General features: G+C 42.1%; 5 protein-coding genes across 6 annotated transcripts; 4 read left to right on the top strand and 1 right to left on the bottom strand.

Moving 5' to 3' along the window:
* Window positions 1-24,065: 24,065 nt before the first annotated feature.
* On the top strand, window positions 24,066-43,994 carry LOC142217442 (uncharacterized). Its single transcript, XM_075285688.1, has 11 exons — window positions 24,066-25,220; window positions 26,969-27,180; window positions 29,307-29,483; window positions 29,633-29,661; window positions 30,681-30,951; window positions 31,923-32,189; window positions 35,685-35,716; window positions 36,894-37,167; window positions 38,051-38,248; window positions 42,161-42,268; window positions 43,573-43,994. The coding sequence occupies exons 1-11, from the start codon at window positions 24,196-24,198 to the stop codon at window positions 43,842-43,844; spliced, it is 2,865 nt and encodes a 954-aa protein (XP_075141789.1). The 5' UTR covers window positions 24,066-24,195; the 3' UTR covers window positions 43,845-43,994.
* An 8,689-nt stretch (window positions 43,995-52,683) lies between these two features.
* Window positions 52,684-81,607, bottom strand: LOC142217443 (uncharacterized). Of its 2 annotated transcripts, XM_075285689.1 has the most exons (22): window positions 81,100-81,607; window positions 80,254-80,395; window positions 79,053-79,069; window positions 75,877-76,126; window positions 74,248-74,448; window positions 72,626-72,712; window positions 72,416-72,478; window positions 72,311-72,336; window positions 70,670-70,937; window positions 70,044-70,238; window positions 65,643-65,699; window positions 65,426-65,473; window positions 62,251-62,307; window positions 62,031-62,081; window positions 61,898-61,923; window positions 60,641-60,914; window positions 59,815-60,009; window positions 57,365-57,412; window positions 54,628-54,678; window positions 53,446-53,520; window positions 52,988-53,054; window positions 52,684-52,765 (listed from the first exon to the last, which is right to left on the bottom strand). In XM_075285689.1, exons 1-21 carry the CDS (start codon window positions 81,169-81,171, stop codon window positions 53,020-53,022), a joined length of 2,238 nt encoding a protein of 745 aa, XP_075141790.1. In that variant the 5' UTR covers window positions 81,172-81,607; the 3' UTR covers window positions 52,684-52,765; window positions 52,988-53,019. The 2 variants fall into 2 exon arrangements, with proteins under 2 accessions (XP_075141790.1, XP_075141791.1); XM_075285690.1 differs by lacking the exon at window positions 62,251-62,307.
* Window positions 81,608-102,532: 20,925 nt separating this feature from the next.
* LOC142216754 (uncharacterized) lies at window positions 102,533-116,066 on the top strand. Its single transcript, XM_075284787.1, has 8 exons — window positions 102,533-102,620; window positions 103,820-103,929; window positions 103,974-104,141; window positions 106,158-106,170; window positions 108,894-109,244; window positions 112,253-112,376; window positions 112,702-112,775; window positions 114,786-116,066. The coding sequence occupies exons 1-8, from the start codon at window positions 102,533-102,535 to the stop codon at window positions 115,298-115,300; spliced, it is 1,443 nt and encodes a 480-aa protein (XP_075140888.1). The 3' UTR covers window positions 115,301-116,066.
* A 2,234-nt stretch (window positions 116,067-118,300) lies between these two features.
* On the top strand, window positions 118,301-126,384 carry LOC142216753 (uncharacterized). The gene is made up of 4 exons (XM_075284786.1): window positions 118,301-118,616; window positions 119,267-119,390; window positions 120,558-120,631; window positions 125,755-126,384. Exons 1-4 carry the CDS (start codon window positions 118,301-118,303, stop codon window positions 126,258-126,260), a joined length of 1,020 nt encoding a protein of 339 aa, XP_075140887.1. The 3' UTR covers window positions 126,261-126,384.
* A 6,575-nt stretch (window positions 126,385-132,959) lies between these two features.
* On the top strand, window positions 132,960-140,973 carry LOC142216752 (uncharacterized). Its single transcript, XM_075284785.1, has 4 exons — window positions 132,960-133,275; window positions 133,908-134,031; window positions 139,253-139,326; window positions 140,299-140,973. The coding sequence occupies exons 1-4, from the start codon at window positions 132,960-132,962 to the stop codon at window positions 140,796-140,798; spliced, it is 1,014 nt and encodes a 337-aa protein (XP_075140886.1). The 3' UTR covers window positions 140,799-140,973.
* The last annotated feature ends 3,206 nt before the right edge of the window (window positions 140,974-144,179 follow it).

Genomic DNA, 144,179 nt, shown 5'->3' with positions numbered 1-144,179 from the left:
CATAGCACCTGCCTGGATAAGGACAGCCCCAATCTGACCCTGTGACTGTCCCTGGTAAGATACGTCTAATCAAAGATCCCAGTACCTGATGTATAAAAAAAAGCACAGACCCATTGGTTCAATTCCTGAGCGGGCGACATCTTTGAAAACCTGATATATGTTATACATGAATGGCAGAGGTAGAGAAGTGGTTAATGCTTCATCTACATAGAAAGTATATATTTTGTGTGCTCACATATAAAACCTCCATTCTGTGTCTTCAGGGAGGCGAAATGTGATTGTGGTGATCGATGATCTATCGGTCAGTAATGTAGAAGAAAAGAACCGAATTCTAAAAAATCAACCCAGCATCAAGAAATATGCCCGAAATCTGCTGCTGGTCACCACGGAAGAGAAAAAAGATGCAACACATATCCGGAAAAAACTGTGGGAGGCGCTGATGTCACTGGGTTAGGAAAAGGGGACAATGATTGTGTATGAGCTTAAGTGTGTGTTTCTGTGTGTGTATGAGGATGCGTGTGTGTGGTGTGTGTATATGAATGGGAGTGTATGAGGGTGAGTGTGTATATGAGTGTGTGTATAAGGGTAAGTGTGTCTGTGTACAAGGGTGTGTGTATATGAGTGTGTGTATTATTGTGTATGTATGAGGGTGAGTGTGTGTATATGAATGGGAGTGTATGTGTATGAGGGTGTGCGTGTATATGAGTGTGTGTATTATTGAGTATGTATGAGGGTGAATGTGTGTATATGAATGGGAGTGTGTGTGTATGAGGGTGAGTGTGTGTGTACAAGGGTTTGTGTATGAGTGTGTTTATTATTATGTATATATGAGTGTATGTATGAGGGTGAGCATGTGTGTAGCAGTGTGCGATGGTGAGTGTGTGTATATGAATGAGAGAGTGTGTGTATAAGGGTAAGTGTGTGTATATAAGTGTGTGTATTATTGTGTATATATAAGTGTATGTATGAGGGTGAATGTGTGTGTAGCAGTGTGTGAGGGTGAGTGTGTGAGTGTGTATGAAGGTGTATGTGTGTGTATGAGGTTGTGTGCGTCAGTTTATGTGTCAGTGTGTGGATATGGTATATATATATATATATATATATATATATATATATATATATACTTATTTATACATAGATCAGCCACATATTTGATATATTTTTGACAGGCTCCGAATGATATAATCCAAACAGTAATCCTCACCTCACTTCACCCATCCTCCGCTTCTTTTGTGGATCTTTTGTCTGTTTCCTGTTTTCGGGTTCCTGGAAACAAGTATTATGGGCAAGCAGAAGATTCTGAAGGTACAACTGAGATGACTAAGTCAGAACATCTCCAAAATGGCAGATCTTGTGGGGTGTTCAAAACTTACCAAAATGGTACAAGGAAGGAGATCGAGTGAACTGTCCTGAGTGTGGAAGAAGGCGCCGGTGGAAGCAGTGAGGGGATCTGGGCAATGAGAAAAAAATATATTATTCAGCTCACCATATATTCAAAATAAATCCGTCCTGGAGAGCACGGCAAAACAGGTGGACTTGAACCCGTCGAAATGAAGATATTGCAAAGATAAATGAAGCCAGCTACATCCAAATGAAATGATGAAGAGTTTCCGCAATAAGTAAAATTTAACTTTTATTCCATCGTTTAAATAAAAAGGTTACAAAGAACCATGGTGTAAAGTCAGGTATACAAAAGCGACGCGTTTCGGGACCTTCGTCCCTTCCTCTCGGCTTAAACATACAACTGAACACAATCCTTTTAAAATACCAACACTGACCAAACTCCACCTCCCGTCCACAGAATTAACCCCATCTCTACCAAACTCATTTGCATATTTACCAACAATTGTGCACAAATATAACACAAATCCAATATGCATAACAATTATAGTTTATGAACGGGATGACATATAATAAATATAATTTGTTTGTTTTTTATATACTGCAGAAAACACAAATACAAAAAAAGAAAGAATTTTACAACAAATCTGAACACAACCCTATCCATAGAATAGACATAGATCGCATAGTAGGAATACATCCCTATTTAGAATCTCCCATTAGAAATGTAAGTCCACCTAAAAAATAAACCAAAAAACATATACAAAAGTAGTACTTACATTCCTTCATTGTAAATATACATATCGTATCCTTCATGTACCTCCCGACATATGCATCCAACTTGTTATATCAATACACCTCCCACACTCATCTAATTCCGGTCACGTGACTAAGTTCATCACGTGAGCGGGGAAACTATCAAATGGACCGCACACTGGAACGCAGTAACCTCCTGATCACATGATCGGAGGTAACAGCCGAACTCACCATAGATTACAAGACTCCTCCAATTTTTGCTATAATTACAGATCTAATACAGGATGTTAAAATACTATAATCACAGCTCACAGCACACAAGTTCACCTATGTTAATCCAGTCAAAAGGTAACAGCCAATCATTTATATAGATCTCTCATACATGCATACATATTAGTATATAAGACAGCAGCCCCATAATGTATGCAGTGTGTAAAATATATTTGGATGTAGTTATTACAAACCCACCCACAATTGCTCAGTAAATATAAGCTAAATCAGATCATATGTTGAGACCGCTGGGATACCTTGTCTTTAGTTTCAAGATCCAAAAAGCCTCACGTAGGAGAACTTTTTTTCTCCAATCACCTCCCCGCGGAGGTCTCAACACACGTTCTATGGCATAATATCTAAGACTGGAAACGTTGCCTTGATGTTCTTGAAAAAAATGTCGAGAAACTCCTGAGGAATTCTCTTGTTCTCTATTACTACCCGCAATATGTTCACTAATCCTTACTTTAACTGCTCTAATCGTGCATCCCACATATTTGAGTCTGCACAAAATACACTCAATTACATAGATAACGTGATCAGTATTACAGTTCATAAAGGAAGCAATGGAAAAGTGACCTGTATTATCCGAATTAGAAAATGTAGAAGTTTTATTCACGTATTGACATACCGCACACCTATTATTACCGCATTTGTAAAAACCACGGTAATTAAGCCATGTCGATGTATGTTTATTCTTACTGGAATATAAACTTGGGGACAATTGACTTCCCAAAGAACGACCTCTCTTGGCTACAACTTGTATGCCGTCTTTCAATATTTCTCTAGTTACGGCGTCCTGTAGAAGAATAGGCATGTTCTTATATATAATAGATTTTATCTTTGTGAATTGTCTAGAATATGGAGTAGAAAAAACAATTCTACCATTAGGCTCTTTGCCTTTGTTCTGTCTTTTATTAATCAGCAAAGACGCACGTGTTCTACCATCCACTATTTTCACTGCTCTATTCAAACTCCACTCCGGATAACCACGATCCCGTAACCTTGTGAGAGTGTATTCTCTCTGAATTTTATAGTCAATATCATCTGAGCAAGCCCTACGTGTCCTCAATAGCTCACCCAAAGGAACTGACTTTAAAGTATGCTTCGGGTGTAAACTGCTGGCTAGCAGTACATTATTTCCAGACGTGGGTTTCCGATGTATACTAGTTTCTACCGTACTTTTGCACATATCACTGCAAAGTTCAATATCCAAAAAGGAAACCTTTGATTGGCAAAATGAATAAGTAAGTCGTAAATTTAAATGATTCTGATTTAAATATGCCATGAAATCAGGAATCAAACCAGTATCGCCCTCCCACACAACCAACAGATCATCTATATATCGACCATACCACACGACGTTGCTGAAGTACGGATTTTTTAAAGAAAAAACAAAATCCTCCTCCCACCATGCCAAAAATAAATTTGCTATAGATGGAGAAAAGGGAGTTTGGTCAGTGTTGGTATTTTAAAAGGATTGTGTTCAGTTGTATGTTTAAGCCGAGAGGAAGGGACGAAGGTCCCGAAACGCGTCGCTTTTGTATACCTGACTTTACACCATGGTTCTTTGTAACCTTTTTATTTAAACGATGGAATAAAAGTTAAATTTTACTTATTGCGGAAACTCTTCATCATTTCATCTGGATGGATCTGGGCAATGTTCACTTCTAGCAGCTTTCAAAAACACTAATGACATCAGGTTCTCCAAGATGGCGGCGGGAGCAACCTCCTTGCCAAGTTCTGCCAAAAACTATCTGTACCTAGTAGAAGGCAAAGGTCACGCCAAATATCGAGGGGATTTATAGTTCTCTTTTCTTTATTCACAAAAATAAACTGTTAACCCTTCTATTACTGAAAACATTCTTACTGCCTAAGCATTTTTCATAATATTGTATGTATATTACTTTTTAGGAACGGATACGGGATTGTAGGGGTAATATATTTTCAGAAAAATGTAGACATTTCTATAGGTAGGAACACCTCCGCCAATCAGAATGGTAAGGGCAGTGATATGTCTTGTGATCTTGTGATGGAGACATGTCCTGATAGGAAAGGACCTTGGAATGTTCCATCGTCTGTTATATAATAATGAGGAACAATAAGCTAGAACACAAGGCATAACCGTAATGGTGGATATAGGGAAGGATCTGTGATTTATCTCTCTGCGTTATACAGAGCACTCAGTTCTGAAATGCTTATAAATTGAAATTGAGCTAGAGAATCTTAATAGTAGGAAAATGTTGTCATATTTAATCAACTACAGACAGAATAGTGATAGAAATCATGGATACAGAGTGAGTAAGAATATCTGTGCTGAGAACCTGATAGCAGCGGCCTGCACTAATACAAAGGACAATGGACCTTTTCATTGCCAATAATCTAATTATTTATAAGACTGTTGGGCAATAGAGCAGTTTCATCTATATACACAGTCTTAAACATACTACCAAAGATCACCAAGGAGCGAGTCTCCACACAGACATATGTTTATTCTGATCACCACAAAGTAGATAGGCATAGAATGAGTGCTAGTACGCCATGTTTAGCCCTATAACGTCATTCAACTGTATACGGCTATACATCACATCGTATATCCAGAACGGAGATCAATATTTATAACAGCAGCAGCGGTCGCAAAAAATACACGGCTGCTATCCTATAATGTTCTGTCATTGTCTTAAAGGGACACACACTTCATTTAGCAAGACTCCTGAGGACATCCACAACAACTGGTACAATACCAAGAGTAGATAACCTTCCAACCCTCAGGTATATTTACATGGGAGAGGGTAGAGGTTTATGAAGAGGAAGGAACAGGCACATGTATATGCAGAATACGGGAAGGGGATGGGTGGGAGAGGAAAGGGGAGGACACAAATACTTTTTATATAAAAACCCTATAAATAAAGAAAAAAGAAAACTGTTCATTATTCCCTCCTGGGGATACTGACTCAAACCTATGTATCCATCTGCACTCATTTTGAAGTAATAACCTATTTCAATCCCCCTCTTCGGAGGTGATACAGTAAAACTGCTTTTCCTGCTGCCCTGTAGGAAATATCTGCGAAGCTACTTTTGGGTAGTGTATCTCTTGGTGAGAGATTGTTGGCTGAAAGGAGCCTGATAAGTAGAGAAAAATGCACTTTTTGCCCTGATACATTACAGTATAAAGTTTCTTATATTTGTCTGTACTATTCATTTATGAAAATAAAATGGAATCATATATAAGACACAGTCCTAGATAGAAACTGGAAGAACTAGAATTATTACTATTTTCCAGGACATAGCAGTGATGGTCTATCCCTAGTGTTACAGAATAAACTCATATAGGTGTAGAATAAGTGTAGTAACTCGGGGGTCGGACCTGCAGTTTAACCCTTTAGTGACCTCACACATTTAGCTATAAACCAGTAACATTTTATCTCTGCTTTCCGGCTTTCATAACTTTTAAGACCTTGTATTTGGTGGGTACAGAAGATTTTTGATCAGTTTTTATCACTTTGTGTTCTTGAGAGGTGAGATGATTAGAGATGAGCGAACAGTAAAATGTTCGAGGTTCGATATTAGTTTTGAGTAGCCCCTCAATATTCGGCTACTTGAATTGAATATCGAATCCTATTATAGTCTATGGGAGGAAAATGCTCGTTTCAGGGGTAGGCAACATTCGATCAAATTATACTTACCAAGTCCACGAGTGAGGGTCAGGCTGGATCATCTGAGAAGTCTTCTCCTTGCAGCGTCCCCGCGGCGTCTTCCGGCTCTGAATTCACTCTGCCAGGCATCGGGCCTGGGCAGAGCCGACTGTGCATGCCCGCACTACAAGTGGACATGCGCAGTCGGCTCTGCCCAGGCCTGATGCCTGGCAGAGTGAATTCAGAGCCGGAAGATGCCACGGGGAAGCTGCACGGAGAAGACTTCTAAAGGTAGGAGAAGAACCAGCGTTGATTGGCCGACTGTATAGCATTCGGCCAATCAATGCTGGTTCTGCATCGAACTTTTACATTCGAATAGCGAGTTGTACTCGATCGAGTATGAGTATTTCGAATACCGTAGTATTCAATCGAATACCTACTCGATTGAATACTACTCACTCATCTCTAGAGATGATCAATTCTGGCGCCTGAAGGATAAGGTATATGGCATGTATCATGTAGAATAAATATTCATTTCATCTTAGGGATTGTTACGGATGTGCTGATAACTAGGTTGTGTTTAATTATTTTTTTCATTAACAAGAGGGGGAAAAAAGTCTATTTTTACTTTTTTCAACAGGAGAATAGAGATGAGCGAACACTAAAATGTTCGAGGTTCGAAATTCGATTCGAACAGCCGCTCAATGTTCGTGTGTTCGAATGGGTTTCGAACCCCATTATAGTCTATGGGGAACATAAACTCGTTAAGGGGGAAACCCAAATTCGTGTCTGGAGGGTCACCAAGTCCACTATGACACCCCAGGAAATGATACCAACACCCTGGAATGACACTGGGACAGCAGGGGAAGCATGTCTGGGGGCATAAAAGTCACTTTATTTCATGGAAATCCCTGTCAGTTTGCGATTTTCGCAAGCTAACTTTTCCCCATAGAAATGCATTGGCCAGTGCTGATTGGCCAGAGTACGGAACTCGACCAATCAGCGCTGGCTCTGCTGGAGGAGGCGGAGTCTAAGATAGCTCCACACCAGTCTCCATTCAGGTCCGACCTTAGACTCCGCCTCCTCCGGCAGAGCCAGCGCTGATTGGCCGAAGGCTGGCCAATGCATTCCTATGCGAATGCAGAGACTTAGCAGTGCTGAGTCAGTTTTGCTCAACTACACATCTGATGCACACTCGGCACTGCTACATCAGATGTAGCAATCTGATGTAGCAGAGCCGAGGGTGCACTAGAACCCCTGTGCAAACTCAGTTCACGCTAATAGAATGCATTGGCCAGCGCTGATTGGCCAATGCATTCTATTAGCCCGATGAAGTAGAGCTGAATGTGTGTGTTAAGCACACACATTCAGCACTGCTTCATCACGCCAATACAATGCATTAGCCAGTGCTGATTGGCCAGAGTACGGAATTCGGCCAATCAGCGCTGGCTCTGCTGGAGGAGGCGGAGTCTAAGGTCGGACCTGAATGGAGACTGGTGTGGAGCGATCTTAGACTCCGCCTCCTCCAGCAGAGCCAGCGCTGATTGGCCGAATTCCGTACTCTGGCCAATCAGCGCTGGCCAATGCATTCTATTAGCCCGATGAAGTAGAGCTGAATGTGTGTGCTTAGCACACACATTCAGCTCTACTTCATCGGGCTAATAGAATGCATTGGCCAATCAGCGCTGGCCAATGCATTCTATTAGCTTGATGAAGCAGAGTGTGCACAAGGGTTCAAGCGCACCCTCGGCTCTGATGTAGCAGAGCCGAGGGTGCACAAGGGTTCAAGTGCACCCTCGGCTCTCCTACATCAGAGCCGAGGGTGCGCTTGAACCCTTGTGCAGCCTCAGCTCTGCTACATCAGAGCCGAGGGTGCGCTTGAACCCTTGTGCACACTCTGCTTCATCAAGCTAATAGAATGCATTGGCCAGCACTGATTGGCCAGAGTACGGAATTCGGCCAATCAGCGCTGGCCAATGCATCCCTATGGGAAAAAGTTTATCTCACAAAAATCACAATTACACACCCGATAGAGCCCCAAAAAGTTATTTTTAATAACATTCCCCCCTAAATAAAGGTTATCCCTAGCTATCCCTGCCTGTACAGCTATCCCTGTCTCATAGTCACAAAGTTCACATTCTCATATGACCCGGATTTGAAATCCACTATTCGTCTAAAATGGAGGTCACCTGATTTCGGCAGCCAATGACTTTTTCCAATTTTTTTCAATGCCCCCAGTGTCGTAGTTCCTGTCCCACCTCCCCTGCGCTGTTATTGGTGCAAAAAAGGCGCCAGGGAAGGTGGGAGGGGAATCGAATTTTGGCGCACTTTACCACGCGGTGTTCGATTCGATTCGAACATGGCGAACACCCTGATATCCGATCGAACATGTGTTCGATAGAACACTGTTCGCTCATCTCTACAGGAGAATAATAAAATCATGTTCTCCTCACCCTCCACTGTCAGCTGCTCATGTCCCAGTGATATCTCAAAATCTATGAGGGTTACGGACATGATCTTGGTACTATTTTAAAGGGATCCTATCATTCAAACACTTTTTTTTCTAACTAAGATGTCGGGATAGCCTTAAGAAAGGCTATTCTTCTTCTACCTTTCGTTGTCTTCTCCACGCCACCGTTCGCCTGAAATTCTGGTTTTTGTTGGTATGCAAATGAGTGCCGCCTCCATCTTCGGCAGCAACGGTCTCTTCACCTTCTTCTTCTGGTATGCGGTGGTCAAAATTCAACGCATGCGCAAGTCAGCTCTGCCAGCGGGCCTCGGCCAGAGCTGACTTCACATGCGGGCGGCTATTTTTTTGTGTCCGCTTACGCGAGCATGTGCAGTAGAACTACAGGAGTGTATTGCGTATGCTCGCATAATAGCACTAGTAGGAGAAGTGAGCAAGGCTGTTCTCCTAATCTTTCCCGTGATCTTATTGGTAGACCACATCTACAAATAGAACTAGCATATAATTGTCATTATCAATGTTATCACCAACTGTTTCTCCTCCTCTTCAACCTCTTCCTCTTTCATGCCAATGTCAGTGATCCTTAAAGAAGAGAGAGCCATATGTGCCCAGTCATCAGGCAGTTATGGAACTTAATTCACACCTGGCCAAGCTGCAGGCGGTGCAGTCACTGCCGTACCACTTAGGGCGGGTTCACACCCAGTCTCCACTTTGCAGGTTTCCGTCTTCTGCCCGAGAAACTGGACAGGAGATGGAAATGATTAGATAATGGTGGGATCACCGCTGCTATTATCAGTGTTGGTTCCACTATCACAGAAGAGTCAATTGAATTCAATATCCCTTTTTTTCCTGTTTGCAATTTTTATTCTCCAGAAAATCTGTACAGCTTGTCTGCCTAATTTTTTCCCCCTATATTTTTAACAGGCTCAGAATGGTGTAGAAGAATGTAAAAAGTCATACCCACGTCACTGATCCCCACTGCGTTCATTCTGACTTGAGACTCTCTGTTTCCTAGCACTTTCCTAAGTATAATCCTTCAATCCAGGCAATAGAATGAAAATCCAAGAATAGTCAAGCGCCAAAAATTCAGATTGGCTTGTAGGACATGACCTTTGTCTACAGAATATTAAGATACACAATATACGTTAAACAACAACATTACATATAACCATATAGTATGTACATCATCATGTGATCATGGCAATACATGTACACACAAATTATATATGTAGTGGAACCTCTCCAGAAACCACCTCTTCAGTGGATTAGAATTACCATACATCAAGATAGAACAGTCCAACTTGGTATGAAGTAAGAGGACAGAAGATTAAGTATATCTTATAAGTTCCAAAATGTCCTTGGATCCAAAGTAAGTCCAGCAAAGGGGGAAAAGAGGTGGAGGGGTCCAAAGATGAGAAGGTAGAAGAAGAGGAGAGAAGAATAGGAGAATAAGGGTGGGGGTGAGGATCATGTAAAGTGGAGGGGAGAAATGAAATAGGTATTAAGCCATATCTAGTTTACCTCTCTACCGGGTAGCTAGATACTGTCGATGGGACCAGTAGGAGCGCCAGGGGGACCAGATCTGCAGGTATTTGTCGTGTTGTCTCTCTATCCAACTGATCACCTCCTCAAATCTGTTCATCTGATGAACCTTCTCAATCCAGAGTTTAATTGGGTATGGGTCCTGTTGTAGCCAGAAAAGGGGAACTACAGTCTTTGCTGCTTCGATAAGAAGTGTAGACAACAAACGTTTCAATGGTTTATATTGGTCTTGTGGCTTAGATAAAAGAACCAGTTCAGGTGTTCAGGGCCGCCACCAGGAATTTTGGGGCCCCATACACCCTAAGTGTCTGCCCCCCCCCCCCCGCCATTTTGACACCATTTTATTTTGTGACATACCAATTATGTCGCAACAAATTTAGCTCCGCCCACTTTTCTGTTGACTCCACCCATTCTCATTCATTTTCATGTGCTCCCACACAGTATAATCCTCCTACAGTCACCTGTAAATTATATGTCCCCCCCTCTATCTCTCCCCCGGTTTCATATACACCCTTCATCTGCCCCGTTTCATGTCCCCCCCTCCATCTCTGTCCCCAGTTTCATGCTGTTCTCCCCCTTTCAACTGCCCACAGTTTCATGTCCCCCCATCTCTGCCCCAGTGTCATGCTGTTCCCCCCCTCATCTGCCCCAGTGTCATGCCATTCCTCCCCCTTCATCTGCCCCAGTGTCCATGCCATTCTCCCCCCTTCATCTGCCCCAGTGTCATGACATTCTCCCCCCTTCATTTGCCCCAGTGTAATGCCATTCTCCCACTTCATCTGCCCCAGTGTAATGCCATTCTCCCACTTCATCTGCCCCAGTGTAATGCCATTCTCCCACTTCATCTGCCTCAGTGTAATGCCATTCTCCCCCCCCTCATCTGCCCCAGTGTAATGTCATCCCCCCCTTCATTTGCCCCAGTGTCATGCCATTCTCTCACCACCCCCTTCATCTTCCACAGTGTCATGCCGTTCCCCCCCTCCCCTTCATTTGCCCCCCAGTTTCATGGGCCCCCTTCATTATGTTAAACACAAAACAAACACTTATTTACACTCACCCTTCCTTCATCGCTCCCTCGCCGCTCCTCTCTCTGACGCTCCTGTCACTCCACTGACAGGTGTAAGCGCGATGTGACGTCATGCCGTCATGCCGTCACGCCATCACGCGCGATGTGACACACGCCGAAGCCGGGCGCAGCATTAAAGCAGGAGCTGAGCTGAGCTCCTGCTTTAATCGCCTGTGTATTGAGATCAACGGCGTCCGACGGACGCCGATGAGCTGAAATCAGGACAGGCAAGTGCCGGGGGGCCCCAAGAGGCTCTGTGGGCCCCGGCACTTGCCCGACTATACTATAGGGACGCCGGCCCAGGGCACAATTGCTGCTGCGGGCGCCAGGGGTCCGGCCAAAACCGGGCCCCCCCCATTTTTCAATTTGGCCGGGCCCCTGACACCAGTAGCGGTAATACTGCCCTATCGGCAGCCCTGCAGGTGTTATCTAAGGACAGAAGCCAGTGATTTGTTTTATCTGTTCCCCTATGCTTTGCCAGAAGTTTTGTATGTGTCGCAAGACTATTAGATGTGCAAGTGAGTACCTGGGAGTTTGTGGCATCTCCAACAAGGTCTAAATCCGCTAAATAATGTTTGTGTTGCGAGTCTGGAGATCTGTGCCACCTAGAAAGAACCTTATAGTGGGTTTCTTGTAGCCTAACACATGAAGAGGAGAAGCCTTGAGAATTGGTCAAGATGGACTTGGTGTCTTCTTCATCAAATTTTAAGTCAAACTCCCTCTCCCAAGGTCTCCCATAAAGTCTATGACCAGCTGAAATTACAAGCAGTGTTTTATGAGATATGAAATAATAAATATATGAATCAAAGCTAAACTGGAGTATTGTTGTTTTTATATATATATATATATATATATATATATATATATATTTTTATTAAAGTTTTTAAACCAGGTTACAGGGTTGGGGAGATGAGACATGTATGTAAGCCTGTAAGATTTTATAGATTTTATGTTCTACTTTATAAGACGTCATTGAAACATTTTGTAACATCCTTGCCCGTTCAGACTTCGGCGCCATCCTCTAGTCACATGCTACGGCACTGGATATAATTCTGGATATAATTCTTATTTCCTCACCTCTGCAATTGATTTTCTACTACAGCCAACTCTTACACCTTTGTTTTCCTCTGCTCCTCAAATAGTTAATCTCAGCCTTACTTGTGTGATTGACAGCCTATCTTCCAATCAAGCCTGGGGCTGGTTCTTTCTTCCTATATATTGTTTTCTCACACTCACTTTTGTGCTTGCTATTTGCCTTTTCTGTGCATGCTGGTTTTATACTACTCCTATCTGTATTTACATTTCTGACATTTGGCTTTTCTTGTGACTACTCTCTTGGATTCTGATTATGTACTGCGGTGCTCGACTGGTTCCAATGCCTTGGTTAGTTGATCTCCCTTTGTTGTTGCTTGTCTTTTCTTTGTTCTGTGCCATCACCTATATCCTAATAAGGGACTGCCGCCCAGTTGTCCTTTGTCATCTAGGGCAGTGAGGCAAATAAACAGAGACAGTGGACGGGTTCAGCTGTCTTGTCATTCCCCTCCTCCCAGGTTTCACCAGCAGCTACTGGGGAATTGCTTTTCTAGCAATTCTCTTACACATTTTCTATAAAACAGAACAACCAATTCAAAATAAAAAAAAATATTAAAAAAGGATGTTCTGTGTGAACAGATTCAAGGGAAGGTAAGTCTTAGTTGAAGGCAAAGTGTTAGTGGTTCACTATGGCCTTGTGATGAGGGAGATGACAGTTTTTGCAAAAGGATTGCTGAAGTCCTCGTATTGGTTCTATGACCGGGGAGGTGGCTCTTATCCCTTCAGTAAGGCAGAGTTGGTCAACTTTGTTCATCCATCATCCACTGTCTTATCCATGGGCTGCATGACGTACATTCTGGTGGGCCATGTGAAAGGTGTTAATATCATTTACATCACGCCTGTTGCTCCCTGAAGACTCTGGGAGCAAAGACAATCGAGAACAGCACTGAACTGGAGCGAGGTGAGTATTATTTATTTTTTCTTTGATCCATTATACTGTGTGGACTGTATACTGTGTGGGCAATTGGATGGGGGCTTTATACTGTGTTTGCAAATGGAGGAGGACTGTATACTGTGGGGGCAACTTGAAGGGACTCGTTAGTGTGGGGTCAACTGAAGGGGTGTATAATAATAACTGGATGAGGGCTGTATAATTGTGGGGGCAACTAGAAGCTCTTGAGCCACCAAATTGGTCAGTACTGACAACTGCAACATTAGTAATGTCATCCCTTTAAAATAAGTCTGATAGGAAACAAACACGTACAGTGAGGAACAGAAGAACAGTTTGTACTTCTTGGTCACCATCATTACCCTGGAGCTGTTGGGAATCTGCATGAACAATCTTACCTGCAAGAGGAATGAAAAAGAGAAAAAGTTGGGGGCAACACGGTGGCTCAGTTGTTAGCACTGCAGCCTTGCAGCACTAGAGTCCTGGGTTCAAATCCCACCAAGGACAAAACATCCTCAAGGAGTTTGTATGTTCTCCCCGTGCTGGTGTGGATTTCCTCCCATACTCCAAAGACATACTGAAAGGGAAAAATGTACATCGTGAGCCCTAAATGGGGCTCACAATCTACAAAAGAATAAAAATAAAAAATAAAAAGAGGAAAAGTCATGCCTACTGTAGAGTGCTGCTTTGTTTTGATAGACAACTTTGACACCTCTGGGTCCATAGGTTAGAGCAGTGGAAGGAGCTGGCCCAGTTTGTTATGGGAATTTTCTCTTGACTATTCTGAAGTGTAGTGGTTGAGAGGGTAAAAGTTCTCTGAACCAGTGCTGCCAGTCGGTGGTATTATAACACCAAGAAAGGTGATACTATCCACAGGTAGTATTCAATGCGGACACCACGCGGAAAGCACATGGACCCAGTGCCGCACCTCCCATGAGGCGACCTGAAGCGTGCGCTTCAGGCGGCGCTATGCCAGGGCCTCAGGGAGGGGGGCATTTTTGCTAACCTAAGCCAGTCCAGGACAAGCTGTCCTGGACTGGCTTAGCACGGAGCGGTGGTTTGGGGAGGCCACTGGAGCAGCGCTGCTCCAGCAGCCTCCCCGCACGCTCAGGCAGAGCGCAGGCAGTCTCCGGGCCTGCTCTCTGCCGGCGAAAGGCACCAAGCCCCGCCCATCTGCTAAGCCACTCCCCTCATCTAAGCCACGCCCCCGTTCCGCCCCTCCCCCGTCGGGGAGGGGGCGGCTTTTTGCACTTCGCCTCGGGCGGCGAAAGGGGCAGGTTCACCCCTGCATGGACCCCATTATAGTCTATGGGGTCCGTGTGCTTTCATAAGCTCACCGCTTGTCAATGCGTTTGGTATTTTATTCGGAGGAACCCCAAGCGGACTCCCTGAACAGAATACCAGATGCAGATGTGAAACAGGCCTAAGTGGTGGCGGCTCACCCAATAATGAGTAGTTGTATCAGCAGCAAAGTGAATACAATATCAATGTGCAAAAGATGACAGATAAAAAACCTGGAAATCCATGGAGGTTCCAAGGGTGAATTGATACAGGTTGAGAGAGTTAGACTGAAGTGTTGACCTTGTTCAACAGAATGCAAGGATATGAGTTTATTGCCCGAAGAACCCATAGAGCTGGGGAGGGTAGTAAGATATTGGATGCTTGCTCTTCCACTTGAACTGCTGGCAGAAATTGATGCTGCTGATCTGCCACCTAGTGGGTAGGAGGTGGTGGTGTCAGGTGTCAGGTCAGTGGTGTGCAGCGCAGTGCAGTGGTGGTGTCAGGTGTCAGGTCAGTGGTGTGCACTGCAGTGCAGTGGTGGTGTCAGGTCAGTGGTGTGCAGTGCAGTGGTGGTGTCAGGTGTCAGGTCAGTGGTGTGCAGTGCAGTGCAGTGGTGGTGTCAGGTGTCAGGTCAGTGGTGTGCACTGCAGTGCAGTGGTGGTGTCAGGTCAGTGGTGTGCAGTGCAGTGCAGTGGTGGTGTCAGGTGTCAGGTCAGTGGTGTGCACTGCAGTGCAGTGGTGGTGTCAGGTCAGTGGTGTGCAGTGCAGTGCAGTGGTGGTGTCAGGTGTCAGGTCAGTGGTGTGCAGTGCAGTGCAGTGATGGTGTCAGGTGTCAGGTCAGTGGTGTGCACTGCAGTGCAGTGGTGGTGTCAGGTGTCAGGTCAGTGGTGTGCAGTGCAGTGGTGGTGTCAGGTGTCAGGTCAGTGGTGTGCAGTGCAGTGCAGTGGTGGTGTCAGGTGTCAGGTCAGTGGTGTGCAGTGCAGTGCAGTGGTGGTGTCAGGTGTCAGTGGTGTCTGGAGCAACAGAGCCTATTGTGAAAGTACAGTCATCCACTTAGAGGTCCTCAGATTGGAAGAGCCATCAAGGAACTTCTGTCCAGAACAGTTGGTATCTACATGAATGCAAATTTACTGCCAAGGGACTGATCAGGGAGAAATCATGGGATGACATTCATTAAAGGGGCATTTCCATCTCCAGAATCATATTTAAGCTGGTAAATATAGCTTTACGCTAACTGACAGTCAAATGTCTACTACAGTACAGGGGCAGGCAGTGATATGTCCAGTACAGTACAGGGGCAAGCAGTGACATGTCTAGTACAGTACAGGTATAGGCAGTGATATGTCTAGTACAGTACAGGGGCAGGCAGTGATATGTCCAGTACAGTACAGGTATAGGCAGTGATACGTCCAATACAGTACAGGGGCAGGCAGTTATACGTCCAGTACAGTACAGGGGCAGGCAGTGATATGTCCAGTACAGTACAGGGGCAGGCAGTGATATGTCCAGTACAGTACAGGGGCAGGCAGTGATATGTCCAGTACAGTACAGGGGCAGGCAGTGATACGTCCAGTACAGTACAGGTATAGGCAGTGATATGTCCAGTACAGTACAGGGGCAGGCAGTGATATGTCCAGTACAGTACAGGGGCAGGCAGTGATACGTCCAGTACAGTACAGGTATAGGCAGTGATATGTCCAGTACAGTACAGGGGCAGGCAGTGATACGTCCAGTACAGTACAGGGGCAGGCAGTGATATGTTCAGTACAGTACAGGGGCAGGCAGTGATATGTCCAGTACAGTACAGTGGCAGGCAGTGATATGTCCAGTACAGTACAGGTATAGGCAGTGATATGTCCAGTACAGTACAGGGGCAGGCAGTGATACGTCCAGTACAGTACAGGAGCAGGCAGTGATACGTCCAGTACAGTACAGGGGCAGGCAGTGATACGTCCAGTACAGTACAGGTATAGGCAGTGATATGTCCAGTACAGTACAGGGGCAGGCAGTGATATGTCCAGTACAGTACAGGGGCAGGCAGTTATACGTCCAGTACAGTACAGGGGCAGGCAGTGATATGTCCAGTACAGTACAGTGGCAGGCAGTGATATGTCCAGTACAGTACAGGTATAGGCAGTGATATGTCCAGTACAGTACAGGGGCAGGCAGTGATACGTCCAGTACAGTACAGGGGCAGGCAGTGATACGTCCAGTACAGTACAGGTATAGGCAGTGATATGTCCAGTACAGTACAGGGGCAGGCAGTGATATGTCCAGTACAGTACAGGGGCAGGCAGTGATATGTCCAGTACAGTACAGGTATAGGCAGTGATATGTCCAGTACAGTACAGGGGCAGGCAGTGATATGTCCAGTACAGTACAGGTATAGGCAGTGATATGTCCAGTACAGTACAGGGGCAGGCAGTGATACGTCCAGTACAGTACAGGAGCAGGCAGTGATACGTCCAGTACAGTACAGGGGCAGGCAGTGATACGTCCAGTACAGTACAGGTATAGGCAGTGATATGTCCAGTACAGTACAGGGGCAGGCAGTGATATGTCCAGTACAGTACAGGGGCAGGCAGTTATACGTCCAGTACAGTACAGGGGCAGGCAGTGATATGTCCAGTACAGTACAGTGGCAGGCAGTGATATGTCCAGTACAGTACAGGTATAGGCAGTGATATGTCCAGTACAGTACAGGGGCAGGCAGTGATACGTCCAGTACAGTACAGGGGCAGGCAGTGATACGTCCAGTACAGTACAGGTATAGGCAGTGATATGTCCAGTACAGTACAGGGGCAGGCAGTGATATGTCCAGTACAGTACAGGGGCAGGCAGTGATATGTCCAGTACAGTACAGGGGCAGGCAGTGATATGTCCAGTACAGTACAGGTATAGGCAGTGATATGTCCAGTACAGTACAGGGGCAGGCAGTGATACGTCCAGTACAGTACAGGAGCAGGCAGTGATACGTCCAGTACAGTACAGGGGCAGGCAGTGATACATCCAGTACAGTACAGGTATAGGCAGTGATATGTCCAGTACAGTACAGGGGCAGGCAGTGATATGTCCAGTACAGTACAGGGGCAGGCAGTGATACGTCCAGTACAGTACAGGGGCAGGCAGTGATACATCCAGTACAGTACAGGTATAGGCAGTGATATGTCCAGTACAGTACAGGGGCAGGCAGTGATACGTCCAGTACAGTACAGGTATAGGCAGTGATATGTCCAGTACAGTACAGGGGCAGGCAGTGATATGTCCAGTACAGTACAGGGGCAGGCAGTGATATGTCCAGTACAGTACAGGAGCAGGCAGTGATACGTCCAGTACAGTACAGGAGCAGGCAGTGATACGTCCAGTACAGTACAGGGGCAGGCAGTGATACGTCCAGTACAGTACAGGGGCAGGCAGTGATACGTCCAGTACAGTACAGGGGCAAGCAGTGATATGTCCAGTACAGTACAGGTATAGGCAGTGATACGTTCAGTACAGTACAAGTATAGGCAGTGATATGTCCGATACAGTATGGGGGCATTCAGAATCTTCTTTTCTGGGCATTCACACTCAGCACTATGTAGATCCTATGTAGATAAATGATCATTATCTGAAATGTATAGTAACATGTGCAAACAGCATGCAACTCAGTTCAGAAAAGGCACTGTGTGATCCCGGCCAATGATTTGCTCCTTATCTTGTGCGCTAGTTATACAGTGCATTGGGGTTAAACATTCCCATAAAGCTCCAAACGCAAAGGTTAATAGATGAGGAATAGGCTTCAGTTGCAGAGATTATGTGGATGTACAGTATATGGGTCTGGGTCTGTTCTTCTCGGGGTCTTTATATCAGGGAGATTGTGAATATGGTCACCTCCATTGACATTACTGTGTGATAGGTAACCACAAGGACAAAACAATAACAAGCTAGCTCCTATTTGTGGGTCTATACAAGATGTTCTGTAGATTTTTAGCTCTAGGTCCAAGCACTAGGTTCCTGTCCTATCGTTCTAGTGAGAGCCACGGAGCAAAGCAATAAACCGCTGTGCATCAAGTAAGACCCAGATTACAGCTACATAAGTCATAGCACGGAGCGCACTCGCCATACTCTACAGATGGTACAATGCCCAGATGTCAGAAAGGTTCCAAAACTTCCTAATAGGAGAAACAAGACCAAGTGTGTACTATGACCTGGCAGTGTAAATGAGAAAACACAACAGACCGAGATCCCTTAAACATTTGCCCATCACCTCAGTACCACTTAATGGACAGGTATATATATATATATATATTGGTTCTTAGTGTGAAGTGTTCTGTTTATGTTCATGGAGTGAGCAAGATCTAAAATGTTCATGTTTTACTTAATAATATAGCTGAAAGGCAACATAAGAGCCCAACTACTCAACATGAAGGACACTACCAACATGGAGGACACTACTAACATAGAGGACGCTACCAACATGGAGGACACTACCAACATGGAGGACACTACCAACATGGAGGACACTACTCAACATGGAGGACACTACCAACATGGAGGACACTACTCAACATGGAGGACACTACCAACATGGAGGACACTACCAACACGGAGGACGCTACTCAACATGGAGGACACTACCAACGTGGAGGACACTACTCAACATGGAGGACACTACCAACATGGAGGACACTACTCAACATGGAGGACACTACCAACATGGAGGACACTACTCAACATGGAGGACACTACCAACATGGAGGACACTACTAACATAGAGGACGCTACCAACATGGAGGACACTACCAACATGGAGGACACTACCAACATGGAGGACACTACTCAACATGGAGGACACTACCAACGTGGAGGACACTACTCAACATGGAGGACAATACCAACATGGAGGACACTACTCAACATGGAGGACACTACCAACATGGAGGACACTACTCAACATGGAGGACACTACCAACATGGAGGACACTACTAACATAGAGGACGCTACCAACATGGAGGACACTACCAACATGGAGGACACTACCAACATGGAGGACACTACTCAACATGGAGGACACTACCAACATGGAGGACACTACTCAACATGGAGGACACTACCAACATGGAGGACACTACCAACACGGAGGACGCTACTCAACATGGAGGACACTACCAACGTGGAGGACACTACTCAACATGGAGGACACTACCAACATGGAGGACACTACTCAACATGGAGGACACTACCAACATGGAGGACACTACTCAACATGGAGGACACTACCAACATGGAAAATCCACAGAATCGGAAGACTGGTCACTATAACAATAGGAAAGACGCTATGTTCAGTTCGCTTCTCGTTATTTTGCTATGGTACCAATGTATCTCAGCCAACATATGGATAAAAACTCTTAAATTCTTTACCATTCATTACACCAAGATGTTTGGAGGAAGGAAAGGTTCCTCAGAAGTAAAATCAATATTCCCGGGTTTCCTTCACATTAATAAGTCTGGAGGTACTTTAGGGCCAACTCTTATATTCTTAGGTAACCCCTAATACTCTAACCCTTGCAGTCATTTATATTTATATCCAACAAGGATATAAGTATGAAACAAATATTGAAGATGAATTTACAAGGTTCAGCATTTGCGTAACACAAAGTGCAGATCATAAATTTATCAAAAAGAATGCAGGAAGTATAATGTTATTTATTCTTATCTCAGAGACTTTGTCCTCAGTAGACAGTCCTCAGTTCACATAGAACAGTACAGAATTTTAATAACACACCTACCCTTACAGCTTCACCTCAACTCTTGTTCTGCTTTTTAGATTCCATTAAAAGTAATGGGAAAGACTATGGCTTTGCTGACAACTTGGCTTTGATTCCCCTCCCACTTGTCACAGATTTCAACTTGGTGCTTGAAAATTTCATCATTTGTAGATCTTAGCGACACCGGCTCCTTCAGCAATTTACAAAACTTTATGGCTTATCCTTCTTGGTGGTGCAACTATAATGTTGGGGGTTGTAGAAAAAGGCGCTGTTTTTACAACTGTACGGATAAAAGATTTTACCTGAAGCCCAAACCAAAACCATAGATGGTGACTCTTTAAATTTGTCTTATTATATAATAACCCCATTAGACCAAAGTGTGGTCGGCCGCATCTGTATAACAAGCCAACCGTAAAAAAGTATAACCAAAACACTCCATGTCTACCATAATCCTTTTCCTCCATTGTCTCACATCTTCCTCCTGAATGCCACCACTGTATGTAGGGGACATGAAGGACCGACCATATTTAGCTGAACCTTAGGAATGGTCTCCCATCAAGATGTGAAATCTGTATGAGAAAAAACACATACCACCGGGAGAGAATCACAAACCACAGTAGAGAAACCAAAACCTAAGGAGTTGGGTGGGTGGGTGGGTGGGTGTTCCTCTTACCATGTGGTAGAAGGTGAAGCCATTGCATTCAGGCCTCCTTGTAGGTAATCTATGCTAAAAAAAAACCTCCTCCCTGCTTCACGTCACCTTATTATAAATCATCAAGACTATCTGGCCAATCAGTCCTGAGCCTTCTCTATACTATTCCGGGGTCTCTATGACTTCGAAACAGCAAAAAGTGGGAGAGAAGAGCAAGAACTAGCACATACAGGATGGAGGCTTTCTTTTTTTCATGGATGTCGTGCACTTTATTGCCTAAATATGTATCTATGTCAGTCATTCTGGCTAATCCCATCTACACATTGCATTTTTGTAAGTCACAGCAAGTCAATTATATTGTGGGGACGTTAGCTCGGTAGAAGTGGTGGTGCAGACCCAAACAGTCAAAACGTACACAAAATGTGCTGCAAATAGTTTTTGTTTTTTTTACAAAACCAGGAAAATAAATTAAATACAGCCTTAACTTTAGGCAAAAAGAAAACAAAATCCTGCTCGTCCGAGCAACTAACTAAACAGAAATGATAACCTAACTATACATGTGGCTTACAATGTTGTCTCACTGGACTCAGGGTTACCAGAAAGACACAGGGGCCTCCTTTCACTCCCTGGATCTGTACTGAAGTGGAGGATCTGTAGCCTTTTACTGGCCCAGTAATGAGCCAAGAACTCACACCTGGAGCTGAGGCCTACTCAAGACCAGCACATAAGTTGAAAACCTGAGGGAGATATAGCGAGATTCCAGCACCCTGCCTCTCACCTTCTTACAATACCAATAGAACTGCTGGCATTTTCCATATAAGTGTAAATAAAGCAGGAAGTCCGCAGTGAAAAACTTAATTTCTTTGAAAAGTGTGGTGGGAAAAACCGCAATGCGTTTCTGCTACGGTTTTTCCCACAGCACTTTTTGGGTGCGACTCACTACATAACGTAGAGCCTTAGCCTAATAGGGTTTTTCTGAAGCAAAAAATTCCTCATTCCCACTATGTGATGCGCAAGAGCAAGTCTGATGTGCAAACAGGTAACATGAATGTACAGGTATTGTGGGAACGGCCATCTTGCCTGAGCTTTACCTTTACTTTATTAATAGCATTTAGTGATATGCTTTACAGCAGTCTCATGGTCATAGGCAATAGTCAATAGCAATATTCTAGACCTATCCAGGTATTGTTTTTAAAAAGGTTTGTGTTGTTTTAAAATTAGTAAAAAAACAAGAAAACTATATAAATGTATTATCAGCGTAATCATAAAATGTTATCACTTATTTGGGAGGAAAAAAATTAAAAGGAAAAGGAATTGGTCTTGTAATGGGTTATATAATGGCAAACGGTACTACTGACAATCTTGCAGCCAGGATAAGTTTAAATAAATATATATATATATATATATATATATATATATACTGTATATATATATATATATATATATATATATATATATATATAAATACAATTATTATTATAATATATATATATATATATATATATATATATACCGTATACTGTGTATATACTGTGCATATTCACACTTATTATTATTTTCTATATAATTGAATCTGAGGATAAATGAGCACATTTTATTTAGTATATTTTAATTTCTATATTACAATGCAACTTTGTATTTTTTCTTTTTTCATGCATTACTTTTTTTCTCTAATAGGTACATTCACACAGCAGAAACTGAAAAGAAATTCCTCTTCATTTTCCGCCGCTGTATTTTGCAGGGTATAGGCCGTCCGTCACAGCTTTCCACTGCAGATAAATTGGCCTTAGACGTAGAGTCTTTAGTAGAGATGAGCGAATAGTGAAATATTCGATATTCGTTTCGAATAGCCCCTCAATATTTGACTATTCGAAAGAATATCGAATCCCATTATAGTCTATGGGAGAAAAAAAGCTTTGTTTAAGAGGAAACCACTATTCGACTCAGGAGGGTCACCAAGTCCACTATGACACCCCAGGAAATGATGACAACATCTCTGGAATGCAACTGGGACAGCAGGGGAAGCATGTCTGGGGGCATCTAACAAGCCCAAGTCCCTGTATTACCCCACTAATAATGCAGGAGCTGACTTTTTCTCATAGGAATGCATTGACTAACGTTGATTGGCTGAATGCCATACAGTGTACAGCATTCGGCCAATCAACACTGGTTCTGCTGGAGGAGGCGGAGTCTAAGATTGGTCCACATCAGTCTCCATTGTGGTCCGATCTCAGCTGTAGCAGAGTTGAGCGCCCAGCTCTGCTACATCTCAGGTATAGCAGAGTTAAGCACACAGCTCTACTACATCTCAGATGTAGCAGAGTTGAGCGCACAGCTCTGCTACATCTCAGATGTAGCAGAGTTGAGTGTACATCTCTGCTATACCTGAGATGTAGCAGAGCTGTGCGCTCAACTCTGCTACATCTGTTGTTCAAAAGTTATGAGGTATGGCTAAATGCGAGAGTAAGTTCAATGCAAACACATTGTATCAGCGCACCATATGCTAGTCGGGATCGCTGGCAGCTTGCGGTATGCGGGAGCTGACTTTTTCCCATAGGAATGCATTGACCATACTCTTGCATGTATCTCGGGCTGGCAAGGAAGGTATATAGAGCCCCAAAGAGCTGTTTGAGTAAGATTCCTCCCTAAATAAAGCTAATTCCTAGCTAACCCTGCCAGTACATCTATCCCTGTCTAGTCTCATATGAACCGAATCTGAAATCCACTATTCATATAAAGTGGAGGTCACCTGATTTAGTCAGCCAATTACTTTTTGCAATTTTTTATGATGCCTACATTTTCCTACTTCCTATCCCACCTCCCCTGCACAGTTATTGGTGTAAAAAAAGCGCCAGGGAAGGCGGGAGGGGAAACTAATTTTTACTGTGTTTGCCACGTGGTATTCAGATGGAATCGAATATCTCGAACAGCCTGATATTCGATTGAACGCCGTTCGCTCATCTCTAGTCTTGAGCAGTGGAATCTGCAACACAATTGAGCAGGACGCTTACTTTTCCAGTGTCCTGCTGCAATCTATGTCTCCCATTGAATACAATGGCAGGAAGATTCAGAGCAGAATACGCCCCCGAATCTACTGCAAATTTCTGTGTGTGAATGTATCATTATAATGTAAAATTCCTATTAACTTAACAGCACTAATAACTGGTCAGCTTTACTCTCATTACTCCTCCTGGCTTGTACTTTAGACAATTTACTCATATTCATAGAGTGGTACAATAAAGTTTTACAATCTCATATGTGATAATATTTCTCTTTGTACTTTGTACCTGAGTTCTTAACATGACATGAAGAAAGACAGAAGAAGTGAGTACGGCAAAAGTGTCGTCCTGAGTCCGACCACCGAGACATAGATGAACCTAATGAAGTGACCAATACTATTGACCAACAGAGGAAAAAAAGGGAAAACCACAGAGAAACAGAAAAGGGAAGAAAATGAGCGTAACTGAATCCAAGGGTCCTGCAAAACCAGGGGAAGGAGCTACACCTAATGAAACACAGTCAGGATCATCACTAGATTCTACAGGGAATCCACCCAATGACCCCTCAAAATTACAGTCACATGAGACTACTAATGGAAAAAGTGCACCAAACAATGCACAGAGACAAAAAACAGAAGAAGGGGCTACATCTATTAATGGAACACAGCCAAAATCAATTCCAGAATCAACAACAAATACACCCAACGACCTCTCAAAATTGCAGTCACATGAAAATAATACTGTAGAAAGTGAACAAAACAATGGACTGGAGCCAAACGCAGAGGAAACAAGACCCCCTGGAACATCACAAGAAGTAACAGAAGATACAGAACAATTAACACCAAAATTAGAAGACAGGGCATTACAAGACCAAGCACATACTGAGCCTGGTAAACCAGTAGTGCTGCCGAAACCGTCGGAGGCACAACAAAGAACAGAAGCAGGAACATCAAATGTTAAGCCTGGCACACCAGCAAGACCACCTCCACCCTCTACACTACCATCACAAACCACAAAAGGTAAAGGAGCAGCAATGTCACAAAACCAAATCAACAGGCCATTACACCCTCCTCCACCTCCACCTTCGCCATCACAGGCGCAACAGAACACAAGCAAGGGTGAAGGAACATCATCAATCTCAACAACACAACAATATGAAGGAAAACCAAATACTGAGAATACACCCGCAACAGAACCAACTAAATCCTCACAACAAGAAGGAAAAGAGAAAGATGAAACAACAGGGATCCCGGCATCAAAAACGGAAAATGGTAAAACTTCTCAGGTCATTTCATCCACTATACCACTTCAACAAGAAACAGGAGCAGTAATCTCAATCTTAGAAAGCCATGTACAACCCACTGCAAATGGTCTCAAAGCTTCAAATACAACCTCAAACTCAATACCTCAAGGAAGAGCACCAACAATACAGAATACAACGGTGCCAAGTGACAAACCAGACATAACCACCCGGACAAGGTAGGTGTAAGACGTTCTGTGTTATATCTCATATGGACTTACTAGATAATGAACTTTAATGCTGTAAACATAGACATATTGGTCCACCGACCCGACAGTATGGCTTCTATTGTAACATGTGTATAAAGAGCATGACTGAAGTGCTGGTCAACTCTATATTCATCAGGATATGCCACAGTAGGGAGGTCATCAGCCCTATACAAAACCTTCACCCTGTATTTTACCACCACAACTGTGCTGTCCAACCAGTATTAAACAAGTAACAGGGGGCGGGGCTGTGACAACCTCTCAGACATGATATACAGGCCGGTTGTCAGTAGTAATAGATGAATAGCTGTACTGTGGTATAAGGAGTGTGGATCTCCTGTCTGATCGCAATGTTATTTTATTACTATTATATCAGTGATGTCAAGTAGATAAAACCTTTTCAGATGTTGGATAGTAAAGCAAAATTTAAGGCGAACATCTGCCCCAGATTCCTCTTTACTTTTCTTCCACTGGTTCACGGTGCAGACCATCACTATTCTGTTGTGTTTTCCACCACTGGCACAAAGTAACTAACCAGTGGGGAGTCCCAAGCCGCAGCCTATGAATCAGCTGCCCAATCCGCAGCTATTGATTTTAATGGGAGGCAGAATGACAGAAGAATCTGCCGCCGATTTGGAGCAAAATATAATGCAAAATCATTGCCAGATTCCACCATGTGAACAGGGTCTGATACTGAATGCAATGAACGCTTTCATCTGTATTTTCAGAAGTGCTCAATGCAAAAACATCCTGAATACTCACACACCCTTTCCTGGCCCCCACATGGTATAATGCCGCATTTACACATATTATAATTCCACACAGTATAATGTCCCATAGTGGACCCGTACAGTATAATATCCCAAAGTTGCCTTTACACAGTATAATGTCCCATAATGACCTGTCCACAAAGTATAATGTCCTATAGTAGCCCCTCCACAAAGTATACTGTCCTATAGCAGCCCCTCGACAAAATATACTGTCCCATAGTTCCAATCCTCCAAGATGGATGTGATCACATCTCAGAGCAGTGACCATGGGGTGTATCTTCTCTAATCCCTACATGATGGGTGTTCTATCTCAGAGCAGTGACCATGGGGTGTATCTTCTCTAATCCCTACATGATGGGTGTTCTATCTCAGAGCAGTGACCATGGGTTGTATCTTCTCTAATCCCTACATGATGGGTGTTCTATCTCAGAGCAGTGACCATGGGGTGTATCTTCTCTAATCCCTACATGATGGGTGTTCTATCTCAGAGCAGTGACCATGGGTTGTATCTTCTCTAATCCCTACATGATGGGTGTTCTATCTCAGAGCAGTGACCATGGGTTGTATCTTCTCTAATCCCTACATGATGGGTGTTCTATGTCAGAGCAGTAACCATGGGTTGTATTCTGTATAATTCTTCCATGACAGGTACGCTCCTCCAGAGCAGTGACCATGGGTTGTCTTCATGTATAATCCCTCTATGACAGGTGTGCTCTTCGCTCAGAGCAGTGAACATGGGTTGTATTCTCTCTTTTAATCCCTCCATAATGGGTTTTCTAATTTCCCAGGTCAGTGATCATGTGTGGTATCCTCCTATAATCCCTCCATGATGGGTGAGCTCCTATCTCAGAACATTGATTATTGGTTGTGTCCTCTCCTATAGTTCCTCTTTGATTTGTCTGCTCCTCTCTAATCCCTCCATGATGGATTTGCTCCTCTCTCCTCTCTCAGAGCACTGATCTTTTCATTGGAAACCAATATCAATATCCTGAAGACCTGGATGAGTGACTTTATCGATTGTAAGGATATCAATCCATCCACTAGTGAAGACTGGAGGTCGGAGGTAGAGAATTCCTCCATAGTCATATTTTATTCTTCATCTGTATCAGGAAATCCCATAGGAAGCATTGAAGATTACATGGAATACAGCGTCTCCAGGAAAGGTTGGTTCATTATTAGAATTCTTTTATGTTGGTATAAAAGGAGGAAGGGCTTATCTTAGAAAAGTATTGGTAATGAGATCAACATCACTGTGAAGGATCTCGTCTTAGCAAGCCACTTGGCACACCTGTGACCACCTTTCTTACCTTCCACTCACACCTCGTGGGTGCATGGGTTTATAGGATAATATGAAACGTGCTTTATAAATTTTATATATTTATTAACCTGTTTGGGTCAATACTAGCCAGTAACATATACAGAAATATACATCACTGGATTGTCAAGCAAATACAGATAAAAATTCAATACAGTACAGAAAATAAAAGGGAGCTTAAAAGATAGAAAAGAAATAATCCCAAAACGAATTTGTAGTCCTGTTCACTGAGGCCTGACTCCTAGGCCTCAAGACGCAAGCTTAAGTCAGTAAAAGGATCCAGTCTGGTATCCATGCCCACAGTAACTCACCAAAATACAAATCCAATGATATAAAGTATAATGTTTATTACATAGCATATTAATAAAGAGAAAAAAACACAATTAAAAATGTTTAAATACATATAACAACCAGTAGATTGGTGTGCAGCACCAAAAACACTATACACATAAGTCCATATAAAATCACTATAAGTGTATCGTAATGAGTCATTCATGAAGTCCCCAATGAATATGTATTGCACTGAATCTAGGGGATATATGTTATGTCTCTAAGACCATTTAAGTCAAGGTCCCAAAGAAAGACCAACGCACACCCTGTTTCATCAGGGGGCTGGAGAGTGGAGGCTGGAGGGGAAGCTTTTTTAGGAAACAAAATTCATTCAACGGCGCCATCATCACACTAGCATTGGACAGAGACAGGATTGAAGCACTCACCATGAGGCCTCCCTACTCCATCCTGACCATTCCAAAACAGTCCCTGGATTCAACACTATAGATGATACAGTGACAGTCCGTAGCATTTCAAGTTTCTCAATGGAGGGACATGTAATGGGAACAGTGACACCAAATTTCCTTCTGCTAAGCACCTAGAAATGGTCTGGTTAGCGACAAGGCGGGTGTAATAAAGAGACAGGGGGTGTATTGAAGAGACGGGGATGTAATGAAGAGAAAAGGGGGTGTAATAAAGAGAGAAGGGGATGTAATGTAGAGATCAGGGTGTAATGAAGAGACAAGGGGTATAATGAAGAGTCAGGAGGTAAAATGCGGAGATCGGGGTGTAATAAAGAGACCAGGGGGTGTAATGAAAAGACAGGAGGATGTAATGAAGAGACAAGGGGGTATAATAAAGAGACAGGGAGTGTAATGCAATGGGGGTGTAATTAAAAAGGGGGTGCAATGAAAAGACAGGGTATAATGAAGAGACAAGGGGTTGTAATGAGGAGACGGGTGTGAAAAAGAGATAAGAGGTATAATGAAGAGACAGGAAGGGGGTGTAGTGAAGAGATGGAGGTATAATGAGGAGACGGACAGTGTAATGAGGAAATGTGGGGTGTAATGAAGAGAACTCCTTGTCTGGATGGTGAACAGGGACACAGCTGGAGCTTCTGGTACTTGTTTGTGGATCAAACGGTCCTCTCTAATCTTGGTCTGCCTGGGCCATCTGGAACCTGTTTGCTGTCTATATACCCTCATGTAACCACTCACCCCAACAACTCCTAACAACTAGGTCAGAACAGCCTATATGGCGAGTAATTAATCCAAACAATAGTCCTGGTTCAGTCCAATGACGAGCTCTCTCTCTAAGTCTGTCAACCAGGCAAAATGCCTTTGAGGTCATTGTAGAGTCATGCTTAGCGGTCAATGATCAGTACACTACTGAAAAGTAGCCTCTGAGAGCCTTTTTATAGGGCAGAGGGGAAAGCACTTTAATATCAAGACCCATTGTCGAAACATACTGTCACTGATTGTAGATAGATAGATAGATAGATAGATAGATAGATAGGAGATAGATATTGATAGATAGATAGATAGGAGATAGATAGATAGATAGATAGATAGATAGATAGATAGATAGGAGATAGATATTGATAGATAGATAGATAGATAGATAGATAGATAGATAGATAGATAGGAGATAGATAGATAGATAGATAGATATTGATAGATAATTCTGGTTCCTCATCTTTTTCAGGGCATGCCAGAGTGATTGTGGTGATTGGAAATATCCAGGTCACAGAGGATAAGGTCACATCTGAGTGGGCAAAAAGTCGGTATTCTCAGTGTGATCTACACGTGTTTACAAAGACAGAATGGTTTCTCCAAGACTCTCGACTGCAAGAGATGAAGAGTAAAGTAATACAGACCAGAGGTGGGTGAGGGTCATCAGCATTGGCTTACTCATCATTTTTTTTTTCACCCCTATAAGTGAAGCTCTACTATTTATGTCTCATCTTTTCTCTATATACCGTCGATCTTTACAGACAACCTTTATCTCACCCATGACTCTCTAATTCACAGATTCTCCAAGGATGACAGATATAAATGAGGTAAGACACGTCCTCCTTGTATCTGGCTTCTCCAAGGGCCCCAATGTGTATTTACTTAATACAGCATCAACTATTCTATATCAGTCAGCACTCCATTACCAGTATAGGAAAGGATTGTATAGGATCCTGACCAAAAAATACAGTAAAAAGAGAGGTTATACAAGATTGAGACAGTTATCTCCTGAATAATGATGAGAGTTATGGTAAGTAAGGTAAAGAGTATGTGAGAGCCATGTTGAGCCTGCAGGGTGCTTCAGTCTTCAGTCACTCGGATACAGGCTGCTGGTTTCTTTATTCAGTATTTTACATCTATTAGAAACATTAAAGGGGTTTTCCGGGCAGAATTTTTTTTTTTTTTTTTTTTTTTTAGAATGGTCTGTTAGTGCTAGTGATGGGTTAATACGTACACCCATATACCTTTAGCAGTGTTTGGGGTGATTTCTGGGTGTCTCTGGCAGCTGCTGCATCCTTTGCCTTTGTTTACTTGCTGTTATCTTCCTGCTGTGCAGTCTCCTGTGTAGCTTCTACACTAACTCCCTCTCACTCAGCCCCCTCCTCTCTCACTCCATTACACTCCCCCTCCCTGTCTCACTAGCCTAGCCCATCCCACCCTGCCTGTGTCACTAAGCCTAGCCCCTCTCACTCTCACTGACTAGCGACCCCACCCATTACTAGCCCCTCCCACTCTCCCCATCTCCCTAGCTAAGCTATTCCGCCCACTGCTAGAAGACAGGAAGAGGGGGAGCAGCCATTCCCTGGACACATGGAGGCTTGGTAAGTATTGCTGAGGATAGCGGAAGAGTAATGGTGATTTTCCATTTCGTAAGTTGAGAAACGGAACTTCACCGGATTATCAGAAAGTGTCCCTGGAGCAGTCACATGACCGCTCCGAGGATATGGGTAATTATAGATTTCTTTTTTATTGATGTAAATTAAAAGTTAGGTGGAAGGGAGTTTAGTTTAGGAGTTAAGTATCAGTTTATCCTGGACAACCCCTTTAAACTTAATTTCTCTGTTAGGAAAATAGAAGTCTCCAACAATCTGAACGAATCATCTTCTCGCAAAAGTCCTCAGAGACTGAGGGCCATTGGCTGGAGACATTACTGAATAATGGTGGCAAAGCGGATTTTAGAGTCATCATGTTCTCAAAGTTTAAGAAGCTCTCACACAAGGTAAAGAAGAAGCGTCTCTCCTGCTGCATCCTGCACTTCAAGAAGAACAAATTCCACAAGATTATTAATAATGATGCTGGGTCCCCAGTGATAGACAAAAGGCTTCAAGATTTTTTTGGTAAATATCTTACTGTTCAGAGCTACAGTATATAAAGGAGTAATGAGGTATACAATGTGACAGCCAATGCCCCCATAACCAAGAGCTCCACTACTAGGGTAACTATCCAGAAGACATGGGGCGCTGTGTGTTCCCAATGAATTTTGTAAGCTCAGAATACAGCAGAAGTATCTCATAATCACAAAATGTACTCAGAATCCTATTTGTGACAGAATTTTATTTTGTGACCCGGTTTTAATTTGTGATATAATAGAGAACATCAAAAATACAAAATCAATTTCTGTGTGACAAAATAAGATTCTGAACCAACAACCAGCTCTACTATTGGTTGGTGGATCTCTGATCACAATGTGAACAAACACTCTACTTGCTATCTGTTTGAGAATTAGAATTTTTTTCTGGCAAAATGAATTTTTTTTGCAACAAAACAACTTTTTTTTTTAACTTAAAATAGGTTTTGTGGCATAAAATGAATTATTTTTTATTGTAGATTGTGAGCCATAGAGCTCACAATGTACATTCTTTCCCTATCAGTATGTCTTTTTTTTTGGAATATGGGATGGAAATCCATGCAAACACGGGGAGAACATACAAACTCCTTGCAGATGTTTTTTTGCGCTTGGCGGGATTTGAACACCAGGACTCCAGTGCTGCAAGGCTGCAGTGCTAACCACTGAGCCACCGTGTCGCCCTGGCATAAAATTAATTCTGTACATAAAATAAAGAACATCAAAAAATTGGTGCGTTCTGTAAAAAAAGTAGATTTTGTGATTACCAAATGGATTTTGTGATAACCTGTTCTGTATCAACAAAATGAGATCTGCAATAACTAAATTAATATTGTGACACAACCCATTTTGTATGAAACACGTTGTGAACAGATAGAATTCAAGACATTTGGGCACGTAGCTTTCATATGTCTTGGTGTGTAATATGTATGCAAACACTGTACATGTTATTTCTATCTGTAGGAAAGCAGAGGACAACTGTGATTGTTGTGGTCGATGATCTCAATGATGAGGAATCAATGAATCAACTCCGAGAGCTGTATAATAAAACCAATTTCAGGCAGTTGGCGCCTCTGTTCCTGTTCAGACAGGAGGAGAAGGAGATATATTTACGATCCAGCAAGGAAGCAATAATGAAGGCTCAAGACAAATGGACCAAGCTTCAGAAATCAATCGAAGATGGAGTGAAGGTGTCCGAGACCTGTGTCTCCCTAGCTAGTCTGCCAACTGGTAAGGTCCTCCTTCACCCATTCATATAAGAACAGAATAAGTTCTGCTGACCCATCTCCCCTCTAGTCACACAAAGGGCCTCATGGAATCGTGGCTAGAATGGACATTTTCCCAGGGAGAAATGATCTACATGTAGCAACTACTGACGTAGGAATCACTTTCCAGACCACAGACAAGTACCACATGTATTTTTAGTCTCCTTCCCTATGGAGCCCTCCCTCCTCCACCATATCCAAAATTTTAGTTATTACTAGAGATGAGCATACAGCGTTCGATCGAATTGGTATTTGATCAAATATCAGGCTGCTCGAGATATTCGATTCCAATCAAATACCACGCGGCAAATGCACTAAAAATGTGTATCCCCTCCCACCTTCCCTGGTGCTTTTTTTGCACCAATAACTGTGCAGGGGAGGTGGGACAGGAACTACGACAATGGGGGAATAAAAAAAAAATCTAAAAAACTAATTGACTGGCTAATTCAGATGACCTCCAACTTATACGAATGGTGGATTTCAGATTCGGTTCATATGAGACTGTGAACTATGTGACTGTGAGACAGGGATAGATGTACAGGCAGGGATAGCTAGGGATTACCTTTATTTAGGTAGGAGTCTTACTCAAACAGCTCTTTGGGGCTCTATCTCGTGGCAGCCCATTATATGCTAGTTGGGATCCATGTCAGCTTGCGTTATGCGGAAGCTGACTTTCTCTCATAGGAATGTATTGACCAGTGTTGATTGGCCGAATGCCATACACTGTACAGCATTTGGCCAATCAACGCTGGTTCTGCCAGAGGAGGCAGAGTCTAAGATCGGTCCACAGCAGTCACCATTGTGGTCCAATCTCAGATGTAGCAGAGTTGACACAGCACTGCTACATGTCAGGTATAGCAGTGTTGACACAGCGCTGCTACATCTCAGATGTAGCAGCGTTGAGTGCACAGCACTGCTACATCTCAGGTGTAGCAGAGTTCAGCACACGGCCAGCTCTGCTGCATCTTAGGTGTAGCAGAGTTCAGCGCACAGCTCTGCTACACCTGAGCTGAGTTGTGTCAACTCTGCTATACCTGAGATTAGACCACAATGAAGACTGCTGTGGACCGATCTTAGACTCCGCCTCCTCACAGACAAGCCTCCGGCAGAACCAGCATTGATTGGCCGAATGCTGTACTCTCTATGGCATTCAGCTAATCAATGCCGGTCAATGCATTCCTATGGGAAAAAGTCAGCTCCCACGTTATTAGTGGCCTAATACAGGGACTTGGGCATGTTAGATGCCCCCAGGCATGCTTCCCCTGCTGTCCCAGTTGCATTCCAGGGTGTTGGCATCATTTCCTGAGGTGTCATAGTGGACTTAGTGACTCTCCTGAGTCGTAGAGTGGTTTCCCCTGAAACAAAGCTTTTTTTCCCCATAGACTATAATGGGGGTCGATATTCGTTCGAATAGTCGAATATTGAGGGGCTATTCAAAACGAATATCGAATATTAAATATTTCACTGTTCGCTCATCTCTAGTTATTACTCAAATTTTTTTAAAAAATTTAAAAATATACAGCTTTCTGCACACAGTTCTTTTTCAGACCTATATGTCTCCACGATTACATACTACAATCATCCTACAGTATATAGTCGGACCATGTGGACGTTTGTTTCCTATTTGGCGTCCTCTTTCACTCTCAATAGGTTGATGTGGGAATGGAGTAACACATAGTGAGCAGGTTGAAGCTTCAATTAGAGATCCGGAAGAGTAGAATGCGACACTGAGGGCGATTGATAATCTTGAGTACAGCATGCTTCTTACTGAGCAAGTAGTCAGTGCGTTGGATATGGAGGTTGGAGAGCTGGAGGAACATCTGGAAGACCAAGCAAGGATCTGGGTTAATACAGAGAGAAAGGGTGGAAGCGGATCAAAGAAATTGAAGGCCAATCCTGTTTCTGTTCATCCAAACAAAATCCCCAAGTTGAATGATGATGTGAGGGTTTCAGTGTCAGAAATGGTAGCCCTAGCGGATACTGCTCTTCCCAACACCCAGGAGGACAGTCCAGCTAATATTGGGAGATGGGACGGTAGTGCAGGTAGGCCAAGGCATTTAGTGGTTATAGGTAGAGATGAGCGAGTAGTACTCGATCGAGTAGGTATTCGATCAAACACTACGGTATTCGAAATACTCGCACTCGATCGAGTACCACTCGCTATTCGAATGTAAATGTTTGATGCAGAACCAGCATTGATTGGCCGAATGCTATACAGTCGGCCAATCAACGCTGGTTCTTCTCCTACCTTTAGAAGTCTTCTCCGTGCAGCTTTTCCAGCTCTTCATTCACTCTGCCAGGCATCGGGCCTGGGCAGAGCCGACTGCGCGTGTCCGCTTATAGTGTGGGCCCGATGCCTGGCAGAGTGAATTCAGAGCCGGAAGACGCCGCGGGGACGCTGCAAGGGGAAGACTGCTTGGAGGATCTAGCCCGACCCTCACTCGTGGACTTGGTAAGTATAATTTGATGGAACGTTGCCTATCCCTGAAACGAGCATTTTCTCCCCATAGACTATAATAGGGTTCGATATTCGATTCAAGTAGTCGAATATTGATTGGCTACTCGAAACGAATATCGACCTCGAACATTTTACTGTTTGCTCATCTCTAGTTATAGGGGATTGTATGATCAGATAGAATCATTTGTTGTCAGGACGCCTCAACTGAATGGTTTGCTGTCTCCCTGGTGCCAGGGTTCAGCATGTGGTGCTCCGGGTGGACAAATTGGTGGGTGGGGCTGGGCAGGACTGAATAAAGGTGAAGGTTCTTTAAGAATAATTTTAGAGAACTAGGCTACAAGTTGAAGGGGAAGACCTCTAAGGTTGTATTCTTGGGTATACTGCCTGTGCCATGAAGAAAGGACAGCGGGAACTTAGAGAGTTAAATCCTAGGCTCAGGTCTTGGTGCAGGGAAGTACGTTGTAAGGAGGCAGGGTCTAAGTTCGGACCACAGCAGTCTTCTTTGTGGTCCGATCTTAGACTTCACCTCCTCACAGACGAGCCTCCGGCAGAACCAGCGTTGATTGGCCGAATGCTATACAGAGTATAGCATTCGGCCAATCAACGCTGGTCAATGCATTCCTATGAGAAAAAGTCAGCTCCTGCATAACCGCAAGCTCTCCCGACTAGCAAGGACGAGCCTGCTGCAGAACCAGTGTTGATTGGCCAAATGCTATACACTGTATAGCATTTGAGTCTGGCGCCTTAGACCACTCGGCCATCCTGACAAAGCACTGTATAGCATTTGGCAAATCAACGCTGGTTCTGAATCGAATCTTTACTGTCAATAGCAATAGTATTCGATCAATTATTAGTATTTTAAATACCGTAGTACTCTATTGAATACCTACTCGAGCGACTACTACCCGCTCATCTCTATTATTTACCTGATGTGCTGTGAATGGGGATGTTATTGAATAATAAATAGTGAAACTTATCTGTTTCTATATTTGTATTCATCAGGGCCTAAAGAGGAAGAAACCAATAAGAAAAAGGTGAGATATCATATCTATCTATCTATCTATCTATCTATCTATCTAACTATCTGAAAAGGTCAAAACCGTGTTTAGGACTAATTGACCAATAATCCTTGGTAACTGTCATCATCCTAATTAATTAGGCTGAGTGCCAGCAGTAAGGAAATGACACCAGACACACAATGTTGGTATTAGTTCCTCTCCCAACCAAGAAGGTAATACTGACGCACTTTTATTAAAACAACGTGGGGTTAAATAGTAGCAGAGAAAGGAAGAGAGATAACAACTTAAGTTTTCATATCCATTCCTGATTGGTATGATACATCTCAATCAAACAGAAAAAGTTTAAGCAGTTCCATATATAGCCAGCTTCTCCCGGTCCTGCGTGGTAACCTTGGGGAGCTGTCTTCTGGAAGCAAGCCAAGCATTTGTTTTTCTTGCACCCATCCTGGATGCAGGCGCCATCTTATCATATAACATTATACCAGTTTCAAGCATAAACATATTTTGGACAATTGCCGCTTCTAACTTTGTGGGCAGACATTGGGATTGGCTTTTTTCTGTCTCTTTTTTTCACATGTTCCATAAAGACATGGTTGGGAGGAATTTGGTGTGCATTAACTTAAATTATAGCACAGAGCCCTGACCTCAACTCCATCCAACACCCAAAGGATGAACTAAAATGGAGATGGAGAACCAGCCTCCTAATATCCAACATCAGTGTTTAATCACACAAATCATCTATTGGATGAATGGCCAAAAAAATCCCACAGACACCTCTAAAATCTTGCAGAAAGCAAGAGTGGAAGGACAGGGGTGGAGCAAATCCATATTTATGTCTATGGATCTAGAATGGGAGGTCAGAAAAAGTTTCAGTAGTGTAACTAAGTATGAGTCCCAAAGCTTTTCTCCATGTAGTACCATACCATGCCTTGTCCACTTCTGTATCTGTTGCATCCCAACCTTATAGGGCCAGTCGGGGCAGAAATAGATACCTGTCTTAGAATATCACAATAAAGTGGATTTTAATTGTTTTATCCAGGCAGATGATTGAGTTCAATTATGAGAATGAAAACCGAGATTTTGTTAGAGTAGTAAGTCTATAGCCGGCTGAGATGGAGCAGGCAGGAGCTGGTAAGATGTCTTGAGATCTCACAGGACTTGATACTGATATTACTATTTTTCTCTGTTCCAGAACTTCAATAGCGTTGGGATTTTCTCTCGATCTTCTAATACTGACTATTCCTGGATGGAGACAATGCTCAAGTCTCCAGATCCGAGTCTTCCCCTCATCTCTGGGGTCAGAACCTTTTGTATAACTAACAACCAATTTGTACAGTTTCTTGGAGAACTAAAGCTCTGCACCTTTGGGATTTTGTATCACACCAAGAACAGAGGCAGAGTGAATGTCACCGATGTGACGGACTCCCTGTATGATGAAGAGCTGGAGACGATGAGCCAACTGCTTGGTAAGTGGCACAGCAATAAATACTAGGGAGCAACAATGACTACTAAGCAGTATGGGAAGAATATGCAAATCTGTCTTCCATGATGTAATTAGGAAGTCAGGTGCCTCAGTGTTGCAAACCAATAGAGGGCGATCACTGGAATGTGCAAGCCTGTCTTCCCTGATGTAATTAGGAAGACAGAATCTCAGTGATATAGCCCAATAAAGGCTGCTCCCTTTAACATCATGCTCGACCTTCCAAGAGGCCTTTGTTTTGCAATGATGCTGGGATTATTACCAGGTATAGTCTCTCAACCGAGGACAGCCGTTTTGATGTTATTGCATCTTGTCAGCTCGATGTAGAGAAGACTAACCTGGTAGAGGTGAGAGGCTTAGACATGGTAAGGGGGTTATCGTCACTCCTTGGGGAGAGACCACCATATAGGTGTGTGGAGACTTATTAAGCCTTTAGCACTCCACTTTGCAAGGGACTATGGGAGGAATATTCTTCCCATAGTCCCTTGCAAAGTGGAGTGCTAGAGGCTTAATAAGTCTCCACACACCTATATGGTGGTCTCTCCCCAAGGAGTGACGATACCCCCTTACTAAGCAGTAGTAATGATTACTAGGGAATAGTATATATGCATATATTGTGTTATCATATACAGTATAGACCAAAAGTTTGGACACACCTTCTCATTCAAAGCGTTTTCTGTATTTTCCTGACTATGACAATTGTAGATTCACACTGAAGGCATCAAAACTATAAATTAACACATGTGGAATTATACAGTATACTTAACCACAAAGTGTGAAACAACAAGTTGTGTCCAAACTTTTGGTCTGTACTGTATGTCATGCATATATTGTGTGCTCATAAATGTCACCTCCATCTTTGTCCTCAGGGAAACATAATGTGATTGTTGTGATCGATGATTTACCGGACAACAGCTTAAAGGAAAAGTACCGGATTCTAGAAACTCAGCCCAAGATCAAACAATATGCCTGTGATCTGCTGCTGGTTACCGAGGAAGAGAAAAAACAGGAGAATCAAGGCAAGGAACATCTCCTGGAGAGACTGCGGGGGGCGCTGATATCACGGGGTAAGGAAAACAAGAAGAGGAATTGTGTGTATAAGTGTGAGAGTATATGATGTGTGAGAGTGTATTATGTGAGTGTGAGAGCGTAATTGTGTGTATGAGTGTGATAGTGTATGTGTGTATGAGTGTGAGAGTGTATAATGTGCATGATTTTGAGTGTATGTATGTGAGTGTATGTGTATTATTGAGTGTGTGTGTGTATAAGTGTGAGCATGTATGCTTGTGAGGGTATGTATGGGAGTGTGAGAGTGTATGTGTGTGAGTGTATGATGTGAGATTTTTTTTTTTTCATTATTATTGTTTATTTATATAGCACCATTAATTCCATGGTGCTTTACATTTGGAATGTATTTGTGTGAGTGTGTGTGTGTATGAGTATTAGAGGAGAGTGTATGAGTGTGACAGTGCATGTGTGTGTGTGTATAAGTGCGAAAATTTATGCATGTGTGTATAAGTGTGAGAGTGTATGAGTGTATGTGTGTACATAAGTATGAGAGTGCATGAGTGTGAGTGTATGTGTGTGATAGTGAATGTGTGTATGAGTGTGAGAGTGTATGTGTGTATGTATGTGCATGAGTATGAGAGTGTATGAGTGTGAGTGTATGTGTGTGATAGTGAAAGTGTATGTGTGTATGAGTGTGAGAGTGTATGTGTGTATGTATATGCATGAGTATGAGAGTGCATGAGTGTGAGTGTATGTGTGTGATAGTGAATGTGTGTATGAGTGTGAGAGTGTATGTGTGTATGTATGTGCATGAGTATGAGAGTATGAGTGTGAGTGTATGTGTGTGATAGTGAATGTGTGTATGTATGTATGAGTGTGAGTGTATGTGTGTATGTATGTGCATGAGTATGAGAGTATGAGTGTGAGTGTATGTGCGTGATAGTGAATGTGTGTATGTATGTATGAGTGTGAGAGTGTATGTGTGTATGTATGAGAGTGTGTGAGTGTATGTGTGTGATAGTGAAAGTGTATGTGTGTATGAGTGTGAGAGTGTATGTGTGTATGTATATGCATGAGTATGAGCAGGGCCGGCGTCAGCGCACGGCATAGTCGGGCAAGTGCCGGGGCCCACAGAGCCTCTGGGGGCCCCCCGGCACTTGCCTGTCACGATTTCAGCTCATCGGCGTCCGTCCGCCGATGAGCTGGAATACATACGCGATTAAAGCAGGAGCTGTGAGCTCAGCTCCTACTTTAAAGCTCCAGCCCGGCTTGCGTGTGTAGGCGCGATGACGTCATCACGTCTACACACGCAAGCCGGGCCGCAGCTAAGCAGGAGCTGAACTCACAGCTCCTGCATTAATCGCGTATGTGACTGGAGAGAGGAGCGTCGGGGGATCGATGGAAGGTGAGTGATGTAAGGTGAGTGTAAGTGTTTGTTTTGTATTAAATATAAAGGTGGAACATAATGAAGGGGGCCCATGAAACTGGGGGGCAAATGAAGGGGAGGGGGGGGAACGGCATGACACTGGAGAACATGAAGGTGGTGGGGAGAGAACGGCATGAAACTGGGGACAAAGATGGAGGGGGCCCAATGAAACTGGGGGGCAAATGAAGGGGAGGGGGGAACGCATGACACTGGGGCAGATGAAGGGGGTGGGGAGAGAACAGCATGACACTGGGGCAGAGACAGGGGACATGAAACTGTGGGCAGATGAAGGGGGAGAACGTGATGAAACTGGGGACAGAGATGGAGGGGGGGGACATGAAACTGGGGGCAAAGGAAGGGTGTATATGAAACTGGGGGAGAGATGGAGGGGGGCATATAATTTACGGGTGACTGTAGGAGGATTGTACTGTGTGGGAGCACATGATAAATGAATGAGAATGGGTGGAATCAACAAAAGTGGGTGGAGCCAAATTTGCCACGGCGTGCAGAGCGCGCCGCACATTTTGCTCCTCTTTCTTCTCTTTAAAAATTGGGAGGTATGGCGTTGGTGATGCCACACTCCTGCATGACGTCACTCGCTTCATCTGCGACGCACAGTGTCTCGACTCCCCCGCCTCCTTTACAAGGGGCCCACTGAGGCTCTGTCGCCCAAGGGCCCATAAAAACCTGGAGCCGGCCCTGAGTATGAGAGTGCATGAGTGTGAGTGTATGTGTGTGATAGTGAATGTGTGTATGAGTGTGAGAGTGTATGTGTGTATGTATGTGCATGAGTATGAGAGTGTATGAGTGTGAGAGTGTATGTGTGTGATAGTGAAAGTGTATGTGTGTATGAGTGTGAGAGTGTTTATATGTTGCAGAGATTAGCGTTAGTAGCAGTAAGCAAAGTAAGTTTACAATCTTCTCCCATCAATTGCTCCTAGCTACTCAAATGGACTAGCTCCTCGATTCTACTACTACAAGAAACACACTTTCCTGAGGGTACAGTGACTAATCTGCCCAGATCTGCCTACTCGTCCTGGTTTCACTCCTGCAACAATGCAGCTAAAAAAAAGTGGCATTAGTATAGCTTTTAAATCTTTCCTTTCTCCATTGTCTCTCAATTAGGCAATGGCCAGGGCAGATACCTGTTCTTTCAATTATATAGTGACTTGCCACTTTGGACAAGTTCTCTATGTTTGCAGAGGATCTTGTATTAGGAGGAGAGATGATCATTGCCCCTCAATCTTCGCTCTTCAAGACTCCTCCACTGGCACATCTTCACACAGTTTTGCTTCTCTTAGTAAACTCTCCAAACATCTCTCCTCCCTACACCTGATAGATACGTGGAGGATATTCCATCATAGTGTTAGAGTACACATTTTACTCTAATCCACATAAATCATACTAATGTTTGGATTACATCTTTATGTCCCGACACCATCTACGCCTCTCATTACAAATAATTCCACCCCATACTTCTCCGGCATTTTTTACAAGTCTGTAACGCCATAGATGACACCCATTGTTTCCCTCCCCAGGCTCTGGAGGCCCATATTTCCCAAGGAAAGGTAAAGATCCGACTCAATGCTGTCGCTACTGGCCCTTCTCTTTGCTAATTGTTGATGTTAAATTATATGCTAAACTAATAGCTAAATGTCTGAAATCTCTGTTGCCCTCTGTGATTAATCTAGAACTGGCAGGTTTCATACCAGGCAGGGAAGGCAAACACAATACCCAGCCAATACTTCGCCTAGTACAATTGGTGCAATCTAAAAAGATTCTGCTAGTGTTGCTATCGACAGACACTGGAAAAGCTTTTGACTGAGTATATTGAACATTTATGGCCATAATATTACGACGCTTTGGTCCCCCCCATGTTTGTCCAAAAGATAATAGCTCTTTACCCAACCCTAGTGCCAAGATCAGAGTTAATGCTAATTCATTTCCAAGAATGGCATTAGACAAGGCTTCCCACTTTCCCCATTACCTTTTGTTCTTACCATTGAAACTCTGATCCAACATATAAAGCATTCCCTCTTTACTGTTATTCTACTATATACTTAGGTCTCAATTTAACAACCTCACCTGGGAATTAGTACACCTCTAATTCCGCCACTCGGTATTCTCTGTATTCCATTCAGGACGTCCTCATGGGGACCTCTGAACAAAATACCGAATGCATTGGCAAGTGGTGAGCAGTGAAAGCACACGGATCCTATAGACTAGAATGGGGTCCATGTGTTTTCTACGCGGTGTCCGCAGAGAACATACAGAGAGAAAAGTACTTCATGAACTACTTTCCTCTCTGCATGACTCGTGTGGACACTGCACGGAAAACACGTGGACCACATTATAGTCTATGGGGTCCGTATGATTTCATTGCTCACTGGTTGTCAATGCGTTCAGTATTCCATTTGGGGTCCCCATGCAGACTCCCCGAACAGAATACCAAACGCAGATGTCAACCAGGTCTTAGAGCTCAACAGTTTATGACAGAGAGTCCACCACCTGCATCACATCTCTGTCTCATTCTGTTTTTGTACAGGCAATGATAACACAGTTGGAGCTGAGAACCCTGAACCTGTTCCTGGACAAAATATCCCCTCCAGCCCTGGGACTCCTATACCAGTTCCAGATCCAGGCCAAAGTAAAGGTAACAACCTGCCCTTACACCCATTAACCCCTTCTTACATCAGTTTCTCTCAGCTCTGGTCTTCTCTGGTCTTTATTAGAGATGAATGAACTGGTTTTTAACAATTAGGGTTTGTTACAAATGTTGCAAACATCTTTGGGTTCTTGGCGTTCACCCATAGTTGACCCATCTGGTTTCAGGATAAAAACTTTTCGACTTGACAATTCTTCTACCACCCCCAAGTCTAACAGTTTTTACCATTTTCTTTGTATTTATGTCATGGCTTGCCACGTGAATACAGTAGCGATTTACTTTTATTTTTTTTCTCATTTCCAATCTCCACAGTTCATGTATTTTATTTATTGTGAAATATTTGAATTGGGACTATAGAAAACATCAAGGTTTAGAGAACAAAAATAGGGGAAAATCTGTTTAGTAAAACTCGTTGGACTAAGTGGAAGGGGTCAGTGACTTTAGTTCAATTAGAAGGTAGGAAGGTCCGGGGTTAAAATTACATGAAGGCACCAGAGGAGTACTTAAAAGAACTGATACATACCTACATCCTCCCTTCCATTCCGGCACTGGTCATCACTGCCCCCGCCATGTTTGTAAAAATACCTAGCAGCTGCAGTGGTGACGTCATAAGGGCGGGACTGCTGCATCCATTCACTGCACTCAGTATATAATGACCATTGTGTGTCCTGTTGGCCATGACCAGGACATAGCTGTTATACTACAGGATGAGGTAATCGCCATCTTCATCACTGACCTCAACCAACTGTAGATAAATGTTCAAATGATAAACCTTACCCATATTTTTTGATATCTGTGGACCACAGAGAGATGGGGATTACCGTTATCAGTGTGGACCCCATTATTGAAATAAGGTTGTCCATTATGTGATTCCAGTTGAGCCCAGCTACCCTCTACTGCAGGGGTCCTCAAACTTTTTAAACAGTGGGCCGGAGGCAGAGCAGGTCGCACAGACATCAGGAGCGGTGCCCTCCAATAGGTAAAGTGAAGTGCGCTCCATGGCCTGGCCCGAGCTCCCCAGGAGCTTCATTATAAATGTACGCCTGCCAGCGTTGTCAGCGGGGCCAGACAGAAGTGCTTGGCGGGCCGCAGTTTGAGGACCCCTGCTCTACTGCATAGTAAACAAGAGGGGCTGCCGGAGAGGGGCATACATGATGGGGCCAGCAATGTGTCCATGACTTCATGTCTCCATCTATAGTCAGAACAAGAAGGAGTGTTAGAGCTCAACAGTTTATGGTGGAGAGCTCATCATCTGCGTCATATCTCTGTCTCATTCTTCTGTTTTTGTACAGACAAAGACAATAAAGGTGAAACTAAAAAAGTAGAAGCGGAAGAAAAAGATGGGAACCCTAATAATAATAGTACAAACACGAATAATGACGATGCAAATACGAACAAACAAGTGATAAGTAATGGGGACTCAACCGGGACACCGGGCAAGACGAACCCAAACGAAGTAGAAAAGAATAAATCGGCAGAGAGTAACCAGGTCAATCCAGGCAAGAATGACAGAGATACAAAGAATGAGAAATCTTCAGAGGAAACAGAGTCTACCTTTTTGTAAAATAAATAATATTCCTGTTATTAAAGGGTGATTGCATAAAATATGGAGAGTATATAATCATCTGCTATATATTCCAATAGACAATGGCATTAATGTAGATTATGAACAATAGGTGTTATATAAAGCAAAGAATAAAACTATAAAAATCAATTGTGTATTTATTTATTCACCCAAATATTAAGATAGATAAAGTCAAGAAAACATAACACAAGGCAAAGCACAAAAACAACCAAATATAGCACAATACACAGATAAACTAAATGTAACCAACACAATAGGGCAGATTTGCCAATACTGTCTTTCTGTCTCACAATAAGGCAGTGTAACCTTAGAGTGTACAGATTTATCTCCCTATATTATAAAAATGAATTTCTGTCTGTCTGTCTGTCTGTGCTCTAATGCGAACCAAACGACTGGACCGATCTTCACCAAATTTGGTACAGAGATACTTCAGGTATCCGGGAAGGTTTAAGACGAGACTCCAACTCGCTCGGACGTAGTGTTGCTGAGATACAGCATTCCAAACACAGTGCCCCCCCCCTCCCCCTTAGCCAATACAAACCTGCAAGTCTTTCACTCATATTCCAACTGCAATACACACGGTCACTCCACATGCACAATACAACACTGATATCCAAACTGAGATACACGCATCAGAGGATTAGATACACAGATCAGCACACAGTATCACACGCCACAGGATTAGATACACGCGTCTGCACACAGTCCCACAAACCAGAGGATTAAATACGCACTTCTGCACACAGTTACACACACTGAAGGATTTGATACGTGCGTCTGCACACGGTTCCACATTCCACGATTAGATACAGGCATCTACATACAGGCCCACACTCCATAGGATTAGATACACGCGTCTGCACAGAGTACCACATGCCGTAGGATTAGATACACGCGTCTACACACAGTTCCACACTCCAGAGGATTAGATACGCACGTCTGCACACAGTACCATACGGGGGAGGATTAGATACGTGCGTCTACACACAGTACCACATGCCATAGGATTAGATACGTGCATCTGCACACAGTAACACATGCCGGGGGATTGGATACGCGCGTCTACACACAGTTCCACACGCCATAGGATTAGATACGCGCCTCTTCACACAATACCACACAGGGGAGGATTAGATACACGTGTCTTCACATAGTTGTACACGCCATAGCATTAGATACACACGTCTGCACACAGTACCACATGCCGTAGAATTAGATACACGGGTCTGCACACAGTCCCACACACCAGAGGATTAAATACGCACTTCTGCACACAGTTCCACACACTGAAGGATTTGATACGTGCGTCTGCACATGGTTCCACATGCCTTAGGATTAGATACACGCGTCTACACAGAGTTCCACACTCCAGAGGATTAGATACGCGTGTCTGCACACAGTTGTACACGCCATAGGATTAGATACACGTGTCTGCACACAGTACCACATGCAGTAGGATTAGATACGCACGTCTACACATAGTTCCACACGCCGAAGGATTAGATACGCGCCTCTTCACACAATACCACACAGGGGAGGATTAGATACGTGTGTTTGCACACAGTGTCACACTTTGGAGGATTAGATACATGCCTCTGCACACAGTACCACACGGGGGAGGATTAGATACACGTGTCTTCACACAGATGTACACGCCATAGGATTAGATACACACATCTGCACACAGTACCACATGCTGTAGGATTAGATACGCGCGTCTACACACAGTACCACATTCCATAGGATTAGATACACGTGTCTGCACACAGTACCACATGCCGTAGGATTAGATACGTGCGTCTACACACAGTTCCACACGCCGTAGGATTAGATATGCGCCTCTTCACACAATACCAAACAGGGGAGGATTAAATATGTGCATCTGCACACAGTACCACACGCCAGAGTATTAGATAAGTGCGTCTGCACACAGTACCAAATTCCGTAGGATTACATACGCGCATCTGCACACAGTACCACATGTCGTAGGATTAGATATCCACGTCTACACACAGTTCCACATGCCATAGGATTAGATACGCGCCTCTTCACACAATACCACACAGGGGAGGATTAGATACGTGCATCTGCACACAGTACCACATGACCGAGGGTTAGATGTGTGTGTCTGCACACAGTTACACACGCTGAAGGATTACCGTATTTTTCGGACTATAAGACGCACCGGACCATAAGACGCACTAAGGTTTTAGAGGAGGAAAATAGGGAAAAAAAAAAATTTTAAGGAAAAAAAATTGGTGAAATATTTAATAACCTAATAATATAATATTTCACCAATGTAAATAGAACCGGGGGCTTTCGGACACAGGGATACCAAATGTGTATGTGTTTCACAGTAATGTTTTTGTTTTATATGTATTCTAGGGATATGGGGGTGATTTGAACATATATCTCTATCTATCTATCTATCTATCTATCTATCTATCTATCTATCTATCTATCTATCTATCCGTCTATCTGTCTGTCTGTCTGTCTATCTATATCTAATCTATCTCATCCATGGATGGAAAGAGACACCCTGCAGTGAAGCTATGCAAGAAGAGGAAAAGGGGCGGGCCAGACGGGTGAAGGAGGTGTGGTTTTCTAAGCAAACTTGAAAACACGCCTCTTTCACCCGTCTGGCTCGTCCCTCCTTCACTGCCTCTCACATCTTGCTCTGGCAATGAAGCCACACAGGCAGGGAAGTAGGGGCGGGCCAGACGGGTGAAGGAGGCGTGGTTTCAAGCTTGCCGAGAAAACCACGCCTCCTCCTCCCGTTTGGCCCGCCCCTCCTTCCCTGTCTGTGTGGCTTCATTGCCAGAGCAAGATGTGAGAGGCAGTGAAGGAGGGGCGGGCCAGATGGGAGAAGGAGGCGTGGTTTTCTCGGCAAGCTTCAAACCACGCTTCCTTCACCTGTCTGGCCCGCCCCTACTTCCCTGCCTCTCATATCTCGCTCCTGCAAATGTAAGCCGTGTACCGAGGTGGGCTCCCCAGGATACAGCGAAGTCACGAACAAAGGAAGTGAGTCCAATTCAATTTAACCAAGATAGGACTTTACTTAGTTTAGATAACCTCTTTTGTCCAAAAGAAGACTCCCAGGTATTACATTTACACAGCCTAGAGGCTGGGACCCTGGTGTTATACAGCACGGTGCCCACTAGTGTGGCCTTCAATATACTCCAAGCTTTTACCTACCTGCAGGCTGCGCCTATGCAGCTGCCTGTTACCTGTTATTACCCTATTACACAGGAACAATTCAGTGTGTGTGACACAGGCATCCGGCGGTGTAACACCAGGGTTTACAATCTTATCACAATACTACTAAATTCCCCCCAAACCAAGTACAACTAAGCAAGTATAATGGTTAGTTAGCTTGCAAGCCAAACAGTGTAAAGTTAAACTAAATGTTGCTCCCAGACTTCCTTACAAGTCCCTCTCTGGGAGATATAACTCTGTAGAAATCCTCTGTGACTTAGTCCTTTTACCAGACAGGTAGATAGTTCACCAGTATTGCAGCCTGGGGTGATGATTATACCTAACTAACTAACTACAGGCTTTTTACTCAGTCCCAGCAATATGGTGCAAAACTTGCAGTGTGGTGCGTGCACGCTTACTTCTGTTGGGTACCTTTTAGTCTCTGTTAGCATCAGGGTGAAGAGGAGCTCCTCGGACAGCATGCGGTCTCACTGACAGTCTCACTTCTCAGCCAAGTCTCTGACAGTAATCTTCTCCTTAGGATGGTGTCTGGACAGACTTTGAAAGTCTCAAATCCTCAGCTATTCTTGCTATGGCTTCTCCCTCCAAGGACCCTCTCTGCACAGAGATGTCTCCACAGCTCTCTCTTCTCCTCTAGAGTCCAGCACACTCTGACTCAAAATGGCTCCTAGAACCTTCCTACAACGATCAGGGTCTCCACATCAATCTTCCAGGGGCATGCAGCCTTTTTCCTTTTACTTGTTATCTCGCAACAGCGACCTCTTGTGGTCAAACAACAAAATGTCAGGTTATGAAAACACCAACTCAATTACACATTGCACATTCACTACACAGGGGCTGTTTCACCCTCTTACACAAACACGCGACACAGACAGGGAAGGAGGGGCAGAGCAGGCAGGCACCGTGCTGCTCTCCTTTTGATTCACACAGACGGGACACAGACGCTGCACACGCTGCATTCGGACTATAAGACGCACACACATTTTCCTCCCATATTGGGAGGAAGAAAAGTGCGTCTTATAGTCCGAAAAATACGGTAGATACGTGTGTCTGCTCTAAGTATCACACGGGGGAGGGTTAGATACACACATCTGCACACAGTTCAAAATGCTGGAGGATTAGATACGCATGTCTTCACATAGTACCACCGCCAGAGGATTAGACACACGTTTCTACACACAGTATCACACGGGGAAGGATTAGATGTGCGCATCTGCACACAGTACCACATGGCAGAGGATTGGATATGCACATCTGCACACAGTTCCATACGCCGGAGGATTAGAAACGCACGTCTGCACACTGTACCACATGCCGTAGTATTAGATACGTGCGTCTGCACACAGTTTCACACGCTGAAGGATTATATATGTGCGTCTGCACACAGTACCATATGCCGGGGGATTGGATAAGCAGGTCTGCACACAATACCACATGCCAGAGGATTGGATAAGCAGGTCTGCACACAGTACCACATGCTGTAGGATTAGATACCTGCGTCTGCTTACAGATCCACACGCCAGAGGAATAAATACACACATCTTCACACAGTTGAACACGCCATAGGCTTAGATACACACGTCTGCATACAGTACCACATGCTGTAGGATTAGATACACGCGTCTACACACAGTTCCACACGCCGTAGGATTAGATACGTGCCTCTTAACACAATACCACACAGGGGAGGATTAGATACGTGCATCTGAACACAGTACCACACTTTGGAGGATTAGATACAGGCCTCTGCACACAGGACCACATGCCAGAGAAGTAGATACGCGTCTCAGAACACAGTTCCACATGGGGAGGATTAGATACGTGCATCTGCACACAATACCACATGCCAGAGTATTAGATACATGCATCTGAACACAGTTTCACTTACTGGAGGATTAGATACGCGCCTCTTCACACAATACCACATGGGGAGGATTAGATACACGCATCTGCACACAGTACCACACGCCGGAGGATTAGATATGTGCATCTGCACAAAGTACCACACCAACAAGGATTGGATACTTGCATCTAAACACAGTATTACACGGGGAAGGATTAGATACAGCTTTACTCCAGATATCCATAACAACTAATGAAAGGTTTTTCACTGATATCCAAAATGAGATACACATAATCACATGATGCTTATGGATATACACACAAACCACATACAAAATACACCAGTGCAAAATTGGACAATTCTTATGGGGCCAGTACACAAACATAAAATGTAATATACCCGTGCGAAGCTGGGTCCTCCATCTAGTACTGTATATATACACAAAAAACTAGGGCAAAAAAGGGACAGAACTATATGAATCTTTCTACTGTGCCTGAATCAGGCGAACTGCCATAAACATCTCAAAAATTGTAAAAAAAATGTTGTACTTTATTAAATTTAACACATTAAAAATACACAATAATAAATGTATAGGGGATAGTACAAACCATATAATACATGGAGGTTAAGTTGTAATACTGCATCAAAGGCTGTAGGTATAATTCATGTTACATATATATATATATATATCAGATGTCATGGTATATCTGTGCATCTGAACAGCACTTCATTAATTTAAATGTGGTTTACATAGAGTAAATGGCTAATGGCTCCATTAGTTTTTATATGATATATTACACAACAATGCTACAATAATACATTCCAAATGGCCACTTTTTTGCCATATTGCCTATATATAGATACACTATATGAAGAAAATTATTGGGATGCGTCCACATTCCATAAACAAGAACTTTTATAACATCCCATTCTAAATTAATATGGCATTGGTCCTCCTTTCTTCGCTCTCCTAGAAAAGCTTTCTATAAAATTGGCGGTGTCTGTGGGAATTTTTCCCATTCATCCAGAAGAGAATTTATGAATAGAGATGAGCGAGTACTATTCGAAACGGCCGTTTTGAATAGCATGCACCCATAGGAATGAATGGAAGCGGCCGGCATGCAGACTTTGCCGGCGGCCGGCCGCTTAACCCCCTGCGTGCCGGCCGCTTGCATTCATTCCTATGGATGCGTGCTATTCGAAACGGCCGTTTTGAATAGTACTCGCTCATCTCTATTTGTGAACTATTCTAGTTTATCTCTTGGGTATGGGTTGGGGTTGAGTTCAGGGCTCTGTGCAGCCAGTCATGTTCTTCCAAACCAAACACCACCAACCATGTCTTTATGGAACTGACTGGGACAGAATCGTGCTGGAACAAGAAGGACTTTCCCTAAACTGTTCCCACAAAGTTGGAAGTGATAATTGTAATTTCTTTTACGTCCCTCCATGTGACACAGGACATTGTGCTTTACACCCCTCCATCTAACACTTGGCATTGTTCTTTATACCGCTCCATCGGACTATTGACATGGTTTTGGTAAAGTAAGACTGGCTTCCATCTACTCAAACATGGAAACTCATGACGCTCAGGATGGGGAATTTTTTGTGCTGTTTTTAATACCAGACAGAGATTGGCCTCAACAGCTATTGAGTCAGTAGAGCAATGACAAGTTTTCTGAATTTTGCGCTTCTGCTCTTGGGGTGCCCACTCTGTATCTTCACATGGTCTGCATGCCGTTTCTAAACACTCCCATTTTTCATAATACCACTCACAGGTGATGGTAGAAGATCTAGGAGGAGGACAGTTTAGGCAGGGACTTGGTGTAGTCATGACCCCTATTACAGGACCAGGTTGGGATTCTCCAGCTCTGTTACTAAAGTTTGTAAAGGTGACTGCAGGCAGCACTGCACCTCCCATGAGGCGACCTGAAGCGACCGCTTCAGGCGGCGCTGTGCCAGGGCCCCGGGGAGGGCAGCATTTTTGCTGACAAGCTTTCCTGGACTGACTTAGCTTCACCGTCACCGAGCGGTGGATTGGGGAGGCCACTGAAGCAGCGCTGCTCCAGCGGCCTCCCCTCACGCTCAGGCAGAGAGCCGGTCCTCTCCCTTCCTGCTCTCTGCCTGCTAACGCCGCTCCGCCAAACCCCCTTCGCTCCACTCCGCCCACCTTCGCTCTGCCCCGCCCCCTCCTCCCAGGCTTTCTGTCGTCCGCTTCGGGCGGCGAAAAAGGCAGGTTCACCCCTGACTGCAGGGCAAGGTGCTGGATAATATACAACAGAAATAATGGGCCAGAAAGAAATACCAGAAGGATTAAGAGCTGGGGACCATACTGATCTCTATACAGTAATGTGCAAATGTTTTAGGCAGGTGTGAAAAAAAATACTGTGCAGTATAAATGGTTTAAAAATTAGAAGAGTCAATACTTTATTTTTGACAATTACAAAAATGAATGAAGAAAACAGAGATGTAAAACCCATCCATATTTGGTGTGACCTTTGCCGTCTTCTAAGTACAGACAGTTTTTGGCAAAACTCAGCAGGGAGGTTGTAACCGCCATCTTGGAGAACTGAGCCCAGATGGATGTAGGCTTACTCCAATCTTCCTGTCTCTTCATATCATCCCAGACAGACTGGATGATGTTGAGATCAGGGCTGTATCTGTGAGAGCCATATCATCACTTCTGTTCCATTAGTTCTCAATGACATTGGTTGTATGTATGGGGTTGTTCTCCTGTTATCAAATTTGCTTGTACAATGAGAAAGAGATTATACTACTCATCTGAGTCTTGCTTGGGAAAGAGGCAGTGCTCCCATACAAGTGCTATCAGAGGCTAAATGGGCTAAATGTCAAAATTAGAGATGAGCGAGTAGGTATTCAAAATACTCGTACTCGATCAAGTACCACTCGCTATTCGAATGGGAAAGTTTGATGCAGAACCAGCATTGATTGGCTGAATGCTATACAGTTGGCCAATCAATGGTGGTTCTTCTCCTACCCTTAGAAGTCTTCTCTGTGCAGCTTCCCCGCGGCGTCTTCCGGCTCTGAATTCACTCTGCTAGGCATCGGGCCTGGGCAGAGCTGACTGCACATGTCCGCTTGTAGTGCAGGCATGCGCAGTCGGCTCTGTCCAGGCCCGATATCTGGCAGAGTGAATTCAGAGCCGGAAGATGCCGCGGGGACGCTGCACAGAGAAGACTTTTCGGAGGATCCAGCCCGACCCTCACTCGTGGACTTGGTAAGTATAATTTGATCGAACATTGCCTACCCCTGAAACGAGCATTTTCCCCCCATTGAGTATAATAGGGTTCGATATTCGATTCGAGTAGTTGAATATTGAGGGGCTACTCGAAACGAATATCGAATCTCGAACATTTTACTGTTCGCTCATCTCTAGTCAAAATCATAGCTTTAGAACAAGACCAGGATGATGGTTCTAGTCACATTGTAGCCTGAGCTAGAACAGGTTGAAGTGAGAGCTCTATATACTGTAGGTGGAGAGGTGAGGCCAGTTGGGATATGCTGATGGCAGCAAAGAAGGACACGAGAGAAGTCAGTAAGTCAGTAAGTCAGTGATCCTTCTCCCCCTGCCCTGTGAGGCTCAATATAAAGAGAGCACACACCATACGACACTGAGGTGCTCTGTGCAAGGATTCTCCAATACAGAGTCATAAGAGAAGATTGAGGAACATTGACTACTAGCCACATAATGAAAATTTATTGATCATCACAATAACAGAAAAAATAATCACAGACACTTAATCCAATACAGAGCAGGTCAGATCCAGATAGGTAAAGTGTTATTCAATGTTTCAGTCCAACACGAACCTTCTTCATGTTATATCTGGTAAAGAAAATGTGGCACATTACTATAGAATAAATTTAAGATAATTAGGATTATGTCTCAATAGTGGCAACAAGATATATCAAGAGCCAAATACTAAAAGGGAATGAAGATTGAATCTAAAAATAGATGTTAGTATACTGTATATACACTAATGCTAGACATACTGTATCTAAGTATAGGAAGAACAAAGGAAATGATCATGTTGGGCTTCTACGTTACCTGAAATGGGAATACGCAGCAGCCAAGTTGTGTTAGATCAGAGTACCCCTAGGAGCATAACGTCCATCTATAAGGAGGGGAGAGGAGGGAAAATAGGGATCAAAACAATGTTACCAAGAGGGCTGCAGAGTTATACATATTGGGGCACCAAGGGAGACATTTATAGAAATAAACAAGGAATGGAGGACACAGAGCTGTCTATAGGAAACCCAATATATACTGGGATACATGAGATTTATAGATTAGGGAGTCAATCAGAGGTTGGAGGAGAAAATAACCAAGAAAGGGAAAATAGTAAAATCTAGAAGTTAAGTCAATGAGGAATCAGCGATAAAATAGAGAATAAATGAAGAGGAAATTGTCTCAACTTAAAAACAGAAAACAAGAGGAGGAGAGAAGGGAAAAAGGGGACAAACGTCATACCAGATGAGTGAGGAATATCGGGATCAGATCCTTACCATATGCAGAGATTTGTGCCGGTGCGCTCTTGTGTCTTTGATAACATTTGGCTAAATCTTCTGAGATTGTGTCTACTATAAAATAACAATTTGTCAGCCATGGTACTGTCAAGGGTTCATTTTGTTAGTCTTGCTGGTTCTCCCATTTCTATTGTAGCTTTTAGAGATGAGTGAAAAGTAAAACGTTCGAGGTTCGATATTCGTTTCGAGTAGCCCCTCAATATTCGACTACTCGAATCGAATATCGAACCCTATTATAGTCTATGGGGGGAAAATGCTCGTTTCAGGGGTAGGCAATGTTCGATCAAATTATACTTACCAAGTCCACGAGTGAGGGTCGGGCTGGATCCTCCGAGAAGTCTTCTCCGTGCAGCGTCCCCGCGGCGTCTTCCGGCTCTTCATTCACTCTGCCAGGCATCGGGCCTGGGTAGAGCCGACTGCCCATTCCTGGCAGAGTGAATTCAGAGCCGGAAGACGCCGCGGGGAAGCTGCACGGAGAAGACTTCTAAAGGTAGGAGAAGAACCAGCGTTGATTGGCCGACTGTATAGCATTCCTCCAATCAATGCTGGTTCTGCATCGAACTTTTACATTCGAACAGCGAGTGGTATTCGATCGAGTACGAGTATTTCGAATACCGTAGTATTCGATCGAATACCTACTCGATCGAGTACTACTCGCTCATCTCTAGTAGCTTTGTGTTAGTAGATTTGTTGGCTACGTTGTCTGATACAGGGGACAAGGTCACATCCCAAACTTGTACCTTATATTCTTGTTTATTATCATTTATTTACTTGGTTGTCTTACTTATTATACTAATAAACTAATTATCACTAAAATCAGCCCCAGAGGCAAAACGTATATGGGGGCTGAGGGCTGGAGGTCGTGGCTGGAGCCCACTGCTGTATAATATCTACTACGCACATTGTATATCTTAATATTTGATTGATTAATATTATAATTGGATGTTCCTTGTACAGTATGTGTATATATATATATATATATATATATATATATATATGTGTGTGCGCATTAAAATCACTACAATCGGTGTGTGATATTCTTGATTCTCGCTATTCTTAGAACCCACCATGAAACACTTAGTAGTAGTGAGGAATAGTGATATGATAATGATACTTGCCAGGCTATGTATACATGGCAGTACTAGGGGAGGGACATGTTACCTATAGGACGCCGTACAGGATTTAACATTCTTCTTTGGTCCCGCGTTTGGTCTGAAAATAAAATAAATATGTCATTAGAGCAGGAAAGTGTCAGAAGAGAAGCCACAGACAACCCTGGAGGGAGAGGAAAGTGCCGTGACTTGTAGATACCAAGAAAGACTGTTTAGATTTTCTGTAAAACTGTCCACATCAGCCCATTGTAGTGAATTGTTTTCTACGTTCTTGCCCCTTATGTCTTCTATTTCAGAATAGATTTTTATGATATATTTTTTATTATATCCATGATGTAGGGTGGTGTTTATGAATGAAAGAGACATAATTGGAGGTTGATGTCTCCCATGGATTGGCCCGAGTGGATTTGCATTTTGTAGTGTTTGATGCAGATGTGTCACAGGATAGTTATCATTTCATATACTGGTGTAGCACTGCTTGGTGCAAATTATACTGTATGGGGCCACTGTGGAGTATTATACTAGTGGGGGCACTGTGGGTGTGGAGTATTATACTGGCGGGGGCAGTGTGGGATGCATATTATACTGTATGGGGCCACTGTTGAGTATTATACTGGCGGGGCACTGTTGGGTGCATATTATACTGTATGGGGCCACTGTGGAGTATTATACTGGCGGGGCACTGTGGGTGTGGAGTATTATACTGGCGGGGGCAATGTGGGATGCATATTATACTGTATGGGGCCACTGTTGAGTATTATACTGGCGGGGCACTGTTGGGTGCATATTATACTGTATGGGGCCACTGTGGAGTATTATACTGGTGGGGGCACTGTGGGTGTGGAGTATTATACTGGCGGGGGCAGTGTGGGATGCATATTATACTGTATGGGGCCACTGTTGAGTATTATACTGGCGGGGCACTGTTGGGTGCATATTATACTGTATGGGGCCACTGTGGAGTATTATACTGGCGGGGCACTGTGGGGTGCATATTATACTGTATGGGGCCACTGTGGAGTATTATACTGGCGGGGCACTGTTGGGTGCATATTATGCTGTATGGGGGCCACTGTGGAGTATTATACTGGTGGGGGCACTGTGGGTGTGGAGTATTATACTGGCGGGGCACTGTTGGGTGCATATTATACTGTATGGGGCCACTGTGGAGTATTATACTGGCGGGGCACTGTTGGGTGCATATTATACTGTATGGGGGCCACTGTGGAGTATTATACTGGTGGGGGCACTGTGGGTGTGGAGTATTATACTGGCGGGGGCACTGTGGGGTGCATATTATACTGTATGGGGGCCACTGTGGAGTATTATACTGGCAGGGGCACTGTGGGGTGCATATTATACTGTATGGGGGCCACTGTGGAGTATTATACTGGCAGGGGCACTGTGGGGTGCATATTATACTGTATGGGGCCACTGTGGAGTATTATACTGGCGGGGCACTGTTGGGTGCATATTATACTGTATGGGGGCCACTGTGGAGTATTATACTGGTGGGGGCACTGTGGGTGTGGAGTATTATACTGGCGGGGGCACTGTGGGGTGCATATTATACTGTATGGGGGCCACTGTGGAGTATTATACTGGCAGGGGCACTGTGGGGTGCATATTATACTGTATGGGGGCCACTGTGGAGTATTATACTGGCAGGGGCACTGTGGGGTGCATATTATACTGTATGGGGCCACTGTGGAGTATTATACTGGCGGGGCACTGTTGGGTGCATATTATACTGTATGGGGGCCACTGTGGAGTATTATACTGGCGGGGCACTGTTAGGTGCATATAATACTGTATGGGGCCACTGTGGAGTATTATACTGGTGGGGGCACTGTGGGGTGCATATTATACTGTATGGGGCCACTGTGGAGTATTATACTGGTGGGGGCACTGTGGGTTGCATATTATACAGTATGGGGGCCACTGTGGAGTATTATACTGGCGGTTGCACTGTGGGGGTGCATATTATACTGTATGGGGGCCACTGTGGAGTATTATACTGGCAGGGCACTGTTGGGTGCATATTATACTGTATGGGGGCCACTGTGGAGTATTATACTGGCGGTTGCACTGTGGGGGTGCATATTATACTGTATGGGGGCCACTGTGGAGTATTATACTGGCGGGCCACTGCGTGGTGCATATTATACTGTGTGGGGCCTCTGTGGAGCATTATAGTGTGGGGGGCATTGTGGGGAGAATATTATACTTTGTGGGGCCTCTGTGAAGCATTATACTGGCAGGGGCACTGTGGGGTGCATATTATATTGTGTGGGGCCGATGTGAAGCATTATACTGGCAGGGGCACTGTGTGGTTCATATTATACTGTGTGGGACCACTGTGGAGCATTATACTGAACTGGGGGAACTGAAGGTAACTTGTTCTTTGTACTGCACAGTGAAAGCTGTAAAAACAAAACCTCGAAGAAAATGGTGCAAGTGTATTCTTCCTATTTCTAAAAATAAAAAAAATAATACAAGTTTTCATATGTTTACTGGAAAAAATAAATAAAAAGGGGATGTAAATATAAAATGTCTGAATCCTGAAGGAGTTAATAAAGGAGGTTACATATAGAACTATTGAGTTATATTTAGTTTAACTATTTATAATCGAAGTTTCAGTGCACTTTATGGCTGAGGCGTCTCGTTGCAGAACACGGATTTATTTGTTACAGATTTTGCTGCGTTTTCTTGAGGAATGGATTGATATATGGTATAACCTTACAGTGTACAAAGAGCAATCGTAATACAATTGATCAGATATTTACCATCAGGATATTGTGTGTTCTGGTTTCTCGGCTGATGTGTAATGGAATCTACGGTGAAGACACAATATATAATATAAGAATGCCACAAATACAGAAGATGAAGGGACAAAAAGAACAACATTTATCAGTATCTTATATCTCATTATCTTACTTATCTATTAGACATCTATTATGTTTGACCCCAGGTCAGTGAAGAATATCAGAATCATTTCTTTACCATATGGAGAGATTCTTGTCAATGTTTTCTTGTTCCTTTGATATGACTTTGATACTTTGTGGGGCCTCTATGGAGCATTATACTGGTGGGGGCACTGTGGGGAGCATATTATACTATGTGGGGCCTCTATGGAGCATTATATTGGAAGAGGCACTGTGGGTGCATATTATACTGTGTGGGGCCTCTATGGAGCATTATATTGGTGGAGGCACTGTGGGTGCATATTATACTGTGTGGGGCCTCTATGGAGCATTATATTGGTGGAGGCACTGTGGGGAGCATATTATACTGTGTGGGGCCTCTATGGAGCATTATATTGGTAGAGGCACTGTGGGGAGCATATTATACTGTGTGGGGCCTCTATGGAGCATTATATTGGAGGAGGCACTGTGGGGAGCATATTATACTGTGTGGGGCCTCTATGGAGCATTATATTGGAGGAGGCACTGTGGGGAGCATATTATACTGTGTGGGGCCTCTATGGAGCATTATATTGGTGGAGGCACTGTGGGGAGCATATTATACTGTGTGTGGCCTTTATGGAGCATTATATTGGAGGAGGCACTGTGTGGAGCATATTATACTGTGTGGGGCCTCTATGGAGCATTATATTGGAGGAGGCACTGTGGGGAGCATATTATACTGTGTGGGGCCACAGTAGAGCATTATATTGGTGGGGGCACTGTGGGGAACATATCATACTGTGTGGGGCCATTGTGGAGAATTATATTGGTGGAGGCACTGTGGGGTGGGGTGCATATTATACTGTGTGGGGCCACTTTGGAGCATTATATTGGGCGAAGGTAACGGAAGGTAACTTGTCCTTTGTACTGCATAGTGAAAGGTGTAAAAAGAAAACCTTGACGAAAATGGTTTTGGTACTGTGTGGGGCCACAGTGGAGCATTATACTGGGCAGAGGAACTATGGGGTGCACATTATACTGTGTGGGCTCCCTTTGGAGGATTATACTGCCAAGTGCACTGTGGGGTGCATTTTATACTATGTGAGCTCTCTTTGGAGGAATATACTGGCGAGGGCACTGTGGGGTGCATATTATACTATGTGGGCCCTCTTTAGAGGATTATACTGGCGAGGGCACTGTGGGTGCATATTATACTATGTGGGCCCTCTTTGGAGGATTATACTGGCGAGGGCTCTGTGGGGTGCATATTATACTGTGTGGGGCTACTGTGGAGCATTATTTTGGGCAGGGGAGCTGAAGGTAACTTGTCCTTTGTACTCTGTAAAAACAAAACCTTGAAGCAAATGGTGCAAGTGTGCATTTCCTAATAGTATCCTAGTTCATTATTTTTTTTCCCAGATCCCCAATACATTGTATACAATATTAAATGGTGCCAATATTAAGTACAATTTGTCTTGAAAAACACACAATCTGTCATATGTCTATAGGAAAAAATAAATAAAAATAGGAAGTAAAAACAAAATGTCTGCATCCTCAAGGAATTAATAAAGGAGGTTACATATAGAACTATAGATTTAGGAAGTTTATAATAGAAGTTTCAGCGCACTTTAAGGCTGAGGCGCCTTGTTTTGGAAGCACAGCTTTGTATGTTATAGATGTTGCTGTGGTTTCTTGAGCCAAAGCCAGGAGTGGATTGATATATGATCTAACCTTATAATGTACAAAAAGGAATCTATATACAATGTATCAGATATTTACCATCAAGCAGATATCCGGTTCTCTGGGTTCTGGGCTGCTGCGTAATGGAATCTGGTCCTATTCCTGTCTGATTTTGCGGCCCTGCTTCAGCAATCATTGATTGAAATGGGCCGCGGAAGCATGGCTGGTGCACAGGTGGCATATGGATGATATTCGTGAGTGTCCCGTGCCGTTCATTCACGGCAATCGGTTAGCACAATTTTAAGTTTTTGGGTCCAAAGCCTAAGGCTACAATACTGTGTCCCATTGTGATTTTTGTCACCAAATACACCAATATCTTCATTGTTTTTGGCCTTATTTATGGTGATTATGTTGAGCACTGTGGACATTGACGTGATCTGGTGAGTCCTAAGCTCTCAGCACATACACATGTTTCCATAGATGGTTTTGGAATGGTCTTGTTTTGCACAAGCATTGTTCTGTATACTTTACAGTCTTTACGAGTAACATGTAGTCACCAACCAAACTCAACAGACAATAACCCAAAACACAGTAGACCACGACCTCATGGACAGAACATGGAACATCTTATATTCATGACATGAACCTACCTGGACTTTGGAGAAGAGTCTTTAGTCTATGAATTTTCATCTTCATTACACTGTCGTAGAACTTATCACTGTGTGACACTAGGAGTAAGTCAGCGGCCCATTCCCCAATATTGTACTGTTCCTGCAGGATTTGATTTTTCCGGAAGTCACTGCTGTCCTCCAGATCATCAATGATCACCACCACATTGTCCTTCCCTGCACACAGGAGAGATTCCACATCAATCTGGAGATTATTCTGTTATTATTTTTTGTTGATAGAATTTTTTGGTCTCAAACAGGATTTTCAGCTGTGGTTTGTATTTTTGTAATGTGATAACAGGAAGTGCGGCCATTTTAGTTGTCACCTTGGTTGACGTAGTTTCTCAGAAAAAACTTTAATCAAGCAATAAGCAGGTGACACCAACTATGGCTGATACTTCTGTAGCCACTGCTAGTAACATAAACCTAATTATGGAAAACCAGAATCTTCCTTGACCTCCCATTATCTCTGGCCATTTGTATGATTTTTGTCAAAACCTTTCATAAGGATATTCATGTCTATAATATTTCTGTCAAAGTCTCGTTCTTCTCTGGAATCACAGATCAGTGATCATCATCCATGTAACAATCTATGTATAGTGGAATAATAGCTGTATATAACCAGGGTTAATGCTCCTACTGTCAGGAACATTGTTGGTTTCTCAATATACTCTCTGAAATATTACCTTCTTCATTCGACCTCTTTCAATCCTATTAATTCCACTACACTTACACTCCATCCATTGAGATGATCCATGAAAATAAGATCTATAAGGAGGAACATGACTATCCACATCTCATCTCTTACCAAGTATTGCATGAAGAGTTTCCAGTTCTTCATCATACAGAGAATCGGTTACATTGGTGACATTGACTCTTCCTCTGTTCTTGCTGTGATAAAGGATCCCGAATGTGCACTGATTGATGTCATCCATGAATTTCATGAACTGGTTATTAGAGATGGAGCAACACTTTACGCTGGTGACATTGGTGATTGATCTGAGGTTGGTCACCAGCCAGGAGTATTCCCTGTCACTGGATCTGGAGAAGATTCCAACTGTGTGATATTTCATTTCTTCCCTCTGATAAGAAAAAGAACAAGTAGAAGATGTGCACCAAAGTAGAGGTTTGCTCCATCAACTGGAGATATGTTTATCCTTCACATCCACAGAGCTCATTGTCTATTGTTATAGATTTCCCCTGGCTCAGAGAGTAGACTACAATACTATACTTAAAGGGGTTGTCCAGCCTAAAATGTTTTCTAATAATTAGACCAGGAGGGGGAATAAAAAAACCAAAACATGCTCACAAGTCCTCAGTACTACGGCGCCTCCGAGAAATCTGGTCCTGCAGCTCCATTGTTGTCTTCCACTGGAAGTTCCTGCCGCACGTGACAGCTAAGATCAATCAGTGACCTCAAGAAGAGAACTATCTGTGACATCCTCTTGTTCTTTTCTTGAGGTTTCTGATCAGAAGTCACATAACTAAGGTCAATTGGGAACTGAGAAGTCACAGCTAGCAAGAAATTCATCAACAAGAAGGTAGTGAACTAGAGCGGTCCACCCTAGGAGGACATTGGAGCATTGGGGACAAGTGAGTAGGTATTTTAATTTTTTTTTCCACCTCCCCGGCCTAATTAGAAAATATTATTTACGGTATCATGGACATCCTGCAACTGCCCTAATAGAACAAATTTCTGCCATGAATATCAAAGGCATAAGTGTCCATGTACATTGGACAATGAGCAAATTTCATGAGCAAATGTCAAATCTGTAAATCAAAATTAAAAAAAAAGTTTAATTGAAGATGAATCCAGACCCTTAGAAACCAGTTGAGAATTTGTACGTAGACAACCCATGTCTCCATAACAAATTAGGACATATAGATGTCTTAGAAATATTCCTTTCCTAAAACTCCCTCTATGACCCAATGACCCAGAGTAAAGTGTCGCACCAAGACATGATGAAGTCAACATTCTTCTTATATGGTCACTGTATGATATTTGCTTGAATTTCTATGGACACATGAAGTCTAGTTCTTTACTTTCTTCTTCATTAGATCTTACCTGTGATTTGTGATATTCTTCAATACCTGTGAGGTTAAGTGAGACAAGAATGTGGTTACCATGTGACATCAGTATATGATACAACCTTACAGTGTACAAGAAGGATTATAAATATAATTTATAAGATATTTACCATCAGGAGAATATCGTGTGCTCTGGTTTCTGAGTTCATACGTAATGGAATCTGCGGAGAAAACACGATGTATAATATAAAAATGCTACAAATACAGAAGATAAAGGGACAAAAAGAACAACATTTCTCAGCATCTTATTTCTCATTATTGTACTTATCTATTAGACATCTAATATGTCTGACCCCACATCAGTGACGAATATCAGAATCAGATCTTTACCATATGAAGAGGATCTTCTCAGTGTTTTCTTGTTTATTTGATCATATTTGGCTAAAACTAAAGAGATTAAAATAACAATTTGTCAGTCATGGTATTGGGAAGGGTTAATTTTTATTAGTCTTGATGGTTCTCCCAATTATATGTAGGTTTGTTTTACTAGATTTGTTGGCTATGCTGTCTGATAGAGGCACAAGGTCACATTCCAAACCTATTGCTAATATCTCAGCACAGAGCATCACACGTCGGAGGATTAGACACACGGCTCAGCACACATCATCACACGTCGGAGGATTAGACACACGTCTCAGCACACAGTATCACACGTTAGAGGGTTAGATACACAGCTCAGCACACAGCATCACACATCAGAGGATTAGACACACGGCTCAACACACAGTATCACACGTCAGAGGCTTAGATACACAGCTCAGCACACAGCATCACACGTCGGGGATTAGATACACAGCTCGGCACACAGTATCACTTGTTGCACAATACACATCGGTTGAACATAAAGAACAGACAAACGGACTGACAGACAGAAACTTCTTTTTGTATATACAGTGGGTAAAGAAAGTTGTCAAACCCCTTTAAATTTTTCACTCTTTGTTTCATTGCAGCCATTTGCTAAAATCAAAAAAGTTAGTTTTATTTCTCATTAATGTACACTCAGCCCCATCTTGACAGAAAAAAAAACAGAAATGTAGATATTTTTGCAAATTAATTAAAAAGGAAAAACTGAAATATCACATGGTCATAAATATTTAGACCCTTTGCTCAGTATTGAGTATGTGCACCCTTTTGAGCTAGTACAGGCGTGAGCCTTCTTGGGAATGATACAACAAGTTTTTCACATCTGGATTTGGGGATCCTCTGCCATTCTTCCTTGCAGATCCTCTCCAGGTCCGTCAGGTTGGATGTGAACGTTGGTGAACAGCCTCTTCCTGGATATCTCTGTATTTGGCCGCATTCATCTTTCCTTCAATTGCAACCAGTCATCCTGTCCCTGTCCCAGAGCATGATGCTGCCACCACCATGTTTCACTGTTGGGATTGTATTGGGCAAGGGATGAGCAGTGCATGTTTTTTTGCACACATACCGCTTACCATCTCCCTACTGCATCTCTGGAGCTCAGCCACAGTGATATTTGGGTTCTTCTTTACCTCTCTCACCAAGGCTCTTCTCCCACGATCACTCAGCTTGGCTGGACGGCCAGGTCTAGGAAGAGTTCTGGTCGTTCCAAACTTCTTCCACTTAAGGATTATGGAGGCCACTATGCTCTTAAAATCCTTCCGTGCTGCAGAAATTATTTTGTAATCTTGGCCAGATCTGTGTTTTGCCATAATTCTGTCTCTGAGCTCCTTGGGCAGTTCCTTTAACCTCATGATTCACAATTGCTCTGACATGCACTGTGAGCTATGAGGTCTTATATAGATAGCTGTGCACCTTTCCTAATCAAGTCCAATCAGTTTAAGCACAGCTGGAATCCAAAGAAATAGACAGCATGTGAGTTAAATAAGAGTCACAGCAAAGGTTCTGAATACTTATGACCATGTGATATTTCAGTTTTTCATTTTTTAATAAATTTGCAAAAATATCTAAATTTCTCATGTTTTTCCATCAAGATGGGGTGCTGAGTGTACATGAATGAAAATTAAAATGAACTTTTTTGATTTTAGCAAATGGCTGCAATGAAACTCCTGGTGGGATTCAAACCTAGGACTCCAGTGCTGTAAGGCTACAGTGCTAACCACTGAGCCATCACCCAAAAAGTGAAAAATTTAAAGCGGTCTGAATACTTTCTGTACCAAATGTATAAGAGAAAATGAGTTTCTGTCTGGCTGTTCTTTATGTGCATCCAAACCACTGGACCGATCTTCACCAAATTTGGCATACAGGCACATCAGGTATCTGGGAAGGTTTTAGATGGGGTCTCAGCTATCTAGGATGTACCATTCTTGAGATAAAGTATTCCCAAAATATGACTTGCAATAGAAGCCTGCAAGTCTTTCACTCATATTCCAACTGATATACAGACAGTCACATGTCCCTTATCAGCCAATAGAAGCTTGCAGGTGCTTAGTCTCCACATGCACACAGCTTTACTCCATGTTTCCATAACAACCCAGCCATTTGTCTACACTGCTGTAGGTCAGTTTTAAAGGTGCAGGGCACTATAAATCATACTGTTACACAAGATCCCATTCACACAGTTTTACTTCAGGTTTCCAAAACAACCCAATCCAGTTTTCGTCACTGCTGTAGGTCAGTTTTAAAGGGTCATAGCGCTGTGGATGACACTGTTACACAAGGTCACATAACCACTCCAGGGTTCCATAACAACCAATTGCAGGTTTTTCACTCATATTCAAACTGAGATACACATGATCAAATCACGCTTATGGACCATTGGAAACTTGCAGGTTCTGCAGTCTTGATATTCACATAGCGTTACACCATGTTTCCTTAGCAAGCAAGCAAGCTATAAATAGACTGTACTTATAATGGACTGCCATACTGAATGTCCTGGGGATAATATCACTCCCTAAGGAGAGATCAACTTCTTAGGTGTATGGAGTCCTACAAAAGCCTTTTTCTTTCCACTGGGGGGGATTATGGAAAAAATAGGAAAACCGTGCCACTACTTGCTGCCCTCTAGGGGCAGCCCCCTTAATCATCATGTCTGACTTTTTCAACAAGCCTTTGTTGCTATGATGCGGGGATTAGCCAAATCAGTATCCCAGCTGTGGACAGCGCTGTTTACATCTTGGAAAACAAATTTTCATATTTTTCTCATACTGAATGTCAGGATTCTCATGAATTGAAATGTATTTAAACTACTCATGCCTCCAAAAAGGAAAACTGCAGTTGGATGCAAGACTCCTGCGGCAAAACACATGGCTGCCACGCAAGCTAATGAAAACTCTCAGCAAACTCAAAACCGTCTCCAGTCTGACAAGGCATGCCACAGACAACAGAGAGCTGCTGACACTCCAAAGCAGACCCAAGGCCTTCTCCAATCTGACAAGGTAGGTCACATTCCAAACAGTGACAAAATAGACCAGTGCAAAACTGGCCAATTCTCATGGGGCCACTACACAAAAAATTAAATATACCCATGCGAAGCCGGGTCCGTCTAATGGTTTATTATAAATACAATTTATCAGATATTTACCATCAAAATATCCTGTTCTCTGGCTTCTGGGCTGATGAGTAATGGAATCTGTGGAGAAGACACGATGTATAATATAACAATGTCACACATACAGAAGATGAAGGGATAAAAAGAACAACATTTCTCAGCATCTTATTTCCTATTACCGTACTTATCTATTAGACATCTAATATGTCTGACACAAGATCAGTGAAGAATATCAGAATCAGATCTTTACCATAAGGAGAGATTCTTGTCAATGTTCTCTTGTTTCCTTGATCATATTTGGCTAAATCTGCAGAGAATAAAATAACAGATTCTCAGTCACAGCATTGGGAAGGGTTAATTTTGCTAGTCTTGATGGTTCTCCCATTACTATTAGTAGATTTGTTGGCTACACTGTCTGATACAGAGGACTAGGTCACATTTCAAACCTGTTCCTTATAATCTTGTTATTATCTCACTTAGGTTTGAGCCGATCTTGACTTTTCAGGATCGATTTTAAAATCCGATTTCCGATCATTTTTCATTCGAACCCGATCTCGATCCCAATTCTGATCCCAATGCAAGTCAATGGGATTTTTTTTATTAATTGGAGATTGGATTTTAAAAGCAATCCTATTCACTATACAGCATGGAATCTAACAAATGAACGCTTTAATTGATAGAATCCATGCTGTGTAGTGAATCACTAAGTGGCCAGAGGATTTTTTTGTCCCCCCCCGGTGTCCACTTACCTGCAGAGATGGCTGCTCCAGTGCCCGGTGTTCTTCTTCGCCTCACTGCCGGTCCACGCTGCTCTTCTCGCCTTGCTGCCCCCTGCCTCCCAGATTAGGAGAGTGTGGGCGGGTACTGGGAGGGGAGACGTCACATCTCCCCGCCCTGTACCCACCCACACTCTCCTAAGCCACAAGTCCCGCCTTCCTAGCTCTTTAAACACTAACCTGCGAGGCGGCGGCAGTGAGAAGAGCAGCGTGGAGCGGCAGCGAGGCGAAGAAGAACACCAGGCACTGCAGACCAGCCATCTTTGGAGGTAAGTAGCTACGAGAGATGTTAGTTTAGTCTCCCATTAGAATGAATGGAGGCAGCTGGCGCTCAGGGGGTTAAGGCTGTGTGCCGGCTGCTTCCATTCATTTCTATGGAACCGCAGCGGAGCCTTCACACTGAGTATACACTCCACTCAGAATGAGCGGAGCATATACTCAGTGTGAAGGCTAAGCAAAGCATTGTGGGAGATAGTACCGATCTCGATCCCACCTAAAAAGATCGTGTTCGGAATTCCGATTGCGATCGTGAAATCTTCTTGATCGCCGATCGGAATTCGATCTTTTCCGAACACGATCGCTCAACCCTATATCTCACTTGAATGTATGGCTATGGGTGAAACATACATAGAGACTGAAGGCTGTAGGTTGTAGCTGGAGCTCACTGCTGTGCATTGGTATCATATCTACTATTGCATGAATTGTTTTGAATCTTTTGGCCATAGTGATATTTGTATATGTTCACTGTATATCTTAACCCCTTCATGCAAAATTATACAGATATAAGTGATTTGGTGTGAGGGGGTGTATGGAGAGGGCTCAGGAGCTGAGCCCTCTCCATACCCGGCAAATCGTAGCTGTATAATACAGTTGTGATCAGTGCATAAGAAATTGGTGCAAATGCATTTCTTTCCAATTCCATCTTATTCTGATTTTTTTTTTTTTTAGCTTCCCAGTACATTGTACAGGATATTGAATGATGCCATTACAAAGTACAATTTGTCCCGCCAACAAAAAGCCACCATGTGACTCTGTGAACTGAAAAATGAAAACAAAAAAAAAAAGTCTCTTGGAGTGGGGGGAGGGAAAGACGGAAATGCAAAAATGAAAATGGGCTTTTACATGAAGAGGTTAATATTTAACTGAATAATATTTATATCTCTGTGCACTTTGACACATTTACAATGTACACAGATATTTTCTTATATGATATAATGATTAACATCCATTGATAGCACTGTGCACTGTATATATATATATATATATATATATATATATATATATATATTCTTTAGAATGTATATTATTTATCCATATTTATTATTTCATTATTATTAATTTGGTGAATATATCAGTTTATTTCTATTCATTTATGGCTATATATGTAATATAATGTATGTGTAATAGTGATTTGTTTCGTCAGACACGACCTCATACTCTCTTATGTGTGGTGTGAATTTAATATGTTGTTAGTTGTTTGGCTCTCATTTACTATGGATCTTTAATACATTTATGAATACAATTGTACTTTTTTGTTGTTAATTACGGGTTTAGGTTGGGGTTGTTAGAATTGCCCGAAGGTAACTCCCAAAAACAGCTGCTAGAGAAAGTGACAATAGAAACAGTGAGTCCTAAACTTATGCCCACTCCATGTTCTATTTACTGCAACTGTGTTAGTGACAGGGACAACTGGATGACAAACCCTAAGTAAACCCTGATAAGTGATCCACAGAACAGGACAAAACACCACAACACAGAAGAGGAGTCAACAAGCCAAGGGTCTATCCAGAGAGACAAAACAGTACAAAATCTCAATCCAAAAGAGTAGTCAAAAAAGCCAAAAAGCAGAGGTCGGAAAATACAATACAATAGAAAGGCAAATGCTTAGCAAGGTCAGAGACATAATAGTCAGCAACCATGAGTGGTCTTATTGCCAGTTTTTTTTATTTTATTTATTTAACCCTTTATTTAACCCTTTCCCAACATCCGCTGTAATAGTACGGCACATGTCGGGTGTGTTACACAGTAGACAGCCAGCGGTAATGCCTCCGATCGGTCCAGGGATTAACCTATATATATAGGGGTTGGGTGTGTGAAGAAGTGGGAAGGCAAAGATGTCTGTGTTTCAAACTTTACAGAGTTAAGTCACAGCTGGAAGAAGTGGTCATGGCAGTCCAAAGGGAAGAGACAGGAAACGTGGGAAGACGTCTCTTGGCACAAAATATTACCGCATTGTATATATTGTAATGTTACATCTAGCACCCCCCCCCCCTCCACCGCTGTCTGAGGAGGACGATCAAAAGATGAACAACACCTCCCCACCCCGGACTCAATATGGCGCGGGGGGAAGGGGGGGGCGTCTTTTTTGATTGTCCGCCTCAGGCGGCAGAGAGGCTAGGTTTACCACTGGGTGTAATAAGAAGAAATATGTCATCCTTTTACTTATCTAGCAGCCCAGTGTAATATATCTCACACTTGATGAGTGATCTGATAGCAAGACAAGCACTACTGATCAATGAATGACATGACACAATAAGACTGTGGTTACATGACAGGGTCCCATCTGTGTTCATACTGCACTAAATCTGTGGAGGTGATTTCGGATCCTACTGATCAGGGTTTGACCCAAATAGTCTGTGAACCAATAGAGATTTATCTTTAACTAACTAAATTGGTCACCGAATTATTGGACCTTTGCAGTGATTGGGCCTCATCACTGACTTAGGTACACTGGGCATCATGACATCATAACATCCATCGTGCCCATGTGACCACTGGTGACCCAATCACAGGCCTCAATGGTGACCCTGGCTCAATGACATCCTAGAAGAGTGCTGGACATCACCAGGAGAGTGCCCAAAAGAGGTAAGAGAAGGTAAGTATGAATGTTACTTTTTATTTTTTACACCTCCCCTGAGCCTCCATCTATTATACTCTGCGGTCTGAAGAGTCTCCAGAGTATAATAATATCACTTTCACACTGACATAACTTCTGCTTGGAGAGCTATACATTAGATAGATTAAATAGATAAATTCCTTGGAGCCCTGAGAATATTATACACTATGTTTTATAGATGGGTTCATAGGAGTCCTAAAACTGGTCTACACTATGTTTTATAGATAGGTTCTGAGGAGCCCTGACAGTGTTCTACAATATGTTTTATAGGTAGGATCCTAGGAGCCCTGACAGTGTTCTACACTATGTTTTATAGGTAGGTTCCTAGGAGCCCTGACAGTGTTTTACACTATGTTTTATAGATAAGTTCCTAGGAGTCCTGACAGTGTTCTACACTATGTTTTATAGATAGGTTCCTAGGAGTCCTGACAGTGTTCTACACTGTTTTATAGATGGGTTCATAGGAGTCCTAACAGTGTTCTATACTATGTTTTATAGATAGGTTCCTAGGAGCCCTGACAGTGTTATACACCATGTTTTATAGATGGTTTCATAGGAGCCCTGACAGTGTTCTACACTATGTTTTATAGATAGGTTCTTAGGAGTCCTGACAGTATTCTACACTATGTTTTATAGATAGGTTCCTAGGAGCCCTGACAGTGTTCTACACTATGTTTTATAGATAGGTTCCTAGGAGCCTTGACAGTGTTATACACTATGTTTTATAGATAGGTTCCTAGGAGCCCTGACAGTGTTCTGCACTATGTTTTATAGATAGGTTCCTAGGAGTCCTGACAGTATTCTACACTATGTTTTATAGATAGGTTCCTAGGAGCCCTGACAGTGTTCTGCACTATGTTTTATAGATAGGTTCCTAGGAGCCCTGACAGTGTTCTGCACTATGTTTTATAGATAGGTTCCTAGGAGCCCTGACAGTGTTCTACTAAGGCTAAGAAAGAGAACAATGACCATTCTTCACCTGGGCCTTGCAGAAGCTTCTGTAGTTTTGTCTCCACCATTTTCAGCTTTCCTTCCTCCCACTTGTCCAGGTCAGATACGAGGAGTAAATCTCTGAACCATTGCGCAGTCCTCGGTTGTGCACGCAGGATGTGATACTTCTCGCTGTCACTGCTGTCCTTCACATCATCAATGACAACAATCACATTCTCCTTCCCTGTACACAGCAGAGATCACAGGTCATCATGGGAGGAGGCAGACACTTATAACCTACACATTGGTCTATTAATGTAACTGGTTCTATTTTTGCTTAATTGGTGACAACCTACCTGTTCTTTCTTTGTAACATAAATAGCTTTGAAGTTGTCAGAGTCCCTTTTATTTTTCTCATATTGGTGATAAATGTAAAACCACATAACCTTATGCTGCAGTACTTAGACATCTGTCTTAAAACGTCAATGTCCTTCATGTTCAACAATGACCACACAGTCTCAGCTCTCTGTTCTCCTCTATCTACTGTATAAAATGGTAAGCCCAGCAAAATCTACAAGATCAGGCTACGTTCCTGTCCTGTGTGTGAATAGCCTTTATTGTTATGATCTAAAGAGCTTTATGGACTGGGTTATTCATTCACAGCTTGTGTCTTACCAAGTACAGAACATAAGGTCTCCAGTTCCAGGTCGTACTTTATAGAGGTGAGTTTATCCCGCTCTGTATTCTGGTTTTGATAGAGAATCCCAAATGTACATTGTCTGACTTCATCTCTGAAATTCATCATTTTATCTTTACATATGTGGAAGCGCCGGACAGTTCTGATACTAAAGCTGAGATCTTGTGATGTGAGCGTTGTCACCAGCCAGGAGTAATCTCTGTGACTACATCTGGAGAAGATTCCCACTATGTGTCCTTCCATTTTCTGTAGAAATACATTAGGTTCATTATGATGAGACATGGAAGATCTCAGGAGCAGTCATACTTATAGAAAGTGGAGTCAATGATGTTAATTAGGGCTGGTTCCAGCCTTATATGGGTCCTTGGTAGGGTTGAGCCGATCTTGAGATTTCAGGATCGATTTTAAAATCCGATTTCCGATCATTTTTCATTCGAACCCGATCTCGATCCCAATTCCGATCCCAATGCAAGTCAATGGGATTTTTTTATTAATCGGAGATCGGATTTTAAAAGCAATCCTATTCACTATACAGCATGGAATCTAACAATTGAACACTTTAATTGTTAGAATCCATGCTGTGTAGTGAATCACTAAGTACCCAGAGGATTTTTTTTTAATCCTCTGGCTACTTAGTCCCCTCTCGTGTCCACTTACCTGCAGAGATGGCTGGTCCGGTGCCCAGTGTTCTTCTTCGCCTCATTGCCACTGCACGCTGCTCTTCTCGCCTCGCTGCCCCCTGCCTTCCAGATTAGGAGAGTGTGGGCAGGTTAGGAGAGAGTGGGCGGGTACTGTACCCGCCCACACTCTCCTAAGCCACAAGCCCTTCTCTTCCTAGCTCTTTAAACAATAACCTGGGAGGCGGCGGTAGCGAGGTGAAGAAGAGCAGCGTGGAGCGGCAGCGAGGCGAAGAAGGAGAACACCGGGCACCGGAGCAGCCATCTCTGGAGGTAAGTAGCTACTAGAGATGTTAGTTTAGTCTCCTATTAGAATGGATGGAGGCAGCCGGCGTGCAGGGGGTTAAGGCTGTGTGCCGGCTGCTTCCATTCATTCCTATGGAACCACAGCAGAGCCTTCACGCTGAGTATACACTATATACTGAGTGTGAAGGCTAAGCAAAGCATTGTGGGAAATAGTACCGATCTCGATCCCATCTAAAAAGATTGTGTTCGGAATTCCGATCGTGATCGTGAAACCCTAGTAGCAAGACAATTTGATGTGTTACCTTCCAACATCGCAAGTAATGTCAGTGAAGGGGGCAGGAATGACCATTATCTTCAGCTTGCTCTGGTTGATCTTTTTTGGGGAATGAAAGTTGTGATCATAGCAACCTCAAATAGCATTGCAAAATCCCTGAGTAGTCCCAGCCTAATATACACCAATAATTATACAGATTTTGTAACAATTTTTGTTGCTCTTTTATTTTATTTTATTTTATTTATTTATTTTTTTGCAAAATTGACATAAATAAATTTTCCTGTCTTTTCTACCAAATAAAAAAAATGTAAACAAAAAAAAATGAATTGTGCTAAGTGCTATTAGTAGTGCTGGTCTGGGGTCTGATCTCGGGGACCCCAATAATTTATTAAGAAAAGAGCACTCAGACCCCTTTTTCTTACCTGCGGGTAATGTTCAGGCGTGTAACCTGTGGAGCAAAATAAGAAGATGAGATGACGTCTACATCATCAGACTATACATGATATGACACATAGATATACTGTGACCTTTAGTGTCAGGATATGGTCTTTTTTGTCCTTGCTGATATATGGGGTGTCTTGTTGCAGATTCTGTGGTTATTAAAAAAAAAAAAAAAAAAATTACAAGTATAAAAAAATAGAGACTATACAAATAAGATGGAAAGAGACAAAAAAGAGAGGAAGGAAGAATATTCTCATTACAGTAAGCTAGGATATAGACAATGATGTCATTATTACCTGCTTTGTTGTCAGGTCTTGTCTTCTGTTGCTGCTGACTGCTGGAGATGGGATATGTGGGTGATGTCATCGGTACGGTTGGTCGCTCTGAAATGACATCATACGTTGTAGTAACAAATCTTATCAAACCAGCTGTAATATTAGTAATAAGATAAAAGAGTTACTGTGTTAGGGAATTGCTACAGGAGCAATTCTCCAGTAGATACTAATGAAACCTGGGAGGAAGGGAACGACAAGACAGTGAGTCCTAATCCTGAACCTGCCCCCTGTCCCTGCCTATTTGCCTCATCTACCCTAAGCGATAGAGGACAACAGGGTGACAGTTCCTTACTATGATGCAAGTGATGACAAAGAACACAGACAAGACAAACAACAACTAATTTGTGGTCAGCTAGCCAAGGGGTTGGTACCAGTCAAGCAGCGAGGTATAGATTCAGAATTCAAAAGATTAGTCAGAGCTATAAGCTAAAGTCATGGATTTATATAGCAACAGTATACAGCCAGCACACACAAGGCAATAAGGGAGCAGGATGGAAAAGTATTTTAAAGGACTTCCCCTAGACTTGATTGGTCAGGAGGAAGGTTAATCAAAAGCTACTAACTTAACTACATGGTGGAATACTTTCCCTATTAATATAGGGAAAGTATATGTCCGAAGCTGCAGCCCGGGCTGATACACAGGAGCCGATGCACGAGCTGCAGGTCTGGCTCCTCTCCACCCATCCCCTCCCTTTTTCTGGTTATCCTCTGCCCACCAATGAGAGGGCTGAGGTGACCCCATGAGGCGGGGCTTATCCCTATACAGAAAATGGACCCCTGGCGATCTCCTGCCATCCTGCACACAAGAGAAGGAGCAGAAGAAGCTCCAGGAAAGTGAAACAGAAAAAAGAATACACAGGTACACAGGACATAGTGGGGTTACTATGCTTATTACTATCAGGCCTTTGGGGTGATTAATTTTGTTTTAGTAACTCCATGTCCCTCATATTAATAGCAATTAATGCGTAGGAGGGGCTTGGTCGAGATCTTCGGTGTCGGGGGGGGGGGGATGTCAAAAGTTTGCTACGGGGCCCCACCATTCCTAGTTATGCCACTGATTACAGTGTGTAGAAATCTTCATTTTATTGTTATAATAATATTAAAAATAAAATAATATCTGATAATAAAGTAGCTTTATAAATATAACCTTCATTATAAATCTCGTTTGTTGTCTACAGCCCCTATGCAGAATAAGATTTGATACCCTACAGACTAGATAAGTGGAGAATAATAGAAGTGAGTAACACTTGACAGTAAGATTACACTACATAAGGTTTGTAGTTTGCAGTCATAGAGACACAACAACACCCATAGGAGCTGTATACACAGAACGAGAGGACATTGTTAATCAAAAAGTTGGTTCATTTTTGTTATAGATTATATAAAACATTCTCTGCTAATGTATATGCAGCCTTATGTAACTGATAATAGGGGCTGGATATACTGTGTAATGTTCTCCCTGTGGAGGATACGAGGTCCCGGGGAATCTGAATAGGATGTCTTTATTTCAGCAGCAGAGAATCGATCAGTACATTTCCAGATCTGGAGGTATCTGCAGGATCATAGTCCTCTCTGTATCTCACCTTTCTTCTTTTTCCTCATGCTCCTCGGGGGATGGTCATTCACTAGATGATTCATATAATCACAGTTTTTATCCGTTGTGCTGAAAAGGATGAGATTCTCCTTGTATTTTATATAGCTTCGGTTTTCTTGGTGGATTCTCATCTTTTCCTGGTCGCTGCTGTCCTCCAGATTGTCAAGAATAACAATCAGGTTTTTTCTTTCTGAAGAGATAGAGAAATAGAAGAAAACAGAAAGCTCACAATGTTACATCTCCAGAAACTAAAGGGCAGATGGGTCACCTGTCTATAGAGATGAGCAAACAGGTTTGTAATGAGCCGGGTTTTCTTAAAACATTAAGTTCAGCCGACCCAAAAAATTTTAAGGTTTGTTTTTCTGGTTTTTCCAGCATCACCTCAGATGTCACATCTGAGGCCTCTGACTGTGGATCAGCAGTCATGTGGGGGATACATGGACATGGAGTAGAATTAGTGGATACAACACAGTTAACATTTCCTATCTACATTGAGTTCTCTTGACAAATTTTCATAGTAGATAGTAAATGAAAGCAAACTACACACAGGTTCGCTATACTAGTCAATAATCACACAGTAATGCACAAGGACACACATCAAGGCTGGGTCTGTACATGTACCAAGATCAGGAAAGGTTCCACCATCTGACAAGAGCTGAATAGATGGAATAGCAAAATTGTTACACTACCACCATGGTAATATTAAAGGGGCTCTATCACTGGGAAATGTCATTTTTAGCTAAGCACATTCTTGCATAGTCTTTAGAAAGGCTATTTCACACCTACCTTTTGTATGTAAGTTACCTCAGTAGATGAATAAAAAAACGGACTTATTCAAAATCTACTGAGCCAATTTACATAGAGAATAGCAGACACAGACACTTCCGATGCAAGGGCAAGGCTGATTAGCATATGAATAAAAAATGACTTATTCAAAATCTACTGAGACAATTTACATACCAAAGGTAGCAAGGCTCAGCACACACTCAGCTTTGCTAAATCTGAGATTGGACCACAATGGAGACTGCTGTGGACCAATCTTAGACTCCGCCTCCTCCAGCAGAACCAGCGTTGATTGGCCAAAAGCTATACATTGTATGGCATTCAGCCAATCAACGCTGGTCAATGCATTCCTATTAGAAAAAGTCAGCTCCGGCATAACGCAAGCTGACAGGGATCCCGATGAGATAGAGCCCCAAGGAGCTGTATGAGTAACATTCCCCCCTAAATAAAGGTAATCCCTAGCTAACCCTGCCTGTACAGCTATCCCTGTCTCACAGTCACATAGTTCACTGTCTCAAATAACCTGGATCTGAAATCCACTATTCATATAAATTGGAGGTCACCTGATTTAGCCAGCAATACCTCAAACTGCCTGATATTTGATCAAATATCAATTTGATCGAACGCAGTTCACTCATCTCTACTCATAATACATCTGCTTATAGACTGGATCCCATCCTCCAGCTATCATGTTACTAAGTACTTGTGTGGCAACATCTATGCTTGATGACCTCAAGACCCCCCAGGCAGAATACTATGAACTCTTGGAAGCTTCTTTGCAGATTTATAATCATTTTATGGTCTTTATGCTGTAGATTTTCTCCGGATGTCTTACCCAATATGAACCCAATCCTCTCTCTCAGAGCTGGGAATGTTTTCCGGTTATATCCATTGAAAATGAAGATACAGAAGGTGCAGGTAGAAATCTTATCCTTTAGTTCCTTCTTGTTAATATAAGACGTGTCAATCCGTTTAATCTTCTTGATTATTTTTGTGAAGCAATTAGAACTCAACGATTCATGTAACCAGCGAACATTAGTCTGTCTCATGTCAGCAAAAATCCCAACCTTGTGTTTAGGGAGTAACTATGTAACAGAAAAAATATATACCTATGAGATAGATAGATAGATAGATAGATAGGAGATAGATAGATAGATAGATAGATAGATAGATAGATAGGAGATAGATAGATAGATAGATAGATAGATAGATAGATAGATAGATAGGAGATAGATAGATAGATAGATAGATAGGAGATAGATAGATAGATAGATAGATAGATAGATAGATAGGAGATAGATAGATAGATAGATAGATAGATAGGAGATAGATAGATAGATAGATAGATAGATAGATAGATAGATAGATAATAGATAGATAGATAGATAGGAGATAGATAGATAGATAGATAGATAGATAGATAGATAGGAGATAGATAGATAGATAGATAGATAGATAGATAGATAGATAGGAGATAGATAGATAGATAGATAGGAGATAGATAGATAGATAGATAGATAGATAGATAGGAGATAGATAGATAGATAGATAGATAGATAAGAGATAGATAGATAGGAGATAGATAGATAGATAGATAGATAGATAGATAGATAGGAGATAGATAGATAGATAGATAGATAGGAGATAGATAGATAGATAGATAGATAGATAGATAGGAGATAGATAGATAGATAGATAGATAGATAGATAGATAGATAGATAGGAGATAGATAGATAGATAGATAGATAGATAGGAGATAGATAGATAGATAGATAGATAGATAGATAGATAGATAGGAGATAGATAGATAGATAGATAGATAAGAGATAGATAGATAGGAGATAGATAGATAGATAGATAGATAGGAGATAGATAGATAGATAGATAGATAGATAGATAGATAGATAGATAGATACGGTGCTTTGCGAAAGTATTCGGGGGAAGAAGTATTTTCGGGGGAAGAATCAAAAACAAGTGGGACAATTGTGAAGTGGAACAAAATTTATTGGATATTTTAAACTTTTTTAACAAATAAAAAACTGAAAAGTGGGGTGTACAATATTATTCGTCCCCTTTGTGTTAATACTTTGTAACGCCACCTTTTGCTGCGATTATAGATGCAAGACGCTTGGGGTATGTCTCTATCAGTTTTGCACATGGAGAGACTGAAATTCTTCCCCATTCTTCCTTGCAGAACAGCTCGCGCTCAGTGAGGTTGGATGGAGACATTTGTGAACAGCAGTTTTTAGCTCTTTCCACAGATTCTCGATTGGATTCAGGTCTGGACTTTAACTTGGCCATTCTAACACCTGGATACGTTTATTTGTGAACCATTCCATTTTAGATTTTGCTTTATGTTTTGGATCATTGTCTTGTTGGAATATAAATCTGCGTCCCATTCTCAGGTCTTTTGCAGACTCCAGCAGGTTTTCTTCCAGAATGGTCCTGTATTTGGCTCCATCCATCTTCCCGTCAATTTTACCCATCTTCCCTGTCCCTGCTGAAGAAAAGCAGGCCCAAACCATGATGCTGCCACCACCATGTGTGACAGTAAGGATGGTGTGTTCAGGGTGATGAGCTGTGTTGCATTGTTTTGCATTGTGGCCAAAAAGTTGGATTTTGGTTTCATCTGACCAGAGCACCTTCTTCCACATGTTTGGTGTCTCCCAGGTGGCTTGTGGCAATCTTTAAACAGAACTTTTTATGGATATCTTTGAGAAATAGCTTTCTTCTTGCCACTCAGGTTTGTACAGTGTATGACTGAATGTTGTCCTATGGACAGACTCTCCCACCTCAGCTGTAGATCTCTGCAGTTCATCCAGAGTGATCATGGGCCTCTTGGTTGCATCTCTGATCAGTCTTCTCCTTGTTTGAGATGAAAGTTTAGAGGGATGGACGGTTCTTGGTAGATTTGCAGTGGTCTGATACTCCTTCCATTACAATATGATTGCTTGCACAGCGCTACTTGGGATGTTTAAAGCTTGAGAAATCTTTTTGTATCCAAATCTGGCTTAAAACTTCTCCACAACAGTATCTGGGACCTGCCTGGTGTGTTCCTTGGTCTTCATGATGCTCTCTGCACTTTATACAGAACCCTGAGCCTATCACAGAGCAGGTGCATTTTTTATGGAGACTTGTTACACACAGGTGGATTCTATTTCTCATCATCAGTCATTTAGGACAACATTGGATCATTCCAAGATCTGAAATGAACTGAACGGAGGGAGTTTGCTGCTCTGAAAGCAAAGGGGCCGATTAATTTTGCACGCCCCACTTTTCAGTTTTTTATTCGTTAAAAAAGTTTAAAATATCCAACTTCCACTTCCACTTCACAATTGTGTCCCACTTGTTGTTGAGTCTTCCCCCCAAAATTAAAATTTGATATGTTTATGTTTTAAGCCTAAAATGTGGCAGAAGGTTGAAAAGTTCAGGAGGGCCGAATACTTTCACAAGGCACTGTAGTTAGATATGATATAGATAGATAGATAGATAGATAGATAGATAGATAGATAGATAGGAGGTAGATAGATAGATAGATAGATAGATAGATAGGATGTAGATAGATAGATAGATAGATAGATAGCTAGATAGATATGAAATTGATAGATAGATGAGAGATAGATAGATAGATAGGAGATAGATAGATAGATAGATAGATAGATAGATAGATAGATAGGAGATAGATAGATAGATAGATAGATAGGATGTAGATAGATAGATAGATAGATAGATAGATAGATAGGATGTAGATAGATAGATAGATAGATAGATAGATAGATAGATAGGAGATAGATAGATAGATAGATAGATAGATAGATAGATAGATAGATATGGTGTAGATAGATAGATAGATAGATAGATAGATAGATAGATAGATAGGAAATAGATAGATGATAGATAGATAGATAGATAGATAGATAGATAGATAGATATGGTGTAGATAGATAGATAGATGATAGATAGATAGATAGATAGATAGATAGATAGATAGATAGATATTTGATTTTTACCGTGCATTCACCGCTTCCTGCAATTCAGAGTAGAGGATATTTCGGTCATAAAACATATTAGACACATTATACGACATGTTAGATAAATGTACTATACATTGTAAAGTTGTACAGCAATTGGTAGAATGAATAGAATAAAAAAAAGCATCCAAAACTAAATATATAAGTGAAAAATGAAAGTGTGTATTCTGTAGACACCCCATTTGCTTTGGAACCCCTAAATAATATTTTGTCCAACCAATTGAAGCTTAAGTGATCTTCTCTTGGATATAGTACAGATTGAATTAATTTGTGACTGATCCAATTGTATTGTGTGCTTGGTGACAGATCTTCCTTAATGTTCATCCTTACATCACCACAGACCTCCATGAATGTTAACATGAACCCTTTTAATACCCTAGTTAGCAAAAATGCCACAATTAACCCCTTTACATCTCTATATTAGCATGGATGTCTACATTAATTAATTTTTTTAATATTCCAAACTAATCTAAAAGGTTGGTTTCTTAAAACCCATAACTACCCTAAACCATCAAGTGCTTTTCTATTTACCCCTTTACCACCCTAGACCACCAGGAATTTCTTTGTTTTACCTTTTTACCAACCTAAACCTCCAGAGGTGTTAAAACTAAACTTTTACTACAATATAGCATTGGCTATCTTAGTATAACCCCTTCACCACTCTAGAACACTAATGATATTGGGGGGAGGGGGGGAGGCGGCTTTCTGTAGTCCGCCTCAGGCGGCAAAAAGGCTAGGTTCACCCCTGGGAGGAAGTCAGTGTCTGCAGAGCACACAAATCATTGAACATACTTGCCAACTTTTGGCAGGTAGAAGTGCACCACAGTGCACCTAGTTAGTCCCCTAGTTAGCTCTGTTATCTTGTAGCAATGGGGTCCTGGATTTGAATCTAGCTAAGGACAACATCTGCAAGGAGTTGTCCGTGTTTGTGTGGGTTTCCTCCGTGGGTACTCCAGATTTCTCCCACATTCTAAAGAGACACTGATAGGGAATGTGGATTGGGAGCCCTATATGGGACTGTGTCTGACAATATCTGTGGGATATGATGGCGCTGTACAAGTAAGCATAATAATAAATAACTAGAAGTGACGTTCCCAGAACAATGTCATACTAAAACCTCAATGTTTCTCTACAAGAAGAGACAGCAGCAAGAAGAAACAACTATTACTATAAACCTTACTTCCTGTTTCCTCCATTACGTATTTTATGTTATCAAACTTCTTCAATGTTTCTTGCTCCGTCTCAAACAGCTCTGATCCTCCTTGAAGGTATTCAAGTGACTTTCTGGGTTTTCTGTCATCCGGTGAGTTATTCCAATCACCCTGTTCAGGAGAAAAAGGGATGGCTGAAACTTTTTTTTAGGGGGACCTGAAAGTCTCCGTAAGGCCTCTTTGAGAATGGAATGACAGCACTCCATTCACCTTTATGGGAGATTACAGTTTCAGCAGTCCCATAGAAGTAAATAGAGCACCTGTCACACAATCATACTGGCGCTCCATTCACAAGGAGGCCTTGAAGGGACTCTCAATCCTTTGCTCTGATCAATGGGGGACCCGTTGTTCGGGCCCCCAAGGATCAGACACTTATTTCCTGTCCTATGGATAGGGGATAGGTGTCCATAATGGGGCAACCCCTTTAATTTAGATGTGATCTCAAATCCACATAGACCGACCAACATCATCTACACTAAATCAGCAAAAACAACGAAAAAGAAACAAGAGAACAAACAAGTGAAATTATATATATATGTCTTCTAGTTTATACTCCTTATAACCATAATCTAAGAGTTCTTTAACTGGAAATCATCTGCGCCCTTCTTTTGACACCTACAACATGGATATGGGTCGGGTAAAACTTAGTATTAATGAGGAAGATCCTGAGATCCTTCACTGTATAAATTTGTCACTCATCGTGAGTGTGCCCTGCTGATCTACACCAAGTCATCCTCACTTTACTGCCTGCTGCTATAATATTTGTAGTGGATATCCACAGACATTTCAGCATAAGTTGATTATTCTGGACTTACATCAATGTTGGACTCGAGTTGTTTCGTAACGGTCGTGCGTACGTTTGCCCATTTACCGCTGATGTTCCCCATTGTTCCTTCTCAATGAATAATCTCTCTCCAGTTCTGGTGAATGTCCTCTACTATTTTGGCCCCGTTACTTCTTCATTCTCTGGATCTTACAAGTCCTTTTCCATCTGACTTCCCACTGGAGATTGCAGTTTGAAATTTTGAGCCTGTGAAGTTCCTTGTGTCTTATCTCTCCAGGAAATAGAGAAAGTTTATTGGATATCTCTGCGGTGAGTCCAATGTTCAATTCTGGGGCTTGAGACCGAGTGGGAATTGACACACCATCTTATTATAATATAGCAACCCTGAGGAGGAGGGTTCTCCTACAGAATAAAGACCTGAAGCTCCTCACACTTAAGGAATTATCTTACATCAATATTTCGTGTTGCGATGGACAGATTAACCAAAAGCCATACAATAAGAACATGGAGTAGCCACCACATGAGACAAGTTCCTGATCTTTAGGTGGCCCTCAGGAGAATGCCAGCAATGAGATGACTGATTCTGAGGGAACCTAGGAGCTTGGAGAACAAACAGCCGATATTCTACAGACAAAGAGGAAGGAATGAGTCCAGCCTACAGCGCTGGACTGTCTTACTCTGCTCTTTGCTCTTGTTACCATAAAAGCACAACAAATATTAAAATAATCTCCAGATTCCAATGTCCTCTAGATTTATGGCATTGTTGTTGGTTTCTGTCTTATCTCTTATCTGCGATGCAATAAACAGAATCATCTCATTTGTAAATATATTACATTAATGTATAGCAAGTGCAGCTCTGGAATGACACCACCAGCAGAATTGTGAGTGCAGCTCTGGAGTCAAGATGAGGCTTTAGGGTGTGGAGAGATAGAAATGGCTACTGGACCCCGGGGCCTCACAGGGCCCAGAAGCCTCTCTACAACATAAGGAGACACCAATATTACAAATAATACAAGGTTAGTAGAGATGAGCGAACAGTAAAATGTTCGAGGTTCGATATTCGTTTCGAGTAGCCCCTCAATATTCGACTACTCGAATTGAATATCGAACCCTATTATACTCTATGGGGGTAAAATTCTCGTATCAGGGGTAGGCAACGTTCGATCAAATTATACTTACCAAGTCCACAAGTGAGGGTCGGGCTGGATTCTCTGAGAAGTCTTCTCCTTGCAGCGTCCCCACGGCGTCTTCGGGCTCTTCATTCACTCTGCCAGGCATCGGGCCTGGGCAGAGCCGACTTCGCATGCCTGCACTACAAGTGGACATGCGCAGTCGGCTCTGCCCAGGCCCGATGCCTGGCAGAGTGAATTCAGAGCCAGAAGAAGCGGGGAAGCGGGGAAGCTGCACGGAGAAGACTTCTAAAGGTAGGAGAAGAACCAGCGCTGATTGGCCGACTGTATAGCATTCGGCCAATCAATGCTGGTTCTGCATCGAACTTTTACATTCGAACAGCGAGTGGTACTTGATCGAGTACGAGTATTTCGAATACCGTAGTATTCGATCGAATACCTACTCGATCGAGTACTACTCGCTCATCTCTAATGGTTAGTGGGGGCCCCATTACAAATATTTTGCATTCTGTCTAATACAGGATGTAACTCAGAATCGGTACAGGATAAGTAAGGTAATTAGTGATGAGCAAATTTTTCAAAAAGATTTGATTCAATCCAAATTCATTTGTAGAAAATCACGTTAAAAAACAGCAATTTGCTACAGAGAGCATGTATAGTGGTGAACACTGTGCCTTGCAGTAACACACATGAGGAGTCTGCTGTGGTAGTGAAACAATACTGTGAGTCAATATTACACACACATGACAGGCTTCGCTCTTCACATACTTCATTTATTTGGCCAGTTATAGGGCCCAAACTGACCTAAGATCCTACTGTAGCGTGAAAGAGGGCACTCCTTTTACACCGTCGTCTGCTGATTCCACATAGATGTCTACAGAACCTGTCCTATTAAACGCTTATACCAGTAGAGCCCCCCCCCCCCCAACGGAGCAGAGAGGGCCTCAGCAGTAAGTTTGCATTGACATCACTGATTATTTTGTCCTTCTTCTGATCCATCAGAACAATAACCCCCCTAGAAAAATTGGTCCTGTCTGTTGAGCAGCCGCCTTCATTCAGTCATGAATTGGTCAGTAATCTATTAGTATTGTTGATGCCAAGAATAAACAGGAGTGCATAAAACAAAGATGACCAAATCATAAGCCAATTCTGATGGGACCATAGAGGTCTTAGAGCTGCTAAACAGACAGGATTCATTGTGTATCTCATTTTTCCTTCCTTCCGACAGATAAGAAGAAGGGTCAAATAAATGATGATGTCCACCAGGCCAAAAAGGCAAAACAGTGGCCCATTAATGAAGTGGGGAAGGTGGGAACAGCATGAGAAGTGTTATTCGGTTGAGGTAGCAGTAGCCTGAGGAGGCCACAGAGTGGCAAGGTGACATAATGTGGAGATGGAAGCAGCCTTAGGAGGCCTCAAAGTGACCTTGTGACCTTGAGTGGCGAGGTGGCAACTGTCTGAGGAGGCCACAGAATGGCAAGGTGACATAATGTGGAGGTGGCCGCAGTATGAGTAGTCCCCAGAGTGGCAAGGTGACATAATGTGGAAGTGGCAGCAGCCTTAGGAGGCCACGGAGTGGCAAGGTGACATAATATGGAGGTGATGGAAACATGAGGAGACCACAGAATGACCCAATGACAGAGTGGGGAGGTGGCAGCAGCTTTAGAGGTCACAGAGTGGCAAGGTGAAAAAATGTGGAGGTGGCAATAGCCTGAGGAAGTCCACAGAGGGGCAAGGTGACACAATGTGGAGGTGGCAATAGCCTTAGGTGGCCACAGTGTGGCAAGGTGACATAGTGTGGAGGTGTGTGGCACAAACAGTACTCGTTGCTGATAGTGTCTGTAAGAAGGAGCACTTGTCATATCAGATGTGTGGCATCAGGCGGGTGTCAGCATCAGAATAGTAGCTGAGGCAGGCAGCCAGAAGAAACTGGTCTCTTTTGTCAAGGTTTGGGTGAGGCAGCATGGATGATTTAATATGATGCATCGGGCTTTGATGGTTGGAAATCCTGGCTGATCCGCGCCTGATTCATCTTCACAAAGGTCAGTCTCTCCACATTTTGGATGGACAGGTGAATCCTCCTTGGAATAACTATGGCACCCACCGCACTAAACACTCACTCTGATGCTACACCACTGGCCGTGCAAGAGAGCTATTACAGGGCAAACTCGGCCAGTTGTGGACACAAATCCAGTTTGGCTGCCCAGTAGTCCAGTGGATCTTCAATGAGAGGTGGCAGGGTGCACTTCAAGTATGTCACCACATGCTCATTCAGGTTCTGCTCTGTGCCTAGCTGCTGGTGAGTAGTGACTTCACTATGTGGGTGAAGAAAGCTTCTCATTAGCGACTCTATGCTCAGGCTGCAGCTGATGGAGCTGATACTGCTCCTGCCACCCCTCTCCCACAGCTGCCATGGCAGAGCAAGATAAGCACCCAGGGCCCCCCGGTCAGACCTGCAAGAGGATAGACGATGGCGCAGAAAGGAAGCAGCCAACTGACTACATAGGATGTCTCCATAGTAGTTCAGTTTGTCCTCCCTCTCAGTGGGTGTAAAAAAAGGTCCCTATTTTTGACCATTAATAAGGGTCTAACATGGAGGAGAGCCAGTAGACATTCCGAATGGTGACAATCTGGCTATCACTACGCAAGCAAGTGAGCATGCATCGGGCCATTTCTGCAAATGACTCCCTGCATCCATCTCCACTGCATACTGCCATTGTGTGTCTGGGTCATCTGCTTCGTCTTCCTCATCTCCCTCTTGCTCTTCCGGCTTCTCCTGCTCCTACTCTCACCTGTGTAGAAAAACCACCCATTTTGCTACACGGTGCTTGTGCTACAATGTCCTCTTCCTCCTCCAGTTCAGCCCCTACAGGGCACATGTAGCCGTGAGATGTAGGCGCCGCGTCTCCAGTCCCCTGACCAGCCATATTTACCAGCATCTGTTCCAGGATGTGAATCAGTGGAATAATGTTGTTCATCCCGTAGTCCTGGCGACTGACTTATATAGTAGCCTCCTTAAAGGCCACGAACAAACAGCAGTTGTCACTCATGATCTGCCACTGGCTAACATTGAAGTTACAGAGGGGGTACCTCTGTCTACTTGGATCATCAAGAAATCGTTTATGGTCTTTCTCTGTTCATACAGTTGGTCCAACATATGGAGAGTGGAATTCCAACGGGTGGAAATGTCACATATCAGGCTATGTTGGTGAGGCCATTCTGCCACTGCAGCATTGTGCTTGGCGGTGTACGAGTGGCTGAAGTGGCTGAAGGCATATGGCTCATCCCTCCTTGACTCAGCACTGATACCATGTTCTTCCTGTTGTCAGTCACCATTGAGTTGTTGCAGAGAAATCCAGGATTTGATTTCTTGATGCAGAACATGGAGCAGTTTCCCTGTGTGACTCTATTTACCCAGGCAAACGAGGTATAGAACAGCGAGACACTGCTGTACCCTGCACATGTGGTATGCTGGAGGAGCACCGTTAATTGAGGTTACAGTGGAGGATGATCCAGACATTGTTAATGGACCAATGGCATGACAGCATGGAGGCAGAAGCGGTGTCACCTGACCAAGTTGCTGTTGTAAAAAAAGAAAAGAGAGAGACACCGAGCGCCAATAGTGTAGTATTCCCGATAAGATGAGGCAATAGGCATAAATTAAAGCCCCTTACCTTGTTGCGTTGTGATGTGACAAATCACAACACTATTAGCACACAGAATTAAAGCATGGTGGCAGCAGCTAGTCCCCTTGCGACAGCCAAGTCTCGCAAAAAATTAAACGTACAGGTGGCCCTCAAAGTCCAAGACCAATCGGGTAGCAGAGGAGTGGGGTAAGGCGCGCACAAACCAGCTGGACATAAATTCTTCCAGAATCTTTATTGACAAGGCACTACGCATTTCGGGCACTAGCCCTTTCTCAAGTGCATATAGGACTGTATAATTCGTCTGCAGCATCTGACATCATGACTATCAAAAATGAAATGTATACCACTCCTATCAAAGACAATGGCCACTCATCCTAAACGGACAAGTAGCCGGTGAGAACGAAAAGTAACCCAAGCTAACTGACATAAGGAGCCCAATAATAAGGGCTGTGAGTAGAGTTATTCCTGCCCAATTCCCTGAGAATTCTCCTAATGACAATCACTTATAGTAATATACCACACGTCAACACATTTTTGCCAGGACAACCCCTTTAATGTTCAAAGAAAACCCTTTCCACACTACCATAGTTCTGGACAACCTTAGGCACCACTTGGTGATAACTCCCAACAGGCCTTACCTACAGGTTTATGAACATAGATAAAAGAAAATGTAACCAGACCTAATACTCAGGATAATCCAACAAAAGAAACATCCAGCGAAGCAGTGGAGTTTGTTGAATAAAAACTTCTCCTTTATTTAAACAGCCTTTAAAAGTCAGCACTACACATGAAAAAATAGGAAAAGGGGAGGGGGAGCGTCAGACTGACGCGTTTCGGATATTAATCCTTCCTCGAAGTCTGCACGTTACTAAGGAGAGGTGGGTCCTTATAGCCCTGCACGCACCTGAATTAAATAAAGTAATGATGTAAACTACTAGGCAGGTATCTACTAGGACTTAAACCCCTCCTATACACATCACTAACACATTAAAAACAAAGACACTACTGAATCTACGTATCATCGCCATAAACTACAAAACGATACAATAATTAATTGTGGAAGTATTCAGACTAACTCCTATATAAATATATAATTACAGGTAGTCCTTGGGTTACGACGGTCTCGGGTTACAACATTTCGTGGTTACAACTAGAGATGAGAGCTCCCTTGTAAGAGAAAACTGCCAGCACTCTCAAGTAGCAAGGACTAGCCTGCGGCAAATCAATGCTGGTTCTACAGCAGGGTCGTCCTTGCTCATCGGAAGAGAGCTGGCAGCTTGCTGTTACGAGCCGCTGCACACTAAATCACTGTGATCCGTTCCTATGCAGCGTCGGTATGGTAGGTTTCCGACTTACGTCGAAATTTGGTTTACGACGCCGCGCAAGAACGGATCAACGTCGTAAGTCGAGGACTACCTGTATATAGAAAACACATAAAAAACACATAAAGCAGACAGCGGATATGCAAAAAACATCTCAAAGAAAACAAAACACATTACTCCAACCCGCAACTGATCCATAGATGAAACGGATCGCAGAAGTATGGGCCGATGTTGTGGCCCCAACTAAAGGAATTAACACAATATTGAAGTCCATACATTCTTGTATATACCAAGTCCAAAGAAGTCCAAAAGGTGACTTGTTGATCCGCCGATCGTGTGACTTCTGCAGAGAATCGTGGATGGATAATCTAACCTCTTTGATGCCCACAATAAAGATGGAGAATTTTGTGCCGCTGTCCCGTATAGCGCATGCTCAAAGAGAGGAGCCGATCATGTGACCTCCATTACGGACCATCATTGGTTGAATTGCAATTCCAAGGTCCAAAGCAGAAGCATCCACTTTAATATGATGAGCTGCGCTTGTCAGTAGACCGGCGGCACCACTGCAACCTCATCAAGGACCAAACTTGTTTACAGACACATCTCTTGTGGAACTACATCAGGTAAGTAAGAATACATAATTTAGGATAGTGTCAGAATAGATAATTTTAGGCTAATACTTAGGATAATCTATCACTTTTGGTTTTTTGATCACATGTAATAGTCGGATATCTTTATATGTGAGATCCTCAATGTTCCTCTGGGTGGCACCATGGCCTTTTCTGCAGGTTTTTAGGTTTCATGAGCGGTTCCTCTTATCTTGCTCACTGTTATTATGGTTCTCATCTTCCTGGACCAACCCTGACAGAGTATATCTTCCAAAGAACCTTCAACCTCAGAAATATTACCTAACACTTCCTTAATGTGCCTGGATCTAAGAAATACCTTTCCACCTTACCAAAGCTCTTATCAAGCTGCAAACTCCCAAGAGTCCTTACCTGCAGGTTTATGAGCAGATATAAGAGAAATGTAACCAGGATCATCCATAATGTGTGTACGACATCTTCTGACCACTTGTGACAGTGATGGTCAACTGTCACCATGAAATTCAATATCACACCAGTCACAATGCATTGTGGGGAACACTAAGTGCAATGTGGTGTGCCAGGATCTTCAAGAGCTCCATGCCCAGGATTGCATTGACTCCTCTCTGCACTTGAATGACAGCTCCTTCCCATGCTGCAGCTATGTCATTGCTATTGGGATTTCCACCATTTGTTTGGCATCTCCCATCTGGAGCCCTCGGACACAATGGCACGCCCCACTGAATTTGAGCCTCATTGGCGTATTTATAAAAACAGGGATGAGGCAAAAGTAAAATAATTCATAAATAAAGCAATATCAGAAAGACATTGTGACATAACAGTACAATCCTGGCAAAGCTGGGTTTGTGAGCAGCCGCACAGTGTTCCCCGAAATATATTAATGTGCGCATTGTGGTATTAAGTTTCTTGGTTTTATATCATTCACCACAACGGACAAATAGCATTACACTGGATAGTTCAGTTTTATACGCAAATAGCAACATCTAATGTGATTCTTGAAATGGGAATATTTTTGACAACTTTTTTTTTTTTTGTCTATAACAAAAAATATACCTGACCCCTGTACAATATACTGCAAGGAGAGAAAACTGTGCTATATGAGGTGTAGACAGAGGCCGGCACAGAGGCCGGCGGTGGGAGTGGTGCTGAATATCCAGAAGAGCAAAAGAGCAAAGTAGACACTGCAAAGCCAAAGAGCACTCGTATAGTACAGAGATTCACAGCAGATACACCTGGCGAGCAGAGACAATCCATGTCATCTACTTAACAAAAGGTAATATCAATCATTATTTATAGGAGCAGCTACTTATAGATTTCTGGTCATCACTGACTCTTATGTTACAGGTTAAAGATACAATGTCCCTAAGTCAACATAATAGAGTGCAGCTCTGGATATAACTCAGGATTATAATAAGATCATTAATATGATGTATGTAGTGACTGCACCAGCAGAATAGTGAGCGCAGCTCTGGAGTATAATACAGGATGTAACTCAGGATCAGTACAGGATAAGTAATGTAATGAATGTACACAGTGATTGTACCAGCAGAATAGTGAGTGCAGCTCTGGAGTATAATACAGGATCAAGATCAGTACAGGATAAGTAATGTAATGTATGTACACAGTGACTGCACCAGCAGAATAGTGAGCGCAGCTCTGCAGTATAATACAGGATGTAACTCAGGATCAGTACAGGATAAGTAATGTAATGTATGTACACAGTGACTGCACCAGCAGAATAGTGAGTGCAGCTCTGGAGTATAATACAGGATGTAACTCAGGATCAGTACAGGATAAGTAATGTAATGTATGTACACAGTGACTGTACCAGCAGAATAGTGAGTGCAGCTCAGGAATATAATACAGGATGTAACTCAGGATCAGTACAGGATAAGTAATGTAATGTATGTACACAGTGACTGCACCAGCAGAATAGTGAGCGCAGCTCTGGAGTATAATACAGGATGTAACTCAGGATCAGTACAGGATAAGTAATGTAATGTATGTACACAGTGACTGTACCAGCAGAATAGTGAGCGCAGCTCTGGAGTATAATACAGGATGTAACTCAGGATCAGTACAGGATAAGTAATGTAATGTATGTACACAGTGACTGCACCAGCAGAATAGTGAGCGCAGCTCTGGAGTATAATACAGGATGTAACTCAGGATCAGTACAGGATAAGTAATGTAATGTAGGTACACAGTGACTGCACCAGCAGAATAGTGAGTGCAGCTCTGAAGTATAATACAGGATGTAACTCAAGATCGGTACAGGATAAGTAATGTAATGTATGTACACAGTGACACTACCAGCAGAATAGTGAGTGCAGCTCTGGAGTATAATACAGGATAAGTAATGTAATGTATGTACACAGTGACTGTACCAGCAGAATAGTGAGTGCAGCTCAGGAATATAATACAGGATGTAACTCAGGATCAGTACAGGATAAGTAATGTAATGTATGTACACAGTGACTGTACCAGCAGAATAGTGAGTGCAGCTCTGGAGTATAATACAGGATGTAACTCAGGATCAGTACAGGATAAGTAATGTAATGTATGTACACAGTGACTGTACCAGCAGAATAGTGAGCACAGCTCTGAAGTATAATACAGGATGTAACTCAAGATCAGTACAGGATAAGTAATGTAATGTATGTACACAGTGACACTACCAGCAGAATAGTGAGTGCAGCTCTGGAGTATAATACAGGATAAGTAATGTAATGTATGTACACAGTGACTGTACCAGCAGAATAGTGAGTGCAGCTCTGGAGTATAATACAGGATGTAACTCAAGATCGGTACAGGATAAGTAATGTAATGTACGTACACAGTGACTGCACCAGCAGAATAGTGAGTGCAGCTCTGGAGTATAATACAGGATGTAACTCAGGATCAGTGCAGGATAAGTATTGTAATGTATGTACACAGTGACTGCACCAGCAGAATAGTGAGTGCAGCTCTGGAGTATAATACAGGATGTAACTCAGGATCAGTACAGGATAAGTAATGTAATGTACGTACACAGTGACTGCACCAGCAGAATAGTGAGTGCAGCTCTGGAGTATAATACAGGATGTAACTCAGGATCAGTACAGGATAAGTAATGTAATGTATGTACACAGTGACTGCACCAGCAGTATAGTGAGCGCAGCTCTGGAGTATAATACAGGATGTAACTCAGGATCAGTACAGGATAAGTAATGTAATGTATGTACACAGTGACTGCACCAGCAGAATAGTGAGCGCAGCTGTGGAGTATAATACAGGATATAACTCAGGATCAGTACAGGATAAGTAATGTAATGTATGTACACAGTGACTGCACCAGCAGTATAGTGAGCGCAGCTCTGGAGTATAATACAGGATATAACTCAGGATCAGTACAGGATAAGTAATGTAATGTATGTACACAGTGACTGTACCAGCAGAATAGTGAGCACAGCTCTGAAGTATAATACAGGATGTAACTCAGGATCAGTACAGGATAAGTAATGTAATGTATGCACACAGTGACTGCACCAGCAGTATAGTGAGCGCAGCTCTGGAGTATAATACAGGATATAACTCAGGATCAGTACAGGATAAGTAATGTAATGTATGTACACAGTGACTGTACCAGCAGAATAGTGAGCGCAGCCCTGGAGTATAATACAGGATGTAACTCAGGATCAGTACAGGATAAGTAATGTAATGTATGTACACAGTGACTGCACCAGCAGAATAGTGAGCGCAGCTCTGGAGTATAATACAGGATGTAACTCAAGATCAGTACAGGATAAGTAATGTAATGTATGTACATAGTGACTGCACCAGCAGAATAGTGAGCGCAGCTCTGGAGTATAATACAGGATGTAACTCAGGATCAGTACAGGATAAGTAATGTAATGTATGTACATAGTGACTGCACCAGCAGAATAGTGAGCGCTACTCTGGAGTATAATACAGGATGTAAATCAGGACCTGTACAGCGTAAGTAATATAGTATATTTTCACAGTGGCTTGGAGGTATATAGAAATTACCATTTTGTTATACTTAGAGATGACTGCTTTCTATTATGTTGGACAGCAATGTTTCCACTATTATTTTTGAACTGAAATCTCTAAATCCACATATGCACAGCAATTAATGAATCCCACAGGTTTCTCCTTGTCGCACTAGGATGACATGGCCCCTAGTTCAGTTGACTAGTTTGCTTTGTGACTGTCAGTCTGCTATGTCCACAGTATATGGAGTATATAATCAGTGATGGTCAGCAAAGTCCAAAAGGCCGCAACATGGCCATAATCTGGGAAACTTGAGGATTTCCATGGGGCAGATGATTCAGTCACTGAATACTTGTAACTTCTGACTTCTTTTATGTAAACTACTTTTTCTATCCTGCTTCATCCATTGTGATTTGTCATCTGAGAAACTAAATGCTATTCCTTTCCCTCAACAGTAAGTTATGGAAAAATGAGATAAGTTGAACCTTAAAATAAAAAGAAAAGTTCCTTCAGCTACAAATAGAGACAAAAAGTCAAAGACCAGATCCTGAGAATAAGACTCTGCAGGAGTTGTCTGGACGTAGGAAGATACTGAAACCCTCGGCCACAGAGAAACCTTAGTGAGAACTGAGAAGAGCCATTAGAAATGCAGGACTCCAGTGATATACAAAATCTCTCTGACTGTCCAGGTATCCAGAAATCTGGAGGTATAAGCCTGCCTGAAGATAGAAACTCATGTGGAATAGACGAAACACAGATAAGACAAGAAACAACAGAAAAAGCATCACCTACCATGTCAGCAGATGAGAAAGTGACAGGTCAAGAATCATCAGAGGGAAGACCATCAGCATTGACTGTAGATGAAAAGATTAATCCAGAAATATTACATGGAAAACCATCAGCAATGACTCCAACAAAGAGTAACCCGGAGATATTAGATGAGGAACCATCAGAGGCTAATAAGTCAGCAGATAAAAAACAGAACAATCAAGAGACATCGGAGAGGAAACAATCAGCAGTGACTGCAGACGAGCAGACTGATCCAGAGATGTTACTTGATAAATCATCATCAGTGACTGTGGCACAGAGTGATCCAGAGATATTAAATGAGGAGCCATCGGTGACTAAAATATCAACAAATGAAAAGGAGAACAGCCAAGAAATGTCAGAGGGAAAACCATCAGCAATGATAGTGACACAGAGTGCATCAGAGACATCAGATGAGAAACCATCAGCAATGACTGCAACACAGGGTAATCCAGAGGAATCAGATCAGAAACCATCAGCAGTGACTGTAATGCAGGGTAATCCAGAGACATCAGATGAGAAACCATCAGCAACCACTGCAACACAGGGTAATCCAGAGGCACCAGATGAGAAACCATCAACAATGACTTCAACACAAGGTAATCTAGAGACATCGGATGAGAAATCATCAGCAATGACAGTGACACAGGGTAATCCAGAGACATCAGATGAGAAACCATCAGCAATCACTGCAACACAGGGTAATCCAGAGGCATCAGATGAGAAACCATCAGCAATCACTGCAACACAGGGTAATCCAGAGGCATCAGATGAGAAACCATCAGCAATCACTGCAACACAGGGTAATCCAGAGGCACCAGATGAGAAACCATCAACAATGACTTCAACACAAGGTAATCTAGAGACATCGGATGAGAAATCATCAGCAATGACAGTGACACAGGGTAATCCAGAGACATCAGATGAGAAACCATCAGCAATCACTGCAACACAGGGTAATCCAGAGGCATCAGATGAGAAACCATCAGCAATCACTGCAACACAGGGTAATCCAGAGGCATCAGATCAGAAACCATCAGCAGTGACTGCAATGCAGGGTATTCCAGATACATTAGAAGGGGTACCAACAGTGAGTAATATTCCAACAGATGGAAAAGAACCCACTCAAGAAAAATCAGAGGAAAAACAATCAACAGCGGCTACAGACTTACAGATTGATCCAGAGATACCGGATGATAAATCATCAGCAATGACTGCAACACAAGGTAACACAGAAACATTCGATGAGAAACCATCAGAGACTAATATGTCAGCAGATGAAAAAGAGAACAGTCAAGAGACATCAGAGAGGAAACAATCAGCAGGGACTGAAGACGAGCAGACTGATTCAGAGATATCAGATAATATATCATTATCAGTGACTGCGGCACCATCAGAAAATAATACGTCAGCAGATGAAAAAGAGAAAAGCCAAAAAACATCAGAGGCAAAATCATTTCCAATAACAGTGACACAGAGTAATTCAGAGACATCCGATGAGAAACCATCAACAATGACTGCAACACGGGGTAATCCAGAGGCATCAGATGAGAAACCATCAACAATGACTGCAACAAGGGGTAATCCAGAAGCACCATCAGTGACTAATATGTCAGAAGATGAAAAAGAAACCACTCATGAAAAATCAGAGGGAAAACAATCAGACATGACTGCAGACAAACAGAATATTCCAGAGAAATCAGATGATGAGAAATCAATGACTATGGCACAGGGTAATACAGAAATATTCGATGAGACACCATCAGTGGCTAATACATCAGCAGAAAAAGAGACTGCTCAAGAAAACTTAGAGAGAAAATTACCAGCAGTGATGGTGACACAGGGTAATTCAGAGACTTCGGATGAAAACTCATCAGCAGTAATTGCAACACAGCGTAAGCTAGAAATATCATATGAGAGACCATCAGCAGTAACTGCAACACAGCGTAAGCTTGAAATATCGGATGAGAGACCATCAGCAGTAACTGCAACACAGCGTAAGCTTGAAATATCGGATGAGAGACCATCAACAGTAACTGTAACACTGCGTAAGCTAGAAATATCAGATGAGAGACCATCAGCAGTAACTGCAACACTGCGTCAGCTAGAAATATCAGATGAGAGACCATCAGCAGTAACTGCAACACAGCGTAAGCTAGAAATATCACATAAGAGACCATCAGCAGTAACTGCAACACTGCGTCAGCTAGAAATATCAGATGAGAGACCATCAGCAGTAACTGCAACACAGCGTAAGCTAGAAATATCAGATGAGAGACCATCAGCAGTAACTGCAACACAGCGTAAGCTTGAAATATCGGATGAGAGACCATCAACAGTAACTGTGACACTGCGTAAGCTAGAAATATCAGATGAGAGACCATCAGCAGTAACTGCAACACTGCGTCAGCTAGAAATATCAGATGAGAGACCATCAGCAGTAACTGCAACACTGCGTCAGCTAGAAATATCAGATGAGAGACCATCAACAGTAACTGCAACACAGCGTAAGCTAGAAATATCACATAAGAGACCATCAGCAGTAACTGCAACACTGCGTCAGCTAGAAATATCAGATGAGAGACCATCAGCAGTAACTGCAACACAGCGTAAGCTAGAAATATCAGATGAGAGACCATCAGCAGTAACTGCAACACTGCGTCAGCTAGAAATATCAGATGAGAGACCATCAGCAGTAACTGCAACACTGCGTCAGCTAGAAATATCAGATGAGAGACCATCAGCAGTAACTGCAACACTGCGTCAGCTAGAAATATCAGATGAGAGCCCATCAGCAGTAACTGCAACACAGGTTAATCCAGAGACGTCAGATGAAAAAACACGGGCAACAACAGGGACTCAGACAGAGCCTAAGCTGACAGTCACAGTGGGGACTCAGACGGAGGAATCACTGATCAGGTAAGTTCCTCAGTATTCCATACAGAATATTAAATGGTACCATTACTAAGTAAAATTTGTCCAACAAAAAATAAGCCCTCATATGCATGACTTTGCTTATCAGATCTGTACTCTAGCAGCCATATAAAGAGAGCAGACTGATGAAGAGAAGAGGATGAAGATTCTAGGGACTTAAAGGGAACCTGTCAGACAAATACAGGGCACTAATCCATCCTCAGGTCCCTATGGACTGGAGGTTTAGTGCCCCAAATGTATCTGCACAAAAAAAGAAAACCTATATACTTACCTAGAGATGAATGCAATTTTCCCAGGAGTGGATTGAGCTGAAGGTATAAGAACTTCCTATATATTTCCCATTCCTTCTGAAGCCATTCTTGGCTTTGGCTAAAAAAAAAAAAAAAAAAGTTGTGTTTCTGCAACATGGGTCATCAGTCTAAATATGATGTAATCAGAATAAATCCCTGAATCATCACCTCATCTCTAGAAAGCTCTCACATATAATGTATAGATTAATTCTAATCCTTGGATTTATTATTCAAAATAAAAGGACCAAGTTGTCTCAAGACAAGGAGGACCCGCGCTGATACATTTAGGTGAAAGGAAACGACTTTATTGGAACAACACACAACGCGTTTCGGGCATGCACCCTGCCCTTCTTCAGGTGTAATGGTTCTAAAACAAATAATAATAAAAAAACATATAGCAAAATTTATCCTAAAATCCTTCATGGTCACATAAAAACAACAAATCCCTTTGACCATTATAAGACAACATAAGAAGAAAAGGAGGAAAATTCATTCCTTAACATAGTAAGCAGAAATATTGAGTGGCTAAAAGTACAGACATAGATACTCTAAAATGCTATTTAGAAGGATTTCACAGTAACATCTTTGAAATAAGATGTCCTTATTTAAAACCAAAGTCTATTGTGTTAAACACAATCCTATATGTGGCAATAATCACTAGCAAAAGCATGTCAAGGCAAACTCCAAGTTTTCCCATTAATCAGACAGTTCTGATGGTGATCTATCATATGTCCAAAGGGCAATATTGTGGCTCTGGTATTTGAAATTAAAAAGCATAGTTGCTTACCTTTAGCCGTCCAGCCGAGAAGCTTTCTTACACTGTGGAAGGCTGGCTATATATAGTGTGTGGTGTTGCTTCCCGCACAAAAATATATATATATATAAAATATATAGCCAGCCTTCCACAGTCCAGGACTTATCTGAAGTGTCTCTTTGCAGGACGATTTCTTCCCATTCTGAAACGTGTTCCAGAGACGATCCTCCTGGTAAGGACACAAAAAGATCTGAGATCAGAGACATCACTCTTGGGGGTACGTATTTCTGTAGTAGAATGATAGGTGGAGTAGTCCAGCACAGCTAATATGCCTCTACATGGTTCCAGATACAAGATTAACATGGATGCACATACACAGTATGCAAATATTACCACTAGGGTTGAGCCGATCTTGAGATTTTTAAATCCGATTTCTGATCATTTTACAGCCAATCCCAATCGTGATCGTGAAATTTGCTCGATCGCCGTTCTGGATCCGATCTTTCCTGATCCCGATCACTCAACTCTAGTCAATGCTTCTCTATGGGAAAAGTCATTTTTAGGGTTGAGCAGATATGGAGATTTCAAAATCCGATTTCCAATCATTTTTCAGCCGATCCCGATCGTGAGATTTTCAGGTTTTTTGGTAAATGTAAAGGTTTTTGGTTTTGCTTTTTTTTTTTATAGCTATTTCAATAATGTTTTTACCTCATATATAAGGATTTCTTTTTGTCATTTTTCTTTCTGCTATTTTTTTATATACCCTGAAAAATCTTAAAAAAGGTGGGTGTCTCATTTTTTTTCATTTTTTTTCTTTATTTTTTTTAAGAACACAAAGTGCTACTACAGTTATTTTAAAATTGTTTCCCTCTCCATTATGGAAGCTTGTATATAGTTTTGTGTCACGGATAGAACTTATGTGGGTGTAGCAGTGGCATTGGTTTTTTATTGCCTAAAGAACCTGGATCTTAAAGGAATACCTTAATTTCCATTGAAAACAGTAATTAATAGAGATGAGCGAACAGTAACATGTTCGAGATTCGATATTTGTTTCGATTAGCCCCTCAATATTCGACTACTCTAATCGAATATCGAACCCCATTATAGTCTATGGGGGGGAAAATGCTCATTTCAGGGGTAGGCAACGTTCAATGAAATTACACTTACCAAGTCCATGAGTGAAGGTCGGGCTGGATCCTCCGAGAAGTCTTCTCCGTGCAGCATCCCCACGCCGTCTTCCGGCTCTGAATTCACTCTGGCAGGCATCGGGCCTGGGCAGAGCCGACTGCGCATGTTCGCACTACAAGCGGGGAAGCTGCACAGAGAAGACTTCTAAAGGTAGGAGAAGAACCAGCGTTGATTGGCCGACTATATAGCATTTGGCCAATCAATGCTGGTTCTGCATCGAACTATTCCGAATTCGAATAGCAAGTGGTACTCGATTGAGTACGAGTATTTCGAATACCGTAGCATTCGATCGAATACCTACTCAATCGAGTAGTACTCACTCATCTCTAGTAATTAAATGTGTTCGTTTTCCAACACGTAAGACATTGTGTTCAGAGTCTGGGGAATGAAGCAAATAAGCAGTTGGATGTACAGTAGTATGACGACAAAAGGTCAGAAGAAACACCATAACATCATAAAGTTGTAGAGAAGAACTTGGGCCATGGTGGACACCTTACCTCATGAGACAGAAATATGTCATTACCATTTCATATCTGGCTCCTTCTCTTCTAGATCTCCATGTGGCTTGACTCTTGCCTTAAATTGTGCCAAGTCAATCTAATGTTACATAATGTTTAGTAAATTTGGTGTATCCATAAGTGTAATACCTGACATGGTGCTCCACTTTCTGCGAAACCCTCTTACTGGAGTGACATTGTGACTAGGGTTGAGCGATCAGGATCGGAAAGGATCGGAAAAGATCAGATCCCGATCGGCAATTGAGTAAATTTCATGATAGCGATGGGGATCGGCTAGAAAATGATCAGAAATCGAATTTAGAAATCTCAAGATCGGCTCAACCCTCAAAAGCGACTTTTCCCATAGAGAAGCATTGACTAGGGTTGAGCAATCGAGATCGGGAAAGATCGGATCCCGATTGGCGATTGAGCAAATTTCACGATCGGGATCAGAATCGACTGGAAAATGATCGGAAATCAGATTTTAAAATCAATCCTGAAATCTCAAGATTGGCTCAACCCTAATTGTGAAAAGTTTTACAAGTTCTTAAAAAGTTGCATTTGGTGAATGTTTTGTACAATTCTATATTGTCTGATCGTGCCCAAAGGATGGAGCGGTAATATCATGTTTGACATGGGAGGACGGTGTTAGATATCTTTGGGTTGTCACAAGGCACTATAGTGAATTCATGGTTGACATGGGGGTATGTGGGAAGGTAGTTGTGATGTCATAATTCACATAAGAGAATAGTGATAATGATGTATTGTAATGATGAAGACTATATATTGGTGGTGTTAGAATTTAACTGAAAGAACAGACTGGTTGAGATGTCAAAACTGATATGGTTGACATGAAAGGATGGTGGTGGTAGTTTCATGGTTGACATGACAGAATGATTGACATGAATAGTGGAGATAATCTCATAGTTGAAATTACGGAATGGTTGTCATGAGAGGATGGTGAAGGTGATCCCATGGTTGACATGGTAGAATGGATGACATGAGAAGATGGTGGAGTTAATCTCATAGTTGATGTGGCAGAATGGATGGCATGACAGCGTGGCTGTGGTAATCTTATGGTTGACAAGAAGAAATGGATGACATGAGAGGATGATGGCGGCGGTCTCATGGTTGACATGGAAGAATGGTTGGCATGATTGGTGTAGATAATATCATAGTTGGCATAGCAGAATGATTGTCAAGACAGGATGGAGGTGATAGTTTCATGGTTGACATTGGAGAATGACAAAATGGTTGATATAAAAGGGTGATCGAGGTAATCTTATGGCTTACACAACAGACTGGTTAGGATGGATGGGTTGGTGGAGGTAATCTCATAGATTACCTCGCAGAACGATCTGCTTTCTATGGGACTCGGGAATTGAATCCTGGCTTCATCCATTATTCCACATTTCAATTAGGAACTGAGCCTGATCATACAAAATGGTGTCAGCATTCTCCTCCATTATTAGCTCATTCCCTTCTATATTTTGGTTTCAGCACGGACTGAGGATAACAATAAAGTGTGTGCTAAAAAGAAGTCAACTAAAGTAAAACTGAACAGCATCCTGGAAATACTGACAGGTAAATAGCTTGTCTATGAGGTTCAATTTCACAATGACCTTATCCAAGCAAAGCAGCTTGTAACATCTTCTATTCTTCTTCATTACATCTAGATATATCTCGGCTCAATGAGGTAAGAAATCTTCATCTGTAGAGTTTGTCTTGTAATGCTCAGGTGTACTGCTGTATTACATGCCATATGCAGGTACACTCTTATATCACCAGTAATTTTACATCTTCAGGGCTTTCAGAAGAAACACAGGGTTGGGATATTCTCAAGGTCATCAGTGACTGAATATCAATGGCTGAAAACCAAACTGGAATCTGGATCCTTCCGGAATGTCATAGAGAGCGTCCAACCATGTTATATTAGCAACAATGGATTCTTGGAGTTCATGGACGACGTGTCTCGGTGCTCATTTGGGATTCTGTATCACACAAAGAACAGAGGAAGGGTCAATATCACTAATGTCACCGACTCTCTGTACGATGAGGAGCTAGAGTATATGTATGAGATGCTAGGTAAGTGACTGTATAGAGATCACTATACAGGTATCCATTTCATGTCACAACTTTCCCAATAATGGTTTCAATACAAGGTGGTCCAAAGGTATGGAGAAATGTGAATAAATGGAAGATGGTGGATGGGAATGCCATCCTGGGTGAGACGTGTTGCTAGGGTTTTGTATGTGTATGCATCTCTATCAGATACATATGTCACTTGCACTCTTTCCCATTTGAAAAAATATACTTGGTTCCAAGATGGCGGCTTTCAAAATAAGCTCCGTGTTGGACATTGCCCAAAACAGATTATCCACCTTTCACTTAGCAACACGCTACACAAGGGTGGTGTTTCCAGCAACCACTTCCCATTAATAGTGGTGTCTCTTTTGGACCATCTGGTATATTGAAGTTCATCATACAAAATTAAATAGGGCCTACAGGGTAGGGCAGGGGTAGGGAACCTTTGGCTCTCCAGCTGCTGTGAAACTACATCTCCCAGCATGCTCCATTCACTTCCATGGGAGTTCCCAGAACAGCAGAGCCAGTATGCATGCTGGGAGTTGTAGTTTTGCAACAGTTGGAGAGCTGTACGTTCCCTACCCCTGGGGTAGGGGATACATGAAAAACACATAATACATGTCTTATGCCCCATTGCGCCACATCTCCCTGGTCATCTGCCATGGTCTTCTGCTCCAGCAGTGACTGGCTGCAGTGGCCATGTTGGATGGGCAATGGATGCCATGCCTGGAGAGCTGGAGTCAAAGATCAGCACAAAGGACCAGGGAGCACAGATTTTTCTGAAATTGAATTTCCAGATTGCAGGGGTACCATACCTATAAATCCAGTTATGTGGATGGGATAACTGTATATCTGACAATTTTGTACTGTCAAGTTCATAATGCTTACCCATTTAGGAAGATTTACTTCCGTGGAATGGTGTGTAAGGTATTCAGCGACGTCACTGTACACTTGTTGCAGAGCTTAGTGAACTCTAGGGTTGAGTGATCGGGATCGGAAAAGATTGGATCCCGATTGGCTGGAAAATGATCGGAAATTGGATTTTGAAATCTCAAGATTGGCTCAACCCTAAAAGTGACTTTTCCCATAGAGAAACATTGACTAGGGTTGAGCGATCGAGATCGGGAAAGATCGCTTCCCAATCGGCGATCGAGCAAATTTGACGATTGCAGTCGGGATCGGCTGGAAAATGATCGGAAATCGGATTTTAAAATCGATCCTGAAATCTTAAGATCGGCTCAACCCTACTTAACACTTTATATATCACTTTGTTATAACACCATAGATATCATAAGAACCATGCTACAAAAAGTGACACAACCTTATTAATAGGTCTCCATTAGGCTTTACAGCAGTCTCATGGCCATAGGGGGCAATAATATGGGGCAGATTCATTGAGATTTATGGGAGAGTTTTATAGAGATGTTCTGTGCAGGGAGTGGGAGGATATAAGCTGTAACATCATCTATGTCAGCAGTGGACTCCCCAAATCGGATACTGAACGCAGATGTGAACCGGGCCTCAGATCTTTATTGCTCCTTTTACAAAATATTCTGTAAATCCAATAGACAATATATTATTATGGACGATACTGGTGAAATAAATTTCAGTATTTTTGGCTCCCTTGGTTTGCAGCAGCTGGACAATGTGACCCCACCTGTATTAGCTTTCTCTACATCGCAGTGAATTTTTACTTTTCTTGTGTAGGAAAAACCAACGTGATTGTGATTATTGATGATCTGGATGACGACAGTGCCCAAAACAAAGAGCGGATCCTGCAGAATCAGTCGAGCATCAAGGATCAGGCCCAGGATCTGTTCTTATTTACTACCGCAGACCATAAGAAGTGACAGCTTCAGAAAGATCAGAGCTGTAGGGTTATAGGTAGAAGTTGATGGACCAGTGTCTCAAAAGGTTGGACTGGATGGACCCGCGTCTTCTTACAATCTCATACACTATGTGACTGTTTATTTAGCCTTATTCATCATATCTCTTATCTCTTAGGGTGCGTTCACACGATGTAACGTGGAGCGTGATCTGGCACGTGCCGGTAGATTACGCGCTCAAAATGCTCCCATTCATTTCAATGGGAGTTAGGAGCGTATACGCCGTGTTATTTTGCGCCTGTGATTTTGCGGCCGCAGAGGCTGTGGACAGGCACAAGGAGAAGAATCTAAAGCTTCATGATCTCCAAATGTCTCTGCGAGTCTAGATGAAACCTTCCATTCTCATGAGAGATTCCATTGACTCTGATCCACCTGCGTATAAGAAAGGCTTCCAGATTGTGACTATTTTGTGTGGTACAACATTGAATTTTGTTTCTATGGATCTTTACATAAAGCCAAGTGCCATACATTTGTCTAGTGGATGTGTTTGGTTTTGCAGCTCAGTCTCATTGAATGGGACTAAGCTGCAAAGTGTCCATGGCTTGTGAACTGAAAATACAACATGTCAATTTTACCTGAAGAAATGTGACCATTTTCCCTATAGATTCAATAAGAGAAGAAAAACAAAAAATATATATACACATATAAAATGCTATAAATAATGCAGTAGAAAAAAAGGTGAAGTGTTTCCTCTTCTACTTGGGACCTTAGCCTTAATGTTCTTTATTAGAGATGAGCGAACACTAAAATGTCCGAGGTTCGAAATCCGATTCGAACAGCCGCACACTGTTCGACTGTTCGAACGGATTTCGAACCCCATTATAGTCTATGGGGGGAAATGCTCATTTCAGGGGTAGGCAAAATTTGATAAAATTATACTTACCAAGTCCACGAGTGACGGTCGGGCTGAATTCCTCTTGAAGTCTTCTCCCTGTGCAGCGCCCCCGCGGTGTCTTCTGGCTGGAATTCAGTCTGCCTAGGCATCGGGGCCTAGGCAGAGCCGACTGCGCATGCGCGGTCAGCTCTGCCCGGCCCGATGCCTAAGCATAGCCGACTGCGCATGCGAGGGCATGCCCGCGGCATGCGCCATGCGCAGTCAGCTCTGCCTAGGCCGGTTGCCTAGGCAGAGTGAATTCCAGCCGGAAGACGCCGCGGGGACGCTGCACGGAGAAGACTTCTAAAGGTAAGAGAAGAATCAGCGTTGATTGTATAGCATTCTGCCAATCAACCTTAAACTTCGAACAGCTAGTAGTGTTCGATCGAGTACAAGTATTTCGAATACCGTAGTATTCGATCGAACACCTACTCGATCGAACACTACTCGCTCATCTCTATTCTTTATATTTCTCATGCAAAGGCCATAGATAACAGTATGCTGTTATATAACCTACAAGTTTTGGTAACTACCCCATTATTGTATTACCCTAACGCAGGAGTCACCAACCTTTGACACACAGATGGTTCTGGGAGGAAACAAGTAGAGGTAACTCTAGCAAGGGTTAACTCCACTGAGGACGACCAGACAAGGAACCTGTGAGCAGATCCATCATGGAAGGAGCAAACCAATTAATAAATCATTGACCCCTGACCTAACATGTTTCTCTTCAAATAAGGTATGGGCCACCAGCTAGTTTCCAGTGGTCCAGTTTCAGTGGAGTTAACCCTTTATTGGAATTACTTCTACTTGCTTCCTCCCATCCCAGTCTGTATACAGTTTCAGCAGGTAAGTGATTTATTTATGGTACGACTATTCTGTCTTGTATAAAGTATGGAGGGACAGTTCGCAGTCCTGTGCAAGGAAAGAAGGTGTCCTGTTATTTTTATTATGGTACAAAGGTGATCTGTAGACATATCATAAGATGCAAGGAGTACAAGGAAATAGAAGAAATATATTCTAATAATTGTTCTGTAAATCCCCAGGAGAACGATGAATGGGTAATATAGTGCGGTGTCATTTATCTTTATGAGTCCTATATAGTTATATATATTATGTGATGGTTTTCCTGGTCAGAGTTCTATCTTGGCACGACTTTCACTAACACGTTATGGCTAGCAATGACATACATATTACTATCAATGTGATCAGAGTCTCAGCAATGGAGAGATAAGAAGGAGGAAGATAGTCTGGAATCACTTACACTGGTACCAACGCTGCTACATATGGCCATTATATAATGTATTATCCCATAACTACAGCCATCACTCCAGTGTCCTTCTGGCAATGTCGCTTGGTCTTAAAGTGTTTCTAAGCCTTTGGCAAGCATTTCATGAATGAGCAGTCCAGTCTGTGCCCATGAGAGTAAAACTATTTCTGCCATTATATTACTTGCCATACAAAATATATTCCTGGAAATCCCTTTAATGCGATCTAAAAGCCAACTTTCTATTGTAAAAAAAATCAATACATTTAGGTCATTTCCAGAATTTTTCAGGCTTTTAACACTAGAAGTCCCAGACATTTCGAGCTCCCATTTGAAGCAATGGTAGAAATATTAAATGACCCCTCTCTGGGACTTCTAGTGTTAAAGGGATTCTACCACTAAAAAACTATTTTTTCTAGGTAACACGTCGGAATAGCCTTTAGAAAGGCTATTCGTCTCCTACCTTTGGAAGTGCTCTCCGCCGCACTGTTTGTTCGAAATAACGGTTTGTACCGGTATGCTAATTAGTTCTCTCGCAGCGATGGGGGCGTCCCCCAGCACAGGAGATGCGATGGGGGCGTCCCTATTGCTGCTCGAAAACCGACTGCAGCACCGCCTCTATTTTCTTCTATATCCTCCCCTTCCTTCTTCAGCTTGATGTCGGACGCCTCGCAGTACATTCTGTTCGGCGAAGATTTCGAGGAACGTAGTGCGCATGCGCGAAATTACGGTGTCGGCACTATGGCCGCAGGCATGTGCAGTACGTTCGGCAAAGTTCGCCGACAGAGCGTTCTGCACAGGCGTCCGACATCAAGCTGAAGAAGGAAGGGGAGGATACAGAAGAACATAGAGGCGGCGCTGCAGTCGGTTTTCAAGCAGCAATGGGGACGCCCCCATCGCATCTCCTGCACTGGGGGACATCCCCATCGCTGCGAGAGAACTAATTAGTATACCTGTACAAACCGGTATTTTGAACGAACGGCGCGGCGGAGAGCACTTCCAAAGGTAGGAGACGAATAGCCTTTCTAAAGGCTATTCCGACGTGTTACCTAGAAAAAATAGTTTTTTAATGGTAGAATCCCTTTAATGATCGGGATAAATATTGACAAATCTGGACAAACATAACAAATTCAGAACTGTTGTCAATAGGGTTCAGCAATCGGGATCAAAAACGATCGGATCCCGATCGGCGATCGAGCAAATTTCACGATCGCGATTGGGGTCGGCTGGAAAATGATCGGAAATTGGATTTTGAAATCTCAAGATCGGCTAAAAGTGACTTTTCCCATAGAGAAGCATTGACTAGGGTTGAGCAATCGGGACCAGAAACGATCGGATCCCGATCGGTGATCAAGCAAATTTCACAATCGCGATCAGGATCGGGATTGGCTGGAAAATGATCGGAAATTGGATTTTAAAATCGATCCTTAAATTTCAAGCTCAACCCTAGTTGTCAGCTACATCTATGTGTGCATTTGTGTGCACCATGCAATGTGTCAGTATGTCATTGGATGTCAGTCAAGTCACTATACTAAGTATGTATAGTAGAACGGTGAATGTTACTTCCTGTCAATTGGTAACAGTGTATTTCAGGAGGGGGCCCACTTTAAGAGGCTGATCTTTCATGTAGTCTTTAGAGATGGGCAAATCAGTTCTTACTCTAATAGGTGGGGGTGAAAAAAAATCATTCATACTCTAGAGTGCCTATGTCCACCATCAGGGTGTAAGGAATGGCTATTTTCACTGCCTTTATCTATATATGGCTGACCTTGTCTACAATGTCCTGATGAACTGATTTTCATATTAACAGGAGAAACGCGTTGGTAGGTGATAGACCTGTTGAAACACTACTCAGTTGTTTTATGAAGCTGGGTAGATTTGGAACTGAAACAGCTATATTGTTTGGGACATATTGGATGTTCTAATAGGGATACTGAGCTGTTATATATAGCATGTTCACCAACTGAGACACTCAGAAGTATTATTGAGTCTCGGTAGTTGGTGAGTATCTGTGGCACTGAGACTTGTGATTTAGGATCAAGGCTTAACTAACACACCCTCGGACTACCTACCCAGAGCGTCAATTTGCGGGTAGCTTGTAGGGTGGTGTGGATATCTTGGAACAATATCTTACCTTGTACCTGGGATATCATCATTTTTAATGTATACTAATAAAAAAAATTGTTCTGCCATTTTTGTTTGTCGGTGAATATACCTAGTTTAATATAATGGTTCCTCAGTGAAAATTAAACTGAACCTGCAGTCACATTACTATATTTTGGTAAGTTCATAAGCCAGTGGAGGGCGCTCCTCATGCAAGGGGGGTTGACTTCTTAAAAGGGCCCTGTTTATGGAACAAGAGGATTTCAACTAAGCGCTAAGATGCCAAGGGCTGGAAAATATGGGTGCATGATAGCAATGATAAAAGGCTGCTCGCTGGAGATACATCAACTCTAGGTCAACGCAAAGATATTGTCTGGGTATACTGCTATTTATTCACTATAGCATGAAGATGAGAAGATAAGATTAGAGATGAGCGAACACTAAAATGTTCGGGGTTCAAAATCCGATTCAAACAGCCGCACACTGTTCGACTGTTCGAACGGGTTTTCGAACCCCATTATAGTCTATGGGGGGAAATGCTCGTTTCAGGGGTAGGCAACATTCGATCAAATTCTACTTACCAAGTCCACGAGTGAGGGTCGGGCTGGATCCTCCGTGCAGTCTTCTCCCTGTGCAGCGCTCCCACGTCCTCTTCCGGCCTTGAATTCACTCTGCTAGGCATCGGGCCTGGGCAGAGCCGACTGCGCATGCCTGCACTAAAAGCGGAAGAGGACGCGGGAGCGCTGGGCAGGGAGAAGACTTCTAAAGGTAAGAGAAGAACCAGCGTTGATTGGCTGACTGTATAGCATTCTGCTAATCAACGCTGGTTCTGCATCGAATCTTAACTTCGAACAGCTAGTAGTACTCGATCGAGTACGAGTATTTTGAATACCGTAGTATTCGATCGAACACCTACTCAATCGAGTACTACTCGCTCATCTCTAGATAAGATGTATAGAGTATAAGGAAATAGAAAGAAAATATTTCAGTAATTGCCATCTATATACCAGAGGAATCCAGCAGACAATGAACCCCAAGAGCAATGTGTTATCTCTTATCTATATGGGACAGGCATAGCTACATTATTATGTACAGAATGTATTTCTGGTCAAAGCTCAAGGTGGCAGTATTATAGCTAAAACTTACTAAAGATACTTGCTCATAGCAGTGTAATTGCCGGACCTCCAGCTTTCTCATACACTAGAGCATCTGTGCGTACTGTCAAAAGGATATACAGTATAGATTATGTCAACTGCGCATGCGCGGGCATTCACAATAAATCTATAGACTTGGTGTCGTAATGGTAGATCGGTAAGAAACACTGCACATCTGCGGACATACACGGATACCTATCCTGAAATATACAGTACATCATGTTTGTTAAGAGAAGCAATTATTTCCTATAGTTAAATATATCTATAAAGAAAATAATACATAAGTCATCAAAAGACATTAAAAATAGTTTATTTACTCTGGGCCCTATATATCCAGAGACCAAGACATCTCTACCATACAATGTATATATTAGCCACATTAAGGGAATAATACACTATATAAAAGGAGATGTCCTCTAATGACCACCACTGAGACCATATTGTGGTCTTCAAGAGATACAAGTATATTCCTAAGACAACCAGACCATACGTTGGGGGTCTATCCTAATGACAGGACGCATCTCCAACACATAGGATGACTAATATAAACTGGTCTGACCAGATATACAGATATACAGTATATGCATTCTCCACCACAGGCCACCACAGGCCATTTTGAGCTAGGTTAAATCTTAGATAAATTATATACCCATATGTGGATTACAATTGTCACAAAGGAAGTTTCATGGAACTCTTAGGGCCCCTTCACACGGAGTAAACGCGCCGCGCATTGTGGCGCGTTTACGGCGCGTGTACGCCGCGTTTTTTTACGTTGCGCGATTACGCTGCGTTAACGCCGCGTACAGTTTGGGACAAGGGTTGAGCCGATCTTGAGATTTCAGGATTGTTTTCAAAATCCGATTTTCGATCATTTTCCAGCCGATCCCAATCGTGATCGTGAAATTTGCTTGATTGGCGATCGGGATCCGATCTTTCCCGATCCCTCAACCCTCGTCAATGCTTCTAAGTCTGTTAGAAGAGATCCAGAATGTAGACAAATTGCTGATCAAAGTATTCCTAAACATAATGAAAAATAATAGACCCCCTCAAACAATAAATATGACCCTATATTACTGCCTGTTCTTAACTTCTATACTGAGACAGGGACCTATAAGGAAATATATATTCAGGTACAGTAAGAAACATTGACCCTAGTACTCAAATCCACCTAGACGTTCTACCTTAAGATAGAAAGGATTAAGCTGTGTATAGATAAGGTCTGAAGACTCTCTCCATTACAAGAGACTATAAAAGAAGGACTTTGGCTCCATATCTTGGTTTATTCTAAGTTCAGAGCATTGACGGCTCACACATACCACCAGCCATGAATGATGCAGAACGGAGGAGGAAGATCAGAGATTTTACCTTTGACAAATGTAAAAGAGGCAACCAGGGTTTTGACAGAATCCTCCTGCAGCTGTTCGGGTATGTCGGCCATGGAAAGTCGTCATTTATAAACAGCGCTATGTGTGTGTGGTCCAACAGTGAGTACGAAAATCTTGCAAAAGCAGCAAACACTGATGAGAGTCACACGACACAAAGGTTTACTTTCCGACTCACCGAGAAGATTGTCATGGTGGACAACAGGGGCTGCTCTTCATTGAACACCTACGAGACTGGAGAGATCTTCGCCCAACTTGGTAAGTGTACGAAATGTGACCAAACAAAACAACTGGTATTACAAAACCATCTCTATAGTCATGTTGTTTGGTGACTGTCTACAACAATGAGATAATAGTCATGTACTGTAAATGACTATCAATGTTTATGGTACCCCTATAGACAAACAGGGCACATATATATTCAGTGCATGGATAGGCATCTATATAGTCAACTACACATTAATAGAGATCAAGGAGTACATGAGCAGTAGACACTTCCACCACTCACCATGTGGGATTTGTACTGTAGAATGTAGTCCTGGAGAACCTCAAACCTGGGAGATTCTTCTTCAATCTGTGATGACATTTTATTGTCATTCAGAAGCTATTGAAATATTTTATTTAGTTTGGTCAGTGTGGTCAGAATATCCTGTGGGTAGGACATCAGTATGAAAAATACATTTGGGACAGATAATCCCTATGAAATCATAAACCAGGAAGCAATTGAAAAGACAAATATCACTAGGCCCATTTATTGTGCTAGAACAGCGGTTCTCAACCTGTGGGTCGCGAACGACCAAAACACAGGGGTCGCCTAAAGCATACCTCCCAACCGTCCCGGTTGGTGGGAGGTATGTCCCAGTTTCAACTGATTGGCGCCCAGAGGACGCCGATGAGTTGAACACACAAGCGATTAAAGCAGGAGCTGTCACAGCCAGCTCCTGCTTTAATGCTGCGCTGCGACTTCTGCATGTGTAGCCGTGATGTGATGACGCCACATCGCGCCTACAACTATATGAGTGAGCGAGACTGCGGAGAGAGCGGCGTGGGAGCGTTGGAAGGTAAGTCTAAGTGGGTTTGTTTTAAACATTAAGGTACAACATAATGAAGGGGCCCATGAATCTGGGGCAGATGGGGGGGGGCGGCATGACACTGGGGGCTGAGATGGAGGGACATAAAACTGTGGGCAGATGAAGGGAGGACGGCATGACACTGGGGGCAGAGATGGAGGGACATAAAACTGTGGGCAGATGAAGGGGGGACGGCATGACACTGGGGGCAGAGATGGAGGGACATGAAACTCTGGGCAGAGATGGGGGAACCTGAAACTGGGGAACAAATGGGGGACATGAAACTGGGGGAACAGATGGGGGGACATGAAACTGTGGGCAGATGAAGGGGGGGATGGCATGACACTGGGGGCAGAGATGGGGGGACATAAAACTGGGGAAGGAATGGGGGACATGAAACTGGGTGCAGAGATGGAGGGGGGACATGAAACTGTGGGCAGATGAAGGGGGTATGGTATGACACTGGAGGCAGAGATGGGGGACATGAAACTGGGCAAGAGATGGAGGGGGGGACACAAAACTGGGGGCAGATGAAGGGGTTATATGAAACTGGGGGAGAGATGGCGGGGGGACATATAATGTACGGGTGACTGTAGGAGGATTATACGGTGTGGGAGCACATGAAAAATATATGAGAATGGGCGGACTCAACATAAAAGTGGGCGGAGCATGTCTTGTCTCTCCTTCTGCTCTTCAAAAGTTGGAAGATATGCCTAAAGCCATCAGAAAATACATATTTCCGATGGCTTTAGCCGCTGAGAAGCCACGCTACTGTCTGCATCAGCGCTATTCAGCTGGAACACACACCATTATGGACGCGCATTGCAAACTGAATGGGGTCACCGCAACATAAGGAACTGTATTGCGGGGTCACGACATTAGAAAGGTTGAGAACCACTGTGTTAGAAACTGGACCACAGCTCAGTAGACAGGAGCTACCCATGGGCAGAGATAACTTCAACCTAGTTGAAAGCACCCCGATTGTCCTGAAAAGTCATGTAAGTTGGCAAGTAAAGAGTAAAAAGAATAAAACATAGCCTACTCCACTGACTACCCACCCCCTGCACAGTTTGCTGGTTCTCTGAACCTGTCCTCTGCAAAACAGCCATCAAAATGGGTGTTAGCCAACCTCCATTTTACTGGATTTCATATGAAATCCAAAAATGTTGGACTTGTTAGAACTCAAATCTTTGAGAAATTTGCAACAATTTTTTGCAAATCAATTTATTCATCCTTACTGCTGTTTTATTCTGTTGGGCCGGTCTATCATTAGAAATCCCATCCGTATTACAAGTAAGACCCCAGGTGAGGCCTCCAAGCTTATTTCATCCTTCCCTGAACTACATTTAGACCTGTGAGGTGGAATCCAGGACTACGAAATATTGTTTGCCATTCTGAGTTCCAATACGCCAGACCTAATAGGCAATAATTATTTATCTTGGAGATTTACGTTTTTGGATTTATTGTCAATCTTAAAATAGAGATGTGTCAGACCAAATACTTGGCAAATTTCGTCACCATTTGTGGTCAGAAATGGAAAAAGATGAAGATGTGTGAAATTGTTATTACTAGAGATGAGCGAGTAGTATTCGATTGAGTAGGTATTCGATCGAATATTACGGTATTCGAAATACTCGTACTCGATCGAGTACCACTCACTATTCGAATGGAAAAGTTCGATGCAGAACCAGCGTTGATTGGCCGAATGCTATACAGTCGGCCAAACAACGCTGGTTCTTCTCCTACCTTTAGAAGTCTTCTCCGTGCAGCTTCCCCGCGGCGTCTTCCGGCTCTGAATTCACTCTGCCAGGCATCGGGCCTGGGCAGAGCCGACTGCGCACGCCCGCACTACATTTTCTTGTAGTGCGGGCATGCGCAGTCGGCTCTGCCCAGACCCGATGCCTGGCAGAGTGAATTCAGAGCCGGAAGATGACGCGGGGACGCTGCACGGAGAAGACTTCTCGGAGGATCCAGCCCGACCCTCACTCATGGACTTGGTAAGTGTAATTTGATGGTATGTTGCCTACCCCTGAAACGAGCATTTTCCCCCCCATAGACTATAATAGGATTCGATATTCGATTCAAGTAGTCGAATATTGAGGGGCTACTCGAAACGAATATCGAACCTTGAACGTTTTACTGTTCGCTCATCTCTAGTTATTACGTCATTGTTTGACGCCCAATCTTATGTTTCAGCAAACCTGTTGCCTGTGGACAAGCCGGTCGGGTGGAGTAAAGGTTTTAAGTTGGTAGACAGGATTGTGGAAGCAGAACCTTACGTGAAAGCCTCGGATTTCATTATCCCTATATTTGTGTACAGGTAAGAGATGAACATTTCTGGACAATGTAAAATTTTCATAATATCATTCCCTTAAGGGTGTCCCCAAGTGGACTTCCCAAACAAAGATGTGAATGGGCCTTAGCCTAACTGTTTCCATGATTGAGGCTGCTTGAGTGTAAAGGCTAGAAATGACCCACCATTCATGTGCAGAATTGATGTATCTAGTAGAGGTGCATTTAGACCCACTAAGATACCAATGCACAACTGTAGCCTTTGTACCCTCTATTGTTACAACAAGACTATATACCTGTATTTATTTGGCAAACATTGGGATCAATTTATTGTTTTTTTTTCTTTTATTTAGTGTGACCAATCTGCCACCTCCAGGTCTCAAAGAGGAGCTTAAAGCTATATTTAATACTGCCACGGAGCTAACAAGTAAGTCCCAGTAGAGAAACAGGTAGTACTACTATAAGTACTGTAAATCTTCATCTATATAAATTAAAAATTGAATATTTTTGAAAATATAAATTAATATAATAATTAGAAATTTTGCATAGATCTATAGCTTTTTTCTAGCCATTTTACTGGATAGGTCATCAGTATGAAAAATTTATTTTGGGCCAGAATACCCCATTAACTTTTAATTCAAACAATTGATTGATTTTGTTTATGGGAACACCTCTTTCAGTCATCCAGATTTTTCTAATGAATTTTGTTGGAGCATTGGTGACTGAGAACTTCATTACGGTTCAAGGATTTACAGGTAGTCATCACAAAGTGCAGTCCCTATGCCTCAATATGGATTTTCCTTCTATATCAAATTCTCATACTATATAGTCTGCAGGAGCTACAAGGGTGTTGCAGTCACTCCAAAGAGGTAAGCAGCAACACCCTTGATGTTCCAAAGATCTGATTTGCATATTAGAAAAATCGTCAATATCTTGGCCGTGGGAAAATGCTGTTTTATTCAGGGGACCTTAATCTATCTATGTGCAGGGCTGGGGTGATAAAGTGTATTTTAGAGTCCCTAACCTATCTATCTGCATGACTGGGTCAATATGTTGTATTCTAGTGACACTAACATATCTATCTATAGGGTTGGGGTGATATACTATGTTTTGGTGAACCTAATCTATCTATTTGCATGGATGGGACAATATGTTTCTGGTGACCCTAACCTATCTATCTGCAGGGATTGGGTGATATGCTGAGCTTTGGTGAGGCTAGCCTATCTAAGTAGGGTTCTGGTGACGTTATCCTATCTGTTTGTAGGCCCAGGAGTGACATGCTGAATATGGGTGATGCTAACCCATGTATCTGCAGGGCTGGGATGATATGCTGGTTCTGGTGACCCTAACCTATCTATCTGCAGGACTGAGGTGATATGCTGGGTTCTGGTGACCCTAATCTATCTGCTGGGCTGAAGTGGTATGCTAGGTTTGGTGAGACTAACCTATCTATCTGCAGCACTGGCGTGATATGTTGGGTTCTGTTGACACTAACCTATATATCTGTAAGCCCAGAGGTGATATTCAGATTTCCTAAGGTTTAGCAACAATTGTGAAATCACAGTAAAAATGGTAGCTTTACTTTGAAGACTATATTATTCAGGACAAGGTCAACACAGTAGTGAACATTACAGTGGATTTAACTAGAGATAGAACATCTGTGGATCTAACTAGAGATAGAACATTTGTGGATCTAACTAGAGATAGAACATCTGTGGATCTAACTAGAGATAGAGCATCTGTAGATCTAACTAGGGTTCGGGGGATACTGTCACTCCTTAGGGAGAGACCACCAGATAGGTGTGTGGAGACTTGTTAAGCCTTTAGCACTCCACTTTGCAAGGAACTATAGGAAGAATATGCAAATCTGCCTTCCATGATGTAATTAGGAAGACAGTTGCTGCCTCAGTGTTGCAAACCAATAGAGGGCGCTCACTGGAATGTGCAAGCCTGTCTTAAGACAGGATTCCAGTGAAATAACCCAATAATGGCTGCTCCCTTTAGCCTTATGCCCGACCTTCCAAGAGGCCTTTGTTTAGCAATGACGCTGGGATTATTACCAGGTATAGTTTCTCAATCGAGGACAGCTGTTTCGATCTGGTTGGATCTCTTCAGCCCGATGTAGAGAGGACTATAACCTGGTAGAGGTGAGAGGCTTAGACAGGGTTCGGGGGATATTGTCACTCCTTAGGGAGAGACCACCATATAGGTGTGTGGAGACTTGTTAAGCCTTTAGCACTCCACTTTGCAAGGAACTATGGGAAGAATATGCAAATCTGTCTTCCATGATGATTTACATCATAGATAGACAGATAGAACATCTGAACATTATCAAAATGGCAGATTTATGAATTTTCACAGATTCTTTTATCTATAAAACCCATCATGAATGATGACCCAACAATGCAAAGTTTTCATCATGTTTCTTTCCTTTCAGAGGTCGTTCCCATTGTTGTCCTCACTCACAAGAATGATAAGAACTACACAGAAGTCAGCAATATGTTCAGGGACATTGGAGTGGAAAGGATGATAAACCTTGAAAATTACACACAAGAAAATAGAAAGAGAAAGAAGGAAACTGATGAACAGATCATCCAGTTTCTATACGAAGTCATCAGTGACGCTCAGTTCCATGCTGACCATCCCCGGAATGCAGATCAGGAGATGATTGATCGGAAGAAGTTTGTAGTGAAGTATATTCATGACAGGGAGCTGATGGTTCAGGCAGAATCTCTAAGACGACAGACAGATTTGAAGAGAATTGAGATAGAGAAAGCCTCTAGAAAGATCCAGGAAGAGGAAGAATATAAACAACAAATGAATAGACAATTCTATGAAGAAAGAATGGAGAGACTGCGGAATGAATTTGAGAGACAGCTGTTAGAGGATGAGTTCGAATATGCAGTGAAACATGGCATCCAGATAAACAGGAACAAATACCAAGAAAAATAAAGTCCACAGGAGCCTTATCTCATTGACCTATCTGTATGGTGAATATGTCGATGCAAACATAAGGCAATGATTACAAAAGATGCAATAGATAGATAGATAGATAGATAGATAGATAGATAGATAGATAGATAGATAAAGAGCAGCAGGAATCAACCATAATCTTGTACCCACACAAACATTTAACTGTTATTGATTCGCAAAATATTAAAAACTAGCAAATTTAGCACAAATTAACAAAAAACAACAACAACAACTTTTTTGTACAATAATCCTCAGGGTTCGTGGGACTGGTCATTTGGCTATTAGTTCTGGTGGGCACCAGACCCCATAGGGTGGATGCCAGGGATTGTCTTTTCTTATCCCCTTCTTTTACTTTAATGATCTCAAAAACAAAAGGGAATATAGACACCGAGCAGACCGTAGTGTAGTATTTTTTAAGAACGTTTAGAGCGTTAAACAGAGGAATGACGCTCACCTTGTAGGGTTGTGAGCCCAAGTCACAACTCTGAAATCGCAGTACAAGGAGACTGAAGGGTTAATCTTCGGGTTGAGGCAGCATGTTCCTAACACCACATGGGTGTTTAACCCTCTCTCCCAGCGGTGAAGAAACTATTACACCTGAAGAAGGGCGTGGTATACGCCCGAAACGCGTTGTGTGTGAGTTTGATGCCAATAAATCTGTATTTGCCAATAAGAAGAGCGCAGTTCCTTTTTTGCCGGATTCATCCGGATTGGTCCTCTGTATTTACTTTAATGATAGTTGTGTTAATAATGGTGTCTCCCAGCCTCATTTCCTCCTTGCTAGGGGGCGTGTCTTGGGGTTGGTACATTGCGCTCCCTTATATAGCTACGAGACGGCAGCCATAGCCTCTTTGGCTTCCATCACCTCCACAGCTTTCCATCCACCCACCCTTAGGCCGGGTTCACACGATGTCTTTTGGCACGTAATGTGGCACGTAGACGCCGCGGGAGCTTTTGCGGGCCGTATACACTCCCATTGTTTTCAATGGGAGCCGGTACCATATACACGGTGCTATTTTGGGGCCGCTGCAAAATCACGGGAGCGTGAAAACAATGGGAGCGTATACGGCCCACAAAAGCTCCCGCGGTGTCTAGGTGCCACATTACGTGCCAAAAGACATCGTGTGAACCCGGCCTTAGAGTAGATTGGTTTGTGGATAAAAAAAAGTGAGGGGGGTTCATTATTATGGCCTCTATGGCAATAATTAAAAAAAAAATTCAGTAAAGAGAAAGGTGTTTTTCGGTGAAAGGTTTGATGCCATAAGTTCAACAGATATATTGTTTTTGGGGTTGCGTTTGTGATTATACTGTGGCATCACCTTTTGGTTTCTTTTTCAGTGAATCCTCACCTTGTTATGGCAAGTCACAGCTGAAGTGCAGTGGTTCAGAAAAGATGAGGGATGGATGGGAGGTCGGATGGGCCCTCCGAATTTCCAGGGCGGGGCTTACTCTTTCTTTTCGTGTTAATTATGTTATTTTTGATGACGTTATGCATTAATGTCAGAAATAATAAATTCTGTGGCCGACATACCACCTACATAAAAGGTTAATTTGTGTCTGGTCATTGTTTCTTACAAAAGGGGGAGTTTAGATAGTATATAGATACTGTGGGAAATATAAAAACAAAAACTAGATAACAGATAACAGATAACCTTTTTCAGTTTTTGGAGTACTCCACTGTAGGGTCTGAATCCAATTTGGAGTAATAGTGCGAGTCAGTTGTCTGTGTGCTTCCTGTATGTAGTCTTACAGTCTTACCAGTCTTGGGGGTTAACAGGTCTGGGAGATGTCTGCAATAGCTCCTCAGTGGTTCAGTACCGTTCCACTAACCACACCAGCTGGTCAGTCATTGCAGGTCCCACTTGTCCAACCCAGCACTGAATCTTAGGTAGAAGCAATCTGTTATATTTGTCCAATACCACTCTCTACACCATCTGTGTTGGAATGGCATCCTCAGACTGAAGCCATTTCTTTACCAAATACACCAGGTCATGCTTCTGGGTATCAGAGTGGGAGACTCTCAAAGAAAGTCCAGTGGTGCACCCTTCCTGTACGTAAGTGCATGTTAACACCAAGACGTACCAGAATCTCACCTCTCAGTTTGGAGTAGTCCTTAGCCTCCTGTTCACAAAGGTCAAAGTAGGCCTTCTGAGGTTCCCCGGTGAGAAACAGTGTCACAACATCGGCTCACTGATCCCTTGACAACTTGACTTCAGGCACAAAATGAGCAAAACAAAATACAGCCTTAACTTCAGGCAAAAACAAAATAAAAACCTGCTCGTCTGAGCAATTAACTAAACAGAACTGATAACCTAACTATACGTGTGGCTTACTTCCAGCCACACAAACAAAACAAGCGCAATATGGTCTCACCAGGCTCAGGGTTACAGGACAGAACCACACACCTCCTTTCACCTCCTGGAACTGCACAAGCTGCAACCTTTTCTGGATCTACAGCTGGGCTGAGGCCTACTCCAGATCCACCCTGGACCAAATATATGTCACAAAACCTGGGGCTGATATATCTGGACCCCAGGACTCTGCCTGTTACCTTCTCACAATATACAGGGGCTGTCATAGCCACAGCTTCTCTGTCATCACATAACCTCAGACTCCAAAATATGGGGTACACAAAAAACTTTCACTAGTTTATTCTAATTAAAATACTGTATGTTATCTTGTCTGGGGGGTTGTCATGGTTTATATACAGTAGTATCACCATCATGTTCTGTAGTGTTGTATAATGATGGGGTAAAAACTCAAGCACAGTTGTTCTGGTCATATGATCTTACAATCTACAGTGATAACAACAGAAGGTTATCAGTAATTGATTGCACAACGTATGAGGAAGTATGAAGAACAAATTTAGATATATCAACAGAAAGATAAAACCTTTTAAGAACTTTATGAGGGAAAGTAATATCAGAAGGACTTTGTCACACTTCAGTCACTAAGAAGGCAGCGATCCGAGAGGACGCCATGGACAGCGACCAGATGAGACATTACATTAAGACCTTCAGTTTTGATAAATGTAAGAGAGGAAGCCAAGGCTTTGACCGAATTCTCATCCAGCTCTTCGGCCTCTTAGGACATGGAAAGTCCTCCTTTGTTAAAACTTGTATATATACTTGGGAAGATGGTGAATTCCAGAACTGGGCGAAGGCATGGGGTACAGATGGAGGTCACACAACAGAGAGGATCCCATATAGACTGACAGAGAACATCACCCTGGTGGATAACCGAGGGTATAAATTCTTGGATGACCATGAATCTGGAGAAATCTACGCTCAGCTTGGTAAAATACAATAATCTGATTGTAAAAAGTTAAGTGTGTATGTGTGTGTAGGGGGGGAGGTATTATTTTATTGCTTGAAATGACAACCAGATCAACAATTTAGAGTAAATTCAGTAAGTCCCAGAAAATGACATATTATTCAAATCAATCATTTTTTGTTAAAAACATTTTCTCAAAAACTGCAGTTGATTTTTTTTATTTTCTATGCCATACATATATAGCAAAGTTCAATTTGATACAAATCCCATGTATCCTTTATCCATAGGACAAGGGAAACATGTAGAAACGTTGAGGGTCTGATTACCGGCGGTCCTAGAGATAGGATAACCAATGATCACACATCCATCGGCTGTAGATACATGTACGTAGTTACACAGTATGTCTGACCCATACACTGAAATGTGTGGACTGAGCCGCAAATACAGACAGGTATATGCACCATATTTTGAAGCTCTATACTGTGTCCCGGACACAAAGGCGGCAATAACGCCAATATCAAACTTTAACCCCAGTAGTAAATCTTCCCCCATGTATCCGAGTCATCCGAAAGTGATGAAACCAGCAATTTACCACCTCCTAATACTGCACTGCTAGCAGAGTAATAGAGGGGCAGCTTGTGTGTCTATAACCAAGTTATGTCACTCCTCCAGGTAATCTACTGCCACTTGGTGAAACGGTAGATTGGAGCAAAGGCTTTAGACGTGCAGAGCGAGTAATCGAAGCAGAAAAAGAAATCAAATCCTCAGATTTTGTCTTCCCAGGGTTTGTGCATAGGTGAGTGAAATGTCAGAAACCTGCACATCTGTCAGCAGTGGAATAGCGGTATCATACCAGTTACATAGTTATTCAATGGGGGTAGTTTTAGTCTAATTATATTCTTGTACATAGTAGGTAGTATTATAGTAGTTATATTCTTGTACATAGAGTAGTATTATAGTAGTTATATTCTTGTACATAGAGTAGTATTATAGTAGTTATATTCTTGTACATAGAGTAGTATTATAGTAGTTATATTCTTGTACATAGGAGCAGTATTATTGTAGTTATATTCTTGTACATAGGAGTAGTATTATAGTAGTTATATTCTTGTACATAGGAGCAGTATTATTGTAGTTATATTCTTGTACATAGGAGCAGTATTATAGTAGTTATATTCTTGTACATAGGAGCAGTATTATAGTAGTTATATTCTTGTACATAGGAGCAGTATTATAGTAGTTATATTCTTGTACGTAGGAGGCAGTATTATAGCAGTTATATTCTTGTACATAGGAGTAGTATTATAGTAGTTATATTCTTGTACATAGGAGGTAGTATTATAGTAGTTATATTCTTGTACATAGGACCAGTATTATAGTAGTTCTATTCTTGTACATAGAAGCAGAATTATAGTAGTTATATTCTTGTACATAGGGGCAGCATTATAGTAGTTATATTCTTGTACATAGCAGCTGTATTATAGTAGTTATATTCTTGTACATAGGAGGTAGTATTATAGTAGTTATATTCTTGTACATAGGAGGTAGTATTATAGTAGTTATATTCTTGTACATAGAATGCTGTATTATAGTAGTTATATTCTTGTAAATAGGGGCAGTATTATAGTAGTTATATTCTTGTACATAGGAGCAGTATTATAGTAGTTATATTCTTGTACATAGGGGCAGTATTATAGCAGTTATATTCTTGTACATAGGAGTAGTATTATAGTAGTTATATTCTTGTACCTAGAAGCAGAATTATAGTAGTTATATTCTTGTACATAGTAGCAGTATTATAGTAGTTATATTCTTGTACATAGGAGCAGTATTATAGTAGTTATATTCTTGTACCTAGAAGCAGAATTATAGTAGTTATATTCTTGTACATAGTAGCAGTATTATAGTAGTTATATTCTTGTACATAGTTTTCAATTTCTTTAATGTTTTTATCTATTTTAAGTATAAAAAAAAATATAACAGAAATTGAGAAAAAGGAGCTGACGGTTTTACTGAACACTGCGCAAGAGCTTACAGGTAATATCATCATAGTCTATAGTAAAGATTTTGTTTATTGTGGAACTTCCTAAAACATGGTTCACACATGAATTGGTTTGGATAATTTTATCTCATAAGAATTACAGAAAGTACGTGTAGATTTATAGTTTTTTTCTGCTCAGTTTTTTTATTCTTTTTTAATGCTTAAGGATTAGAAATGAGCGAACAGTGAAATGTTCGAAGTTCGATTCGAGTAACCGCTCAATACTCAACTGTTCGATCGAACATCGAACCGCATTATAGTCTATGGGGAATAAATACTCGGTAAGGGGGAAACCACTATTCGACTCAGGAGGGTCACCAAGTCCACTATGACACCCCAAGAATTGATGCCAACACCCTGGAACGCAACTGGGACAGCAGGGGAAGCATGCCTGGGGCCGTCTAACATGCCCAGGTCATTGTATTACGTTGGGATCCGTCAGCTTGCGATATGCGGGAGCTGACTTTTTCCCATAGGAATGCATTGACCAGCGTTGATTGGCCAAATGCCATACAGATAGAGATGAGCGAGTAGTTAAATACTCGATATTCTATATTCGTTTCGAGTAGCCCCTCAATATTCAACTACTCGAATTGAATATTGAATCCTATTATACTCTAATGGGGGAAAAATGCTCGTTTCAGGGGTAGGCAACATTCGATCAAATTGAACTTACCAAGTCAACGAGTGAGGGTCGGGCTGGATACTCCGAGAAGTCTTCTCCTTGCAGCGTCCCCGTGGCGTCTTCCGGCTCTGAATTCACTCTGCCAGGCATCGGGCCTGGGCAGAGCCGACTGCGCATGCCCGCACTACAAGAAAATGGCCTACAGTCATTTGGCTTACAGTCAAAGCGGCCATTTTCTTGTAGCACGGGCATGCGCAGTCAGCTCTGCCCTGGCCCAATGCCTTGCAGAGTGAATTCAGAGCCAGAAGACGCCACGGGGGCACTGCGCAGGGAGAAGACTTCTAAAGGTAAGAGAAGAACCAGCGTTGATTGGCAACTTCGAACAACCAACTTCGAACAGCTAGTAGTACTTGATCGAGTACGAGTATTTCGAATACCGTAGTATTCGATCGAATACCTACTCGATCGAGTACTACTCGCTCATCTCTAATGGTGAACATCCAAATAGACTGCTGCAGTGGACACCATATTACACTGGCCATGTGCCCCTCTGGAGATTTTCCAAATCCTAAGGGCCATTAGATTGAGGAGTTAGCTTAGTGCACACTGGGTTTTTTGGTCAGGGTTTTGAGGCCATAAACGCCTCAAAACCCGGACCAAAAAGACGGCTCCCATTGAAATCATTGGGAGCCGCTCAGGAGGATTTTCCAGGAGCCGTTTCTTCCGGCTCCCGGAAAAAAGAAGTGAGATGTTCATTCTTCAGGCTGAGTCGCCTCACGATTCGGCCTGAAGAAACGTCCTCCTTCGGACTAGGTCCATTCATTGGGCCTAATCTGGAGCGGAGTGCGCGACTGGAAGCTGGTGCAGTGCACCGGCTTTCAGCCGCGGGGACTGGTTTTTTGGATCAGATCCTGAGGCAGCCTCCATCTCAGGTTCTGATCCAAAAAACCCTGTGTGCACTCAGCCTTAATGGACTGTGAGTGTTGCTGCTGCACCTACAATGTCAAGTTTGGGTCTTCCTAGTACATGACATGGGTGTGGTTGTCTAGGGTCACTAAATCTTGCAGTCACCCTTCTATCAGGCTGCAAATTGATTGTAAATCACACCCCAACACAGTCCACGTACTCCCAAATACACGCCACCTCCACCACAGCTGATGCAGGTAGGGAGGGGTCAGTTTAACCATATAAAAAAAGAAAACAGCAAAATGAGAAAAAGTATGGTTGTGTGCATGTAGACTAAGGGTATGTTCACACTGAGTTTTTTGCAAGCTGAAAAAATATGCTTCAGGAATTAGGAAACTTTTTTTGACGTGTTTTTTTTACATGATGCGTTTTGTGTTGCTGTTTTTGTCATGTTTTTTTTGCTCCAGCACACTGTATGGACCTGGAAACTTCTCTTTAAAAAACGCTAGTGGTACAACACAGTGGCTCAGTGGCTAGTACTGCAGCCTTGCAGCGCTGGAGTCTTGGGTTTGAATCCCGCCAGGAGCAATATCTGCAAGGAGTTTGTATGTTCTCCCCATGTTTACGAGGATTTCCTCCCATTCTAGAGACATATTAAAATGTAATGATCCGTCACTCGGTATTTAATTGATTAGGTGCTCAGAAAAGGCATCTCACCGCCATATTCAATGAAGAGAGAATATTTCTGGCACTCAATGGGAATTTTTCATATATTTATTTTAAGCATCCAGAGTTATACAAGTAGACGTTTCGGTCAATTTAGACCTTCCTCAGTACAACTACAAGAAAATAGACAAGAAAATCCATACAATAAATGAAAAAAAGTCCAAAGTTTAACAAAAAATTGGAAACATAACATATTATCCCCCCCAAAAAAACCACAGAAACATCTATGTGGTATACAAGGTAGTGACAACAAGGTATCAATGAATCTAATAAAGGTAATAGAGAGTAATGAGTACAATGCAATGATATATGGATATACGGTCGTCCATAGATGTAATCAAAGTACTGGGGGATATCCCATAATTGTTTAGTACAGCATAGTAACAAAATAAAGCGACATGTGATGGTACATGATAATAATACAACATAATAATACAACTGTAGACTAGAGGGTGGTGCCCAGCTTGTAAGTATATTGATGGTCTGAAAAGTAAAATGAGCGTCCTATACAATCTTACCGGATGCAGGAAGAGTGAACACATGGTGATTAGGAAAAGGTCCAGTGTAAGGAAAGGAAGTCGAGGGGGTTTAAATAGGGAAGGGGATGGCGCCAGGAAGCTGTCAGACCGGAAGTGACGTCACAATGGGTGGTGCCGCCTCCGGTCCAAGTGCATCCAGCTGTAATTATACAGGGTAATGTTCCTCCCATGGAGAGGAGCAACATAGATCAAAATAATAAGGAAGGAAGTGACATAGGTGGACAGTAGTGTAATGGAGAGACAATGAGATCTGAAATTCGGCAGTGTATGCCGAAAAACCGGAAGTTGTGTCATGCATTCCAGTGTGGAACGCATGACGATTGGAAAAAGGTCACTTCCTTTTTCGGAAACTTGAAACCGGAAGTAGTAGGGAAAACCGGATGTGATGTCATGTGTTCCAAGGTGGAACGCATGATGTGCACATAAGATAAGGAAGAATGACAGATATAATGAAAGAAAGAGAGGGAACAAAAAAAAGGGGGGGGGGGGAAAGGAAGAGAAAAAAAGGAAAACAAAGTAGAAAGAAAGAATAACAATGGGAAAAAAAGGAGAAAAAAGGGGGAGAAAGTAATGAAAAAAAAAGAAAATTTTTTTTTTTTATTAAAGAAGCAGGGAAAAGGAGGTAATGTATCATGATGAGACAAAGAAAAGGAAAACAAAAAGAAATAAAGAGTGGTGCAAGGTGGTAAAGGTGACGTGACTGCATCTCCGGTAGAGGCGATTGCCCGGGCACCATACCCTCCTAGGGCTTAACGATTCTGTAAGAAAGGGAAAAAAAGAATATATTAAAATTGTGAAGCAATCGTACAAAGTAAAAATATCATTCAACAAAAGCTGCGGATGTCATAATCGCAGTTAAGACCGTGGGGTTCAAGGGTCTGTAAGTGATGTATCCAGAATGCTTCCCGGAGTTTAAGAGTTCTGACCCTATCGCCACCCCTTCTGGCCATTGGTATATGTTCCAAAATCTGGAAACGAAGTTGTGAGATCGAATGCTTCGCTTCATGGAAATGGTGTGGGATAGATAACAAAAGATTTTTAGTACGAATCGTACTTTTATGTTGGGATATCCTGTCTCTGATTGGTTGTGTGGTCTCGCCTACGTATCTTAATCCGCATGGACATTTTATCAGATAGACTACGAAACTGGTATCACATGAAAAGTAATCTCTGATCCGGATCTTTTTTCCAGTGTGGGGATGTGAAATGGTGTCTCCCTTTTGGATATTATTGCACTGGGGGCACCTCAGGCAAGGAAAAGTACCAAACTTACGGGATGCTAAAAATGTCTGTCTTGGAAGTTTTCTGTCAGAGCCGATGTCAGCTCGTACTAACTTATTCTTGAGGTTACCCGCCCTTCTAAAGCATGGAAGAAAAGGTTTAGCAAAGGCGGGGATGTCCGGATAAGCATGATGTAATAGTTGCCAGTGTGATCTGATGATTCTGTGTATTTTGTAGGAAAATGGATGATATGTATGGATGAAAGGTATGCGGTCTTTATTGTCAAGTGTGGGTCTGGATTTCTGTTGTACGTCAGTTGTTGTAATATGAGGGGGATAACCTCGTTCAATGAATTTGGATCTCATCTCACTCAATCTTTTTTGTTTCAAAGAGTCGTCAGACACGATACGTTTCACTCTTTGATATTGGGACATTGGTAGTGACTTTTTTGTGGCAGATGGGTGGTAACTGGTATAATGAAGAAGGCTATTGCGATCTGTAGGTTTTGAAAAAAGGTCCGTTTGTAGGGAACCGTCCAATTGTTTGATCACAGTAGTGTCAAGGAAGTCAATATTGTGAGTGTGATGATGAATTGTAAACTGTAACTCTGTCCAAATAGAGTTCAGAAAAAGGTGAAAGCGTTCCAAGGAGTCCAACGGGCCCTCCCATATGCAAAAAATATCATCGATATAGCGTTTCCAACAATGGCAGTGTTTCTGAAACAGAGTGTTAGTATATATAAATCTTTCTTCAAATGAAGCCATGTAAGCATTTGCATATGGGGGGGGCCACGTTGGACATACTAGAGACATACTGATAGATCATGTCGCTGCTTCTGACTCCCATTGAAATGAAAGGGAGGTGTATTTTTGAGGTGGATTCATCTTCAAAATCAGCCTGCAAAAAACTCCATGTGAACATACCTTTACTGTGCTAAGATGTAGGATATGGATGGCGTATTTAAGTTACCTGATCTCAAACCAGCGCTGAATATTCAGAATCTGAGTGTTCGGCATATCTTGGGTCTCCAATGTCAATGCTATAGATAGTGTCAGGTTAGGCTGAAGTTCCTCTGACCTGCATCTTATATTTTGTATTTCAGGAGTTTACCCAATAGTTGTTCTCACCCATAAGACATCGGGAAACTTCTGTGAAACAGAGGCAATATTCAAGAACATCGGCGTTGAGAGAATATTTTCATTTGAAAATTACATCCCCGAACGTCACGCAAAAACCCGAGGAAAGCACGAAGAAGTTCTGAAATTCTTGTGTGAAGTCATTAAAGATGTTCAGTTTCGGGTGGAGCAACCTCGAGATCCACAGAAGGAGATGAAGGACAGGAGACAGTATGTGCTCAACTACATTCATCAGCGTGATAAGATGGCAGAGCGGAGGAAAGAAGAAATTAAAAAGGCCAAAGAGCAAGCCCTGCTGGAGAAGAACCTCAAGGAACAGGAGGAAAAAATGAAGATGCTGACACTGACAGAGCAAATGTTACTGGAGGAGGACTATAGAAGACAACAGCAAGAGTTCGAGAAGATGAGAGAAGAAAGACGGGCTTGCCTAGAACAGCAACTCAGAGCCCAGAACGAGTCTTCATACCCATAATAAATTTTAGGTGACTCTTTTACAGTCCAAAAAGTAAAAGATAAACTGTACATGACTCAGACGTGAGGATCAAGACTAGAGATGAGCGAACAGTGTTCTATAGAACACATGTTCGATCGGATATCAGGGTGTTCGCCATGTTCGAATCGAATCGAACACCGCGTGGTAAAGTGCGCCAAAATTCGATTCCCCTCCCACCTTCCCTGGCGCCTTTTTTGCACCAATAACAGCGCAGGGGAGGTGGGACAGGAACTACGACACCGGGGGCATTGAAAAAAATTGGAAAAAGTCATTGGCTGCCGAAATCAGGTGACCTCCATTTTAGACGAATAGTGGATTTCAAATCCGGGTCATATGAGAATGTGAACTTTGTGACTATGAGACAGGGATAGCTGTACAGGCAGGGATAGCTAGGGATAACCTTTATTTAGGGGGGGAATGTTATTAAAAATAACTTTTTGGGGCTCTATCGGGTGTGTAATTGTGATTTTTGTGAGATAAACTTTTTCCCATAGGGATGCATTGGCCAGCGCTGATTGGCCAGAGTACGGAACTCGACCAATCAGCGCTGGCTCTGCTGGAGGAGGCGGAGTCTAAGATCGCTCCACACCAGTCTCCATTCAGGTCCGACCTTAGACTCCGCCTCCTCCAGCAGAGCCAGCGCTGATTGGCCGAATTCCGTACTCTGGCCAATCAGCACTGGCTAATGCATTGTATTGGCGTGATGAAGCAGTGCTGAATGTGTGTGCTTAGCACACACATTCAGCTCTACTTCATCGGGCTAATAGAATGCATTGGGCAATCAGCGCTGGCCAATGCATTCTATTAGCTTGATGAAGCAGAGTGTGCACAAGGGTTCAAGCGCACCCTCGGCTCTGATGTAGCAGAGCCGAGGGTGCACTTGAACCCTTGTGCACCCTCGGCTCTGCTACATCAGAGCTGAGGGTGCGCTTGAACCCTTGTGCAGCCTTGGCTCTGCTACATCAGAGCCGAGGGTGCGCTTGAACCCTTGTGCACCCTCGGCTCTGCTACATCAGAGCCGAGGGTGCGCTTGAACCCTTGTGCACACTCTGCTTCATCAAGCTAATAGAATGCATTGGCCAGCGCTGATTGGCCAATGCATTCTATTAGCCCGATGAAGTAGAGCTGAATGTGTGTGCTAAGCACACACATTCAGCACTGCTTCATCACGCCAATACAATGCATTAGCCAGTGCTGATTGGCCAGAGTACGGAATTCGGCCAATCAGCGCTGGCTCTGCTGGAGGAGGCGGAGTCTAAGGTCGGACCTGAATGGAGACTGGTGTGGAGCGATCTTAGACTCCGCCTCCTCCAGCAGAGCCAGCGCTGATTGGTCGAGTTCCGTACTCTGGCCAATCAGCGCTGGCCAATGCATTCTATTAGCCCGATGAAGTAAAGCTGAATGTGTGTGCTTAGCACACACATTCAGCTCTACTTCATCGGGCTAATAGAATGCATTGGCCAATCAGCGCTGGCCAATGCATTCTATTAGCGTGAACTGAGTTTGCACAGGAGTTCTAGTGCACCCTCGGCTCTGCTACATCAGATTGCTACATCTGATGTAGCAGTGCCGAGTGTGCATCAGATGTGTAGTTGAGCAAAACTGACTCAGCACTGCTAAGTCTCTGCATTCGCATAGGAATGCATTGGCCAGCCTTCGGCCAATCAGCGCTGGCTCTGCCGGAGGAGGCGGAGTCTAAGGTCGGACCTGAATGGAGACTGGTGTGGAGCGATCTTAGACTCCGCCTCCTCCAGCAGAGCCAGCGCTGATTGGTCGAGTTCCGTACTCTGGCCAATCAGCACTGGCCAATGCATTTCTATGGGGAAAAGTTAGCTTGCGAAAATCGCAAACTGACAGGGATTTCCATGAAATAAAGTGACTTTTATGCCCCCAGACATGCTTCCCCTGCTGTCCCAGTGTCATTCCAGGGTGTTGGTATCATTTCCTGGGGTGTCATAGTGGACTTGGTGACCCTCCAGACACGAATTTGGGTTTCCCCCTTAACGAGTTTATGTTCCCCATAGACTATAATGGGGTTCGAAACCCATTCGAACACTCGAACAGTGAGCGGCTGTTCGAATCGAATTTCGAACCTCGAACATTTTAGTGTTCGCTCATCTCTAATCAAGACCTTTACAGACGGATACTTGTACCCATTACCACAATTCTGCTAACTTCAGAGCTAAAATTTGGACAAGATCAAACCTCTCAATTCATGTTTGGACTAAAATTTTGGGCTGGGTCCGAAAGAGTTCATCACCAACCGAAACTGCAAACGTCTTAAAATGTTATGTATGACTCTCTGAGACCTCCTAGGAACTATCTGTTCTATCCCCTTTGTGGCTCTATTGGACATCCAAAGTATTGTTAAAATGACAGCAGCAGATATGGCTATGGGTATATGGATGGCGGTCGCTGGTAATAAACAGCCTGATTAATAACACATTGATCCGGATGTTTTTTTTGTTTGTTTTTTTTACACTTCTTTACTCTCCTTTTATGGGAGGAGTAACCAGTGAAATTGTGGCTTCTTTAGAGTTGTTTTTAAATCTGTTATATTTTTTTTTTATTTCAATTCAAACCAATACAGAAAACGATGGTAGTGGTGCGGTGGTAGGTAGTGGCAGCAATGGCAGTATGTTATAGAACCAGATGGACAAGGCAGGAGATGATGATCCACTATGTGGTGGTCATCATAGTATTGACAGGACAGTATGGAACAAGGACAGAAGGCAGGATATGATGCCTAGCTATGCAGAGAAAGCAGCGGTATAGCTTGGAACATAATGGACAAGCAGATAGATTAAGAGGCATCATTTGGCTAGTGATATACAGCTCCCTTTCCCGACTATTAGATCTAACCGGTGATATCAGCTATAGATGTGGGAAAATACTCCTGGATCCAAGAGTCATTCATTTTCACGAATGCAAGTTTTTCCGTGCTTCCCATGGACACAACTTTGTATCCTTTGGTGTGACAGTGTCACCTGCCATGCTGAAGGCCTCTCCAACATTATACTATAGGCTAGAAGACACTCCACATTCTGGGCTAGTTCCTGCCCTAGTCCAGTCTGCTCTCCCAGAAGTCAACAGGATCAGGGTTTAGGAACCTACTGGAGTAAGGTCATAGTCCAAGTATGACTGAACTTAGTTGTGCAGCCAGTGCTAGTGTATAGCCGTCAGTGACATTAGTAGATGAAAAGTTAACTGGTTCATTATGTTGATCTTGTATTGTATTGGTCTTTTTGGACAGTGTTGCATAAAGTACAGATTGCATTTATCTGATTCATTAATTTCCTCCAGCTCCTGCACGGTGCAGTATAGTAGGACACAGTACAGATTGAGTTTATCTTAATCAAAAAGTAACAAGTAAAAATACACAGTTTCAGAATTGTTGCTAAATCACTAAGCAGTGTGCAGTACAATGGCTAAAAAACAGGATAGGCCAAAGGAGGTGGAGGAGAAAACACTTGGGCAACTTCCAGTACTACTAACAGTAAGAATTTGGATGGCAACAGTAACACAACTTCTGGTCTTTATTGCCTTTACAGTAGCCACAGTGCTGTCGTCCTTCCTAAAAACAAAGATGTTTTTGAAGTCAGTGAACCTCAAATATTGAGTGAGGGTTCTCTGTGTTCCTCCTCAAAATGTAATTTACCTTGCTGTCTTTCTGTACTGTCAGCTATATCTTCTCCCTAATCCTCACTGTTGCAGATCCCATTCTCTAATAGTCATTTGGTATCTGCTGTGAGGGAGGTATTTCTCATAGCCCAAGACTTCCTCTTCTTCCTCCTCTTTTTGATGAGTTGGATGAGAACTTCCAGGGTTTGATGTAGCGTAGATAATCCTTTCCTTTCCTTTAATCCTTTAATAGTCCCACAGTGGGGAAATTTCAGCATGTTACAGCAGCCTAGTAATACAGATACAGGATAATACAAAGTAATATGTTACAGACGTAGACACACGTGCTGAGAAGAGAAGATATACTAGGAGCCTATAGCAGCTAAGGAACAGAAGAAGAAACAAGGAAGACTTCATAGTCATAATCATTATTAGTTTTCTGTGTGGAGTGATCTTCACTTGGTCTGATGTAGATTATACAGCCTGGTCGCAGTTGGAAGGAAGGACTTGCGATAGCGCTCCTTCTCACACTTGGGGTGAAGCAGACGGTCACTTACAGTGCTGCCAAGTGCCATCAAGGTCTCATACATGGGGTGGGATTTGTTCTCCCACATGGAGGTCACCACATACAGTATCCTTCTGTCACCCACCACCTGTACTGGGTCCAGGGGGCCCCCCAGGACAAAGCTGGCCCTTCTGATCAGCCTGTCAAGTCTATTTCTGTCCCTGGTTGATATACTGCTCCCCCAGCAGGTCAGACCGAAAAAGATGGCAGAAGCAACCACAGAGTTGAAGAAGGCCCTAAGAAGTGTCCCCTGGACTCCGAAGGCCCTCAGCCTCCTGAATAGGTAGAGTCCGCTGTGGCCCTTTCTGTGCAGCGCGTCCAGGTGATCAGCTCAGTCTAATTTATTATTGAGGAGCCCACCCAGGTACTTATAGGTCCTGACTATCTCAATACATGTTCCTTGGATCTCCACCGGTGTCGGAGCACTTCTCCATTTACTAAAGTCCACCACCATCTCCTTCCAAAAATATTTTTATTAGTTCCATTGCTACTTCAGCAGCTCTTTTTGAAGTCAACGGTCGAAGAAAGCTGAATTTCGTCGTGTGGTCCCTGTAGTGTAATAGCTATTTGCAATGTCTATCTAGGGTGGGCTGTAAGTCAACTAAATCAACTTGGCCATGATGTTTGAAGTCGCTAGATACAATTGGGCAAACAACGATTTCTTTTGTTGGACATTTTTTTTTAGACTGACATGCCGTGCACAGCTTTAAAAACTCCAGTACACCTGAAGTAAGTATTAAGTATTTCGATTTCAAACTATACAGCATTTTATCTCTTCCTCCGTGGCCAGTTGACTGATGGGTTTCCCGAAGTATGTGGTAAAAATTTTCCGTCGGCATTATTTTCACAACCGGATCGGAGTCAGACCTTCTCTTCATAATCAAAGATTTTTAGTACCTACTTCCAAAACGTATTTTTTTTCCATAATAGTACTGTGTATGTGTCCATTGTAGTTTAAGTAGTGGTGCTAGTTTAAGGGCTAGTTCACACGGGGGCAATGAGGCGGATTTTGACAGTGCTAAGCAAAGCATTGTGGAAAATAGTAGCGATCTCGATCCCACCTAAAAAGATCGTGTTCGGAATTCCGATCACGATCGTGAAATTTTCTCAATCGGAATCCGATCTTTTCCGAACATGATCGCTCAATCCTACTTGTTACGTTGTATTAATGTGACCAACGCTCTATGAGGTAGACAAAGCAGCATCACAAGTCTCTCTCCTGTTTTGGGCTTTAGGTTTGAAGGTGCCTTGAATTTGATGATCCATCTCCTTCTTCTCAGTAGTAGTGAAGAGGAAGGTCTCTGTGGCCAGTCTACCAAGGCTGGGCTGCTTCTCCAGGATTTTCTGCTTCATCTTGTCTTCACTGTCATCCAAGTCGTCAATGACAACAATCATCTTTCTCTTCCCTGGACCAACCACAGAAGAAAAAAATGTCACGTAAAATAGGTAGTAAAGAATGACGAGGAACAGAAGAAGAAAGAAGGAGGAAGATGATGAAGAAGAGGAAGAGGGCATAACATGAAGAAGATAGAAAGAGAAATAGGAACAGAAGAAATGAGAAAAAGGAACAGGAAGAAGAAAAAGACATATCACAAAGGACATGAAAATAAAAGTTATGAGATAGAGTATAGGAATATAAGAAGATGCTGTGAATAATACTGTGACTTGGGCGTGTTAGATGCCCCCAGACATGCTTCCCCTGCTGTGATAATATAAGAATAATACATTTTATTTATATAGCGCCAACATATTCCGCAGCGCTGTACAATTTGTAGGGTTCAAATACAGAAAGATACATTACAAAGAAAGTCATTTCACACAATGGCACTGAGGGCCCTGCTCGCAAGAGCTTACAATCTATGTCACTGGCAGATGTGTCCAGGTGACAGTAGGAGGCTCTGGCAGGTTCAGGGTATACACACTGTTCCTGCACTGTAGCTCTGAAAAGAACTGTTGATTAAGAGAGATGTTGATTTCCTGCCTAGCAATATTTAAACTCTGTCTGACGCTCCGCATACGTCTCTCCCTGTGTAACTACAAGCCGCAAATGACACGAAAATGGCTGCCACTATTCTTATAAATTCACCATTTAGCCATCCAATGACTTTTTCCTATTTTTTTTTTCGATGCCTACGTTTTCCTGCTTCCTGTCCCACCTGCCCTGCACAGTTATTGGTGCAAAAAAAGCGCCAGGGAAGGTGGGAGGGGATACAAATTTTTAGTGCTTTTACTGTGTGTTATTCGATCGGAATTGAATATGTCGAATACAGTGATATTCGATCGATTACCTACTCGATCGAACCGTACTCACTCATCTCTAGTATACAACTATGAGGAAGTATAAAGAACAAATGTAAATGTATCTATAGTTCCTGCTGAGCCAACAGAAAGTTTAACCAGTTTTTAGATTAACTAGTTTATGAGGGAAAGTAATATCAGAAGGACTTTGTCACACTTCAGTCACTAAGAAGACAGGGATCTGAGAGGACGCCATGGACAGCGACCAGATGAGACATTACATTAAGACCTTCAGTTTTGATAAATGTAAGAGAGGAAGCCAAGGCTTTGACCGAATTCTCATCCAGCTCTTCGGCCTCTTAGGACATGGAAAGTCCTCCTTCATAAACACTTGTATCTATGTCTGGGAAGATGGTGAATTCCAGAACTGGGCGAAGGCATGGGGTACAGATTGGGGACTAACAACAGAGAGGATCCCATATAGACTGACAGAGAACATCACCCTGGTGGATAACCGAGGATGTAGAACCTTGAATGACCATGAAACTGGAGAAATCTACGCTCAGCTTGGTAAAATACAGTAATCTGATTGTAAAAAGTTAATTGTGTGTGTGTGTGTGTGTGTGTAGGGAGGGGCAGGTGTTGAAATGACAAACAGATCAACAATTTAGAGTAAATTCAGTAAGTCCCAGAAAATGACATATTATTCAAATCAATCATTTTTTGTTAAAAACATTTTCTCAAAAACTGCAGTTGTTTTTTTTATTTTCTATGCCATACATATATAGCAAAGTTCAATTTGATACAAATCCCATGTATCCTTTATCCATAGGACAAGGGAAACATGTAGAAACGTTGGTGGTCCTAGAGATAGGATTCCCAATGATCACACATCCATCGGCTGTAGATACATGTACGTAGTTACACAGTATGTCTGACCCATGCATTGAAATGTGTGGACTGAGCCGCAAATACAGACTGGTATATGCACCATATTTTGAAGCTCTATACTGTGTCCCGGACACAAAGGCGGCAATAACGCCAATATCAAACTTTAACCCCAGTAGTAAATCTTCCCCCATGTATCCGACTCATCCGAAAGTGATGAAACCAGCAATTTACCAGCTCCTAATACTGCACTGCTAGCAGAGTAATAGAGGGGCAGCTTGTGTGTCTATAACCAAGTTATGTCACTCCTCCAGGTAATCTACTGCCACTTGGTGAAACGGTAGATTGGAGCAAAGGCTTTAGACGTGCAGAGCGAGTAATCGAAGCAGAAAAAGAAATCAAATCCTCAGATTTTGTCTTCCCAGTGTTTGTGCATAGGTGAGTGAAATGTCAGAAACCTGCACATCTGTCAGCAGTGGAATAGCGGTATCATACCAGTTACATAGTTATGCATTGGGGGTAGTTTTAGTCTAATTATATTCTTGTACATAGGAGCAGTATTATAGTAGTTATATTCTTGTACATAGCAGCTGTATCATAGTAGTTATATTCTTGTACATAGGAGGTAGTATTATAGTAGTTATATTCTTGTACATAGGAGCAGTATTATAGTAGTTATATTCTCATACATAGGAGCAGTATTATAGTAGTTATATTCTTGTACATAGGGAGCAGTATTATAGTAGTTATATTCTTGTACATAGGAGCAGTATTATAGTAGTTATATTCTTGTACATAGGGAGCAGTATTATAGTAGTTATATTCTTGTACATAGGAGCAGTATTATAGTAGTTATATTCTTGTACATAGGAGGTAGTATTATAGTAGTTATATTCTTGTACATAGGAGGTAGTATTATAGTAGTTATATTCTTGTACATAGGAGGTAGTATTATAGTAGTTATATTCTTGTACATAGGAGGTAGTATTATAGTAGTTATATTCTTGTACATAGGAGCAGTATTATAGTAGTTATATTCTTGTACATAGGAGGTAGTATTATAGTAGTTATATTCTTGTACATAGGAGCAGTATTATAGTAGTTATATTCTTGTACATAGAGTAGTATTATAGTAGTTATATTCTTGTACATAGGAGCAGTATTATACTAGTTATATTCTTGTACATAGGAGTAGTATTATAGTAGTTATATTCTTGTACATAGGAGCAGTATTATAGTAGTTATATTCTTGTACATAGGGGTAGTATTATAGTAGTTATATTCTTGTACATAGGAGCAGTATTATAGTAGTTATATTCTTGTACATAGGGGTAGTATTATAGTAGTTATATTCTTGTACATAGGGGCAGTATTATAGTAGCTATATTCTTGTACATAGGGGCAGTATTATAGTAGTTATATTCTTGTACATAGGAGCAGTATTATAGTAGTTATATTCTTGTACATAGGGGTAGTATTATAGTAGTTATATTCTTGTACATAGGGAGCAGTATTTTAGTAGTTATATTCTTGTACATAGCAGCTGTATTATAGTAGTTATATTCTTGTACGTAGGAGGTAGTATTGTAGTAGTTATATTCTTGTACATAGGGAGCAGTATTATAGTAGTTATATTCTTGTACGTAGGGGCAGTATTATAGTAGTTATATTCTTGTACATAGGAGGTAGTATTATAGTAGTTATATTCTTGTACATAGGAGCAGTATTATAGTAGTTATATTCTTGTACATAGGAGCAGTATTATAGTAGTTATATTCTTGTACATAGGGGTAGTATTATAGTAGTTATATTCTTGTACATAGGGGCAGTATTATAGTAGCTATATTCTTGTACATAGGGGCAGTATTATAGTAGTTATATTCTTGTACATAGGAGCAGTATTATAGTAGTTATATTCTTGTACATAGGGGTAGTATTATAGTAGTTATATTCTTGTACATAGGGAGCAGTATTTTAGTAGTTATATTCTTGTACATAGCAGCTGTATTATAGTAGTTATATTCTTGTACGTAGGAGGTAGTATTGTAGTAGTTATATTCTTGTACGTAGGGGCAGTATTATAGTAGTTATATTCTTGTACATAGGAGGTAGTATTATAGTAGTTATATTCTTGTACATAGTAGGTAGTATTATAGTAGTTATATTCTTGTACATAGGAGGCAGTATTATAGTAGTTATATTCTTGTACATAGGAGGTAGTATTATAGTAGTTATATTCTTGTACATAGTAGGTAGTATTATAGTAGTTATATTCTTGTATATAGGAGCAGTATTATAGTAGTTATATTCTTGTACATAGGAGGCAGTACTATAGTAGTTATATTCTTGTACATAGGAGCAGTATTATAGTAGTTATATTCTTGTACATAGGAGCAGTATTATAGTAGTTATATTCTTGTACATAGGAGTAGTATTATAGTAGCTATATTCTTGTACATAGGGGCAGTATTATAGTAGTTATATTCTTGTACATAGGGGTAGTATTATAGTAGTTATATTCGTGTACATAGGGAGCAGTATTTTAGTAGTTATATTCTTGTACATAACAGCTGTATTATAGTAGTTATATTCTTGTACGTAGGAGGTAGTATTGTAGTAGTTATATTCTTGTACACAGGGAGCAGTATTATAGTAGTTATATTCTTGTACGTAGGAGTAGTATTATAGTAGTTATATTCTTGTACACAGGAGCAGTATTATAGTAGTTATATTCTTGTACATAGCAGCGGTATTATAGTAGTTATATTCTTGTACATAGGAGTAGTATTATAGTAGTTATATTCTTGTACATAGGAGTAGTATTATAGTAGTTATATTCTTGTGCATAGGAGCAGTATTATAGTAGTTATATTCTTGTACATAGGAGCAGTATTATAGTAGTTATATTCTTGTACATAGTAGGTAGTATTATAGTCGTTATATTCTTGTACATAGGAGTAGTATTATAGTAGTTATATTCTTGTACATAGGAGTAGTATTATAGTAGTTATATTCTTGTGCATAGGAGCAGTATTATAGTAGTTATATTCTTGTACATAGGAGCAGTATTATAGTAGTTATATTCTTGTACATAGTAGGTAGTATTATAGTAGTTATATTCTTGTACATAGGGGGCGGTATTATAGTAGTTATATTCTTGTACATAGGAGTAGTATTATAGTAGTTATATTCTTGTACATAGGAGTAGTATTATAGTAGTTATATTCTTGTACATAGGAGCAGTATTATAGTAGTTATATTCTTGTACATAGGAGGCAGTATTATAGTAGTTATATTCTTGTACATAGGAGCAGTATTACAGTAGTTATATTCTTGTACATAGGAGCAGTACTATAGTAGTTATATTCTTGTACATAGGAGTAGTATTATAGTAGTTATATTCTTGTACATAGGGGCAGTATTATAGTAGTTATATTCTTGTACATAGGAGCAGTATTATAGTAGTTATATTCTTGTACATAGGAGTAGTATTATAGTAGTTATATTCTTGTACATAGGAGGTAGTATTATAGTAGTTATATTCTTGTACATAGGAGCAGTATTATAGTAGTTATATTCTTGTACATAGGGAGCAGGAATATAGTAGTTATATTCTTGTACATAGGAGTAGTATTATAGTACTTATATTCTTGTACATAGGAGCAGTATTATAGTAGTTATATTCTTTTACATAGGAGCAGTATTACAGTAGTTATATTCTTGTACATAGGAGCAGTACTATAGTAGTTATATTCTTGTACATAGGAGTAGTATTATAGTAGTTATATTCTTGTACCTAGGGGCAGTATTATAGTAGTTATATTCTTGTACATAGGAGCAGTATTATAGTAGTTATATTCTTGTACATAGGGAGCAGGATTATAGTAGTTATATTCTTGTACATAGTAGGTAGTATTATAGTAGTTATATTCTTGTACATAGGGGGCGGTATTATAGTAGTTATATTCTTGTACATAGGAGTAGTATTATAGTAGTTATATTCTTGTACATAGGAGCAGTATTATAGTAGTTATATTCTTGTACATAGGAGGCAGTATTATAGTAGTTATATTCTTGTACATAGGAGCAGTATTACAGTAGTTATATTCTTGTACATAGGAGCAGTACTATAGTAGTTATATTCTTGTACATAGGAGTAGTATTATAGTAGTTATATTCTTGTACATAGGGGCAGTATTATAGTAGTTATATTCTTGTACATAGGAGCAGTATTATAGTAGTTATATTCTTGTACATAGGAGCAGTATTATAGTAGTTATATTCTTGTACATAGGGGTAGTATTTTAGTAGTTATATTTTTGTACATAGCAACTGTATTATAGTAGTTATATTAGTGTACATAGGAGCAGTATTATAGTAGTTATATTCTTGTACATAGGAATAGTATTATAGTAGTTATATTCTTGTATATAGGAGCATTATTATAGTAGTTATATTCTTGTACATAGGAACAGTATTATAGTAGTTATATTCTTGTACATAGGGGGCAGTATTATAGTAGTTATATTCTTGTACATAGGAGTAGTATTATAGTAGTTATATTCTTGTACATAGGAGCAGTATTATAGTAGTTAAATTCTTGTACATAGAAGTAGTATTATAGTAGTTATATTCTTGTACATAGTAGGTAGTATTATAGTAGTTATATTCTTGTACATATGGGGCAGTATTATAGTAGTTATATTCTTGTACATAGGAGCAGTATTATAGTAGTTATATTCTTGTATATAGCAGCTGTATTATAGTAGTTATATTCTTGTACATAGGAACAGTATTATAGTAGTTATATTCTTGTACATAGGAGCAGTATTATAGTAGTTATATTCTTGTACATAGGAGCAGTATTATAGTAGTTATATTCTTGTACATAGTAGCAGTATTATAGTAGTTATATTCTTGTACATAGCAGCTGTATTATAGTAGTTATATTCTTGTACATAGGGGGGCAGTATTATAGTAGTTATATTCTTGTACATAGGAGCAGTATTATACTAGTTATATTCTTGTACATAGGAGTAGTATTATAGTAGTTATATTCTTGTACATAGTAGGTAGTATTATAGTAGTTATATTCTTGTACATAGGAGAAGTATTATAGTAGTTATATTCTTGTACATAGTAGGTAGTATTATAGTAGTTATATTCTTGTACATAGGAGTAGTATTATAGTAGTTATATTCTTGTACATAGGGGGCAGTATTATAGTAGTTATATTCTTGTACATAGGAGTAGTATTATAGTAGTTATATTCTTGTACATAGGAGTAGTATTATAGTAGTTATATTCTTGTACATAGGAGGTAGTATTATAGTAGTTATATTCTTGTACATAGGAGTAGTATTATAGTAGTTATATTCTTGTACATATGGGGCAATATTATAGTAGTTATATTCTTGTACATAGGATCAGTATTGTAGTAGTTATATTCTTGTACATAGGAGCAGTATTATAGTAGTTATATTCTTGTACATAGGAGCAGTATTATAGTAGTTATATACTTGTACATAGGGGCAGTATTATAGTAGTTATATTCCTTTACATAGGAGCTGTATTATGGTTGTTTCCTAGTCTGCAAAATTTGTGAAAGTAGCCTTACTGATAGCTTTCAATTTCTTTAATGTTTTTTATCTTTTTTAAGTATAACAAAAGTTATCACAGAAATTGATATAAAGGAACTGACGGTTTTACTGAACACTGCACAAGGACTTACAGGTAATATCATCATAGTCTATAGTAAAGATTTTGTTTATTGAGGGACTTCCTAAAACATTGTTCACACATGAATTGGTTTGGATAGTTTTTTCCCATGAGAATTTCAGAAAATACATGTAGGTTTTTTTTAGTTATAGTTTATAGTCTTTTTCTTTTTTAATCTTTAAGGATCTTTTAATTTCCAACCTACTTATACATGGCATAATATGAGAATAAAGCCAGGTCAGACTATCTCCTCTAAAAGGAATAGAAACCCAATATGGTTGTTGGCTCTCATCAGTCTTAAAGGGGTTGCTTAGGCAAAAATGGAGAATCCCTTTAACTTTTATATCAAGCAGAGGAAGTGAAAAAAAAAAAAAATCACACTCATCTGTCCCCGATGTTCCGTTGTACTCTTGGCATGTTCCGGTTCTTCTGCTCAATGGGTCTCTTGTGGAGTTCCACTGAGGCCACTGATTAGAGGTGGTTTGTTCATGAACGACACCTCACTAGATGCAGCAGAACATCGGCTCCTAAGCCCAAGAAAGGTGAATAACATTATTAGAGATGAGCGAATACTATTCGAAACTAGAGTTTTGAATACTTTGCAGTCCGTTTGGTTGCCTCATTCCCTCTGCACCTCAAGAGACCACTGCGGCCCATTAGGTGGTCGCTGGAGAGGATCCAGCGATATCACTGACATACATCACCAGTCCCTCTTCAGCGACCGATGAGGCTGCTCATTGCTACTGACTCCCATTGAAATGAATGTGAGGCATATTTTTGAGGTGGAAAAAACTCCATGTGAGCATACCCTTACCATGCTAAGATGTAGGATATGGAAGGTGTATTTAAGTTACCTGATCTCAAACCAGCGCTGAATATTCAGAATCTGAGTGTTCGGCGTATCTCGGGTCTCCAATGTCAATGCTATAGATAGTGTCAGGTCAGGCTGAAGTTCCTCTGACCTACATCTGATATTTTGTATTTCAGGAGTTTACCCAATAGTCGTTCTCACCCATAAGACATCAGGAAACTTCTGTGAAACAGAGGCAATATTCAAGAACATCGGCGTTGAGAGAATATTTTCATTTGAAAATTACATCTCCGAACGTCACGCAAAAACCCGAGGAAAGCACGAGGAAGTTCTGAAATTCTTGTGTGACGTCATTAAAGATGTTCAATTTTATGTGGAGCAACCTCGAGATCCACAGAAGGAGATGAAGGACAGGAGACAATTTGTGCTCAACTACATTCATCAGCGTGATAAGATGGCAGAGCGGAGGAAAGAAGAAATTAAAAAGAAGAAAGAGCAAGCTCAGCTGGAGAAGGACCTCAAGGAACAGGAGGAAAAAATGAAGATGCTGACACTGACAGAGCAAATGTTACTGGAGGAGGACTATAGAAGACAAGTTGAAGAGTTCGAGAAGATGAGAGAAGAAAGACGGGCTTGCTTAGAACAGCAACTCAGAGCCCAGAACGAGTCTTCATAACTATAGTAAATTTCAAGTGACTCTTTTACAGTCCAAAAAGTAAAAGACAAACTGTACATGACTCAGACGTGAGGATCAAGACCTTTACAGATGGATTCTTGTACCCATTACCACAATTCTGCTAACTTCAGAGCTAAAATTTGGACAAGATCAAACCTCTCAATTCATGTTTGGACTAAAATTTTGGGCTGGGTCCGAACCAGTTCATTACCAACCGAAACTGCAAACTTCTTAAAATTTTATGTATGACTCTCTGAGACCTCCTAGGAACTATCTGTTCTATCCCCTTTGTGGCTCTATTGGACATCCAAAGTAATATTGAAATGACAGCAGCAGATATGGCTATGGGTATATGGATGGCGGTCGCTGGTAATAAACAGCCTGATTAATAACACATTGATCCGGATGTTGTTTTCCTTTTACACTTCTTTACTCTCCTTTTTTTACTCTCCTTTTATGGGAGGAGTAACCAGTAAAATTGTGGCTTCTTTAGAACTTTATTATTATTATTTTTTTTTTAAATCTGTTTCATTTTTTTAAATTTCAATAAAAACCAATACATAAACGAATGGTGGTAGGTAGTAGGTAGTGGCAGTAATGGCAGTATGTTATAGAACGGGATGGACAAGGCATTAGATGATGATCTGCTACGTGGTAGACATTGTAGCGGTGACAGGACAGTATGGAACAGGACAGAAGGCAGGATATGATGCCTAACTAGGCAGAGAAAGCAGCGGTATAGCATGGGACATAATGGACAGGCAGATAGCTGGATCCAAGTGTCATTCATTTTCACAAATGCAAGTTTTTCCATGCTTCCCATGGACACAACCCTTTGGTATGACAGTGCCACCTGCCATGCTGAATGCCTCTCCGACATTATACTATAGGCTAGAAGACACACCACATTCTAGGCCAGTTCTTGCCTTAGTCCAGTCTGCTGTGTCAAGAAGTCAATGGGATCAGGGTTTAGGAACCTGCTGGAGTAAGGTCATAGTCCAGGTATGATTGAACCTAGTTGTGCAGCCAGTGCTAGTGTACAGCCGTCCGTGACATTAGTAGATGAAAAGTCAACTGGTTCATTATGTTGAAATTGTATTGTATTGGTCTATTTGGACACTGTCACATAAAGTACAGATTGAATTTATCTGATTCATTAATTTCCTCCAGCTGCTGCACAGTGCAGTACAGTAGGACGCAGTACAGATTAAGCTTTTCTGACTCATTGATTCCTGTAGCTTCTGCACGGTGCAGTACAGTACAGATTGATTTTATCTGACTCAAAAAGTAACACGTAAAAATACACAGTTTCAGAATTGTTGCCAAATCACTAAGCAGTGTGCAGTACAATGGCTAAAAAAACAGGATAGGACAAAGGAGGTGGAGGAGAAAACACTCGGGCAACTACCAGTACTACTGACAGTAAGAATGTGGGTGGCAACAGTAACACAACTTCTGGTCTTGACTGCCCCAACACTAGCCACAGTGCTGTTGTCCTTCCTAAAAATAAAGATGTTTTTGAAGTCAGTGAACATCAAATATTGAGTGAGGGTTCTCTGTGTTCCTCCTCAAAATGCAATTTTACCATGCTGTCTTTCTGTACTGTAAACTATGTCTTTTCACTTATCTTCACTGACGCAGATCCCCTTCTCTAGTAGTCATGTGGCATCTGCTGTGAGGGAGGAATTTCTCATAGTCCAAGACTTCCTCTTCTTCCTCCTCTTTTTGATGAGTTGGATGAAAACTGCCAGGGTTTTTTGATGTAGAATAGATAGTGGAAGACATGAGTGTTGGTGGAGGTAGTATTGGCAGGGGATGTACTACTAGTGGTAGTGCTGGTTAAGAGCACTAGGGCTTAATCTGTTATGAATCATGAGGGAATAGAGGAATCCCATTGCCAGGATGAGTCACTAAAAGGTGGGGAAGGTGATATGGAGTCTGATGATTATTCTATTACAAATAAAACCTGGCAACCAGGTCAGGGTGACATTAAAGGTGAAGGCAGCTGCAATATTAAGAATTCCACCTGACGTACACCTTCAACATCCGACACAACTGCCTTGGGTAGCTTGGGTGGTGGTGACACTGGCAGAGGTGTTTCTGGTTTTGGAGGCAGGAGCTATGTCATCTCCTGTATAGGATTTTTTTTGTACAATATGAAATGACAAATCAATAATAAGGTGCAAGATCTGAAAACAGATAATAAGCCATTGGTATGAACACAAATGTGTAGGAACTAGGTCTCTTCATACTCACATGAAATGGCATTACCAGTATTTCGCCAACTGATGACAGCGCACAGTCTCCATGGAGAATACCAAACCACCATCATTTCATGAGGAAAGTTGTCCCTGCTTGATGGCCCTTCTATTTCGGAAAATATTCTTACTTTGCTGCATTTTTCCCAGAAGTGCCTAAAACTTTTGAACATCACTACTCTGGGGTATAATACAGGATGTAACTCAGGATCAGTACAGGATAAGTAATGTAATGTATGTACACAGTGACTGCACCAGCAGAATAGTGAGCGCAGCTCTGGAGTATAATACAGGATGTAACTCAGGATCAGTACAGGATAAGTAATGTAGTGTATGTACACAGTGACTGCACCAACAGAATAGTGAGCGCAGCTCTGGAGTATAATACAGGGTGTAAACTCAGGATCAGTACAGGATAAGTAATGTAATGTATGTACACAGTGACTGCACTAGCAGAATAGTGAGCGCAGCTCTGGAGTATAATACAGGATGTAACTCAGGATCAGTACAGGATAAGTAATGTAATGTATGTACACAGTGACTGTACCAGCAGCATAGTGAGTGCAGCTCTGGAGTATAATACAGGATGTAACTCAGGATCAGTACAGGATAAGTAATGTAATGTATGTACACAGTGACTGCACCAGCAGAATAGTGAGTGCAGCTCTGGAGTATAATACAGGATGTAACTCAGGATCAGTACAGGATAAGTAATGTATTGTATGTAGACAGTGACTGTACCAGCAGAATAGTGAGCGCAGCTCTGGAGTATAATACAGGATGTAACTCAGGATCAGTACAGGATAAGTAATGTAATGTATGTACACAGTGTCTGTACCAGCAGAATAGTGAGTGCAGCTCTGGAGTATAATACAGGATGTAACTCAGGATCAGTACAGGATAAGTAATGTAATGTATGTACACAGTGACTGCACCAGCAGAATAGAGAGCGCAGCTCTGGAGTATAATACAGGATGTAAGTCAGGATTGGTACAGGATAAGTAATGTAATGTATGTACACAATGACTGTACCAGCAGAATAGTGAGCACAGCTCTGGAGTATAATACAGGATGTAACTCAGGATAACTAATGTAATGTATGTACACAGTGACTGCACCAGCA

The sequence above is a fragment of the Leptodactylus fuscus genome, chromosome 8, assembly GCF_031893055.1.
Source record: "Leptodactylus fuscus isolate aLepFus1 chromosome 8, aLepFus1.hap2, whole genome shotgun sequence".
In the NCBI taxonomy this organism is placed as follows: domain Eukaryota; kingdom Metazoa; phylum Chordata; class Amphibia; order Anura; family Leptodactylidae; genus Leptodactylus; species Leptodactylus fuscus.
Note: the sequence above shows the minus strand (reverse complement) of the source record. Positions and strands in the feature narration are given on the sequence as shown.

Excerpts from the sequence above, each read along its gene's own strand:
- LOC142217442 (XM_075285688.1), top strand. The coding sequence starts at position 24,196 with ATGAGCGTAACTGAATCCAAGGGTCCTGCAAAACCAGGGGAAGGAGCT. Across the intron at positions 32,190-35,684 it reads CCTAGCTAGTCTGCCAACTG|GGCCTAAAGAGGAAGAAACC; the intron begins GTAAGGTCCTCC and ends TGTATTCATCAG. Across the intron at positions 35,717-36,893 it reads AAGAAACCAATAAGAAAAAG|AACTTCAATAGCGTTGGGAT; the intron begins GTGAGATATCAT and ends TCTCTGTTCCAG.
- LOC142217443 (XM_075285689.1), bottom strand. The coding sequence starts at position 81,171 with ATGGGGAACATCAGCGGTAAATGGGCAAACGTACGCACGACCGTTACG. Across the intron at positions 72,337-72,415 it reads ACCATATCCTGACACTAAAG|GTTACACGCCTGAACATTAC; the intron begins GTCACAGTATAT and ends TTTGCTCCACAG. Across the intron at positions 57,413-59,814 it reads GACTCTTCTCCAAAGTCCAG|ATTCCATTACACATCAGCCG; the intron begins GTAGGTTCATGT and ends TCTTCACCGTAG.
- LOC142216754 (XM_075284787.1), top strand. The coding sequence starts at position 102,533 with ATGAAACCTTCCATTCTCATGAGAGATTCCATTGACTCTGATCCACCT. Across the intron at positions 109,245-112,252 it reads AGAGATCTTCGCCCAACTTG|CAAACCTGTTGCCTGTGGAC; the intron begins GTAAGTGTACGA and ends CTTATGTTTCAG. Across the intron at positions 112,776-114,785 it reads TACTGCCACGGAGCTAACAA|AGGTCGTTCCCATTGTTGTC; the intron begins GTAAGTCCCAGT and ends CTTTCCTTTCAG.
- LOC142216753 (XM_075284786.1), top strand. The coding sequence starts at position 118,301 with ATGGACAGCGACCAGATGAGACATTACATTAAGACCTTCAGTTTTGAT. Across the intron at positions 118,617-119,266 it reads AGAAATCTACGCTCAGCTTG|GTAATCTACTGCCACTTGGT; the intron begins GTAAAATACAAT and ends TCACTCCTCCAG. Across the intron at positions 120,632-125,754 it reads CACTGCGCAAGAGCTTACAG|GAGTTTACCCAATAGTTGTT; the intron begins GTAATATCATCA and ends TTTGTATTTCAG.
- LOC142216752 (XM_075284785.1), top strand. The coding sequence starts at position 132,960 with ATGGACAGCGACCAGATGAGACATTACATTAAGACCTTCAGTTTTGAT. Across the intron at positions 134,032-139,252 it reads TTCCCAGTGTTTGTGCATAG|TATAACAAAAGTTATCACAG; the intron begins GTGAGTGAAATG and ends ATCTTTTTTAAG. Across the intron at positions 139,327-140,298 it reads CACTGCACAAGGACTTACAG|GAGTTTACCCAATAGTCGTT; the intron begins GTAATATCATCA and ends TTTGTATTTCAG.